General features: G+C 38.1%; 1 protein-coding gene and 1 long non-coding RNA gene across 4 annotated transcripts; both read left to right on the forward strand.

The window, feature by feature from the left end:
* The first annotated feature begins 20,100 nt into the window (after window positions 1-20,100).
* Window positions 20,101-22,357, forward strand: LOC128314214 (uncharacterized). The gene is made up of 3 exons (XR_008295704.1): window positions 20,101-20,678; window positions 21,770-21,935; window positions 22,064-22,357. It is a non-coding gene; the product is annotated as an uncharacterized LOC128314214 (long non-coding RNA).
* A 2,676-nt stretch (window positions 22,358-25,033) lies between these two features.
* MSR1 (macrophage scavenger receptor 1) lies at window positions 25,034-107,267 on the forward strand. 3 transcript variants are annotated; one of them, XM_015085327.3, is made up of 10 exons: window positions 25,034-25,214; window positions 36,902-37,008; window positions 39,219-39,332; window positions 45,307-45,719; window positions 50,497-50,683; window positions 60,343-60,423; window positions 66,263-66,352; window positions 75,022-75,075; window positions 92,403-92,591; window positions 105,275-107,267. In XM_015085327.3, the coding sequence occupies exons 2-10, from the start codon at window positions 36,906-36,908 to the stop codon at window positions 105,406-105,408; spliced, it is 1,365 nt and encodes a 454-aa protein (XP_014940813.1). In that variant the 5' UTR covers window positions 25,034-25,214; window positions 36,902-36,905; the 3' UTR covers window positions 105,409-107,267. The 3 variants fall into 3 exon arrangements, with proteins under 3 accessions (XP_014940813.1, XP_053072331.1, XP_014940814.1); XM_053216356.1 differs by lacking the exons at window positions 25,034-25,214; window positions 105,275-107,267 and adding an exon at window positions 97,197-97,339; XM_015085328.3 differs by lacking the exons at window positions 25,034-25,214; window positions 92,403-92,591; window positions 105,275-107,267 and adding an exon at window positions 77,258-82,029.
* The last annotated feature ends 36,912 nt before the right edge of the window (window positions 107,268-144,179 follow it).

Consider the following 144,179-nt stretch of genomic DNA (forward strand, 5'->3'; position numbering starts at 1 on the left):
ATGGAAATCCAGTTAAGTTTTGATTTCCTGATGTGGGGCTTAGAATGAGCAAACCCATCGTGTCCCATCCTGGTTACTTTACCAACGGTAACTGAAAATTACTCTTGTCAGAATTATTTAAAGTCAAGACAGCCTGTACAAGGACACAGACAGGTTAAAAGTTAAAGCATAGAAAACAATATTCCACGTCAGCACGCACACATAATGCACACGCACATACGCACATGCATATGCATGCTGGCTGTACTGATATCAAACAAGTAGATTTTAAGAAATATGAACAGGTTCAATAAAGCTCCTTCATAACAACATTTTAATACTTGTTTATTTGCTTATCATTTCTTTTATTAAAATATTTTTATAGGCCAAGGAGCAGGTGCTAGAAAAACTGAAATAGTTGAAAGAACAGACAAGAGAGAGCACCAGTGATGGGGCAGAACCCAGGCTACAAAAAGGGATTGGATACAAAGATGAGATACAGATATACTTGTTTAATATCAGGGATCGGAGAAACAAAGCCACCCTCTGCTATGAGGGGCAGTAGACATCTATTACTGTAGACATCTATAAGGAGATTTGCATGTGGGAGTCAGTAACTGGTGGAAGTTCAAGCTTCTGTTCACGTTTCTATCAGGGATGCATGAGTGTAGATAATTTGCTAGAATTTGCTAGAAGTTCATTCGACTCTGGGGGGAAAAATAAGAACAAGTAAAAAGATTAAGATTTGTAGTACAGCCCTCTGCAGCATCTTATCTGTCCCTCACCAACCCCCACAGCCCAGGAAAAGGAGCTGAGGAGTTAGGTCATAGGTTTGATTAAAGAAGGAGATTCGAGGGGCAGCCACTCAAAAGATAAAGGAAAGTTTGTTGAAAGTGTTAGCGATCAAGTAGTTCTAATAGTTTTTTTTTTTTTTTTTCCCTCCTGATCATCCACAATGATAAAGGCAGTGGAGACTAGTAAAATAAGGACCAAGGACAGCATTGCCTACAGAAGTGACATTAAGTCATGGGTGATCTTGGGTTAACTTGACCAATTCTTTCATTCTTAATTATGCCCGATTATATTGATGATATCTGACAGACATTTTTAAATGAAGATCTGTCCTCTGAAACATTACAGAATTCTATTTTAAAACTTTTGTTTCATATCTGGAATATTTACCCTTGAATTATGAGATTTTTTTTAAAAAATCACAGCTCTATAATTATTATATAGTTAATATAACTCACATGCAAATACAGTAAATTTGCACACAGGTGTCTCAAATCTCTGAAGGGCATTAGTGAATTATAAAATAAGAAATTTAGAAGTTGTCAACCCTCTGACACTTAAATGAGAACTTGAAACATGATATTGCAGTTTAGGAACAGCTAAATTGTTTATGTTTAAGAGTAGTTGAAGGCAAAGGTAACAAACCATAACAGCCCTTTCTTTATGTTGAATTATGGAAGAGTACTCATTTTTCTCTTTATTCTAAATCTGAAGTTTCCATTTCTTTTTTTTTTTTTTTTGAAGTTTCCATTTCTTAAACAATACTGAGAGTCCAGTGATTTAATTCAGAATCATTGTAAAACAGGTCTTTATCCTACCTGGAAAGAAAGAAAATGTGTGTATTATAATATGAGTATTATACAACTATTTCAGCTTCTGACTTCAGAAACTGACTTTCAACTATTATTCAACTTCTGACTTAAGAAACTTTATATTTATTTCTGATATTGATACACATCATATGTCAACTTCTAGAAAAAAGGCTATTAACTTTATTGCCTCCACTTTAAAAGCCCGCAGTTTTTCAGTGTGTTTTTCAGCTTTCATATAGATTTACAATATGTCTTAGTAAGATATAAAATTACTACATTCAGGCAACAACCTAAAAGGAATCAGTATTGTTTATTAATGGTTGCAGGAAAAAAATGAGATTATAATAATGAGAAGATTGAATTATCTGTTAAAATACTTTTTTTCCTCAGCCAGATTTTATTTCTAGATTTTGAAATATATCAAGAAATCACAATATATTCTCATAATTTGAAACTCCACATGGTTTATGACATGACATAAAACTTGATATAATTTGATTCGATTTACATTTAAATTCAGAAAAATTTTCAGAAATATTTACTTACTATCTTTACCAATATTAAAATAGGCTAGTTCATGTTTAATATAAATTTAAAACAGTGAGAATATTCTCTTCTTTAGAAAGACTAATGGCTCACTAATTTCAAGCTTGACACAGGTGTTAAAGGAACGATAACCCTTTTTGCTCAACTTCTGACTTATTAACGTTGAAATTCTCCCCTAACTTGAAGGTTAACAGGATCTAGCCAAGTTGTTACTCTCAGCGTCAGCTGAAATTTCAGTTTCAAAACGTTACCCAGGAATTATTTAATTAAAAACTCTTGTCAAATTGTATAATTAAAAGAAGACAAGTCACTCCTTTTCCTTCACTTAGAACAGATTTCTTCCATTTATACTAGGGATCTCATGGTAGTGAAATGTTATAGAAACTAGCGAAGGGATTTCTTTACATGTCCAGGAAATATTTTTAGTAACTATCACAGGACCGTGATTACTCAGCTTACTACAAAATCGCAGGGTGTGACGTCTCCACAGCAAGTGCACATCTCTGAAATCTTTCATTTTCCTCCTAATATTTTGATGAGTCCCTTCCTGAATCTCCATAGCCATCCTTTCGAATTGAATTGTTGAATTCGTTTCACAGCCTTATTCCTAAATCAAATGCTCTCCAATTCACTCTGTCTACATTCTTGCCTCCCTGCCTTCATACTATTGTCCTCAAGAAAGTCTACCTACTAGGTAAGAGTCAGTAACTGCTCATGCTTTGGTCTGGCCTAATTATCAATGATCTCTTCGTAGCATGTTCTATGTCAACTAACATGGCAATAATCATATTTCTATTAATTCTATGGAAATGCTCCTACTAATAATATTATTTTTTACTACTCAAGCTTGCAAGGGGACTTTGCATGTTTTCTGATTTGATCAGAATCAAACTACTTTTAAATAAAAGCTGTCATGACTATAAGTATGAACAAATGTACCAATGGATAGGATCACTGAAACCAGTACGTATATGCTAATCGTTTAGATTAGGATTATTTGAACATAAGCTGAGGTAACGTTTAATGTAACCTAATAAATTCCAAATATATTACTGTTGAAAAGTAAACAGGAACAAAAATGACAAGATCCAGTCCCTACCCTCTAAAACATGTTAGTAACTAAATGGTAGTAAAAATCATGGCTCCACGTTTAGGTTTAAACCCACTAAGGTCACCGGAGAACTCTCCTAATTAAACGCATACATTGGTTTCCTTTTCTGAGATAAAATTCCTCATTTCTTTTTTAAAAAAATTTTAACGTTTATTTTTGAGAGAAAGAGACAGAGCCAGAGCATGAGCCAGGGAGGGACAGAGAGATGCGGAGACAGAATCTGAAGCGGGTTCCAGGCCCTGAGCTGCCAGCACAGCTCGCGGGGCTGGAACCCATGAACCATGAGATCATGACCTGAGCCGAAGTCAGACACTCAACCAACTGAGCCACCCAGACGCCCCTAAAGTTTCTCATTTCTAATGAATTAATGTTCAGGTGGACTTAACAAAAAATTAATAAGAATTAAAAATTCACAGCAAAAACATCTTCATATATTATCTTTTAGTTTTAATATTTATTAGTTGGACATTCACTAAAATAATTTTGCACTATTACCCAAGTTTTCATTTTATATACCCAGCATCACTTTTCCATATGAGCTCCAATAAAATACATCGTTTTCAGGGATCCTGTTTAATAAAATGAAGAGTAAATTAGACATTTACAGTCCTGAATAATTAAGTCACAATGATGATGTCACATTAATGTTGCTATGTGATCCGTGAGATTTTCTCATTAACTAAGATATGTTCCTATACAACACCCTCCCAGCCGTGTGTCATCTAATTTTGTGCCTCTGCTAAATTACTACATATTCTGAACCCTCAGGCTATTTATAAATTGCCAAACCTCAAATACCAAAAGTCTACTGTATCTTTTCTTATACAGGCCAGCTTTCTCTTGATCTTTATAATCTATCACCAGAGAAGGGTTAAAAAGTAAGCTTCTTTTTTAGACACGCAAACTTACAGAGCATATGGTTAAGGGGCCCTCATTATGCAGTCTTTGGAACAGAGAAGAATATATGTGGGCTGCAATGGCCCATGATGAGTAATAGGTCAAACAAATTAAGCAATAACTCTCTGGGCAAAAAAAAAAAATAAATAAATTCAACATGAAGTAAATTGACTACCACAACTATATGAAATTTTACTCCTCATGCAGTGTTAGACATTGCTTTGGAAAAGGGAAGAGTTACAAAGATCATAAACGTTCCTTATGTGACTTTTCAAATCAGTAGAGAAAAAATAAATCATCTAAAAAGGGGTGGTGGGGCATATGACTAATATTTGGGAAAGAAAAGCTAGACTCCTTCTCTACATCAACAAAGATTAGAAAATAAGAACCAAAAAAATGAGAATAAATGAGAAAAATGAGAATAAATGTCCATGCACCAGTTTTGTTACTTAATTTTGCATACGATACACATACAGAGAAGTAAATGAAATGGTATATGTAGTTTAATAAATTATTAGCAAATGAACACGCAGAGCCACTCCTCAAATTTGGAAATGGATCGTTTTACAGCCTTTGAGAAGCCCAGCCTATTCCTGTCCCCATTCACAACTGCATCACTTTCCCAGATGTACAGAGGTAACTACTATGACGACTTTTGTGATGAACGTGTTTCTGCTTCTATTTTTTACCTCATGTATGCATCCCTAAAATAAGGGTTTACTTTTGCTTGTTCAGAACTTTATGTGACTAGAATCATATGTGTTATTTGGATCTTGCTTCTTTTTTAAACAAGCTATAGGAGGTATACGATTAATCTGTACTATTAACCTACATCTTCAGTTCGCCCATTTTCATGGCCGAGTACTACACCATTATGGTAATGCACTAAAAGAGTGTACCACTTCAAAGTGTGGTCTGTGGATACCTGGGGTTCCCAAATCCCTTTTAGGGGGTCAAAAAGATCAGAGCTGTTTTCATTGTAATAATATGATGCTACTTGACTTTTTCACTGTGTTTCATTTGCATTGATATGTCAAAGTCACAACTGGGCAAAAGTGCTGGTGCCTTAACATAAGTCAGTGCAGTGACACCAAACGGCCCTACTTTCCATTGCTTTCTTCACTGCCCCACATTCACAGGAAAAATAACCCTGGCAGTTTCACTACAGAGTATCCTTGATGATGCCCTTAATGTTATTATTTTTTTTAAACACAAAGCTCAAGGACACTCTGCAAAATGTTCTACATGTTAAAATGGGAATATGTGAAGCACTCTTCCAGATACCAAAATATGAAAGAAAGACACTTGTGCAGTTGTCTGTATTGTTAGCTAAATTAGCCACTTTTTCATGAAATACTTTTTTACTTGAAAGAACTATCGGCAGACAAAATATGGTTGTTGAGACTTGAGTATTTAACAGACATGTTCTCAACAAAGAACAAAGTGAGCTTATACTTCAAGGGAGAAGGGGGGACATATTTGTTGCCAATAATATAATAAATACTTTAAAGCAAAAATTAGACATTTTGAAAATGTGAACTTGACAGATTCCCCAAACTTACTGACTTTTAAAATGAGACCAGCCGTGTGCTCGCTTCCGCAGCACATATACTAAAATGAGATCAATAGTGATCCTTTTAAAATGTATTTTTTTTAGAATACTGTATGAAGACAGGTATAGATACTTGGAAGATTTGCATAATAAACTATATTTTCCAAATCACCTTACCTAATGTTACAAAATCAGGCAGAGTAAAAGTTTTGTTCAAAGGACAAGACAGGTCGATCATTTTTAATGTAACAGAGTAAAAAAAAAAAAAGCTCATTCCACCCTTCCACCCTGCAGTTAACCATCAAGGAACCATCACTTATCAAGGATGCCTGGGTAGCTCAGTCAGTTAAGTGCCCAACTCTTGACTTCAGCTCAGGTCATGTTCTCATGGTTCATGGTTGAGCCCCACATTGGTGTCAATGTGCAGCCTGCTTGAGTTTCTCTCTCTCTCTTTCTCTCTCCCCACCCCTTTCAAAATACACAAATAAACTTAAAAAAATGAATCATCACTTGTCAAATTTTGGTGTAGTATCAACATAGGATAGCAACAATAGTCTTAACAGTTTTTAAAATACTTTTCACTTTTCAAATGATATATCTGTATGAGACTGGTCTTTCACATACTTTATTACACGTAACATATTGTATCAATTGAATGCAGAAGCCGATGTGACAGTCGCCAGCTATCTTCTAATAATCAGGCATTAAAGAGATTTATATTTGCACAGATGTAAAACGATGCCAGTTTTTTCCTGTGTGGAAAATATACTTATTTTACATAAAATATCAATATGAGTGCATACGATGGATTTATTGCTGTTTTCAATCATTTTTTAAATCCTCAATTTTAATTTCTGATATGATAAATACTGATAGATATAACTCACTAAAGGAAGCCCTGAGGTGATCAGTAATTTATAATAGTATGTCATAGACTCTAAGTCTAAAGTTCTCTTTTGGCCTGCAAAAGAGCAGTCGCAGGATTAAAGCGAGAGATGGCTAATGTCTGGGAAAAGACAAGAAACCTGACTAAGGGTCCTTGCCCCGTATTTATTCAGATCAGAAGGCTTACAAACGTGATGGGTGTGTACAAAGAGACAAAGAAACTAGGAACATTAACTTGGGGACATGAGGGGGGAAAAGGGGATTTTGAAGATATACAGTGTTTGGGGTTTGGGTCAATATAAAACACAATCCGGGAACTGGGCAGATGGGTAGGTGGTTGTTCACAGCAGACAGGAGGCACCATGCCTGTTTATCTTTGCTGGCCTAAGGGATAAGACAGATAGGAGGGTAACCTCAAGATTAATAAGGCACCTTTTCTTTTGTTAACGCTCTCCACTCCAGGCTGCTTTGCCTGCAGCACAGCGGTCCATAGTCCAGTTCACCAATTCACCTAACTGGACCTATCTTCCTGTGAAAACAGCTTTCTGCCATAGTACTAAATTGGGGGTGCTTCCACTCTGAATATCTAATCTTGTTTCTTTCATATACCTATATTGGGCACCTTTGCACCATACCTATTTTAGGCCTTTGCCTCTCCCTATCTATTCTGGGAGCTCTGTCCCCCTCTCTATTTGGAGGTGCCTTTGTACCTCCCTATTCCTGGCACCTTTACACCTCCCTATTCTCGGGGTGTCTTTGCACCCCCCTATTCTTGGAGTGCCAATCTGGTTTACCCAAACTCGGGTGGGAGCATTTTATGACTTTGTATTTCTTTATGCCTTGTTAACCCAGTATAAACCCAGGGGATTCCTAAGCTTATCCTCCACAATAGTATAAAAGTTTCCTGAGATAAAAGGGTTTGGGAATCAATGCACCACAATATCTGTTCATTTTATTCCTAATGGATGTTTCAGTTGTTTCCAGTTGGAGTGGTTACAAAACCACTTATTTGAAGATTATGGGTAGTTACATCTCTTTGTGCATATATGCAAGAATCTCTTTGAGGTATTGGGATGGTTAATTTTATGTGTCAAGTTGGCTGACCACAGGGTGCCCAGATTAAAGCTTATTGCTGGGTGTGTCTGCAAAAGGGTTTCTGGATGAGATTAGCATTTGAATCGTGAACTCAGTAAATTGCTCACCCCAGTGTGTCAGCTGGACATCAGCTAATCCATGGGGACCTGAATAGTATTTGCACAATTGTCTCCCCTCTTCTCAGGCCTTCAGCCTTGGACTGAATTACACCACTGGCTTTCAAGGATCTCTCGCTTACAGATGACAGATCATGGGATTCTCACCCTCCGTAATCACATGAGCCAATTTCTCTTAATAAATCTCCTTTACATAGCCATGTTACATCTATATACAGAGAGATCTCCTACTGGTTATGTTTCTCTGGAGAACCCTGATTAATACAGATGTATACTTAAAAACGAAATTACTGAGCTAGAATGTCTTCTATGCTTTCATATCTTTTATTTACCAGGTAATTATTTGTAGGAATATTTCATATGGTCTGGATATCATTTTTTTTTAGTTTTTAATGTTTGTTTATTTTTGAGAGAGAGAGAAACAGAACATGATTAGGGGAGCAGCAGAAAGAGAAGGAAACACAGAATCTGAAGAGCCTGACGCAGGGCTCAAACCCTTGAACCGCAAGATCATGACCTGAGCCAAAGTTGAACACTCAACTGATTGAGCCACCCAGGCACCCCTGGATATCAGGTTTTTTATATTAGGTACATTACAAGTATTTTTCTCTCATTTTGTGGCCTTTCTTGTCATTGTCCTTACTAAAACACTGTTTATATGACAATGAGTTAAGAATCTTTAAGAAAGAAATAAAAGGCAGAAAATAAAATCATAAAGGACTGATAGATTTGACTACCCAAAAAGTTTTAAAAATCATATTATAAAAATACCACAACAAGCATAACCAAATGCAAGAAAAAAGAAGGAAATAATTATAATAATAATCAAAACACAGGAAGTCATGGTCCTCAGTACATAAGATCTCATAAAATCAATAAGGCAAAAAGAAAAACTTCAAAAGACTATCCAATGGGCAAGTGATTCATAAAATAAATGTAAATAACCAATGCACTGAGAAAATCATCTAAATGCACAAAACATATTAACAAGAAGAAACCTTACTTGTTAAGTGGCAAAATTAAAAATAACAGAACAGGGGTGCCTGGGTGGCTTGACTCTTGATTTCAGCTCAGGTCAGTATCTCACAGTTTGTGAGTTTGAGCTCTGCATTGGGCTCTGCACTGACAGTGCAGAGCCTGCTTGGGATTCTCTTTCTCCCCCTCTCTCTGACCCTCCCCTGCTTGAGCGCTCTCTCTCTCTCTCTCTCTCTCTCTCTCTCAAAATAAATAAATATTTTTTTTAAAAAATAACAGAACATGGGAATGAAAGCTGGTGCAGCCACTCTGGAAAACAGTATGGAGGTTCCTCAAAAAACTAAAAATAGAACTACCCTACAACCCAGCAGTTGCACTACTAGGCATTTATCCATGGGATACAGGTGTGCTGTTTCGAAGGGACACATATGCGCCCCCATGTTTATAGCAGCACTATCAACAATAGCAAAATATGGAAAGAGCCCAAATGTCCATCAAGGGATGAATGGATAAAGAAGATGTGGTGTATATATATATATATATATATATATATATATACAATGGGGTATTACTCTGCGATGAAAAGGAATGAAATCTTGCCATTCACAACTATGTGATGGAACTGGATGGTATTATGCTAAGTGAAATTAGTTAGAGAAAGACAAGTATTATATGACTTCACTCATCTGAGGACTTTAAGAGACAAAACAGATGAACATAAGGGAAGGGAAACAAAAAGAATATAAAAACAGGGAGGGGGACCAAACAGAAGAGACTCATAAGTATAGAGAACAAACTGAGGGTTACTGGAGGAGGTGTGGGAGGGGGAATGGGCTAAATGGGTAAGAGGCATTAAGGAATCTACTCCTGAAATCATTGTTGCACTAGATGCTAACTAATTTGGATGTAAATTTTAAAAATAAAAAATTAAATTAAAACAAAAACAAAAAAAATAACAGAACAAACTTCAGAGCAATAAAGGTTTAAGGAAACAGGTATTTGCTTCCATGAATTGCTAACAGAAAACAAAATAGTATAATTCTGGAACACAACTTTGGTACCTACCAAATTAAGTTTTAATCTTAAGTCAATGAAAGCTATTCTTAACTATATACATAATGTGATTAAATGCATGTGTTTATTTCATAATGTTGAAAGGTAGATGAAAACCAGCAATAATTTCACCACATAAGAATAATCGTTATAAATATTTTGGTGTATTTACTTTTATTGTTTATGTGTAATTTTCAGTGGAGGTAGCATTGAAACAGTATGGGGTGAGAAAAAAGGAAAAAAAAGTAAAAGTGTCAGAATTGCCTGGGATAATTTTAAATTCACATCAACTCTCCCTTTGCTTTGAGATTTTAATCTGTTGTGAGCTAAAAGCACTACGTTAACTGAAAAAAAGCAATATGTTAACCAGAATATATGATTGCAATCCCACTGATGGAATATTAGCATTTGACTATTTATAGATGTAGATGTGTGTGTGTGTGTGTGTGTGTGTGTGTATAATTTTAGATATGCATTCTAAATATCCTATAATATTTATCCTCTAATTAGATAATTGTAATGAGTATAATTGTTTTTATTATGTTATCAGATGAGTTCTCCGTATTGTCTCTTTCAACAACTGTCCATTCCACACTTCTTCTAGAAGGAGAGATTGAAAGCAAAAGACAAAAAAACAAAAAAGACACATTTAACGTTTTCCAGACTCTTGCCTGGGTGCAAATTACCCAATTAGAACAATTCTTTTGCAAAGAAAGCAGAAGCCAGGTAGAGGCTGTCTTCCCAGTGTCCTGACCCACTGCTTCCGGCAAGCAGATACATGGAGCTTTGTACACCATTCCTGAAGCAACGTTCTGAAGAAGGGTGTTTATTCTTCAGTTCTCTGAGTGACAGAAACAATTGAGGAGGCCGAGGCCTGCGCCTATTTCTTTGGGCCCAGAAACCTCCAGTGGACACCTCCAAGGCAGTAGGTCCCCAGGGAGGTCATTTCTAAATTGTTCTGGGAGAGGTTCCATGAGCCCCTACGTAGACTTTTCCCTTTCAGCTCTTCTAGCAATTTTGTGGATACCTTATTCCTTGAATTAAATACTTTTCTGTTTGGGGGTGCCTGGCTGGCTCAGTATGGTAGAGCATGTGACGTTTGATCTCAGGGTCATGAGTTCAAGCCCCACATTGAGGATAGAGCTTACCTAGAAAAAACAAAAAAACAAAACAAAACAAAAAAACAAACCGTTTTCTGCTTAAAACTCCTAAATACACTAAAGAGTATAGGTTTCTGTTTTAGTGCATCGAACTCTGAGTCAAATTAAAAATATTTAAAAGTTGATAAATTAATAAAAATTCTAACTCTATAAGCAGGGCTAGTAAATTTGTCTCATTAAGGGTCGGTCATACAGCAAATATTTTCAGCTTTGTAGGACATACACTGTCTGTCACAAATACCCATCTCTGGAGTTGTAGTAAAAGCAGCCATAAATAATATGTAAACAAATTGTCACAACTGTATTCCAGTAAAATTATATTCACAAAAACAGGCAGTTGGCCATAATTTCTTGACCCATACTATAAGGATAAGATCATTCAGGTTATAATAAAAATTTGAGTAAAATGTCTTGAGAAACTTAAATCTGTTTTTAAATGAGATTATTTTATTAAATTCCATGACTTAATATAGATACCCACATTTCTATAATTTTCCTTTTGTTTCAGTAAATAACAGAAAATAAGATTTTGAGTTCCTGTGATTCATGAACAAGATGGCATTCTTTTTCACAGAGCCTGTAAATATAATGAAGTTGATTTCATTGTGTAGATATTTCAAAACATTTCTGAGGGTTCTATAAAACTCTTTTTATTTGGATTTTTGTAAACTATTCACAGTGACATTTTGCAAAACTAAGATTTTAAGATGTTCCATTTTCTTTTTGAAAAGAGACAAAGTTGCTACTCTAAGAAATGGTATTTTTAATACTAACATAAATGAATTGTATTTTTATATGACATGTTATTTTTGATGTCATGTCATTTTCTTTGCAATGTGTAATTCATTATTGAATAACCTTTGCAACTGTAAGATTCTAGTGTGCTTTCCTACCTGAACTCACACTTTGCATTGCCTTAGTCCAAAAGTGACTCAGATGAAAGTATGATCTCCCTAGGAAAGTAAGGAGAACCTAGTGTTGATGAGCGCTAACACTGTCTTCCATGTATGTGTCTCCCTTCCAGATTTTAAACCTAAACACAACAGTGTTTTATGGTTACAAGTATTTCACCCACAAGTCTTTCAAAGTGTCTAACTCATAAAAGATCCTCAGTAAACATATTTTTGAAATGCAGGTGATGTCAAAGAATATGACATCTACCAAAAACTCCAGCAAATATGCATTTCAAAGGTCCAGGAGTGCATAAATCACACCAAGAATTATTATAATGATGCCAAAGTAAGGATTATTCACTCTGTGAAAGTGATGAGGGCAGGCTGAGTCCAAGAATCCAGGGGAGGACCCCACAGGACCAGCCAGGAGGGTCCTTGGCTTCACACAGGAAGAAATCAAATGTGAGCCAGAGAAAGGGAAACAGTTTACTGAATGGTGTAGGTGACAGGTAGAGAATCAAAGCCAGGGTCTGGGAACTCTGAAAGGAAAGGAGAATGGGTCTTGTTACTGCTTGGGGCTAGGGGTTTATATTAGAAAAGGGTCTACAGTACACGCTCCTCGAGGAATCCAGGGTGGGGTCCAATCAAAGGGTAGTGTCAGGTGAACGATAGGTGGTTCCATACCAAAGGTAGGGGTGTTCATGCCAGCATCAAGCAAGATTTGTTTGAAGCTAATGTCCCGGGATATGTTTGGGATCTGGCTCTTCTTTGTCATCTGGTTTTGGAGCCTGAGAAAAAATTTTTACTTCCACCTTGAAGTGGGAACATAGCTTCTTTGGCTACTTTATAGGCAGAATAAGGAACATGGATAAATGGGGCCTAGCAGAAACATAGCAGAGACCAAATGGAGTCCTTTCTAAAATGGGACTAAAATGGAGTCCCTTCAGATTCTCTACTTCAAAAGCACAGCTGTAAACTCATTTATTATTATTATTTTTTTTAACGTTTATTTATTTTTGAGACAGAGACAGCATGAATGGGGGAGGGTCAGAGAGAGAGGGAGACACAGAATCTGAAACAGGCTCCAGGCTCTGAGCTGTCAGCACAGAGCCCAACACGGGGCTCGAACTCACGGAACGCGAGATCATGACCTGAGCTGAAGTCAGACACTCAACCGACTGAGCCACCCAGGCACCCCGTAAACTCATTTAATTTTCACAGCACACCTATGATAAATTGCTCTTTTCAGTAGTTTCCATTCCCAGCATGAAGCCCAAGGTGAGGCTGAATTCAGGACCCTGAGATCAAGACCCTGAGGTCAAGACCTGAGCTGAGATCGTGGATGCTTAACCTACTGAGCGCCACCCAGGTGCCCCAGGAGCTTGCTCTTGTATTATTTTATTTTAATTTATTTTTTAATTTTTTGTTAACGTTTATTTATTTTTGAGACAGAGAGAGAACATGAGCGGTGGAGGACTAGAGAGAGAGAGGGAGACACAGAATCCGAAGCAGGCTCCAGGCTCTGAGCTGTCAGCACAGAGCCTGACGCAGGGCTTAAACTCACAAGCCATGAGATCATGACCTCAGCTGAAGTTGGACGCTTAACCGACTGAGCCACCCAGGAGCCCCTCTTGTATCCTTATTTTATAGATGAGAAAAGCAGAGACACTTTTTCAAAGTTAAATACATTGCCCAAAATCACATAAGTAATAAGTATTTCTGGAATTTGAAGCCGTATAATTTGGCTCTAGAATCTGTGGTTTTTCCCATCACGCTAGATTTGATAAGCACATAAATCATGATGATTTACATAACAGGAATCTTTGCAACCATTATAAGATTTAAATCATCAATTTAAATTGCTGAGTTATCAAGGACAAAAAAAATTCTGTCAGAGGATAAAAGTAAATAAGAGAATAGAAAATACAACAACCCTTCTCGTTTATAATTTTTTCAGTTCAGTTTACTCGGTAAAATGGCATGTCAATATTAAAAATCAGCTGCTGAAATTAAAAGAATATGACTAATTAGTTAATATTTCCTGAGAAATTGCTCTTTTGGGGAAAAATGTAATATTAATAAAGAAGATTCAATGCCGGTTTTACATTTTCAAATTTTAACATTTCAATTTGCTGTTACCAATTCAACAATGCACTTAGATAGGAGGTTCTAGAAGCCAGGCACTACTATATGTGCTTTACAAATATGAATTTATTCAATTCTAATAGTTTGTTTTAATCCTCATTTTACTGCTAAAAAAACAGGTAAAATAATTTGCCTGATGTCACGGTCTGTAAATTCCAGAGGCAGGATTCAACTCTTAGAAGCCCATATTAGCATCCACACTTAATCTTGCATGCTATTTAAATAAGAATTCTGTGTATGATAATGAGTAGATTAGCATAAGAAAATAAAAATATTTAGGTCCTGGAAACAGTGAGGATTTCATAATGTGTTTCTTGAATAACTCACACCATATTTCTTTATTGACTAGTTTGTTACTAGCTGCTTTATATAATTTTGTCATGAGAGGTCTCACCTTGCTCCTTTTTTTCCTATGTTGTGTGTATATAGAAAGTTATCTGAATGCAGGGAATATATTTCTAACATAAATATAATGTCACTAAGGAATTTCCTAACAACTCTCCTTAATCTGTGTTAGCTGGTCAATATTTTTAAATGTAAGTACTGTAATGCAATGTTTTTTAATGTACTTTTAAAGACCAGCTGGAATATTTAAAATGCCAGTGTCCAATGTAGTTGAAACACACACACGCACACATACGTACATACATACATACATACATACATGCATACATACATACAAATAAACGGAATCTCTTCCATGTGATGTAAAAACCGCCAGGGAAGATTGTTCCCTTTGGTGAAGATCAATGCCATGTGAAGTCTATGTAAATTTGTTGTAAGCATTATGACAGATGAGAAAGAACTCATTTAAATTTCAAAAAACTTTTGCCTCACAAAGGAATTTTCCGGAGATAATGTGTATTCGTATCTAAATAATAGAAGGCTCAAGATTAAGCACTGCAATTGCCATTTATGTTACAAAGAAAAATGCAATCTTGAGCAATTTACATTAGTTCTATTTCTTCATTTTTCTGAATCATCTGCTTCTTTGAACTATTATTCAAAAGATGATGGTGCTTTTTGTCCTTTGTGGGGTATCCTTCACTTTGGCTGATGATAAAAAATTGCTATTTCCTTTCATCCTTATTATCATATTCATGGTTCTCCTTAGTTGGGTGCTTTTTAGATGACATCTGTGTCCCACAGAGAGCTGCAGGACTCCATCAGATCTGTTCAGGCACCTGAACTAATTAACACAATTCTAACTATTCTTTTTATCATAGATTTGGTAAATTAAAGTGTTTACCTCTATGTTGCTAAGGATTGAGTATTTTTAAATGGATCGTTATTAAAGATCACAAAGCATATCTCATATTCATATTATGTTTCTAATGAGAGGAAATAGAATATGACCAGTTTCCATGTATGAAGTCCATTTTTTTCAAACTGCCTATGATTCGGGAAAGATAGCATGCCGTTTATAAAGCTACAATTAGAATAGGGTAAACTATTAACATTTTAACTCTTTTCAGCTGAATTGAAAAAAAGGAGAAGAAAGAAAAAGAAATAAAGAAAGAGAGAGAGAGGAGAAAGAAAGAAAGAAAGAAAGAAAGAAAGAAAGAAAGAAAGGGAAAGAAAGAGGAGGAAAGAAGGGAAGAAAGGGAGAGAGAAAGAAAGGAAGAAGAGAGGGAAGAAGGGAGGGTGGAATGAGGAAGGAAGGGAGGAAGGGAAACTTCTGGACAATGGTGATTACCCAGAGAAAAGTAATCAGGATTCTTGAGACTATCAGGTTTCTCTACATCAGCTTCTATTTGGTTACATCAAGTATCATCACCATTGTAGTAGTAAGAACTCTGTTTAATGTAAGCAGCAATGAACTTCACTGGAAGACTATCTGGCCCCTCACAGAATCAATGGGAAGGCTAGAGAATTCAGCTTGAGAAAAGGGCACAAAGCAAAGACTAAGCACACAAATCCAAAGCCTCTTTGAGTTAAGGACGATGCTGATAGCACTACCAACACGGGATTCTTGATAACAAATCTTCCTCTAGACCCTCAGTCCTTCCACTGCCATGGATTGTTTCTTACCTATCCTAACATCTGTTGTATTTTCTCAAGACTCCAAACCCAGGCAGGGTTCAGTCTTGCCCCGGCCTACCTCACAGCATACACCCTAGTGATCAAGAGACAGGGAGAGAGAGCCTTGGAGCTTGCCTGGTGGGGAAGCCTACCTGCTGAAAAGACACTCACAGTGGGGAATTTACAAAAATGGAAAGGTTCTTTAATGCCATTTTGTCAGAAGACAGTGGCCCACATAGATTATCATGATCATATTTACAGATAATACAATGTGGCAAAGAATCATCAGTTCTTCTGATTCAGACTGAATCCTTTACCTTCCTCGTGATTGTTCCTAAAGCAGTACCTTCTCTTAGACTTTGTTTCCTCAGTTTTTAAACTGGGATTATATTATTCTGTCCAGAATATAAAGTCATTGTAAAGAAGGAAATGAGATAAACTGTGTTTCATTTTTTTTTCCATGCAAAAAAAGTATTAGGGCCTATTATGTATGAGACCAAAAATAAATAAATAAATAAATTAAATAAATAAAGGGATAGTAACAATTTATGCCCTAAAGAATGTATAAATGTGACATATTATCAACACTTTAAAATACATTGAGGATATGCATGCCTTTATTTATTCTGTTTGGAAAATAGGACAAAGAGATGAAAAGTCAAGTGACAGATTAATATGAGACTTAGGAGCACAGAACATTACTGCTGAAGTGTCCCCTCTACTAACACACCTGAGACATATTCCTTCTCCCAATCCAACCATCCATTTTTTTGTGAGAGATCGTCTTACAAAACCCCACCTTTAGACAAGAGTGATTGGTCTAGCAACGGGCTCCTCACCAAACTTAGCCAATCAGAGCTCATTCCTGAAGCCTTTAAACTTGGAACCATTCATAAAATATGCTCCTTGGTCAGAAGCAATATTGCGTGGTATACATTAGCGTGGAATAAGGAATCCAGTGTATCTGCTGACTTGGTACTGAGAGAGATGCTGAAAGCAGGAGAGGAAACTCCACATCCTAAACAAGTGTTTATCCCAGTGAGATTGGACATTCCTCTCTGGAAGAGATCCAGTGGGATCAAGGTGCCCTCACATGACTGGTTGCGCCATATCATGATGCTTCAGTGTTTGCATCTGCTGTTGACATACCAAAAACCCAGCAGCAGCAGTATCCAGAGCAGCCCCGTTGAGAGAAAGCTCATGTTGTTCAGCCCATGAGTCACTTCCATCTCTGTTGCATTACTTTGTGTATACAGGGACTGGAGGAAAAAGCTGATTGACTTTCACCAAAGAAAGTCATCTTGTTAACCAGATCATTGGACCACCATGGTGGATGCCCTCTAGTGGACATTTACGTGGGAAATGAATGTTTTCATGCCCTTGCTCATTCTGAAAATTTCATTCACATGTCATTCTCCCGAAATCACTGCTTTGCAGCATTAATATTTGATTGTGCCCTGATCTCACTAGTCTTCCCAAGGGTCTGGAATGGCTTTTGGATTACCATCCTGGTGGAAAGGGAGAAGTCTCTAAGGCTTCTATTTGACCCTTTCTGCCATGAGAGTTTTTACCCCACAGATGAATAAATATGGATTCTGCCAAATGTTTAATGTATCTATTTTCAATACACATTTTGTATCTGAGGAAATAACCACAGGGTAGATCTGTAGTCCTATAGTATCTACTATGAGATGAACTTGGGTCACGACAGTCCATAGGCACACAAAGTGGCATGAATTCTGAGCCTCTATTTAACAAGCTCTGGTAAGTCACCTTAGTATATTGCTTCAGGACCCTCTGGAGAGGGCGTCAAGGGAGGTTTATGATATAGTTGTTGTTATTAACTGAATTGTGTTCTCATAAAATTCATAAATTGAAGCCCTAAGCCCTCATACCTGAGAATGTGACTATAGTTGGAGATAGATCCTCGAAAGAGGTAATTAAGTTAAAAAGCGGCCTTTTTAAGGTCTTTTTAAGTTAAAAATCCAACATGACTAATGGAAACTTGAACACTTAAAGAGATATCAAGGGCAGTGTAAGCACCAAGGGATGACCATGTGAAAAAGAACCAAAAGGAGAGAGACCTCAGGAGAAATCAAACCTACCAACGCCTTGATCTTAGACTTCAGCCTCTAGAACTGTGAGAAGTAAATTTCTACTGTTTAAGCCACCCAGTGTGGTCTTTTGTTATGGCAATCTTAGCAAACTAACACAGTCCTGTATTCGTTTTCTACTGTTGGAATAACAGACACAAACTTAGTGGCTCAAAAGAATGCACATTTATTTTCTTACAGTTCTATAGGTTAGATGTCCAAAATGGATGTGTGAAAGAAAGGAGAGTTAGTTAGCTCTTCATATTAATGGTCCAGAGATGAAATAAATATTGATAGTCTAGGAATGTTGAGTGGCCTCTTAAGGAGCTACATGACCTACATAAGCAGAAAACTTCTTAGTCTGCTAGGCAGAAACCTAGGGATTTTAATGTCTAAATGGGCTAAATGGCAATGTGGACTGAAACCACACTGCCAGCAGGGCTACATTACTTTCTGGACACGTTAGGGGAAAATTTATGACCTTGCCTTTAAAAAAAAAAAAAAAAAAGGTTTATTTTATTTAGAGAGAGAGTGCACTGTGGAAGGGCAGAGAGAGACAGAGGCGAATCTCAAGCAGGCTCCGTGCTGTCAGCGCAGAGCCCAATGCAGGGCTCGATTTCATGACTGTGAGATCACAACCTGAGCTGAAATCAAGAGTCAGAGGCTTAACCAACTAAGCCACCCAGGCACCCATATACCCTGGCCTTTTTTAACTGCTAGGGGGCACCCCCAGTCTTTAGCCCAAGACCTTCTGCCTCCATTATCAAAGCCAGCAACCCTGTGTCTTTCTGGCCATTCTTCCACCATTACAACACTTTCTCTGATTTTCTTCTTCTGCTTCCCTTCTCTACTTTTAAGGATCCTGCTTATCACACTAAACCCACTCAGATAATCCAGATTCGTCTCATTTGAAGGTCAGCTAATTAGCAATCTTAATTCCCATTTACCCTGTAATATAACATTGTTCCTGGAATTAGGATGTGGATATCTTTCCGGGAGAGGCCATTATTCTGCTTACCCCAAGTCCTATGACCAGGTTTCTGGATTGTTTCTCAAGGGACCCATCGTTTAAAAAGTAGTGGACTTTTGTTAACTATCATAGTTGTTGAGCTGGCTAAGACATTAAAATCCCTAGGTTTATGCCTAGCAGACTAAGAAATTTTCTGCTTGTATAGGTCATGTAGCTCCTTAGGAGGCCATTCAACATTCCTAGACTATCAATATTTATTTCATTTCTGGACCATTAATATGAAGAGCTAACTAACTCCGTTCTTTCATGAATCTGCCGGGCTACCCACCTGCCCAACCTCATCAAAAGCCAGCTGTCAAAGAAGCCATTTGTTTCCGTATAAGGAGGATAGGCTCTTGGGGGAAATAGAAGGGGAGTGGGTCTGTAGTTATACATGAGAAAAGCTCAGGCCCACCATCTCTCACCATCAAGTCCATTTTCAAGTCCCATTACATTTGCCTTTTAATATATCTCTGTCTACTCCTCCCCATCACCACTGACACCAACACGTCCAAGCTGTCATCACCTTCCCCTGAACTTTTGCACTAACTTTCTAACTTATCGACGTGCTCAAACTTCCCACTTTCAAGTTGTTCTCCACGTGGCAGAGGCAATTTTCAAAATCCAAATGTGTCTTATTCATCCCACCACAAAATGAATGTCTTTCCACTGCTCTTAAGATAAAGAAAACCTCCTCAACCCGCCGGCCTCCTACCTAACTCTCTGCCCAATCTGGAACCTTGCTTGCCACCTTCCGCTTTTTTTCACCCCACCCACATTGGCCTTGCCTCGTTTTTGATGTTTTTCCTGTTCTTATCTTCCTCGGTCATTTGAATGCACAATCTCCCCTGTGAAGTTCTTTCTTTTCAGCAATTCAGCTTCTCCTCCTTTTTCGGATGGTAGATGTAGCCAGACTAAGTGGGTCCGCAGTGTTGTTTTTGCCTTGTGACACTATACTACCACGCATGACCCCCTCCCCATTGTTACTGTCTTCTCTGTGCCCCAGAGGAGATGCCAGAAACTACACTGCTTAGAATCACCTTCCCCATATGGCTCCTGGCTAGGGTTTGTGGTGCTCTCAAGAGATGTGAAAGGTGAAAGACAAAGAGATCTTCATTCTTTGGCAGCCATGTTGTAGGGAGATCAAACAGCAAAAGAGCAGAAGCGCTTTGGAAGCACTTCTGGAAATCATCAGCAATAGCGTCTGAAGATATAATGGAAGAAAATGAAGATGTATAGAAAAGCAATTATGTGTGTTCACAAAAGTGAAGGATCTTTGTGGTACAGTGGAAAGAACATCAGAGAATATAGACGCTTGTTTGTGTTCTGTCACTAGCCAGATGCCCCTAGAAATATTTTTGAACAGTCTTTAAGTTCTGCATTTTAAATTGGAAACGTTTCACTCTAAAAAAAGGCTATGGAACATGAGAAATTGCTGTACAGTAAGTATCCACCTTGCTATAATTCCCTTGGCTAAGGTACAAATCCTGTTCTCTTGTAGAGTGCGTGGGCTCACATCTCGACAATGCCAGGAGACTTCTGGGTAAGAATTTGTTTAATGAACTTTGCTCAGGCTTAAGTTGACACTTCCACCACTTTTTTTTTTTTTTTTTTTTTTTCCATTTTGGAGAGAGCGCGCGAGCACAGGGCATAAGGAGAGACTCTTCAGCAGTCTCCACACTAAGCATGAAGCCCAAAGCGAGGTTTGATCCCGCGATCCTGGGATCGTAACCTGAGCCAAAATCAAGAGTTGGAGGCTCAACTGACTGGACCACTTAGGCACCAAACACTTTTACCACTTTTAAACCTATTTAAATCGCATGGGTTTGCCACTTTAATTCTGAAGCCACGCTTCCCTAAACCCGAGGCAATGCGCATTTGTGTTTTTAAAATATCACTTAAAAATGAGCTCACATTTACTTGCTTTCTTAGCCGATTATCTCTGTGTCATTAAGACATGAATCACGAGGAAAGGGTGACTTGTTAATGTTGCATTGGGGAGACAGCTGAGATGGCCAGGAAATTAGTCACTAGTATTTTGTGCACACTCTATCCCCTCCACTTCCCTAACTACCCAAGGACTGTGTGACTTTTAGGACCTGGCATGCACTTTCTTGACTTTTAGCCTGTCTTTTAATTTTGTGTTGAAAGTTAGAGATGATATATCATGTAACAGGAACTGAGGCTAATAGGCCTGGTAGTGTGAGCTTTTAGGATGACCTGGCTAGGAATTTGGTTGGGCTGAGTATTTGCTGCATCTGTAGCTGTCTTTCCCTACAAACTTCCCTTTAAAAAGAACTTTGAAGTTCTTTCAGCCATAATTCACTATTATCATACGGGAGCCATGTCGTTGGGTGGTGAAGTAGGGCGGAGGGAAGTGTTCCGTAATCCAGGACTAAATCCCAGGCCCAAACCATGTTGATAACTTGGTTTCTTAGCTTCCCTCCTCCCCCTTAAAATGGACCGGAAGAAGCTGGAGTTGGGTAATTGCCCTTCAGCCTTCCCAGGTGAGATAAGTTTCTAATAAAGCCTTTATTGTGGAGAATGCTTCTGGGTGTGTTTTGAAATGGTTACTTTTCCCCCCCTCCCTCTGCCTGAGGCACCAGGTGATTCTCCTTGGCTCTCCATTCTCAGAACCTGAGGGGCGTTCCTGGAGGCAAAGCCCAGAGAATTGCAGGGGTCCACTAAGACCGCAGCCCCGGGAGCCTCTGACACCAGCCCTCACTAGTCCTCCAACAGTTTGTCAAAATTGCCACTTAAGTGTCCTCACTATTGTTGGATCCAGCGGCCTCTGCTCCAGGTAAGCTGCGAGTTTCTGTATTTACCTCTCTAAAATGTGGGTGGGAGTTTGCCCCAGGACCTCAATCCTCTGAGGGCTCCGTGAAAAGTCATTGATTTTCAGTTCCTTTGGCATCTTCCTTGGTGTAGGGACCTGCATTCGAAGCTCTTTGGATATTGAGGCTGGACCTAGAAGACTATCATGCCCTCCCTTAAAAACGAACAGTGTGGTAAAGTGCATTCTCAAAGGAAAGTAAATATATTGGTCCCTCCACCTCACTGAGTGTTGATATCTTGTTTTATTGTAATTTTATGTTAAAACAGAAACAGAAATTTAGACCTAAATTGCATGGGTGTACAGCTCCTAACCAGCTATGGAAATACGGTGCATTTGTAAATTAAATTAAAATTCCTGCAAATATTCTAAAACTTTAACCAACACTAGGACTTGAAGATGGTGTGGTTGAACCAATGACTTAGTCCATTTTAATTTTAATGAGGACTTCTGTAGAAAATTTCTGTTTATATAAAGTTATTTAAAATGTTACTGATAACATCAAGGGTTTTTTTTTTTTTTCTGTTTATAATCATCAAACAAAAGTCTCCTGGAATGAAAGTTTTCAATATCCGTTTGGATGAGGTATGATAGTTCTATAAATGCGTTATATTCACATGGAGAGATGTGTCCATTGCAACATTATTGTATTTAAATCGCTGCTTTGGGTTCTGAATAAGAAAAAAATAATATCTTTGCAAATTGATCACATAAATCTGTGGTATAGCTTGGTCCCATGAGACTTAAGTCAATTTTTCTATTTAATTGTGAAACTTTATTTGAATATTGGCTTAATGTCATATAGCCTTCACACTAGATACGTATGTTCATAAGCAACCCCCAGCTGATAGAAAAGCCACTATGTAGATGGTCTGGTATGGACCCATGTTTGTGGTTTATTTTCCATATAACATTTGTGATAAAGACCCCTGATAATACATACACCGAGAAAATGAAGAGAAAAATGTCTATTTTGCCTAGTTTTGAAATCAGACTTAATTGGGTTTAAATACCAGCTCAGGTGACTCATAGTTCTGTGATCTTCATAAGTTTACTTAATATCTCTAAGGCCCAATTTCTTAATTGGGAAGACCACCTGACAAAGTTACTGCGGAGTCAGATGGAATGATGAATGTTAAGCCTGACTCCTGGACATTCCTTCTGTTCTTTCAGTCAATCATTAGCTTGACCTGAACTTTTTCCACTTGATCCTCTGAGGAGACATCATACATAGAGTAAGCCCTAATAGCGAATATGTAATATAGTATAAGATTAATATATGCATATATATAGTTCACCCTTAAATGATGTAGGGGTTAGGGGCACCGACTTTCCAAACCCCCCCCACTTGAAAATCTACATATAAGTTTTGACTCCCCCAACACTTAATCACTAATAGCCTACTGTTGACCAAAGACTTACCAATAACACAAACAGTTGATTAACACATATTTTGTATGTTATATGTATTATATACTGTATTCTGGCAATAAAGTAAGCTAGAACAAAGGAACTATTAAAATCATAAGGAAGAAAGATACATTTATAGTACTATACCTCATTTATTGAAAAAAATCCATGTATGAAGGAACCCATTTTATTCAAAGCCATTTTGTTCAAGGGTCATATGTGTATGTGTACATAGATATATATGTACATATATATATATTTGCGTGTATGTATATATACAAACACAGAGTCTGGCTGAAGATTGTGGAAGGAATCAAATAGAGAAGTGATTAGCATTATGGCAGTAAAAATGTATACATATCAATATTATAGAGACATCCCAGAAATACAGTCCACTCTGACAGAAATAAATCTCATTAGTATAGAATTTTGGAAAGTTGATCTTAGCCTGCTATTCCCAGAGTCTGACTTCTAGTCACATAGTGTTGACAGGGGCACATAAATTTAACAATATACAAAGGAGTTCTTAAACTGCAGATTTTTTAAAGATGCCGAAAGGACCATATTCTATAAAATGATGTATTTACAAATGATTATAAAGGAAGTAGAGTGAGTTCTGATGTTCACCTCCAGTTCTTCTTCCCTAAGAATTTGGTGATAAATTTAAACTAACGTGGTTAAGGAGTAGCCTAACCACCATCCGTGTCTGTGATCCTAACTTCTTGTCTAAAGCTACCTGGCTAAGTGGCTTTGCTGCTTGATTAAATGTCTCTGTTACGGTTACTGTTAGCCTTTAAGAATGAATGGCTGTTGTGACACTGTTAATTTCTGTCTCCCAAACACCGTGTACTGTTCCTGCACCTGCATTCTTTCCACCAGGCCTGTTGCCTTCTGAGCTAGAGTTCTTTGGTGTCCACGGGCATCATGGCAAGGCCATTTTGGCGGTCTTTTGTTAGGAAGTATGATCCCTCCCTGTTGGGAGCACCAAGAAGTTTCCATGAAACATAAAGAAGCACTCTCCCCCAGAGGAATTAGATCTAAAAATTAATCCATTAATGGAATGGTGTATGCTTTTATGTGTGTTCTACTGGGATTTGTGATTAAGTGAGATGCATAGCAGAAATGCTGACTGCGTGGTAGAAGGTGAAGGCAGTTTGTTCCTGGAACCCATGTGTGAGACCTCTTTGCTTCACTGCACTCCTGGGGAAATCAACAACTTGTTAGGTGCTCAAAAGAGATCTATAAATAATGTTAACATCACTATAGATAGAGCTGAAGTGAGCATTATTGGTCGATTACTTTTACTTAGTAGGTGTCTATATTCCTTCCCTCATATGTTTTGTGTTTGAAGCTTGAGGTGAGAGTTCCAGGAAAGAGGGTGAACTAAAAATTACTTAAACATGGAGTCTTCCCTCATGTAGAATATGAAAGAGGAGATAATTAGAATTAATAGAAGACAGTGAGATTAAACAAAAATAATAGTGATAATGTTATAAAAGGCATACGTATTTTATAAAAAGGGAAAAATTAATCTGCCACACATCATGTATCTTGTTAACCATAACCCTTGTTTCTTTTTCCTTTTACTTCTCTTTTCTTTTGTAATGTCCTAAATGGGAAGAGGAATGAGTTATCTTACAAATTTAGATTTTGCAAACTTGTGCACTGATGAGAGTACTATTGAAATGCATTGTTAAGAAAAATTTTCAACACACAAATGTGTCATTTCCTTTCTTCATGGACCAGATGCTGAAATACTATGTGATAAAGATTTTAGGTCTCAATTGTAAAGAGAGGGAAGTGGATAAATCAGTGCTGCCGTCTTTAGGACAAACGGTAAAAGAAGTTTATTTTAATGTTTTTCCAAAATTGCTTCTGTTGATTGTATGTGTCTACTGTGTGTGTGTGTGTGTGTGTGTGTGAGAGAGGTGACATGTATAAACATGTGTGTATATATATATGTGTGTGTGTATATATATATGTATACACACATACATACACACACACACACATATATATATATATATAATTGATTTCTTATAGAATTTTTTATCCTAATCACTAATTATCTGGTCTGGTTGTTTCAGTGATTTTAAAAAAAGATTTCTGCTAGGTTTTCTGGGAGCAAAAAATGTGTGTGTACATAAATATATATGAAATATATTACATACTTTGTAGGCTAAACTAGCAAGAAATTTTTGGCATGTAATTGTCCATATTTTGTTTAAGAGTTGTTGACTTTATTCAAAATGGGGTTGAGGATATTTTAATTGGTCTCATTTCCTTTTCATATAATACTTTTGGCTTTAACCTAATATTTATTATTACCTGTTTTTGCTTATATAACAAATATTGGTCGGATATTTACTATAAGCACTTTACTGAACTATATGTAGGGAAGGGATCAGAAAAATATAATCTATCTCCGGGAAGTCCATGATCTAAGGCAAATAGGTATAATATGATTTGAGCACCTTAAGTAGCTGTAAGACTGCTGTGGATAACTACTATGGTGAGGTAGGAGAGGCCAAAATCACTTAGGGGGAAAGGATTTGCAAAGATCTTCATGGAGGTGTGTGAATTTAGGTTCCTCTTGAAGAACGGGTAAGATTTACACAGCATAAAATGGGGCTTAGCATTCTCACTGGCCATGTGAGAATAGTGATAGAAAAGTCACAGAACTGAGATTGTAAATGTTTTATGCAGCATTTAGGAGGTAATACTCTCTAAGACAGTGCCTGTCTTCAAATCCAAACCTCCCTACTTCCTAGTCGTGTAACATTAACTAGTCACTTAAACATTTTAGGTCTTAGTTTCCTAACCTCGTAAAATGGAGAAAATACCGTGTGTCTCGTGGAGATACTACGAAGGTAAAAGAAGAAAAGTCCATATTAAAAAGCAAAAATGGTATTTAAAAGTGATTATGTATGGATATTACCTGTGTACCAGGAAATGTATAAAAAATATTTTAAGTGTTCATAATTCTTAAACTGACACTTTAATCCTTTTTACATATATGAAAACATCCAATTAAAATATTTGCCAAAGGTCACATGGCTAGGAAATGGCACAGCCAATATTCAGACCCAGACTTCCAATTCAAGGATGAATTCAATGCCAAGGTTGGGTGTCAGTAGCACCAGGCACGATATGGATATGTCTATCCAGGCCTTAATCCCTTTTATGGATATATTCCCTAAGTGTAGAGCGCTTGGAAACCTATTAACTCTGTTTTCATTCATATATACTTTTGACTGTTCATACAACACCAAACTTTTTGTTTTTAAATAATAAGGCTACAGAGTTATTATTTACCCTGAATCTTAAAGACGAAATTAAGAGTTTGATGCTAAATCTGAATAAGGAACACTCATAGAAGAAAGAATATACATTAAATATATGTTACATATGAAGACTTTATTCATATCTACATAAAGAAACTCCTACTAGGGATGTACAAGCAATTGATAAGAAAAATAAAAAACCCGAGAAGAAAAATAAATAATTACTTGAAAAAATCTCCACACTAATAGGTAAAACAAATAAGCCACTTTGAGGTATCATTTAATGCCTATCAAAATCTAAGTGATTTTAAAATATTATTACTGAATAATGGTAAATTTGCCTAAAAACTGCCATGTTCTTCTATGACTGGAATCTTTGTGAATTTGTATAACCTTTATTCATTCATTCATTGATTCATTCATTTATTCCCATGATCTTTTTAGAGAGTTGTCAGGCAATAGATACCAAAAAGTTTAAATAGTTTTTCTTTGATTTATGATCAGCATAGTGCAACATATGCTGAATTATCCTAAAGAAACAAAAGGGGCACCTGAGCGGCTCAGTCAGTTAAGTGTCTGACTTCAGCTCAGATCATGATCTCATGGTTCGTGAGTTCTAGCCCTGCATCGGGCTCTGTGCTGACAGCTCAGAGCCTGGAGCCTGTTTCAGATTCTTCATCTCCCTCTGTCTCTTCTTCTCTGCCACTCACGTTCTGTCTCCCTCTCTCTAAAAACTAAATAAACATTAAAAAAATTTTTTTAATAAAAACAACAAAGCTAAATTAGGCAAATATTTGTAATATCATCATCCATATTAGTGAAACATTGCCCTCCAAAGAGAAGGGAAAAATTTTAAGTTACCTTATAGGAAAATAGGTATATAAATAGGATACACACATTTGATGAATTATTATTTGGCCCATCTGTTTAATTTGAAAAAAATAATTTGAAGTATAAAAATACTGATAGGATTTTAAGGGAAATGTGTGAGACCACATGGTAATATATACTGTGATATCAACTGTATAACATGGCTACATATGAAGGTATTTTTTCTTATATTAAGGTGATGAGGTGACCATTTTTTTATTGAAGTATAGGTATAGTTAGTTGACATATGATATTGTATTGATCAGGTATACACTATAATGATTTGGCATTTATGTACATTACAAAGTGATCACCATAAGTCTAGTTACCGTCTGTCACCATACAAAATTATTACAGTGTTAATAATGACTATATTCCCAATGCTGTGCTTTACATCTCTAGTTACCTAGTTATTTTATTTTATTTTTTTAAATGTTTATTTTTGAGAGCGAGAGAGTGAACGTGAGCCGGGGAGGGGCGGGGAGAGAGAGAGATACAGAATCCAAACAGGCTCCAGGCTCTGAGATGTCAATACAGAGCCCGATGTGAGATCATGACCTGAACTGAAGTCGATCGCTTAACCGACTGAGCCACCCAGGTGCCCCTTACTTAGTTATTTTCTACTGGAAGTTTGTACCTCTTAATCCCCTTCACCTGTTTTGCCCAAACCCCTATTCGCGTCCCCTCTGGCTACTACTGGTTTGTTCTCTGTATTTATGAGTTTGTTTCTGTTTTGTTTTGCTTTGTTTGTTTACCCGTTTTGTGAAATTATGGTAGTTGTCTTTGTCTGACTTATTTCACTTAGTATAATATCCTCTAGGCCTATCTTAGGCTGTCACAAATGGTAATATTTCATTTTTTATGGCTGAGTAATCATCATATATATATCTTAAGCATGTCTTCTTTATCCATTTATCTATTGGTGGACACTTAGATTGCTTCCGTATGTTGGCTATTATAAATAATACTACAATGGGGGCCCCTGGGTGGCTCAGTCGGTTAAGCAGCTGACTCTTGGTTTCAGCTCAGGTCATGGTTTCACAGTTTGTGAGTTCAAGCCTCCCATGGGGCTCTGCACTGACAGTGCAGAGCCTGCTTGGGATTCTTTCTCTCTCCCTCTTTCTCTGCCCCTCCCCTGCTTGCTCTCTCGCTCTCTCTCAAAAATAAATAGACTTAAAAAATAATACTCTAACCAAGTGGTGCATATATCCTTTCGAGTTAGTGTTCTTATTTTCTTCAGATAAATACCTAGAAGAGGAATTGCTGGGTTAGATGATATTTATATTTTTGATTTTTTGAGGAAACTCCATACTTTTTCCACATTGTTTGAACCAATTTACATTCCCACCAACAGTGTACAAGGGTTCCCTTGTCTCCACATCCTTGCTACCACTTGTCATTTCTTATCTCTTTGATACTCGTCACCCTGACAAGTATGAGGTGATAACTCACTGTGGTTTTGGTTTGCATTTTCCTAATAATTAGTGATGTTGAGATTGTTCTCATATGTTCGTTGCTCATCTGTATGTCTTCTTTGGAAAAATGTTTATTCAGTTCCTCCACCCATTTTTTAATGCAGCTGGTTTTTGTCTTCGTGGTTTGTTTTTGTTTTTGGTGTTGAGCTGTATGAGTTCTTTACATACATTGAATATTAAGCCCTTATCAGATGATAGGATTAGCAATCTTCTTTTATTTGACCCAATGTATCTTTCATATTGTTTTAATATTTTTAAAATAAACACAGGAAAAACTGAAGGGTATGTTTCCAAATAGATTAACATTGAAACACTTTCATTATGGTTTTCCTATTGTAGCTTCTGTAAACTTTTCCTGACTTTATAAAAAGCTGATATTGCAGAGATGTGTTTCACTTCTCATGAGAACATGCTTTTAATAGATTATACAAACTCAAAAGATTTCACAACCCTTTTCCAGTGCATTGACATTTGGTAGGAATTGCAACTTTAGTGAGTTTACTTTTTCTCTTAACGTAGGAAATGACATTTAAAGACACATTTAAATTGTTTGAATTGTTCACTGGCTACTGACAAAACTTTACATGAGTATGTTCTCTAACATGTCCAAAAAAAATTACAATGATAATAATCAGAGTAAAGAACTAAAGTAATCTGGCAAGTCTAATAAATGATTTGAAGGTAAAGTGAGAACATTGGAGGTGAAAATTTTTGTTTCAGTTTCTTATGCACAATTCAGGGAAGAACCTTTTATTTCCCAATGTATAACAGAAGAACTTTTAAAACTTCCACATGAGTGAAGTATGAACTTATTTTGAGGAATAACCCCAAATATGAAAACTAATCATCTTGCAAAAAATTCTTTATTTCATTTATTTATGCAATTTCTTATAATGCATTTATATATGTGCTAAATGGCAGGAAGTTAGTTTATTAAACCAAAGAGAGAAAAACTCCTGAATCCTGGATCTGTGGTGAAAGGAGACAGACAATAGACAAGATAAATAAGGAAAACATATGGCATGTTAGTAGGTGATAAATTTGGGCAGCAGGGTGCCTGGATGGCTCAGTCGGTTGAGTGACTCTTGATTTTGGCTCAGGTCATGATCTCACAGTTTGGTTTGTAGAATCGGGCCCTGTGTTGGGCTCTGCATTGGGCTCTGCGTGGGTGGTGAGGCGCCTGCTTGGGATTCATATTCTCTCTCTCTCCCTCCCTCTCCCTCCTCTGCTCCCCTACTTGTGTATGCACACATGTGCTCTTTCCCAAAATAAATAAAGAAAAAAAAAAGGAGGGGGTGGGAAGGATGGGAATCCAGCCAGGAAGGAGAAGAGGAAGTGAAAGAGGTAGGTTATAATTTTAAATGTGATGCTCAAGAAAGGTATGAAACAGTGAGGTTTTAGTCAGGACCTGAGCAAGATGGGAAGGGGTTCACAAGTTTGGAGCGGATGAGTAAACATTACCAGTTAGGCAGCTATTAAAACAGTCCAGGTGAGCAGGATCATGAAGCTTGAGCAAGGATGGTTGTAGCAGAGGTGATAAGAAGCAGTCAGTTTCTGCCGAGGATTTGAAAACAAACTGACAAGATGTGATGGTAGATCGGATGGGAGGCTAAGAGAAGGTGGGGGACAAGGAAGACCTCTAGGTTCAGGTCATACTAGAAATCCAAGTAATGACGTAATTAGGCTGTTGCGTATACACGTCTAGACAGTTCTGGGCTAAATATTTCTAGGAGATAAGGAGGGGATAGGTTGGGAGATGAGGAGTGAGCAGGGAAAGTAAACTCCACTCAGTGTACGGTCTTAGTGCCTTCATTCTTCAGTTGTCCCTTCTCAACAGAAAAGCTTGGCTGTGGCCAGATTTCTGATGTACACTTAACACCTTTCATTTTTACTCATTACTGCTTTTGGATTTCTCAAGTCTGCTTCTGCCTCTACCATACAACCAAAACAGCTCAAATTCCACATGGCAGGTTATGGATGTCCTTTTACGTCTTGAAATTCTTTTTTTTATTTTCCATGACTCTGACTTGCTTTTTTTTTTCTTTTTTTTTTTTACCATGATGTCAAAGGTTCTTGGCAAAAATACTTGCTTTTCTTCCTTTACTTGCCTACTCAACCTGTTGGTTGTCAACTTTATGTCCCTCAAATTTTTTTTTCCTGAAAGATATTTTCTCCTCTGATTTTTTTTTGTCCCATTCTTTAAGTGCTACATTCTTGTGCTTGTTCATCAATTCTTTTAATTTCCTCCTCTTTTCTAATGCCTCTTGGATTCTCCACTTAATTGCCCACCCCATTGCTACTATCCAAGATGCAAGGCTGGGGTAGATAAAAAAATGAGCTGAAATCCAAGAATTGAGGTAGAGAGGAAGGAATGGCTCCAGGGAAGTCAGAAGTTGTTTTACAGTCAGATATGGGTCCTGTGGGTAACAGTAATCTGGAATAAAGCCCTAACTTTTGGTTTGGGTGATCATGCTTTGCTAGCACCTCCGTATTACCAATATATGCCCATATGTTCAACTGCATCATGTATGTCCCAATACACAATGAATAGAAGATAATAAATAATTATAATAACAGGTAATATGAATGGATGATATGCCAACATAAAAAATTCTAGAAAAAAGAAAACTTAGGTTAATGTGGAAAATATACCATTGTGACCAGTTGTATTATTTTTAAAAATATGATTCTGAGACTTGAGATCTGAGCTGAATATACTGGCTTGGTCAGTATGCAGATAATAGTCTAAGCCACAGAAGTGGATGGGATTCTTGGAAAGAGTATGGAGTCTAAGAACAAAAGAAAGTAACAATAGAAAATACCAGCAGTCCTATGACAGCACCGTCTATGATTAGCCTAAGCAGCTTTTTAACATTTTTTTTTTTCTGGAAAAGACTATGCCAGTGTTTCATACAGTTCAAGATTAACCACCATCTCTCATACACTGCCCTGGAAAACAAACAGAATTTTCCGTGGTGCACAAGAGTAGCCAGAGGGGAGTATTTTTCACTCACCATTCTACTCCACAGATTTGAGTGTTCATCTCCCTTCCAGCCCCCCTGTACCTCTCAGGGGTTTTATGTAGCCCACATATGGTCACTTAGGCTAGTCCACTTGTAGATACATCTTAGAGGATTTTCTTTTTCAAGGTTTTAAAAAATTGACTCAAAGAAACTATACTTTGGAATACAATAACTTGTACAATGTCATCTGCATAAGTCCATAAAAGGTAGATGAAAGGTTAGAGGCCCAAAGAAAAACAAAATTGAGCCTCAGCTCTATTTCAGTATGAAAGGGAGATAAATAAGATATTTAATGGGTGGTGTATATTTTATGACTTGTAATGTAAACCAGATCACAACTGCCAATGCAAAGAATAATTTTTTACTTAATTTGTATAGGTACTTCCTTAATAATATATTTTGGGTAAGTTGTGAAAGCCAGATAAATTTATGCAATCAGAAAAATTAAAGAAGAAATTGATGAATAGAATTCCCCCAGCCACATGCTTCTCTAGGCTCGTCTGCTCAGCCCTCTGTCCAGAACTGTTGCTTCTGTGATGCTGATCCACTCAAGTCTCAATGCCATCCATGCCCTTGTGCCCTTTAATAGGTTTGCCATCCCTGGGATATTCTTCTAATTCCTGCTCACTTATCAAAACTTGGATAAAGGCATCATCTTTTCTGTGTTCTCACTTTGACCACCCACTTGCTGACGAATTAATGACTCCTTTTTGGACTGCATCTGTGCTGTGTGTGTGTGTGTGTGTGTGTATCACTGTCAGAATATTACTTCTAAAGATTTTACTCTTCCATATTAATGCATAAGAACTTTAGTGGTTGTGAATATTCTATACACATTGATCTTGGCATATTAGTGCTTTGCACAGTGCTTGATATAAAGACACAAAATAGGAATTGGTTGGACTGGCCTACATGAAGTGATAGGTATTTTGGGGGGGAGGAGCGTGGGGAATAGGTATTTCTGCCTTAAGGTCATTGATTGAAGATATCCTAGAGGCACCTAGGGTGGCTCAGTCCATTAAGCGTCCAACTCGATTCCCTCATCCGGCTCACTGTGCTCAAGGTAGAGCCTGCTTGAGACCATCTCTCTCTCCTGCCCCTCTCCCCCACTCACTCATACTCTCTTTCTCTCAAAAAAAGAAAATAAATTAAAAAACGAAAATATCCTAATATCATCTTTTTGTTTGTTTGTTTTCCTGGTGTAGCATCTAGCATTCTAGAGCCACTTAAAAAAAAAAAGTGGAATTTTTTCTTTCTCCGAAGAAACGTCCTTTAAGCCTGTGGGTTCTAAATTACAAATTTAGTTGAAAGAACATGTGGCACTTCTAAACAAGTATATGGATAAAAATAATTCATCCTGCTTTATTGAGGGCAAACTTAGATCAGTAAATTATCATTCTGGACTTGCCACCTTCTTTCCTCTTTAATAAAATGTGTACGTTTTCTATAAGAGCATTTATGTAGACATTAAGAGTTGTCGTATATGTATACATAAACAGGGAATGATTTGAGAGATATCTATCTCCAAAAAGCAATTTGAGCAATCTGTGTTGTTGCTGAAGTTCATGAAGATGGTTTTTTTTTTTTTTCATGAAAACAAATCTTCATTAAAGACATGTTAACAGTCAGATTGCTCACAGCAAATATTGCAGAGAGAAAGTTCCCGACCTTCTATCCACATTGGGGATTTATGTTGAAGAGCAGTTCTCCAAGACAAATTGGTATTTGGAAATGTTATAGGGGTAAAATTTTTGGAATTGTTTGGGGGGGGGGCGTGGAAGCAATAATATAAGGACTAGGAAACATTATTGACATGGAGAGAGTGGGAACCAGGGATGATAAACACCCTCTACAGCAAAGATGGTCTTTTGCAAAAAAGACTTGTCCCAGCCACAATGATCATAATCCTCCCTTGAGAACCACAATGAGGTGTGGCCGTAGCTAGATGCCTACTGGAGCTGACAAAATAAAAATGGGTGCTGCTAAGGAAAAGGGTAGGATGAATGGCAGTGTCTCAACAGCATGACTTAGTCACCCAGCCCTAAGATGTGGTTCACGTTCAAGAAAGCTATCAAAAGAGTAGGAATGCAGGAAAGGAAGGAAGTGAGGGGAGAGAAAGAAAGGAAGGAAGAAAGAGAAGGAAGAGAATGAATCTGAATCGTGGACACAACCCATTTTACTAGAAATTTCTCTGTTGAAAGAAGCACATCTATTTTAATTTATTTTGAGAGAGAGAATCCCAAGCAGGCTCCGCACTGTCAGTGCAGAGTCCAACACGGGGCTTGAACCCACACTGTGAGATCATGACCTAAGCCGAAATCAAGATGACTGGCCACTCAACTGACTGAGCCACCCAGGCACCCCCACCTCTTTTTAAAAAAAAAAATTTAATGTTTATTTTTGAGAGCGAGAGAGGGAGCATGTGAGTGGGGGATGGGCAAAGGGAGAAGGAGACAGAAGATTCAAGCAGGCTCAGTGCTGTAGCTCACAACCTGATGTAGGGCTTGAACTCTCCAACCATGATATCAAGACTTGAGCTGAAATCACTTAACTGACCGAGGCACCCAGGTGCCCCAGAAGCACATCTTTGTGGTCTCAATAGCTCCAAACCTCCATCTTGTTTAAAAAACAAAACTAATATGTTTAAGTCTTCCACCTTACCAAAAAAAAAAAAAAAAATCTAGACCATTCATTCAGCAAATACTTATTCTTTCTTATAGGTTGCTATAGATTCTTGCTAATTCAATATTGAATGAAAACAGACATGGTCACCCCTCTTATGTAGCTCACTGTCTAGAGAGATACATCAGATTCAAGAGGTTTCATCTTTTTTTACAAAAATATTCCCATCTAGAAGACCAAGTAATATAAGAGATACTTCTTTTACATTTAAGTGAAAATGAAGTTCTAGTACCACAAATACTAGGGCAAAAGCCATGGTCATGGCCAAGGACAAGGGGCCAATAAGCAGCCTGACAGGACGAGATTTCTAGTTAAATGGCAGGGTATGTATAAATGTGTACTTTTTGAGCTCATTCTTTATAAGCTGAGTTAAAAGATAAAAACCTTTGCTACATAGTCCCAAGTGCTTTGAACTATAGTTTTAAAATGAATTCAGCTAAGCTTTCTGGTCGTCTCAGGTTTTAAAAGTGTTTGTTTTGCTTGGCAAGTAAAGCTATCCTCCCAATCAAATAATAGAATAAATTAAAACCAGGGAAATAGCAGGAGAGGCTCCATCTGAATTATCCAGTTTGGGTTTCTATAATGGTCAATTTTCCTAGATAATTGTCTCTTTCTTTTTCTTTGTCTCTGCCCTAATGAAAGAGGATCTAGGGCCTTCCCTTCCACCTGTGTACCCTTTGTCCCATGGCCAAACCATTTAAAGATGGTCCTTGGTCAGATCAGCAGGGTTTACAGGAACTACAACCAATCCAGAGAATGATGCTTACACAAGGAGTGTCATTGCAAACCGCAAAATAAAGAATCGCCTGGGTAATCCTTAAAAATATATATTGACAGTAAAGTCACATCCTTACTTGCCAATCTCCCCAGAGCAGGATGAATGTTTGCGTGTGAATGATTACCCTCCATTTCCCGGACAGGAGATGAGTTTGGTGCCCCAGAGATGCCTGTGCACTCAGTTAAAACTTCAGCTGTACTAAATCCCTAACTCAGCATTACAGAAAATAAGAAATGATCAGAAGATGTTGACTTTATGCTAAATTTATCAATCAAGTGAACTGAACTGTTTCCAAGAAAAAGTCACGCAATTTTTTTTTCCCCTGCAAAATGTTCTTCAGATGTGGTCCTCAGAATGGTGGCTGCAGCCTCATTCAAAAAACTGGTGGGAATTGCAAATTCTTTTTTTTGTTTTAATTTTTTTAATGTTTATTTTTGAGAACACAAGTGGGGGAGGGGCAGAGAGCAAAGGAGACACAGAATCCGAAGCAGGCTCCAGGCTCTGAGCTGTCAGCACAGAGCCTACCTGGGGCTCAAACTTATGAACTGTGAGATCCTGACCTGAGAATGTCGGACTCTTAATGGACTGAGCCACCCAGGCCCCCCAGAATTGCAAATTCATGTCCCCCACCTTAAATATCAGAATCTGTGGGGGTGAGGCCCATCAGTCAAGCCTCTCAAATGATTCTGATGCATCTTAAAAAGACATAGGCATAGATTGTGTTACAGAATATAAATGTGCTTAAGCTGAAAAGACACACTTGTGTTGTTACCAATCTATAACGAGGGAAGCCCTGAAAGAAAACAATATAGAAAAATTCCGGTTTTTTCCTGTGGTTCCTACTCTAGGGACTAGACTTTGTCTCTGTAAAGTGATAAACAGATGTCTTGGCCCAAGAAAACCTGGCTAATGAAGCTCTGATAAAAGATCACTGGAAATACTTGCTATAAATCATTCATAACTCTTTGTTCTATCCAGAACCTCTAATAAAAGATCACAGGAAATATTTGCTACAAGTTTTGCACAACTATTAGCTCTAAGGGAATTTTTTTTTTCAGCTAAACAGTTGTTTTCTGTCACGTGAGAAAAGTTGTTTTTTGTGTTTTGTTTTTAGGTAAGAAAGAAATGTCACTTCTCACTCTCGAAAAACACACATCTACAAACACAGATATACATCTGTCCATAGAACGATACATGAGTAGATTCCATGTAGGGTAGGTCTCTCTTTAATGTTAAAATTAAAACTTAGTAGGTACAATATATTGCAGTGGATATGTAAATTTAAGTAATTAATGATACTTGTTTCCTTGCTAAAATTGAACTGTAAGTATAAATTTCAACCTGAGACATTCTGCCCAAGGGCCCTAGACATTTCATGGGTAACGAATGTCTTTTTCCACATGTCTGCCAGAAGTATGGAACCGTGGGATAGGTTTCCCGATCACCAGGATGATGCTGATAGCTGCTCAGAATCTGTGAAGTTCGACGCCCGCTCCATGACAGCCTTGCTTCCTCTGAGTGAGTAGAAGGGTGGGGTGCCCATGGAGGTTGTGTCCTTGTAGTTAATGACACTACGTAAAACTACAGCCCTGGGATTTACCTTACTTGTGCATGAGTGTTAACATAAGACTTATTGGATGAGTAGATCTTCTCTTCTTTTGAGACAGACTGGAAACTAAGCTTAGGTTCGAGTAAGGAAGCTTTGTCACAGGTTAAATTAGTCCACAGGTTGATGGAGTCCTCTGATTTCTCAGCCCCTGGACTAGGTCCTGGCAATGACAATACCCTTTGCACCATTAATTAATATTTGAAAAATCAGGGGTGGTATATACTTGTATTAGTTTCCTAGGGCTGCTGTAACCAATCACCAGAAATGGGGTGGCTTAAAATAATACTTATTCTCTCATAGTTCTGAAGACCAGAAATCTGAAGTCAAGATGTCAGCAGGCCATGCTCCTTTCAAGGCTCTAGGGAATAATCCTTCCCCACCTCTTGCTAGCTTCTATTTGCTTCTGCCAATTCTTAGTGTTCCTTGCCTTATAACTGCATCATTCCTGTCTCTGCTTCCATCTTCACTTGGTCTTCTTCCTGTGAATTGATGTGTCATTTTCCTGTAAGGACACCATTCATTGGCTAAGGGCCCACCTTACTCCAGTATGACCTCATCTTAACTTGATTATACCTGCAAAGACCCCATTTCCAAATAAGGTCACATTCACAGGCAACTAGTGTTAAGTCTTCAACAGTAACTTTTGTGGGGGAAACAAGTCAGTGCACAACAGTACTGCACCATTTTTGCACAGGTTACAAGAGCTCAAAAGAATCCATATTCGGCTAGATCTGGACAGGCTCTCTTAAGGCAGGAGGACAGAGTTGTGTATGATTCTGCTGAGCTTCAAAGGTTGAATACATTTCACCAAAAGGATTGGGTGAGTGAAAAGGATCCACAGAGAAATCTGAGTCACTGGAAGGAGCATATGCAAGTGACAACATCTATGAGTTCTTCTATAGACAAACCTGAAATACAGACCACAACCCCAAGGCGCGACGGATACCGCACCAACAGTGGATGGGAGAACATGGCACCCATGAGGCAAAAGGAAAAAGACCCTAGTGAAAGCTGTTAAAGGTAGAAACGCAGAGAGATTGAGGAGGGAGGACAGAGGTATTGGAGACAGGAAAGACGACAGAAACTGGAGAGCTACTGAAAAGGCACAATGCAGAGGACTGATTGTAAATTGAACATAAGGGAGATGACTGGGTTTCAGGCTCATTCAACCTGACAAAGCGATCGCCCATCTTACCTGTATTGTGGGTTGTTCTTTTTCTTTTTCCTTAGATCTTTCTCTTCATAACTTTTTTTTTCTTATTTTTACTTTTAAAAATTTTCTCTAAGTTTCCTTTCAGTCTCTCATAGAACATTATCAAACAATAGCTAAACTTGAAAACAAAATATTTTTTATTGTGTAATGAAAACAGTAGCCTCAGGAAAGAATTTTTTAACAGACGTTTTATTCACTAATCAGAGAAAATGGCTTCATCTTCTAACATTCCCCTCTACACTGAGTTAACTTTTCCACAGTTAGTATCCCACTATGTGAATCGCTGTTCCAAGTAAATGGATAATATAAAAATATTAATATTTTCTGAAACACCCAGAGGATCAGCTTCATCGATCCATTCCAAAGTTTAGTCAAAATGTGAATAGTTTTCTTTCTTTTTTTTTTCTTTTTTAGTGTATTGAAATCAAGAGATCTCCAAATACCAAATTATTGAGATGAAATTGGAAAAGAAAATTTGCATAATTACCGTTGAAAACAAAAAAAATGCATAATTATGTAATGACTTGAGAAATCTTATTTTTACCCAGAATCTATTCCCCAATGAACCAGAAGAATAGCATTTACGTTTGAGTATGTTGGTATCATTATTGAAATTTATCAACTAACTAGTGCCCCAATATGAGACAAGTACAAGTCGTGGAGGACACTAACTTTGTCATAGATATTTAGTTAATGGGAAGTAAATCAGATGTTCATAGTGATACCTGTATTGGCCTATCCGGTCGGTGACTGTTCGTTTTGCTTCTTAGTAAATACACAACGACCTACTTTTGCGTTTCCCTTTCATTCCAACAGGCTTGGTAGTAATGATAGAATTGGAGATTGCAAAATGTTAAGTAAATAAGAAGAGTAAGTTTTCTAACAGTTGGGCTTTTGTTGTTTTAGATCCTAAAAATGGTCCTACCCTACAAGAGAAACTGAAGTCTCTCAAAGCTGCACTGATTGCCCTTTATCTCCTCGTGTTTGTAGTTCTCGTGCCTATCATCGGAATAATGGCAGGTACAGTATTCTAGAGTTTTGAAACTCAACAATGCATCTGGTTCTTGTAGAAACAAAAGAAAGCATTCAGTCTTTCACATATGGGAGATTCATAAGGGAAACATCATATGACAAAGTATTCCTCAAATTAATAAATAAAAAGATTCTTCAAAGTTATTAAGTAAAAAATATGAAATAGAGAATGGAAGATTAAGGTAAAATATAGATAGGTAGAGAGGAGATGGGATGGATTAGACAGTTTCAAAAAATAGGTTATCCTCTGGAGTTTTATGCACTTCAAGCAGTGGGGGCACACATTTTATGATCAGTATTCCAGGTGCCAAGGTGAAGATATAAACAGGATCGTTTACATGAACAGTGCCTAGAACAAACAACAACAAAACAAGCCAGTTCGAGTGAAAGCTCCTTTGTTCATAGCATTGGGAGGTCTTCAAAGTCTTCAAAGGGAGTAGACCTTGTAAAATAATGGTCTACGCTTCAGTAAGATCTTTGTGGTTTATATGGTCACATGTTTCATAAGGCTCTTATTTTAAATATTTCTAAAAATAACCTGATAGCATCCCTCAAACTACTTAGGAAGAATATTTTATAGGCACATGTTTCTTTGGCAAGTCTGACTTGAGATGGGGATAGATTTGAGGGTTTCCACAGGGGTGGGTGGCCCGCTTATAACTGAGTCAGATCCGTAAAAATGACTCCCCTTGGTAGCCTTTTTGATGGATTTGATTGGCATTTGAACTTCTGTGCCTTGTGGCTGTCCTCATCTCTATGACTGGCAAAATGTCTGGATGTAGGCTCTAACAAGTGAGGAGTAAGATACATTTTTATGTGCATACTACTCAGCTTAACAAGAAAGTGCTCCTAACACAAGGCCAAACCTTCTTGGCTAAGGGGTAACCTAAAGGAATATTCTAGGACAGAGCCAAAATTTGCTAAGAAATGATGATAAAACCACAACGGTTGTGACAGTAGCTGTCATTTGGGGGCATTTACTACATTCAACGCACAGATTATCTTAATACACCTTTACAATTATCCTTGAGCAGACATACCATTATCGTCGTTATCCACAGAAGGAAACTGAGACTGTTGAGTAGTAGAACTGGAGTTCTTATCCATGATTCTTGACTCCTAACCTCTTATGGTCTACTATCTCCCAGTATAATTAAATATTTAGAACAAAATGTGTCTGGCCAATTAAACACACACACACACACAAACAGAACAGTCTCCATAATTTTAGCTGAGAAAATATTTCCACAGGTAAAAATTAATTAATTCCTATTTTGGCCATTAAAAACAAATAAAAACAAAAACAACCACAAGAAACTAAACTGACCAATCAAGCCAACCACAGCCATCTACATAAAAGGACCTAATATAGTATGTCTGTCATTAAACAACTGACTTCCTGATGAATTTAGATTATCCGTATGTTGATCATGTATATGCTTGTTCACTTAAAATGCACAGTTGAAAGGTGCTTCATTGCTTGGAATAATTAGCTATAAGCCAGTTAGAATTTGGGTAAATTTCATCACTTTTATACAAACCATGGCCTGCAGAGTCAACGGCAGGTAGTGCAACTTCTGCCTAACAGGCATGTGCAGAATGGATCCATGAAGTCTGGAGAGAATTCAGTATTCTAACCAAGTTCAAAATCTTTGGGCGGTTCGAAAATACTACCAAGTTTCCACATTCATTGTTGGGTTGAAATGACTGATCTAAAGTACTTTAGTTTCCTAAAACTAAACAGGCACCTGTAGGATTGACAAGAAGTTAAAAATATTCAAATCTCCTATGTTCACATTAGCATTCAAATTCACCAGAATTTGGACTAGATGTCACTATTTCTATCATACTTGAATAAACAATTGACAATCCATTTTCAACTTAAGTTACCGATCAGAATATTTTCCAAAAAATAAAAAACGCCCAAATGTAATACAGATCTCTACCTGAGACAAAATAATTACAAATAAGGGCAAAATATATTCCTAAAAGATAAAAATTACTCTGTTTTTGGCAAACAGGAATTGATGGATGAAATAAGATGTGCATAAAAACTCTTTTCAAATTGAAAATGTCTTACACAGTGGAAGATACTTTTAATGATAAAGTCTACTCCATATGCTATCATCTCTTAATGAAACTACCGGATCCCTGTCCTAGTACAATGAAGTAACATCTCTGGACAATAAAATACAACCTAGGATTAATGTATACATAATTATTGCTGAAATACTGAAGATTCTTTAGTTCATAATAACACAAATTTTTGGCAGGAGAAGATATTAGCGACATGAACGAGTAAGTGTGATCTGTGAAATCAAATATCACTCTCTCCCTGGGGGTTTGCATAAGCCATAAAAGTTTGTCTCCTTTCAAATGTGAAACAGAAAAGTCACAAAATGCCATCTCCCCAGTGATAATGAAAGAAATGAACATTTGAAAATCTGAACTCTGACGTTCTTTACCTAGATTTATGATACAGAGTTAAATAGTTTTTTGAGAAGTTAGTTCGAAATTAGTTTTTATACAGGATTTGGGAAAACAAGCAGTGTTGTGTTTGTAAATCTATAAGCGAAATGTAGCCTTTATTGTCAACTGTATGTTGAGTTCAATGTCAGATAGAAACCCTTGGTCACATGATATTCTGTCAGCTCAAGTCTTCCTTTTCCGTACTGTGGGAAAGATTTGCTCTCTCCATATGAAATAGAAGTTATTTTCAGTGAGCGAAGAATTCCATGGTTGAGCATTAGATCGCTGCGCTGAGTAAAATAAAGTGCAGAAAGTACAATGCTCATTGCAACGCCCCACCTTCCCCCCTGCCATGTTTTAATATTAAACGATATTAATTCCCCCATCGATACTTTCAGTATTGTACATACAGATACGTAAGTCACAGATTTGGAATCCAAAATATTAATAACAAAAAAGCTCAAAGTTAACAAATGCTTGTTGTATGCCCAGAAATAGTGTAAGTACTTCACCTCTATTAGCTCATTTAATTATGTGAACACTGACTGGTCGTATCCTGTCACACAGGTAGTAAAATAGAAGCATTGACAGAGGATCTTTTCCAAGATCACAGATTAAAAAGAAAAGAGCAAGAGTTGCTAATCCAGGCCATTCTACTCCAGAAACTGGATTCTTAGCTGCTACCTAAAAAAGCAATAATCATCGTGAAATGAAAATTTTTAAGGGACGTCTTTGAAATAGTTTTGTAAAAATTGTTAGTTTGAGTCTCTATTACAGTCAAAATCCATTCCCGGTATTATCCTCCCAGAGTTGCTCAGACAATGCTTTATACGCAGCAGGTGCTTCATAAATAAACCAGAGAATTAAATGTATGAATGAGGCTGTCGGTCCAGAGCGTGCTCCCCACACTTAATGTAATAAATGCGATGAGATCCAACTAAAAAATACACTTTTTGTCCACTTTCTTGATAAATTAAGTATAAAATAACACACACTCCGTGGGATCTTGTCAAAATGTAGTGCAAGAGCTCATTCATTCAGGTAAGCTAATTTTGAAGAGAGCATAATGAGGAAAATATGTGCTTTTTAAAATTGGGATTGGGGCACTTGGGTAGCTCAGTGGGTTTAGCGTCTGACTCTTAATTTTAGCTCAGGTTGATCCCAGGGTTGTGGGATCGAGCCTGGTGTTGGGCTGCACACTAAGCATGGAGCGTGCTTAATTAAGATTTTCTCTCTCCCTCTGCCCCTGTCCCCACTTGTGCGTGCACGCTCTCTCTATATGTATATATGTATATATATATATATATATATATATATATATATATATATGTATGTATATATGTATATATATATATATATACATATATATATATAGTTTTTAGAATTATATATAATACTTCTAAAAACTAACTTGGGATTTAATTGCATATATAGTTTCATGCTTATTCCTCATATGATAATAGTTACAAAAACAAACATTATCAAACAGCTTCTTTAAAGCTAGTGAAGACAGTCTCTAAGATCATATCTTTCATGGATAAGGCACTTTAATTTGAATAGAATTTTCATAGAGGCCATTTATATGCTATGAGATTTACATGCCTTATCTCACCCATCCTCCAAACCACTTAGAAGTAGTTACTACTTTTCAATCTTTGGGGAACTTAAGCAAGAAGAGAACTTTCCCAGAGTGCCTAAGCTAGTCATTGAGAAAAGGAGCTAGATTCTAGAATCAGGCAGCTTGTTCCTGGGTAAATACCAGCCTCTCATTTGTTTAAGTACCCTTGAGCTTGGAGTGGAAATAATGATCTTTTATATGTTATCTCACTGAATTCTCAAAAATCTATAAGGCTGATCATATTGCCATATCATTTTTATTAAAAAAAAAAAACTGGCAAAAAAGAAAAGGGGGGGGCACCTGGGTGGCTCAGTTGGTTAAGCATCTGACTTCTGCTCCAGTCATGATCTCACGGTCCGTGAGTTCGAGCCTTGCATGGGCTCTGTGCTGACAGCTCAGAGCCTGGAGCCTGTTTTGGATTCTGTGTGTGTGTCTCTGTCTCTCTGACCCCCCCTCCCCCCGTTCATGCTCTGTCTCTCTCTGTCTCAAAAATAAATAAACGTTAAAAAAAAGTTTAAAAAAAACAACTGGCATATCAGGTATAGCTATTTATGTAGATCTATTTTTAAACTACATGAAGTTACTCTTTTTATTGCTCAGTAATGGCCAAATATGAAAAATCAAATGTATTCAAAATAACACAAAAGACTGATAGACATGTACATAAAATAATGTAGATAGATACAGAGGGAGATAGGGAAAAAAATCTCACTGACAGGGATCAAATGATACTTAACATTTTCTTTATTATGTATAATTTTGTATTATTTTTGTCTGCAAAGCTAATGTTTATGCTTTTCATTATTTGAAACTATAAACATAGTGCTCTAGATCCTTTCAGAAGGACAATTAGCTTATTTGGAGAACATATGCCAATTTGGAAATCCATATCAGTGGCTCTGTATATCCCCCAAATACCATTTAGTAGATTCTTTTTTTTTCTTTTTCAGGAAATGATTACTTAAAAGATTGTTTGTCAAAGTATTGGATCTCTTAGTAAAAACAGAACATATGAAGTGTGGTGGAGTTGTTAAATAAATCTGGTAGTCCATTCAGAGAATATGGCATAGGTATTAAAATTATTTTTGTAATAATTGTATACTAGTGAAAAAAGACAGATTTGGTATACACACACCAAAATGTTAGCACTTAACTGAGGATGGTGAGATTAGTGGTCGATTATTCTTCTTCATTACCTGTCTTTAAACTTTTTTCTGTCATGAGTATATATTTTATCATAGGTAAAGGGGAATCTTAAAAGAACAATATTTTTTAAAGTGAAAAAAATTATTTGCCCAATTTCCTGTTCCACCAATAATAAATGAGGCCTGTATAAACTGAAAATGACAATTCTCTGCCAGCTTAAGCGACTGGATGAGGAAGATGAGCCAAAAATTTGTTCATACAGTGGTTAACACTGATACTTCTACTTTTACTAGATAGTGTTTTTGTCACATCATTTATCTTCGTAACAGCTAATGTATTCAACATACTTGCTTCCGACATTGTATTAAGCATTATCTCATTTTATCCTAACGTACCTTGAGGAATAGGATACAATGCACTTCACGATCTGTAGAATTTACTCTCACTGTCAAAGCCAAATGCGGTGGCTCAGAAGATGCATAGAAGCAGCAATTCAGAAAGAATGACTTGATCCTGGAATAAATTCTAAAGTAAAGTGGGAGAAGGAGAGTGTCTTCCTCTCGGCAATAGGTGTAGCGTGGTTCACACATTGTGTATTTAAAATAAACACCTGGTTTAGTTTGGATGGCCTTCAGAATGTTACAGTGGATTGGAACGATATGGAATGGAATGGTGTGTGCATTTAAGGCTACTGGTCATGACTTTGTTTATTTTTCCTTAAATATACAGCGCAAGTCCTGAAGTGGGAAATGAAGAATTGCACAGTTGGTTCAATTAATGCAAACGATATGTCTCAAAGTCTCGCAGGAAAAGCAAATGACAGTGAAGAAGAAATGAGATTTCGAGAAGCTGTAATGGAACAAATGAACAACATGGAGAAGAGAATCCAATTTATTTCAGATACAGAAGCCAATCTCATAGATTCAGAGCATTTCCAAAATTTTAGTCTGGTGACTGATCAAAGATTCAACGATGTTCTTCTCCAGCTGAGCACCTTGGTTTCCTCAGTTCAGGGACATGGAAACGCAATAGATGAAATCTCCAAGTCATTAATCAGTCTGAATATCACATTGCTTGACTTGCAGCTCAATATTCAAACACTGAATGGCAAAGTCCAAGAGAATACATTTAAACATCAAGAGGTAAGAGTTTTTATAGTAGAAGGTCACATGCCAGCACTGAATCCATCTAGATTCTATCTCCTCAGATAGTTCAAGAAAACACAATATGTAAGCCCTGTCTCAACGTCATCTGACTTACCCTGATTCCTCTGGTAATCCTACCAGAAGATTTTACATGAATTTACCTAGTGTCTTCTCCAGATTCCCAACAGAGGGTGATTTTTTTCCATTGGATATAGACTCTCTTAAGGTGTTTTAATTTTATAAATCCTGTTATACTATCTCTTGAGACTGTCTAAGCCAATTATAATTTTTAGGTGATCTTTGTAGCTACTCTGTATTTGTGAGTTTTACAACAGACCCAAATTTCTTCATCATCAAAGAAATGGAAACATCATAGATACATACAACATCTAAATTTAAAATAGTCTATTTTGTCATTCCCAAGAAGTATACATACGTTTTAATGTGTAAAGATAACTATAATTAGAGTTGAATTTGGAATGATAGATACAACATCTTATTTTTATCGTAGGATGAAAGACACAGGATAAGAGAGCAAGACATGTTTAGATAGACCAGCTTGTCAGCAAAAGCTTTTATGCAAAGAGCCAGATGTAAACATTTTAGCCTTTGGGGACTCTAAGGTCTCTTTTCAACTATCCAACTTTGTCATTCCAGTACAAAAGCAGCCATAGCCAATTTGCAGATACACCAGGGAGGCTGTGGTCCAGTCAGTCACTCTTCACAAAAACAGACTTTGACCCTTGGATTGTAGTTTTCTCACCTCTTCTATGGACTGTTGTGTGGCCAACCTGCTGGATTACTTTGTATTGATGAGAAAGAAATTAAGCAAGCCCCTTATTTCAAATTGTGGGGGGGGGTTTGTTGTGAAATAATTATAATTGCTCCATCCCATGAAAAATAAGTAGATGACTAAAATTTAACTACTCGTGAAAAAATGATCTTTACATCACAAAATATCTAGGACCTAAGAACATAATTAACGTGAAGCCTATAAAATTTCCACCCTTAGCGAAGCAATGTTGGCATCTTGGTAGTAGATTTTATTTGAATAGAACCCTTTTTGATTAGTGAAGTTGTTTTCTGTATAGATACAGTATTAACTGTAGTGATTTTTTAAAAAATGGATTATCACTTACAGAGCATCAGTAAGCCTCTAAAGTTGTAACATTAAATGAAGATCAACTAAAATATTGACTAGAGCATAGACGAAACAGTTTAAGGAAAAATAGCCTACATATTTATTTGTCAGGTACAATCACTCAGAACTTTTGAATTTCACATGATCCTGATCTTAAGGTGTCAGAAGACAATGGCATAGTTATATAAATAGGAGGACTTTGTTGGTAAACCTCATGCCAACACCAGCCTTGATACTCTGTTTCTATTCCATATCATCTCTTCCAAAATCTCACTGTGTTTCCCACACTGTTAATAAGTATGTAAGCATGTCAGCCACTTTGAAATATCAATGACCTGGGATACAAAGGGGTAGAGATTCACTAAAAAGCAGCTGTCTACGGCGTAGATGAGTATGGGAGACGGATAAGTAAAATTTCAATGGTAAGAGTAATAACTGATTAATTTTGGGGGAAAAGAGGAAAGGAGAAGGTATATTACTTTATGTAAAAACAGAAGAGCAGTGAGGTAGGCCCCCAGATTCAGTAGAGACTATAGAATATCTATGAATTCACATCAAGAGTGGAAACCAAATTGGAAACCATATGGAAGACAGTACAAATCCTGAGCTTGTTTAAAGTGATAATCACTGGAAATGATCAAAATGTGATGATCAGTGAACTGTTTGGGTTTGGATACATTGCACTTAAGTTTTGGACTGGGTCCCATCATTAGAAACGAAGGTACAAGGGAATGGAGGGACTTCCAAAGCTATTTATTTTTTTAAGGCAGTAATCACTTGTAGAGATTTAGAAACTAGGTCACTACGAGCGTGTGTGTGCACACGTGTGCTCACTGAAAACAATATTCGGCCTCTTATCCCATGGCTTAAACACTTTTACCACCTTTGAATCTTTAACCTAATTCAGGAATAAGTAAGTTAAATGAATGCCCAAATCACTAAATGTTTGGGAGAAAGGCTTCCAAGCGATACCAGCATGATGCCTATCAAGGACAGACCAAACATCAATTTGAGGGAAAAAAAGAACACCAGCACAAAATAAGAGAGGTGGGAATTCATCATGTCCATTGTTCATAGAAAGGGCTGTAAGACTGCAAAATTAAATGCCAGTTTCCAGCAGGGCCACTGATGGTAGAGTCTGGAAGGTGTGTGTGGCCGCTGAATAGGCTTCTTTAAAAAAAATAAAATGCACTTTCCGTCTTCCCCCTAGAAACAATTGCAAGTGAAATCTGGCTAATATGAGCACCATATGCAGTTTTCAGAAAAGGGAATAAAAAAAAAAAAAAAAAACAAATTCAGCTTTGTGTGTGAAGAACGTGGGCAAGGAGTAACTTTTTGGTAGCAAAATCAGCTGCCAGTCCCCTGACCTCTGCTCCATGGGTGTCTTTAACTACCTAACCAGCCTACAGCAATCTGTAGGCACCCAGATTAAGCTGGGCATGTTTTTATGTTGCTATGCTTTATGAACATCCTTGTTCACTATTCTACTTTTATACATATTTTTCCAAATTTTATTTCTTTTATTTTACTATCGAAGCACGGTTGACATACAATACTGTACAAGTTTCAGGTGTAGAGCAGAGTGATTTGACAACTCTATATGGTACTCAGTACTCACCATGAGAATGTAGTCACTGTCAGTCCCCATACATCATCACAGTGTTATTGACTATATTCCCTGTGCTGTACTTTTCATTATCATGACATACCATATTGCATGGGAAATGCCAAATAGTCAAGGAAGGAGGAGACAGAGGGTAGAGATAACAAAGAATAGGGTTTTGGATGGGGGAAGGCAGAGTTAGAGCGGTACAATTTGATAAGCTTCTCTGCTTGAGTATAGTGCCGCTGAAGAGACAAATCTAGATATCTGTTCATTTATCTCAAAGGCTTTACACCCTGACTGCCTTGACCCCCTCACCTCAACTTGTCAAGTCAAGACAAGTGTAATTTTCTCTTTGTACTAGGATTACAGAGCAGTGTGTCCCTGCTTGATTTCTATATGCCGGTGGGAAATGAGAATACATCAGCAGTTAAGTAGAGATTTCCTTAGAAAAGTATAGAGCATACCATGAAGACAGAGGATGCGACCAAATTAGAATGGAGAGACAGAAAATGTAGCCAGAATGGACGAGAAAGGTTGCCGCATCAGAAACAAGGCCCAACACCCAGAGGAAAACCAAGCCAATGTCTTGAAAGGAGAAGTAATAAACATTGTGAAAAACTTTATATATTTAACCTCATCATAATTCAAAAACCAAATAAATAGAATGATGTATTATGTATTGACTCTTAACTCTGCAAACCTAAATATGTTGAAGGTACCCAGCATATTTGGGTGCAAAAGTAGATACTGATATATGATGAATAAGGTTTAAAAAATAGTGCCATATATTTGGGGACACTGTGGCAGTATTGAACAAAAAGCTTAGCATTTAGTCCCTCTGATCAGACCTACTTTCCAAGCAGCTGTCCTATAGAAGCACTTGTACAAATATGTTAAAAAAAAATGTATATATATATATATATAATTCATTACAACATTGCTTAAAGAAGTAAAAAGAGTATGCAGCTCAAAACTTGATCTCTAGGAATCTTGCATTATGAAAAATATATAAATATAATTCCACTAAATCATTGAAAATAGTCTCTGAATATTTTAATAGGTAAAAATCTTTAATATGTTATTGAGTGAAAAGTGGAAACATATTCTAAAATGTATGATATCATCTGTTCAGAATCTATGTATGGACGTATGTATATAAATACACACAATATATATATATATGTATTTGAAAACAAAATGTCTGAAATACATAAATAATAAACATTGAAAGTAAGATATTATTAAAATTCTAGTTGAGATTTTACTGAATATTTTTTTAATATATTTAAAAAAATTTTTAATGTGTATTATTTTTGAGAGAGAGAGAGAGAGAGACCAAGCAGGGAAGGGGCAGAGAGAGAGGGAGGCACAGAATCCAAAGTAGGCTCCAGGCTCCGAGCTGTCAGCAGAGAGCCCGATGCGGGGCTCGAACTCATAGACCGTGAGATCATGACCTGAGCTGTAGTCGGCCGTCCAACTGACTGAGCCGTAGTCGGCCGTCCAACTGACTGAGCCACCCAGGCACCCCGAGATTTTACTGAATATTAAAACCTATCTTGAATGTTCATTATCACTGAGAATTGTAACATTAAACTTTATTATTGCTACAAAACAGTTTAATGTACAAATTCTGTCAAATTCATAGAATATGTAGGTACTCAAAGTACAGTACAAAGAAATTTCACTTCTCATAAAAATCGTACAAGCTTTTGTTTCATTTTCAGCAATTTGACATGCCTACATTTAGGAATCAAAACATACCTTGGTTATATTCAACTAATTTTGTGGGGACATAGGGTGTAAAAATTCAGCCATTCAGTTAAGAGAGGAAATGCTTCAAAGCCAAAAAATTACTGGCTTAGCACAGTTCTCTAATTTCTACATTCTTATTCCATAATGGTCGATAGTATTCTTGTTTAAAAAAAAAAAACAAAAAAACAAACACCTGACTCCCAGGGCTTCTTAAGCTTACACGTTGATAATTATGTATGTAATAAAAACTGTGGGTGCTTGCTTATGTTTCATAGGACATGAGTAGATTAGAGGAGCGTGTGCACAATGCATCAGCAGAAATTATGTCTATGAAAGAAAAACAAGTGAATTTGGAACAGGAAATAAAACGAGAAGTGAAACTACTGAATAATATCACTAATGATCTCAGACTGAAAGATTGGGAACACTCTCAGACGTTGAAAAATATCACTTTAATTCAAGGTAAAATAGTTTCTCATTCCTCCAGAAAATGATATATTAAAATGTACTGATATGTGCAGAGATTTGGTGTTTGAAATCTTATGGTATAAATTAGTTTTTGAACATATGTTTACTGCAAATGTCCAGAGAAAGGAAGTTTGAGATCTCATCGAGACATGGTAAGATATCAGCATCTTGGTATTCTTTAAATGAAAATGTTAAAAAAAAAAAAAAGTCTTTAAGGTCTAACGAGTCATTATTCAAAATATCCCATATTAATGAAAATGAATACAGGTTTTCTGTAAGGCACCAAATTCTCTTCCTGTCCACAGATCAAACCTTTTTTCTGTTTTTCAAAACTTTCAAAACTTGCAGATTCTTTTTTACTTTTTACCTGACTGTATTCTTAATTAGAAAGGCTTTTGAACTCCGCAAACTAACAATAAAGTTGTCAATTTCTTCTTTCGTTCCTGTTGGTAAACCACAGTAAATTGAATCTTACTGATTTTTAAATTAATATATACATACTATATATTTTTACTCTAAATTTTATTTCTTTTTTAAATATTTTCCCATATTTTACTTTGTGTTAGGTTTGTCTTCTATAAGGAACACTTTTTTTTTTTTATTAAAGATTTTATTTGGGGGACACCCGGGTACCTCAGTTGGTTAAGCATCTGACTTCAGCTCAGGTCATGATCTTGTGGTTTGTGAGTGTGAGCCCGCCTACACTGGGCTCCCTGCTGTCATCACAGATCCTTGGTCTTCCTCTCTCTCTCTGCCTCTCCCCTGTTTGTGCACACACGCATAAGTGTGTGTGTACACGCACGCAAGCATGCTCGTTTTCTCTTCCCCTTTCTCAGATAAATAAACTTTAAAAAAAAAAAAAGATTTTATTTTTAAGTAATCCCTACACCCAAGTGGGGCTGGGATCGAGAGTTGGGCGCACTACCCACTGAGCCAGCCAGGAGCCCCAAGAACTCTTAAAAATATGCAATCTAACCTTTCTTTTTTTCACTGTATCTATTTCTAACATGTTATTTTGTGCTGCTTTTGTCCAGTTCTATGGTCCCTTTGCTTTCCTTTCTTGTCTACTTTCAGATTGAGATTTTTCTCAATGAATTTTTCTTTCTGCAAAAGTCACCAAGAAGATTTTGGAGACTTTTTAATCTATTCCTATTTTATTGATAGTTGTTTTTGAGTTTTATATTAGAGTTTAAAGTTGATGTATAGCTTCATCTCAACCCTAAAGATCCAAAGAACTTAAAACACTGTATCTGATGACCCCTTTCCCTGGTTTCCTGCTGTTTTTGAGTATAGTTTATTTCTGTTTTATCCAGTTTAAAAAGAAAGTTAAGAATTTAGTCAGTATATACGTACAATATTTATTAAAATTTGCACATAAGTTGATTAACTTTCCCTTCTTCTAAATGCACTTCAGACATCTCTTCTGGGATCATTTCCCTTCTTCCTAAAGTATATCTTTTGGAGGTTCATTAAGTGAAAGTCCAAATGGTGAGATCTTTGGATTTCATTTTCTCTATTTTGTCCTTGATGTTTAAAATTATTCTACTACATACGTATACAACAGCTCTTCCTGTTATTTCTACCAGTATTTGGAAGATATTTCCCTGGCTTTTTGGCTTTCTTTGCTGTGTTAAAAATGATTGCTCCGAATCTGCTCGTCATTCTTCTTGTCTCTTTTACCTGCCGCTTCACTAATTGTGTTTCTTATATTGAGAATTGATTCATATCACATTTGTTTTACTTCTCCTGTTTGTAAATTTAAGTCGATCACAAGTTCAGGAACGTTTTCAGCATCGGTCTCTTCCAATACTGCTTCTTCACAAACTTCTGTACTCTTTGTTCTGTGATTCTACCTCAACTCATGCTAGGTCCTCTTACTTGAGTCTGTTAAACTCTATTTTATGATTTTAACCTTTTTATTCTATTAGTAATTAACAGATGCTCATAATTTAGCAAAAGTAAACCATGTGTATTTATAGCTGCATACATATGTAATGAGAATTGGTAGCTTTTAAAGTGCAGGAAAGTGGGAACCACAAAATTCAAGTTAAAGTTTAGGTCTGAAAAGAAACAAGATGAATGAGATTGGGAAGCACCCAAATAGGTACCTGTTTCTTGATTTGTGACGTTGCAGAGTGTTCTCTTTATTATTGTGCTTTATAGCTGACTTATATAGAACACGTTGCTTCCATTCTTTAATTATTACATTAGAAAAGCTGATAAAGAAAAGTTTGAATGAATCAACATTCCCTCTAACAGTTAGATAACTCCACTTTGGATTTCAAATCAATATCCAAAATTTTATAAATCCAGAACCAAACCCTTGATTCTCGAGCATCCCTCCCCATACACTCTGCCAGTCTGTTGAGTTCCTGGGCTTATGTGTCAGCTGTATCATTATCTAACTAGTTACTCACCCCAAGATCTCAGAAGCTGTCTTTGATGTCTTTCTGTTGCTTCCCACGTGTGATCCATGTATGAGTCCTGTTAACTCTTGTTACATACACTATTTCAAATACAACCACGTCTCACTATCTCCTCTGTCACTATTATAATTCAAGCAACTATATTTGGCTGAGGCACTGCATCAGCTTCCTGCTCATTCTTCCGATTCTACTTTTAATCCAGCCTACATAACATAGAGCAAAAGAGCGGTATAAGAAATTAGTAGATAGTTTAGCTCTCATGCTGAAACCCTCCAATATTTTTCCTATCGACTTAGAATAAATCTGAAATCCTCCTTGGTTTCACACCCGCCTACTTATCTGCCCTCATTTTCCCACTTCCCCTCTGGTATTCTCTCTGTCTGGCTCGGAAATCTGGAAGAATGAAGGTGCTACTAAAAAGTGTAAGTTCCTGAGGAGGAAGTGCTGCTTTCATTTCTTACTGTCCGTCATGTACACTCCTGCCTTGTCTCTTGAAACGTTGTTCTCTTGGAACGCCACTCCTTCTTGGATCCACTCAAGAACACTATTTTAGGGGTGATTTTTCTTCCCTCCTCTCTTCTCATTTTCCTCCCCCCATCTCTTTATGTCATCATTTGCTTTAGCTTCCTCATCGTACTTAGCACTGCGTGAAATTGTTTCATCTGTGCATTTGCTTATTTGTTTAGGATACGTCTTCTCTGATAGCTCGTGAGTTTCATGAGGTTGAGTTTCACCTTTCCTGTCTATCTGTCTGTCTCCAGTACCTGTTAGAGCGCTTTCTGTGCAGTGGGCGAGCAATTATATATGTGCTGAATAAATCAGCAAAACCGGCACTTTCTTCTCCTTAAGTCACACTTTGTAATAGCAGTGTCTTGGGTAAACTTTTCTTACCACTGCTCTACCAGACTATTGAAATAGTCTCCCAATCATTTCCTTCCCCAATCTTTCAGACTGTAATTCTATCTGCATTCTTGGTAAAATGCAGTCTTCCTGAAGAGAAAAAACCCTCGATTATAAGCTTCTCTATCACTTCCTCATTCTATGTTTCTCTCTGCAGCACTCAGGATCTTGTCTAATGTGTATTTAACCACTTTTCAATACCTGATTTCCTCCCTCTTCCCTTTGTGATACCAAATACTTCAATTGATTCAATTATGATTCTAACATACCAACTACTTTTTATATCCTGACTCATGCCTTTGCCTTTGCTTGAAATATCTTCTCTTCCCTTTGTATGTGAAAATATCCTATCTTTCATTCAATGCCCATCTAATATCTGAAGACTTCTCTAGTTCCATCAGAGTAATACTTCCTGACATCTACATCTTGTTTAATATTGAACATTAGGTATCCTTTCATAAGAGAAATCTTCACATGATAGTCATACCTAAAAGTATCTCACATTGTCTTCGAGTTCACTGTTGCCGCTTCCTGAAAACAATACATCCCTTAAAACCAGGGACTATTTTTTATATTCTCTACCACATATAAGCATAAAACAAATGTTGAATAAATACCCTTGAAATTATAACCCAAGAAAAATGAATTGTACACGTTAATGAGTGCTTTATCACTGGCTGGTTGTAGGATTTTCCATCTTTGGGTCCCTCCTCTTAATGTCAACACCTGCTATGTAATCATGAAGATAAAAGAGACAAAGATATTTTAACGTATTTATCAAGTAATTACAGTCATTAGAGTCTTAAGGACTAAGTGGAATTTCATCATTGAAATCATGAAGTAGAGTTTGGTAGGGAGTGAGACATAGCATGATTTAAAGAATCAAAGTCAGTGAACGTTCAAGGAGAGGAGTTAAGAGAAATAAAATACAATATGGCTCAGTGGTGAGAAGAGAGAATGTGATGTTTATTTGAAATGAGATTTTAGACAAATGTTTCTTGGAGGATCTAAAATCATACATATATTCATACATGTATATATTCATATCAAGGAAGAAGAATAAACAATTGGTAGAATTTAAACTTGGCTATTTGTACAACTAGTTACCGTGATTTTAAAGAACTGGTGTGTTTTTCACCATGAGGTAAAAGAAAAATTCATCCCAGAAAAAAAGTGGGAAAACAGAGCCAAAAGTGAAGTCAATTAAACACGGGATAGTGTAGCCTAGAATGTCAGGAAAGAAGTGGTCTAGTTCTGTTTTTACCCGACTAGCTTTTTTTTTTTTTTTTAATATATTTTCAACGTTTATTTATTTTTGGGACAGAGAGAGACAGAGCATGAACGGGGGAGGGGCAGAGAGAGAGGGAGACACAGAATCGGAAACAGGCTCCAGGCTCTGAGCCATCAGCCCAGAGCCCGATGCGGGGCTCGAACTCACGGACCGCGAGATCGTGACCTGGCTGAAGTCGGACGCTTAACCGACTGCGCCACCCAGGCGCCCCTACCCGACTAGCTTTTAAAACCTTGGACAATTTACTCTCTCTGACCTCTCTATACGTATGTTTGACTAAGAAACCTCTAAGTCCTCTTCCAGATTAAAGATATCTAAGTCAGAGAGTATGAAAACTAAAAGAAAAAAAAAAGAGAGAGAGAGAGGCAGGTTTAAGAACCAATAGCCAAGAAGATTTGGCAGATTTTTATGATGATCTAAACAGAAGGCAAGATTAAGACTGAAGTAGAAAATATATGATCATAATGAATAGGACATGGAGAAGCATAGCTCTGGAAATTTAGGCAGACGTTATTAGTTCTTTGGTATCATCTGAGGATTTTAAATGATATGATATGCCTGGGTTTGCTTTTCCAGTGAACTGTATAATTTTGATCTCTGGTATTTATGGTTACTGAGTATTCTAAATCAGTTCTTTTTTGTGGCTATCTAGAATTCTTAGTGTTCGTTTAAAAACAATCATAGGGAGGGAGGTAAGGAATGGATTTTGTATGTGTGTTTTATAGAGGGAATTGTCCATGGCAAATTATCGCTGCAGTGTTTATGAATTATCCCTGTAACTCTGGACTTAGGAGGCATTAAATTTGAAGAAAAATAGTGTGAATTCTTATATGGCTTCTTGAACTAGAGCAAATCAGACATTTTGGGCAATATTAATCTAGTCTTGACATCAGTTAGCAAGGGAGCTGACAGGTAGCATTATGTCCATTTATTGATGCACAGAGGTGGTTATTGATGTGATTATGGAATAGAGTTTTGAGAGACTAATAATTCAGAACAAAGAAGGCAACTGCAAAGAAACTAAGTCTCCTGACTTTAAGTTCTTCATTCTTTTTTCCATAACATGGCGGAATAGATACCTATATTTCCATAACATGGCGGAATAGATACCTATACCTATACCTGTATAGTTGATGGAGATAGTATTTTTTTTAAGCTGGAACTTAAGGAAATATGAAGGTGAAATAGACACAATCCATTCCGACCAGATTAAAAAAAAAAAAAAAAAGTCTAGAATAGTCCAGCTGCAGGATGATTAGGATGTGAGCTACAGCAGGGATGGAGAGGAGATACCACTTTTGTAAGGTAGCATGAGAGCATTATATTCACAGTGTTCTTAAAAAGTCTACTCACACAGCTAAGAGAAAACTGGTATATGATCTGTATACTTCTATCCCACCAAAATATGTAAAAGACACTAAAAATATTTATTGAGATACTTCCCACATTTCGGTCTAGGCAGTGGAAGAGATATAACAATGTATAAAAATGAAACATAATAAGTGAGATTAATGTTACATGAAGAATAAAATAACAATAAAAATGTAACATCCCACACACCCAGCTAGAATTCTTTAAGGTTTACTTGGTCTTCTTACTCTGGCATTCAGAAACTTGGTGTCAGTATTCTATATAAAAATACAGAGAAGGATCTTTGACTCAGAATTATATAAAATAACACAGAGGTGTTTGTTATGATTGGATTAATTCTCCAACATTAGAGGTGTATACAGTTACTCTACACAGTTACCTGCAAAATAAGTGTAAGGATTGTGTTTGTGAAAGAGTTCTATTTCCTACTTGCTGAATAAATGGTGAGCACTTTTTTTTTTCTTTTAAATGTTTATTCTTGAGACAGAGGGAGACAGAGCATGAGCAGGGGAGGGGCAGAGAGAAAGAGAAAGGGAGACACAGAATACAAAGCAGGCTCCAGCTTCTGTGTTTCAAACTCTTGGACCACAAGATCATGACCTGAGCCAAAGTCATATGCTTAACGAACTGAGCCACCCAGGCGCCCCAAGTGGTGGACACTCGTAATCACAGAGGCTAAGAGCCTAGATCTACTCTATGGGTCCCTTGTTTCTTGTCTCACACATTCCCTTTTCCTGAAATGTCTGTGTCTTGCTCTAGAGCTCTAATTACTAAATCAAAATCTTTCCTTGTGCACTTTTTTTTTTTTTAAACCACCCTTGAGTCCTGTGGATTTGCTTCCTTTAAGTTTGCTCAGCAAAATCTGGGCTGCAGATTGAGTCTTTCCATCCTGCTTGCCTTAACTTTGTCACTGTATAGAGATGACTGAACCACAGCTGTGTTCTTGGTGGTGGACGTATAACCCCTGCTGTTGGGAACGTCTGCCTTCTGCATGGAATGTAAGATGTGTACAGATTGATGTAAAACCGTGACATTTCTTGTGCAACATCAAAATATGTGTGTCCAACATTAAGCCAAAGCTTAGGAGAATTTGTTTACGTGATTATATGGAAAAAAAATAGGCAGGCAAACAAAACAAAACAAAAAGTACAGACGCAGGAAATAAATATTCTCTCAAGATGATATGATTATGGGGGTGCCTGGGGAGTTCAGTTGGTTGAGCATCTGATTCGATTTTGGCTCAGGTCATGATCTCGTGGTTTGTAGGATCGAGCCCCACATTGGGCTCTGTGCTGACAGCATGGAACCTGCTTGGGATTCTCTCTTTCCCTTCTCTCTGCTCTTGCTCTCTGTCTCTCAAAATAAATAAATTTCTAAATAAAAAAGATGACAGAATTATGAATTATATTTTTTCTAGGCTTTTATATTTCTTATAATAAGTTGCATTGCTTTTGTAACAAAAATGCAATAAAATATTATTGCCCCATGTTGCATATGAAGAGAAAGGGACATTGTGCCATTGAGAAGAACAATGATGTCTTAAAAACCGGGGAAGGAAGGTTCTAAAATCTAAGTTGGACCTTGAAAAATGGAACAGATCAGAAAAAATGGAGAGAAGCAGGGATGGGACTTCAAACAAAACAAAGAAAATGAATAGAATATACTTTTTCATGAGACAGTCTTTATTTATATGGCCCTCTCTTCAAATTCTTCAGGTATTTTATTGCCCACCTGAGTAAAACTTGTCAACAAATGCTCTCTAACCAGTGATGCAAAATATAGTTGTGTATCATCCTTGGGCTATGTATTTGGCTGAACAACAGCTATTGAAAATGCCTCTTTTAGCTTTTTAAATAATGCTTTTAAATGTTTGTTTATTTATTTTGAGAGAGAGAGAGAGAGAGAGAGAGAGAGAGAGAGAGAGAATCCCACGCAAGCGCCACACTCAGTACAGAGCCTGACATGGGGCTCAATCTCAGAACTGTGAGACCATGACCTGAGCTGAAATCAAGAGTTGGATGCTTAACCAACCAACTGAACCACTCAGCCACCCCAAAATGCCTCTTTTAAAGGATCTGTATTTATTATTCTATGGTATATCCAAGATTGTTTCTTCCTTTTGGAGTTGAAAGGAAAATTGTAGAGTGTTCTGCATTAAGTGAAGGGGTTAATACTTGTCCTGTGCGGTCCATGTAGAAGAGGGGATACTAGCAGTGTTACCTTAAATTTCCAAAGTGCCATCATTCTAAAGAGGTGATCACTAGGTTTCTGTTTTGCTGGGCATAGAAAATTCAAAGACTACATCAGTATTGATCAAATTCAGTATTCAGGGGTCTTTGGGGAAATTGTGAGGCCAGGCAGTCAAACTTTTCCCTGAGACCTCTCCAACTTATTTTGTAGTGTCTATATCTATTTAGTCATTCTACTTGATACAACTCTATTGATCTATTTAGTCATTCTACTTGATACAACTCTAGTTGAACAATACAGGGGTTAGGGGCACTGATCTCCTGTGCACTTGAAAATGAGTGTATAACTTTTGACTCTCCCCAAACTTAACTACTGATAGCCTACCATTGACCAGAGCCTTACCAATAAAAATCAATTGACACATATTTTGTAACTTATATGCATTTTATACTGTATTCTTACAACAAGGCTAGATAAAAGAAATTTTATTAAGAAAATCATAAGAGAAAATGTATTTGCAGTACTGTAGTGTATTTGTCCAAAAAAAAGTCTGCATGTGAGAGGACCCATAGTTTAAACCCATGTGGTTCAAGGATCAACTGTGCTTTACTTGAAAAAGTATTCTTTTACTCATTTTCACCTCCCTACCTTTCCCCATGTCTCTCCCACTTACCCAGAATTCTCTTTCACCTCATTCTATCCATTCTTCAAACTACCTTTCAACTCTTACTCTGTCAATAAAGGCTTTTCAACCATTGCCACTTCTGCTGATTTACATCTCTCTAACAAATGTCTCAGTTTGCCATTTTCAACAATATGGGTTTTGGTTGTCTACTATGTGTGGATCACACATGATTGATAGGTCCTTACTTACACATTTTCCAGATAGCAACTAACTGAATATAATGAAATCTGCCTAGTATGTATAGAGTACTGATGTGGGTTTATGCTGTCATTGACTCAGTGTCTTTCTCTGCTCCTGGGTTCTAAGAACCTCGAAAAGTGGTAGCCACACATAATTATGTAATACATAATTAGGTTGTCTATTTTAGGGCTATCTCCTCCTTATCTGGATAGAACATTGCACTCCTCTGTAGCAGGGCATGCCTCCATTCTGGAAGGTCAGTCTTATTCGTGTTATTGCACAACAAAGAAAAGACTTTGAATTTACTTACAGAATTGTCTTTTTTTTTAATTTTTTTTTAATGTTTGTTTATTTTTGAGAGAGACCATAAGTCGGGGAGGGGCAGAGAGAGTGGAATAGAGGATCTGAAGTGGGCTCTGCACTGACAGCAGTGAGCCCAATGTGGGACTCAGACTCACGGGCCGTGAGATCATGACCTGAGCCAAAGTCCGACGCTTAACCGACTGAGCCACCCAGGCGGCCCTCCTTATAGAACTGTCTTGAAACGTGACAGATCCATTTTACCTATGTTTTCAAACTTTGACCAATAATTGTAATTTATTTTTTAAAGGTCCTCCTGGACGCCCAGGTGAAAAAGGAGAGAGGGGTCCTGCTGGAGAAAGTGGTCCACGAGGCATTCCAGGTGCAATAGGTATGGTAATAGTAACCACTTAATCATACACTATAGGGCCAGGTAATATGTATGTGTGTAGGGGAAAATGGTTATTCGATTTTTCTCCTGTGGAGCGTGTGTGTGTGTGTGTGTGTGTGTGTGTGTATTAAGGGGGATATTAAGTATTTTCCAGCAGCCTGATCACTATAATATACCATATGTAACTGCTTTAGGTTTTTGAAAAAAGTTAAATGCTTTAGCCAGAGTTACCATATGGGGTTTTCAAGAAGTCTGGGGAGTGCTGTCCATGTCCTTGATCACACATAGTGTATGGCAGACCTAGCTTTAGGTCACATGAAGAGAATACGAAAATCATCTTCACATTGAATATATTTGCATTATATATATAATGTGTGTGTGCGTATATATATATATACACGCATGCACACACGCATATATATACACATATGTATATATACGTGTGTATATATATGTAAAATGTAATGTATATATGTAAAATATATATTAAATGTATATAAATATAAATAATACATATACTATAGATGTATATGTGTGTATGTATATACATGTGTGTGTATGTGTATGTGTGTGTGTGTATATATACACACGTATACATATACACACACACACACATACACACGCATACATATATATGTATGTACGTATATATGTATATGTATATATATGTGTGTGTGTATATATGTATGTATATATGTATATATGTATACATATGTATATGTATGTATATGTATGTATGTACGTATATATGTATGTATATATGTATGTATGTATATGTGTGTATATGTATGTATATGTGTACATATATACACATGTATACATATACACACATGCACATATGTATATATACGTGTGTGTATACATGTAAAATGTAATGTATATGTGTAAAATATATATTAAATGTATATAAATATAAATAGTACATATACTATAGATGTATATATATGTGTGTATGTGTATATATATATATATATGTGTGTGTGTATGTGTATGTATGTGTGTGTGTATATATATACGTGTATGTATACACACACACACACACATACACACACACATCTCAAAGGAATTTGGATTCCTTGTATAGTCCTTAACTGGAATATATCTGCTTAAACTTAAGAAATCTAAATGTAAGTATTGACTAGAATACAAATGACTTCTACCTTCATTGTCAGCCACTCTCTGTATTTTGCTTCAAGCAAAATAGTTTTAAATTATTTTCCTCTGTTGATGTTGTAATCTTGAAAGCAGTATTTTGAGAGAAGATAATAGAAGATAGAAAAGGAGAAAGAGCATGAACTTTCCTTGCTCTCAAAAACATAAAGGAGACAAGAACAATAGCATGATTGTCATGTTATTCTTCACTAGAAATCAAATACCCACATGCTCTTTGAAAGTGGGGAGTATACCACTTGGCTTAATTATATCTAGGATGGGCTGTGCCGCCCAAAACATGTCTAAATACCATGTACTTCATCCTATTATTCTGTCTTTTGGTTGTATAAAATGTTCTTTCTGATCAATATATTGACTAGCCCAGGTTACATCAGAAAACTAGTGTTTAAAAATGAAAAACCTGAATGTGACACCTCTGACCTTGGCATCATTATACTTAAAAGGCCAATGCATAGTTTACATGAAAAAGGCTTTAAAATTGTTTAAGATCTATTTGTGTATCTATTTATTTTATTACATATGTATACACAACATATACATAATTTTTTCTATTAGGCAGGTTGCTGGTATGCCTTTGAAAATATTGCCAGGTAAGATTCTTTATTCAGAAAAATCTTTCTACTTGACTAGCAATCCAGGGATCTTACCAATGGCGCGTTAATGTCATAGCAGGGGAGGTAACCAGTATTCTATCAGCTGTCAGAGCTGCTATTGTCAAAGGTCTGTCAGCTCCTCCATTACAGACTGCAATTGTCAAAGCTTTATAACTCAACCATGTAAGTTCAGTCTGGGCTACAACTTGCTGTGCAAAACTTGATCTTGGGAGAATCTTTTGCAACTGTTTCTGAACTATGGATGTATGAAATAGAAAAAGGGATTTAAAAGTTTCAGCTTTTGTTAATACCCTGAGCAGATACCATTGCAAAGCTGCTCTGATTCTTTTAATGAGGGTTTAGTCTGTTGCCGTTGGTACTGCTCTTTTACGCAAATAGGCATTATGTAGTTTCTCATGTAAGAGAGTTAGATTTCATTGTTGGGTTATAAGTTGACTCTGGTAGATTATTAAATTGCCATTTGGTCTGGTGCACTGCAGCAAAAGTATTCAGGTTACCAGGCATCTCTCTTAATGGATTCTTCCTCACTTGATTGGTACATTCTGTTTTGTTCGCTGCCAGATTACCTAATTGCTCAATATGGGTACTAGAATCAGGAAGTAAAGAGTATATGATGAACAGTCATGATAATTCTACTTCCTGATTACAGCAAGTTCATTGACATCTCACGAATACGTGCAGTCGAGCTTATTAAACTCCACTTGACCAACTAACTCGAAGTCCTCTAGATTCACAACCGTGGTCTCTAAACCTGACAAACTTTAATGATTATTCTAGCGGCCTGAATAACCAATTCATTAATATACTGCAGTAGATACTCAGGTACTGGGCTGGGTATTATGTTAAAATGTGCTGTATCTCAAATAACAGAAATTTCAGAGTGGTAGTTCCTTGGAAGCATGCCAGGGAGAATGACCTATGCCTTTTACTCAACAAAATCTTTGCTGAGCACTTTTCCTGTTCCTCGTGTGCTCTACAAGGCCTTGTGGATCCTATACTCAGAGGTTGAGAATTTCTGCCTGCACAAAACTTCCAGTATGATAAGTAATTCTATAAACGATAAATGTCATGGTAGAGGATTCTTGACATCCTCTGAAATCCTTTGGGGGCACTTTCTGGGTTATTCTCCCATGACAATAGTGCTTTAAGGAAAGGACGCTGAATTAGATCCTGAAGTATCCTTTCTGTAGCCATCTACTAGGCTGTTTCTGCCCACTGCGATCAATAACAGGGTAGCCTGACCTGTAGGCATGGGAGCGCTATCTACACGAGACGCCTTGAGAGGGAACCAAAGGGTCCATTGGCTACAAAACATTGATCATTATCCAGTGCTGTTTACTTTTCGGACATAGCTTGAATTTTCTTCCATAAGAATCATGCTTCTGGAAGAGAAAATGAAGTCCATCTAACTGTGGTTATTGAAGGACAAGAACTGCATTTCATTTATCTTTATATCTACCCGTGTCTTTACCCCACCCACCCCTCTTCTTCCAGTCTGTGGCCCAAAAAGCTTTATCCCCCAGGCTGGAACCAGGACAGTGCTCCCCAAAATATGCATTTGAGTAAGGAACATTGCTGGCTGCAGACTCTTGCTATGAGTGTAGAAAGCAGGTTTCTTTGGGAGGTAACTAATTATGCCAATGAATCCAAAAATGTCTGCAAATTATGTACATACCATTAAATAAAATTAAATTAGCAGCCTTGACAAAAAGCTGGTGAAAATAATGATTATATTACAAAGAAGAACATCGGGGCACCTGGGTGGCTCATTCGGTTGAGTGTCCTACTCTTGGTTTCGGCTCAAGTCATGATCTCATGGTTCGTGAGATCGAGCCCCACATCAGGCTCTGTGCTGACAATTTGGAGCCTGCTCAGGATTCTCTCTCTGTCCCCCACTTTCTTTCTGCCCCTCCCCCACTCACACACACAGATGCACGCATGTTCTCTCTCTCAAAATAAATAAAAATAAAGAAGTATCATTAAATACACAAGTCACATAACTCTATAGGTCCTATAGAGTCTGCCTAAATGTCTCCCATAATGGAGGTCTAATGATCAAGTGATTTCTATGAAAGTATCACATGGCCTTCATTTATGGATTCATTTGTTCACCCACTGAAAATGTGACATAATTCCTAGTTGAAGAGCTGTATTCTGAGCGTCACCAAAATGTATTCAGTAAGTCATTATTGGAGAGGTTTTTCCTGATCCCCTTGCTAGGCATCCTCTATTACATTTCTCTCTTTTTTCTAAAATTATCATCTCCAAAATCACTTTCTTTCTTGATTTGTTAACTTTCTTGCTGTATGTCTCCACAGTGGAAGATCTGTTCAGATAAGAACCTGTGTAACTCCAAGAACATATAGGGACTGACATAATATGTGTGCTCAGTGTATCTTTGTTGAATTAATGGAGAAAATTGTACAAATGGGAGTTACCCGTGAGCAGCATTCTATAAAGAGTGGGCAGTGGCCTAAGATTTACAAAAAGAGAGAGAAAGAATTTATAGTCGGTGTTTTTATATGTAAATTTGAGTGACCTTTTAATAACTGTAAGTACAGATACTGACTGTCTTCCTTGGGTAATGAAGAAAGGTATAAGTATTAATCAATTAGCCCATCTTGAGAACTGACGATAATTCCTTTTTAGGCTGTATGCTATGAAATCCAGCTAGTAGATACTATAAGGTAGAGTGTGTTTGTGTGTGAGTTTGTGTGTGTATTCGATATATGAAAATAGCAATTTATGTATCATATATTGATATAGTTAGGTATATATAGATGTATACATATACATCTATATATAATGCATATATACAGTATATCTATATTTATGTAAAGTAATGTATATTGAATTATTAAATTGAGATGCCCTGACTTTACTCATATTTCTAAACATAATTTATCATTTTATTGCTTTGGATATCTGCATAATATACAATGGAAGCAAAGTTTAGGCTGGCATAAATAATATTTCTTAACTATTTAAGAATGTTAAATTTTAACTTAACTTTAAACTTTAACTTAAATGTTGAACTTAACATTTCTTAAAGAATATTTAGCTCAATTTTAGGTATCTATATGAATGTACCTCAAGAAAAGATTTTTTTTTTTTTTTTTTTTTTTACTGAATTAAGTATGGATAAGTCCTGCCTCCTGGAACTTGTAAACTAACAACAATATATTAACAGATTGATATTGGAAAAAGATGTATAATTTTTAAATGTTTCATAGTGTGCTTTCCAAGGAGTTAACTGAAAATTGAATTAATAGAATCTCTGTGAACTGATAATAACATCTAAAATGAGATTTTTACAATAGTTTATTTCAAACTGCTGGACTCCAGGATGAAATAGTTTATTCTACTGGAAAATAACACTTTCATGTGCAGTTATCATGGTCACTACAGTAATGGTGGGGGGCTATTTTCATTTAATCACATAAAATCCTGGGTTTGTATATTTATATAATATTCACCCATAAATGAATCTTTGTATAGTACACACACACACAAATGTATATATATCACATATATATGGTCACATTATTGTTTGGGATTACAATAGAATGTGTAAAATCAAGTACATGAAAGAAAGCTTAATATATTCCAGCAGTAGGACCCAATTTTTTAAATATTTTTTTAGACTTCTCATTGCTTGAGTTGTGTTTTTTCAGGAACAAATCTTAAGAATTCTGTTTTCACCTTGTACATTTCAAAGTTACCATTTCAGCTACAGGCAGAATCCTGCCATTTGAGGATTCCTGATTGGATTACATAAGCCTTCTGGTTAAAACTCCAAAAATTTTTTTCTTATATGCTTTTTACTTGTGATAACAATATGTTTTTTATTAGTATCTACATTGTACTAAATGCACTAATGTTTCTACCAACTGCTTATATTGTTTATCAATGGCACTCATGAAATGTTATGATCGAATATTATGCCTACCTTTGGAAATTTGCCCATTGTATATTCATTGATTTTCTTATACTCACAAACCTATATGAAAAATGATTTATTTCCACTGTGTTTTTCTTTGTTAACGACATAGGTCCTCCAGGTCCCAAAGGTGATCGGGGAGCAATTGGTTTTCCTGGAAGCCGAGGATTCCCAGGACCAATGGGGAAGACCGGGAGGACAGGTGTGGTGATCATCTAGATGTTCTTTGTAGATAATGTAATATATACATGGAGCAGAGATACTTTCCCATAGTCTTGCATAACAAAAACAATAGCCATCCCAGCATGAACAGCTGATGCACATGTAGTTTGTCTCGTGGTCTGAAACACTTAGAAACTAATTTCTGTCTACCTGAGCAGTTTCTATGTCCCAAAGGAAAAGTCTTAAAAAAAAAAAAAAAAAAAAAAAGACAACAGAGGATTTATAAACTCTACCCAACCGTAAATCACATGAAGAATGGTATCTATCTTAGAAGAGAGTGGAAAGACTCACAAAGAAAAACAAAGTATAAATATACTTTTAACTAAAATGGGCCAAACCCTGGGAAGTTATAGTCAGCAATCCACAGATAGGTCAGAAATCGTAGTCTCTGCAAGATAAACTGGCTGCTATTATATAATTAGTTCTTAATAATCTGCATGATTCAGGCTCTTTAAAATTTACATACGTGATGACATTATTTCTACTCCTTATAACAGTAGCCTAAGCTTGAATTGTGAGCTTTACAAGGAAATTTTAGAAGGAGAGAGGCTTATTGTTTCCTAATCTCAAAGAAAATTATGACAAAGGGTCATAATCACCTTATCATTGAGGTGGTTTGTTTTTTTTTAATCCATTTTCTTTTTTGGAGTAGTTTTAGGTTTATAGAAAAACTGCACAGAAAATACAGAGAGTTCCCATAAACCCACATCCAGTTTCCCTATTATTAACGCCTCGCGTCAGTGTGGTGCATTTATTAGAATTGATGAACCAATACTGATACATTATTATTAATTTAAGACCACAGTTTATATTAGAGTTCACTCTTAGTGTTATACATTCTGTGGGTTTTGACAAATATATAGAGACATGTGTCCACCACTGGAGTGTCATACAGAGCAGTTTCACTGCCTTAAAGATCCCCTGGGGTCCTCCTACTCCTCACCACCCCACTCCCTCCCAGCCCTGGCTACCACTAATCTGTTTGCACTCTCCATGGTTTTGCCTTTTCCAGAAGGTCATACAGTTGAAATTATACTGTATGTAATCGTTTCAGATTGGCTTATTCCATTTAACAATATGCATTTAAGCTTCTCCATGTCTTTTTGTAGCCTGAGAGCTCATTTATTTTTAATGCTCAGTATATCCTGATGTATGGATGTATCACAATTCGTTTGTGCATTCACTTATTTGAAGGACATCGTGGTACTTCCAAGTTTGGGCAGTCATGAATAAGACTGCTGACATGAGTTTGCCTAGAAGTTCGATTGCTGCATCGGATGGTAAACCTGTGTTTAATTCTGTAAGAAACCGCCAGACTGTCTTCCAAAGTGTCTGTACCGTTTTGCACCTCCCACCGCAATGAATGAAAGTTCCTGTTGTTCCACGTCCACACTGGCCTTTGGTGTTGTCAGCGTTTGGATTTTAGCAGTTTTAATAAGTGTGCTGAGGTGTTGTTTTTTGTTAATCTTTATTTATGTAGTTTTGAGAAAGGGAGGGAGGGAGAGAGAGAGATCGATCGATCCAGATCCATCACGAGTGAAGGAGGGGCAGAGAGAAAGGGAAGATCCATCATGAGTGGACAAGGGGCAGAGGGAAACGGAAAGAGAGAACCCTGAGCACACTCCATGCTCAGCATGGAGCCCTGTGCCCATCGATCTCACAACCACCAGATTATGATCTGAGCTAATATCAAGAGTCAGACATTTAACGGAGATGCTCAGGCGCCCAAGGTGTTTTGATGGTGTCAGTAGCAATTAAGCTTGGAGAAAAATCAGCTAGCCACCAATAAGCAGCCTTCAATCAGACCCAATTACCTGAACTGAATGGTATATTTATATACCAACCATCTCTAAATCTGTCTAGCTTTGATCAGGCCTTTTTGGCAAAATGGGAAGAAGTGTTCGTTTGTTAATTTGTTTGAAATTATCTACATCCTTCAGGAATTGCTGAATTTACTAAATGAGCAACTTGTGTGCGATAGATAAATATATTTAAAAACCCTGAATTTGACAAAATTGCAAAGCTACTTATAGTTTCCGAGATAATTTAAAATAGTTCCATGAAATGCGAAAACATGTTTTATCTGTATTCTAACTTTAAAGCTAAAATGGCATGCTAATCTACTATCTCATTTATTATCCCTGGCAAAATCATGGTAATAGTTTGTTTGGGACTCTTTCTGGTACAGACTATTTGTAACTTTCTATTTACATTAAATCATAAAGGGTAACTTCATAAATGAGTATCAATATGAGCTCTGAGTAAATCAGAGCTATTAATTTGTCTTTCTGGAAAGTCTACACAAAAAGGGGAAACATGGGAAAAAATATGAATGTTAAGAAGGCCCTATTCTTTTTCACACCCATCTGTTATGTATAATCTTCCTATATGGTCAGGGATGATGTTAGAAATAAACCACAGAAGAGGCCTGTAACTGTAACGTAACTTAGCTGATTTAATGAAAACTAAGCTTCCTCACTTATTGAGTGCCTATATTTTCTTCTACACCATGCTTGGAGCTGGGAGTACAAAACTAGCCAGCTCCCCACCCTTGAGTTTTCTCCCAGAAATTTCCTCGCAATGGCTACTCTTCTAAAACTTAGTCAACAAGATCATTCTGTAATGTGTATGTGCACGATCTAATCTTACGTGGTTCATTTGAGAAGAATGAATGTTTGTCACAGTGGTTTGTATTTGAATTTCATGTTGGCACCTAGTTATTCCATGTCTGTTATTTATTTTAGCCTCTTGGGAAATACAGGGAAAGCATAGTATGGTAGGTACTTGACAGAAATAGCATAGTGTATCCTTAAAAAAAAAAGAGCACCTCCCCACACATTTAAGCCTCTCTGTGCCTCAGTTTCCTCATCTAAAAACAAGGCTATTAAGAAGACCCATATTTTAGAATTTCTGTAAAAATAAAATGAATTAATAAATGTTTTAAAGTACTTCAAACAGTTTCTATCAGAAAGTAAGCTATATAAACATGTTAGTTATTAGCTGCTGCCTATACAAGCTCTAGTGTGTTTCTTTTTCCCCACTGTCAAGCTCCTACAGTTCAACAAATGCCCTCTAATCAAAGTATTTGAGAGAGCATTCACTGATTCATTCACCCAGTCAACATAATTTTATGAGGGTTCGCTGTGTGCTGCAGATAAAACATAGCATATCCCCTAAGGAGCAGGAATAAAAAAATGCAGAAGCAATTAGCTATAATGCAATGTGGTAGGTAATAAACATTCGTGAATTAGGACCAAACACTATGGAAGCAGAAAGTAGAGAGTGATTAATTCTGTAGAGCAAGACAGGGTATTACAGAGGAAGCAGTGTTAGTGCTGGCCTAAAAGATGTATAATAGGTTTTATACCTGAAACTACTAGAATATTGTATGTGAAATATACTTAGGTTAAAAAAAAATGCATACAATGTCTTTAGGTCGGAGGTTCTCAAGCTTTACCAGGCATTAGAATCGCCTGTAAGTCCTGTTAAAATGGCTTACTAGGCTCTACCCCAGAGTTTTTGTTTTTGTTTTTGTTTTTGTTTTAAGTTTATTTTGAGAGAGGAAGAGAATGCATGTGGGAGCGGGGGAGGGGCAGAGAGAGAGGGAGAGAGAGAATCCCAAGCAGGCTCCACACTGTCAGCACAGAGCCTGACAAGGGGCTCAATCTCTCCAACTGTGAAATCATGACCTGAGCCAAAATCAAGACTCAGATGCTTAACCAGTTGAGGCCACCCAGGCGTCCCTACCCCCCAGAGCTTCTAAATCAATAGTTTGGGGGCTGGGGGCTGGGCTCCCTTGAAAATTTTTAGTCCTCACAAGTTTCCAGGTGATAGTGATGATGTTGTTTCGGGGAACACACTTTGAGAACCATATATTCAGGTAAAGAAAAAGAGTGGAGAAAGAGAAACTCTGCAAAAATAAAAGCAAGAGCAGAGGTAAGAATTCCTATGACAAAAGATATCCTTGGGATATCACTGCCTTATTTAAAACTCAAATTCAGTAGAAATGTGAACATCATTCCTGGTACTACTTTAGTTATACTGTAGATTAAAACAATGAATAATAGAGTCTCTCCTCCAAAATAATCCAAAGAAGGTAGTAAAACTAGAAATAAAATCCAGTAATTGTCATATTCTAACCAATGACACGTCCTGGACTATCTGAATAATATTTAAAGCACTGACAGATTTAAAAGCAAAAAGCTAGTCGGTTAAGCGTCCGACTCCAGCCGGGTCACGATCTCGCGGTCCGTGAGTTTGAGCCCCGCGTCGGGCTCTGGGCTGATGGCTCAGAGCCTGGAGCCTGTTTCCGACTCTGTGTCTCCCTCTCTCTCTGCCCTTCCCCCGTTCATGCTCTGTCTCTCTCTGTCCCAAAAATAAATAAACGTTAAAAAATAAATAAATAAATAAATAAACCTTAAAAGCAAAAAGCTTAAGAAGGAGCACCCTGTTGGGGCCCCTGAGTGGCGCATTAGGTTAAGAGTCTCGCTCTTGATTTCGGCTCAGGTCATGATCTCACAGTTTGTGAGATGGAGCCATGCATTGGGCTCTGCACTGACAGCAAGGAAGCTGCTTGGGATTCTCTCTCTCCCTCTTGCTCTGCTCCCCTGCTCGCTTTCTCTCGGTCTCTCTCTCTGCGTGTCTCTCAAAATAAATAAACTTAAAAAAAAAAAAAGAGCACCCTATTTATTTTCTCTTCTGCTCTCCTTTTCTTCCCCCCCCTCCCCGCCCCCTTGTGTCCTTCTTCTGCATGAAATAATTACTTGCTGTATATACACTGCAATGCTAGATCCTGGGAAATGAGGGGTAAATAAGACACGGTCCTTAATAGTCCTTAAGACTATTTTGTCTTGATATCTAACAGATCTGTAGAGTAGAGCAGTTATAATCTGACATATGTATTTCAAAAAGCTTTGAAGATTTAACTGAAATGTAACCTTACCCATCTTCAAAATCTCTGAATGTAACCTCGCCGAATGAACTAGGTTTTAGAGCCTGTAAATAAGGTGCCTCCCTTCAGCTGGAGTCACAGAGCCCATTCAAAGTCCGACTGTAAGGGTGAGTTATGGTCTTTCTTCAGAGTATCTGAAACTCTCGACTGTAAATGATCCATGTATTTATTTGACAGATAATTACTGAACATTTTCTCTGTGACATTCATGGAAATAGTCACAAATCAGTGAATACATGGGTTTGGAGTTCAGGGGAGAGGCTAGAAGTAGACACACTTGTAGCTATGATTATATAAAAGTTTATTGGAATCTTTGGTTTTAATACTCTTTCATGGGCAGATGGTGAGAGGAGAAGGGGCTGAGGATGAAGCCTTAACCAGCGAGGTACAGGATCCGCAGTAAAAGCCAAGCCGTAGATTGAGCAGAAGCAGCCAGGGTGATTAAGAAAAGCTGGGGGATGTGGTGAGAAAAAGCCAAAGGCAAGAGCGAGTTTCACAAGGTGGTAGAGTAATATGAGCTCTAGAGAAGTCCCTTTGCTGTTGTTGCTGTTGTTGTAAGGATGTCACCTTTATTGAGAGCAGTTTCCGTGGGGTGAGTGGAAACCAGATTGGGGGATGCTCAGAGGTGTGGAGGATCCAGGATCAGCTGGAACGTGGAGGTAGAGTCAGTTCTTGAACAGTCTTGACTCTCAGAGAACAGATCAGGTTTTTCTGTGTTGTGGTTTTCATTTGTTTTGTTTTTCTTTGAAAGAGATTTGAATACCACTTAGATGCAGATGGCAGGATAAAATAAGGGAGGGGTTGAGGAGACCCAGGAAGGAGGGGGGAGGTTAATGAGAAGGTCAAAGGTGAAGCCTTCAGGAAACAGGAAGCAGTCTTAGGCTTAGGGCGGAGGATGGTCTCATCTAAAATTGAAATACCTGAAGACCTGGGCTCATAGGGCATGTGTGGCAAAATAAGTAACCTAGTGTTCCAGCCCGTAGCAGGGGCACTAAAAATACTTGAAATCATAATGTGATTGAAAATACCCCCTCCTCTACATAAAGTTAGAATGTCAATATATTACATACTATTTATTTCTTGTTTTTTAATGGCTTTCAGAAATATAAGCTCCTTATTTTTGATTGAAGAGTGCCACTTATGAAAGGAGATTAACACCAGGTTTTGACAATTCTTGGGCTCCGTTTTAGCCAAAGGTATCCTTGTAAAGGAGGGATGCACTCCTGTTCTCTAGCAAGGATGTTTCTGATGTGTTTACCTGTGAGAAAAAAAATCTCCAAGTAACTTCGTCTGTGAGGAGACCTTTGAGTCATGCTAGAGTAACCTAAAACATTTGTGTTTACTTATAAGAAGGAAAAAAAAAAGTTTTGTTTCATTTTATCATTTTTAAAAAGTGGTATGAAATAAAAAAGCAAAATAAAAAAAACCTGATTTTTTATTTATCATAAGATCTAGAGCTAACAGGATTTAAGTGGGTCATTCCCTCAGGGCTCTGGCTCGAGCATTTCTATTTTTAAACTATCCAAAACAAATTGTAATATAAAAAGACTCCCAAGAAGAGTGTACAGCTCTTTCTTTTTTCTAAATAAAGCAAAAATGATCAAATTAAGCTTGTTTATTACATTACCTTCTCTGAAAAGAATTAGAACTGATCATTACACCCTTTTAAGTACCCCTGTCCCAATTTTTGTTTAATATCTTAGACTTTTCCTCTTGGGGACATGGAGATACAATATCTCATAAAAGTATATCATCGAAAAAATTGGAAAGGAGTTGAGTACTTTGATAAATTAATGATTTTTGAAAGTTTCATATTACCTGAAATGACTGAATCACAATTAAAAAGTGAATATAATTATGTACAGTGTAATCATGTATGGAAAATGGTTAGAGACAATCTATTCATACTCTAAAAAGGAATGGTTGGCATTTCATGAAACCTTCACAATGAAATTTTAATTGGAAGCAGCTTATAATTTTTAAGTGTTAAATCTCAATTCTCATGTTACTTATCAATGTAATGTTATATTTTTAAATCTGATAAATTGGGGCTCAAAAAGTCTTTAAATGATGAATAAGAACAAATGTTTAAAAACAAAGGTTGAATACAAAGTAAACTAAATGAGGGAAACAAAAAAATAAAAAACCCAAATAAATATTAAAACTTTAAAATTAAAAATAACTATCATATTCTCTCTCTCCTTCCCTCTCTCAAAATAAATAAGCATTAAAAAAATGGTGCCATAAAACGTGAAATGAGATGAAAATGTCCTTTCTCGTTCACTGAGAATAAAACCACAGTGGGACCATTCTAGCTAAGCTTTGGGAGATGTTGTGAAATGGTAAGAGCTACCGTCTGTTAATTTATTCATCTCTTATGGGCAAGAGGCTTTATAAACATCGTTGCTGATTTTCAAGGTAACTCTTCAATGGAAGGTGTTATTTTTTCATTTGATGGAAGAATAAACTTTTAGTTCAGAAAGATTTGAGGGACGCCTGGCTGGCTCAGGCAGTTAAGCATCTGACTTTGGCTCAGGTCATGATCTCACGGTCCGTGAGTTCGAGCCCTGAGTGGGGCTCTGTGCTGACACCTCGGAGCCTGGAGCCTGCTTTGGATTCTGTGTCTCCCACTCTCTGCCCCTCCCCTGCTTGTACTCTGTGCTTGGTTGCTCACACTTGTGCTCGCTCACACACGGTCTCTCTCTCTCTCTCCCTCCCTTCCTCCCTCCCTCCCTCCCACTCAAAAAATAAATAAACATTTAAAAAATGAAATAAAAGTGGAGCTGTGGTTGAATAGCAACCTTTAGCAAAGATTTTAACAATGTTTCCGATACCTATTTAAATCCTGACCCTCCTATAAAATGCTAGCCTTGTACCACACCCCTATGTAAATAGATAAGATTTCTCAAAGCCAAAGTAGGCTTCGAGGTTTAGATGCCCCTCAGACCTTCTTACCTTCCCTCAGAAGGAGGCGATCAGGATCTTAGCACTCCCAGAAATTCATTCCCAGATGTTTGGGATTTTCCCCTCTTAACAAATAGAAAAACAGATGAAGTATAATGGAAAATACAGAAATCAAGGTTTAAGATGGGATAAAAGACACAAGACATCCTGGGGGGAGAGAGAAAGGCAAAAATGAAAGAGGGAAAACAAAAACAGAAGATGAATAAGCACAAATTGTGCTTATACGTTAGTTTTGCCTGCTTTAGGAAAATCGGATATTTAATGCCCTTGTAGATAATTTGAGATTATGTAACGGACCCAGTAGACTTTTAAAATGATGGCCATCATTGGAGTGCCTGGATGGCTCGGTTGGTTAAGAGACAGACTCTTGGTTTCAGCTCAGGTCATAATCTCAGGGTTTGTGAGTTCAGGCTCGAGTTGGGCTGCTTGGGATTCTCTTCTCATTTCCTCTCTCTCTCTCTGCCCCTCCCCTCCTTGCACTTTCTCTCTCTCTCTCTCTCCCTCTCTCTCTCTCTCTCTCTCTCTCTCTCAAAATAAATGAATAAACATTAAATTTTTTAATAAAATAAAATGATATCCATTGTTATTACCATCAACATTATTGTATTTGAGCATCTGTAGGTTGTTTTAAGTTGAGATTCCAGGTTACTTTGTGATGCTCTGTCTCCATTTACAGCAATTAATTTTTTAATTAGTTACAAATAAAATTGGTGCTTTTTTTGTTTGTTTCCAAGGAAATCCTGGACCCAAAGGCCAGAAGGGGGAAAAAGGGAGCGGAAGCATGCTAAGTAAGTTTATGGTTCATTGTTTTTATGTGTGCCTTGTAATAAATAAGCTTGTGATAATAGTGGTCTGGGCTCGAGGCAAATATTGGGAACTTCAGTATTGAGCCGTAGAGATTCTTTGCAAGCCAGCCACAGTGTTCTACAAATAAAGCTTGCTAATTGGAGTAAAACAAATAGATTAAATTATACAACTCTAAGTTTCATTACCCATTACCCATTTGTATTTTGTTTTCTTGAGGAGCACAGTCTTCTAAAAGTTCCACATAGAAAACTGTTCACTTTTCAAGCCACTTTCAATCTGCTGAAGGAAACCCAAGTTTATGAATAGAAACAATTATAGCCTCCTTGCCTACTGAGTAAACTTACTGAAAGGCTACCTATAGGAATTTGGACAATCTGACAACCCTGACCCATCAATTCCCTGAAGGCTGGGGTTTTTGTGTTTTGTTTTGCATCACTAAAAACTTGAAAGGTTGTGTTCTACATCACAACCTCAACAGAACAGATTTCACACTGGGATCCCTTTTGATAGGATTGTTAGAGGAGATGTCTTCAACATACCAGGCTGTAAGTCAGTTGAGTGTCTGGGCTGCGTCCACACGGATCCAGTGAAAGGATTATGAAAAGGGATTGAGGGACCCTCCCCTGCATCCCCAGTAGGACCTGTGTGTGCTGTGACTCTGGGAGTAGCCGCTCCGAGCGCACACACACACATAATCTCTACCCAACCAGGGTCTGTTTTAGATAGATTATGGCTAATCCTTTAATGTACCAAAACTCTAGCACTTTTCAGTCATAGTTATTTTAAAAACGTAGTACCAATTTCTCTGCCTTAGAGCAGAAGAAATTATTTTCACCTGTACCGTGCACAGATGCCACACTTAGATAACTGAGGGTTGGCACTGTGAATGCCAGCCACTAAAGCATCACGTAGCTACAGGATGCTTTTCACAGTTGTTGCACTGTTGATCCCGTTGCCCCTAAACTGAACAACATTTAGTAGTGTGTGTCTCCCCCACGAGCTTTGGCGTCGCTCGGTGATTATTAGCGTTGCTGTTATTATATTAAGATATGGAAACATTAGTATACATTTTCTCCTGCGTGTTCATTACTTCTGGAATGTGATCACTTCTGACAGCTGGAACACTTTTTTTTTTTTTTTATCCCACTTACCTTCCATGTTCCGTGTCTCTCCAGTTATTTTCACTTAAGCTCTTCGTAACTCTTTTCCCGATCTTCCTGTTGATCTCTGTCTTTATCTCTGCCTTTATCTCTGGTTCTTTTTTTTTTTTTTTTTTTTTATCTCTTTTGCTCCCGTTCCTGAGACTTTTTCTGAGCCACTTAACCTTGACTCTGGGGAAGTTTGGCAAGTAAAGAACTTCTCTGTTTTGCAGTCTATACACTGAACACCCACACTGCCTTCTGTTCCCTGGGGTTACCAACGCTTTGAACGTGTTTTTCAGATACGTTCAGAGATGTTTCACTTACAGATATTTTCATGGCTGTTTTGAACTTAAGTGCACACTTGCTTTGCGAAAGCAATGATAGAGACATTTCTGTGTATGAGTGTTTATGATCTGCAGACTTCCCTCCATGCACTCCCCCGCCCCACAGAGAGTATGTGTAACTCCATGATGTTTCTGAAAGAGAGAAAAAAATCATATACACAGACATCTATACAGTATGTTCTTCTTTTTCCTCATTTAAGTCAATATGTCAGTCATCTGCCCATGTCGGTCCATGTGACTTTAGCTCTTTTTTCTCGACGACTCTGCATTGTTCCATTATATAGCTATGCCACAGTGACTATAGTATTCTATCCCCTAGTCAGGAGCACTTGATGATTTCTTGCTTGCCATGGTTTGGCTTTATTAAGCAATGCTACATTTAGCAGTCTCGTACATGATCTTGTGGAAATACTCTGTAATAGACTATTTGCTAGAAGTAGAATCAATAGTCCAAAGGTGGCTTGCAGTTTACAATGTGATGGTTTCTTGTAAATGGCTCCAAAAAGGTTGGACCAATTTATTCTGCATGTAATTGCCTGATTCCCCACATCTTCAGTTACTTCTGATAAATAAAACTTTATATGAAATTATTTTAACAAATACATTTAATATTTTTTTAGGCATGATTTAAATATAAAAGGAGTAATCACTGATTGCCTCTTTTGTACATTTGTCAGGACCAGTGCAACTCCCGGATCATATTTGGGCAGGGCCCTTTTAAGATCAGGCAGGTTGGGCAAGACACCCTCTGCTACCATCTCATTAAAAGGCCCCTCACCTCCGGACAAATCATCCGCACAACTGACTCCAAGATCCCTCTGTGGCTCCTTCAAATGACTCTGGTTCCTGTGTCGTATCCAGCTTCCACATGGCTTTCTCTCCAGGTCTTTTGTGCTGTTTGGACCTCTGTTCCTATGCTCAGACCTCTTCCCACTCTAGTAACCCACCATCACCACCATCTGCTGGCACCCTTAGCTGGGTCATCTCCCATGTACTGACTGGCAAGCTGCTCCTACTGGTTCTCAGAGCAAGAGCAGGAGCCCTCTGCTCCCCACTCATCTGATGTCTTACTGAACCCAATTTAACCCACTGGGTTCTAGGAGACATCTCATGGATATTGATTATATATGGGTTCTTTACATTCAAAAACAATACTCTCAATAAGTGATAGGGATAACATAAAAGAAAATTCATTCATTCACTCTGCACATGTTCATTGTGTGCCTCCTGTAGCTGAACATAACAGCTAATAAGATATTGTCTATTGTCTATTGTCTCTGGCCCTCATAGAGCTAATAGTCCCTGAAAGCCTAGACATGGAAACAGGTGATTATACAATACAACAGAGCTATTCTGGGGGAGGAACAGGGCTCTACAGGTGTTCAGAGGAGATCAAGATTATTAAATTCTTTAAAATATTAAAAATATTGATTTTGATTAGCTTAATTTACCTTCTTATCTGCTTACTCTACAAATTATACCACCTCCCCCCCCCCCCCTGTTTTTCCCAAAGTTTATAGTGAGGTAAAGTAGAGCTTGAACAGTTCATTCAACACATTTAGACCAAAACACAGAACTTACTTCCTTCAATTACCTGGCAATTTCAAGCAAGTATTTTGATCGTGAAAAAATAATGCTGAAGTTTTCTATTGCCAAAAGCTTTTTTGTATTTTACGCTTTAAGTATCTAGTATAGATCCTGAAGATAAAGAAATATTTCCATAGAACTGGAAATATTTTATGTAGGTGAACAAAGGGATAAAAAAGAGAAAGGGGAAAAAAAAAATAAGAAAAGGCAGACCGAAACAAGGCATAGGAAAAATATAGGCTATCATGTTGTTTTTGAAGTTCTTTCTGTTTATTAGCAGATGACGTTTTCACACCTCTCATTTTCTTCACGGTTTACAAATAGTCGCAGGCGTCCCAGTCTTGAATTTCTGGTAGAATTTGAGCGTGTCCGTGTGTCCCTCAGCCCTTCCATTCCCTCTCCTGGGAAAAGCGTTTCATGACACCTACCTCACAGGGTTGCTGTGAGGGTCACGTGAGATACTGTGTGTGTGAAGATGCCCTGTAAAATCATAAAGTGATTTAAACACACAAGGTCTGTTGTGCCGTGGTCTCTCTCAACCGGAATTGCTGTTCCGTGCCGGAATCACGCAGGCATTTAAAACCGGTCCTGAGGCTAGGAGCGAAAGCAAAATGAAAACGCAAGAAGCCAAGTAAATGTCACGGACAAAAAGAGAGAGATGCTAGAGAGGAAGATGAGATTTTACGCGAGACAGAGGAATGAAAGTGTGACCAGATCACAAATCACTGAGTTTGTCTGGGCCGAGCAGAAGAGCGTAAGTTGTAAATAAAAGAAGTGACTAAACGGAGTGTGTGCCAGAGGCCAGAAGCTGTCAACAGAGGTCCGAACAAAATGTCAGTCTAATAAAACAAGAGAGTCCAGGCTCTGAAGGACGAAGCGTGAGCCCAAGACTCTGCTGATGAGAAAGCTCCAAGAAGGGTTGAAACAAATTAGAGTTGTCTATGGTCCTCTGGGTCTGCCCCTAATGACACCAGAGTCTCCAAGAATAAAAACAAAAAAGAGGAGGGGGAGGAATCAGCCAGTCTCGAGATGGTCCTTAGTGTTAGAAGACTGGCCATGTCGACTAGCCAGTTAATGCAAACACCGGGAGGGGAGTTGAAGCTCTTTGTCTGGGGTTGAATTAGGTGTCACTTCCTACCGCACTCTGTACTGGGGGCCAACTAGAACCTGGGAACCCGTCTTCCCTTGCCATCGGGCTGTGGTCCACACTGGCCAAAGAATGACCCTGATCCCAGAGATCGTGGCAGATAATTGCAGGGCACTCCATTCACAGGTTGCTTGACACCCCAAAGCGCAAGTAGATGCTAAGTGTGTGAAATACTGATCCAGACTTTGCAAATTAGGGGAGAAGGATTTCTCTTTTCTCCTTAGACAAAAATAGATCTGAATGCCCAGCTCAGATGCACAAATTATACCACCCTGAGTAATGTGCGAGGAAGAGACAGAAATCTGCCTCGAGCTCTCCTGCTTATCACAAGGATTCCTCTGTTCTGTTCTCGCCTGACGTGGAAGTGTGTTTCAGTCAAGCAAAAACAATTCCTACTATACAATTAAACACTTCGTGTGAGGCTCTGTCCTAAACACACCGATGACCAATGTGTCATTGGTCAGTATTTTTTACTGTGCTTTATTCATGCCCAATGAGACTGTAATTAGAATGTGAATTTACAGTGTCTTAAAACTCGTGCAAGGGTGTGAAATATCAGTTTGACTTGCCATTGATTTCTACTGAGGACAGCACAATCGCAGATGAATTTTGGTCTTTCTCAAAGCTTTCAGCCGACCGAAGTAAAACCCTCTCCTCCAAACACTAAATAATGATAACAGTGAACATTTAGACAACACTGGGTGTGCACCAGGGGCTTTTGATGCATTATCTCATTTAATCCTCAGAAGAGCCTTTGAGGTAGGTACTTTGTTATTCCCATTTTGTAGATTGGAAACTGAAGCTCACTGCTGATAAATGGAAGGGCAGAAACTCAAAGCCAGGTATATCAATCTCCAAAGCCCCATGTTGTAACTATGACTGCATTCAACACCCCCACACTAGTTTTTTCTTTTCTTAAATATAAATGCCGCAAATGCATAGCGTGGAGGCTATGGGGAAAAGAGGGAAAGAGATTTGTAATAAGCAACTTGGTTTTCCGGAATGGGCCTAATAATTTGAAGACACAAAGCAGGTGGAAATTCTTAGAGTATGACTTCCATTATTTAAAATTAAAAAAAAAAAAAGCATTGCCAATTAATCTTGATTTGTGTATGTTTCTACCTTCGCATACTGTGTCGGCTCTTGCCTCCAGTTCTGCCCCACATCTGTTATTCAGAAACATAGTCTCCCCGGAACACCTGCGAAGTTTACATTGTCGGTAATAAGAGTTATTTACTTATGGGCGTGAGGAGAAGGAACCACCTGTTAATATTCTGTTTTTATTTCGGTAACTGGCTCACTCTTAACATTTTTTCAGTAACTGGCTCACAGATATATTTTTTAATATAATCTGGCTGCTTTGATGTCCCTCTTCTGTTATTGTGTCTCTTTTTCCAAACTCAATTGTGTAGTTTTCTCAGCAGCACCCGTTATGATTGAGCAGAATACACCATCGGGAGCCACGTGGCTCCAGGTAACTTAGCTAAGCCTTCTTGTTCTTGACAGTCTGTGGTTTTTAAAGCTTTATGCGAGTCCATGAGGTGTTGTCAAAACGTGTAACGTTCCGTTAACACAATGGGTGTGTTCCCGAATAGTGGAGATGACTAATACGTCGTGTAAGTTGAAATAAGAGATTTAAATCGGGGATGGATCCAGCGGTCAGCGTTTACCCTGTTGAGTCTCTCTTCCGAGCTGACTCAACACAGCCCGACTCCTACCGGAGCCACTTAGAAGGAAAGAAAAAAAAAAACAAAAAAAAAAACAATCAGTACAGCTCCACCCAGGTCTCTCACACCAGCAAAATTTGAAATCCATCTGGTTACAAGCCTGAAAGTGGTGGACTAGACCCAACACACCGGTTCCCATCATCCACAGCCTCAGAAGACCAAACAGCTTGCCTGCCCCGCTTCAGAGAACCGGGTGCTGGCTTCCCACTCTGCAGTCACTGTGGTCTCACGCCACCACGAGATCGTTTCCTTTGTTCCTATTAAGGCACCGTCCGACTTCGGGCTCACAACCATACTCGCCCCCTCTCTCTCTGGGCTTCTCTGGAAATGCACCGTCCTGCAGAGGGAATCTCTACACCAGATTCCCCAGAACCACACAGTTGCTGGCTTGCACGTGAAGTGCCCGAGAAATATCTCCCATTATGGCCTAACCTACAGACTGGCCCCTTCCCGGGGGTGCTCTGTGTGATTTCCATTCCCTGCTTCCCTGAATTACTCGCATTCTGCCTGACCCACTCACTGCAAAATGGGACACCTGAATCCCAGCAACTTTTCAGATGCTCATTACCGGGAACTATTTAAAGGAATCTTAATATGACTGATTTAGCAAAATGAAAACCACCCTTCTTCCTAATGATGTTCTGTGTAATTCTGATTTTCCATTTCCTAGAAATGCTGAAAGGTAAATTGCTTCACCTGAACACAAATATTCAGTCTCTGTGCACAATATTTTTGCAAAAACTCCACATGGCTTATAGCATAATTCATTTATTCCCTACGAAATGATTATCTGTTCTATTCCAAAACAAGCTTTCATGCCAAACTCTCTCCTGTTGTAGTCTCCTGTTATATTCTGTTACCTTCTATTTCACTCGCACATAGAAATACTATGTCTATACCAAAAGAACGTGTATTATATTAATCACAGAAAGTAGCCAAATGAGTAATTATTATTACTGTAGTAAAACATCTAGTAGGCCCTTAATAAATACTTTTGCAGGTTTTTTTTTTTTTAAAAAATTAACGTTTGTTTATTTTTGAGAGAGAGAGAAACAGAGCACAAGTAGGGGAGGGGCAGAGAGAGAAGGAAACACACAATCGGAAGCAGGCGCCAGGCTCTGAGCTCTCATCACAGAGCCCGATGCAGGGTTCAACCCCATGAACTGGGAGATGATGACCTGAGCTGAATGAAGTCGGCCACTTAACTGAGCCACCCAGGTGCCCCTTTGCCGTTTTCTTTCTTTTTTTCTTTTTTTTTTTAAATAGACTCTGCTAAGCCTTTAAATAAAGTTGGCATTTCAGTGGCACAGTGATTTTGTTAAAAGGAGGTTTTTACTGTGCTCAGATCATGACATAACAGGGATGGCTGCTTCTAACTTATAAATTAGAGAAAAGGCTGTATTTTCAAATTTATACCCATTGAGGGACTCTGTTACTCATTTCATTTGCAACTAAACACAAAACAGAGAGGAAAAGAGAGGGAGACGTGGATTAGTCTGATAGGGTTGTGAGAACAAAGTACGACAGACAGGGTGACTAAACCCAAATGTGTTCCCTCCTAGTTCTGGACCCTGGAAGTCCAAGATCTAAGTGCCCTCAGGACACTAGTCCTGTTGGATTAGGCCTCACCCGTATGGCCTCAATCAACCTGAACTATCTCCTTAGAGGCCCTATCTCTATATACAGTCACATGGGTGTTAGGATGTCCACAGGTGTATTTCGGGTGGATATAATTCATCCTATAACAGGAAAGTATCGAGAATTGATGTCATTGTCTGAAGTCTCACATCTAAATCTTCACGGGTCATGGCTGGAACTTTCAGAATGAGGAAGATCTGCTTCAGGTGCCTCTGCCCATCTTCCTGTCCCTCACTTCTCAAGGCCTATATTGTATAGTAAGCAAATGTGAGACATTCTGCTGTTTTTGTAGTTATAAAATCAATTTCACTTTTATTTGTTTCTTGTCAATGTTTTGTTTTGACATTTCAGGGATGTTCTTTTACATTACGGTGTTTTCATGGAATAATAAAGATCGCCAGGCTAATTCAGTTTAAGTAGACTGTAACCAATGGTGATTAATTAGATCATGAGAAAAAGAATGACCTGGGAAGCTATTTCTTGAGAATGTTTATTCTCAAATAATCACCATTTATGCCTTTGTAAGAGTTTTTTAAGTAGAAAGTAGTGGAAACTTGCTTCATGGAGACACAGAACCTATTGATTCACATAATGGAGAATTCCAAGAGATGGTTTTGCTTCAGGCTTAGTGGGATCCAGGAGTTCAAACTAAGTCATTTAGATTCAGTATCTCTCTCCTTCTCTCCTTCTCTCTCTCTCTCTCTCTCTCTCTCTCTCTCTCTCTCTCTCTCATATCTATTCATAGTCCATTAGGCTCTTGCTGTGCTGCAGAATCTGCACATTTATCCATGTCTGAGAAAGAGTGCCACCTTTTTTCCTTCAAAAGAACTCTTGTGGTCTCTTCTTGGAATCTGAGTTTTCCCTTGACTAAGTACTGTAGTCTGTAAAGGATCAATACCAAATGATGGGTTGGGCAGGATCACCCCTTCAGAATCTCAGAGTGCAGGGCTAAAGTTCCTGAAAAAGTGGATCAACTTAACTGCGCTGTTAAATAATACTTAGTAATATTCTTGTTAAGTGCTTATTGGACAGCAATATTAGGTCATTTCTTCCATGATGCAAAAAAATTCTTTTATTGTTCTGACATTTGTTCTCAGGCCATGGTGAGCATCAGAATGATCTCTCAGGCTTTTATCACATATGGATGGCTGGACTCAACATACAGAGATGTTTATTTCAGGAATTTGGGTTGTGGGCTGCTACGTGCGGTTTCCAGAAGGTTTCTTTGGAATTCTGAAGCACAGTGTAGTTGAAAATTTCTTTTATACATGATACTTTTGTCGTATCATCACCGATTCCCAATTAGGCCAGAAATCTGAATTTTTAAGAAATAATAATATTCATAACAATACCTATAACAGAAAGTGAGTCTTCTGGGCCAGGTGTTCTACAGAGCCCTATGTATATACCTACTTCACTTAATCCTCTCAAGAAACCTATCAGTCTGCTGTTTTTCGCATGAGATTTAGAACAGGTCATTAACCTGTGCAAAATCACACAGCTAGCATATATGAGGCGGAGTGTGAATCCCGGTTTATCTCATTTTAAATCCTATCACATTAGAGTGTCTTTAGTCTCTTTTGCAAACCTCTTCAAAGTACATTCATGGACTAAACCAGTTCTCACGAAAGTCCTAGAAGGCAACTCCTCAAGATGTCATAACAAATGAAGAAATTAAATCCAATGAAAGCAGGCAAAACAATTTGTCCGAAGTCATAAAGGAAGTTTGCAGCCTGACTTCCCATCTAAACAAGCTTCCTGTTTTATGATACAGATCCTCACCGCCCACCCCCCCCCCCCCCAGCCCCTTCTGGTAAATAAGCACTAGGACCCTCTCATGTGAAATAAAGCATTTAGTACCCTAACCTAAGGACCCACATTTTGCATTATTTTCTGCTTTTCTTTCTGTTATTATCCAAACAAAATTTGCTATCCCATGCTTTTTTTCTTGTTTCTAAGAGTATCTACTTTGATGACACCAAACCAGCCAAAGTTTAAGATAAGCAAATGGAAGCAATGAGTCCTGGAGGAGAGAGAAACAGCTTTTTTTGTTGGATATTTGAGACGTCAAGTGATGTGTCCTCAAATATTGTGGACACAGCTTTCGGACACAAATCATGGCTTCTCCTATCAAATGCAGAGGTAATGGAGACTGTCTATGGTATTTTCTACCGGTCCTGGCAAGTCAGTCGTGATGGCCCCCTGGAGCTCTGAAAAGTTATGAGCCTAAACAAAATATAGCACACAATGACAAAGAGAATGTATATTGGCTTTTAATTTACCTCCTGATCCAATTCAAGGGGCAAACACTCAGTTATTTTAGAAAATAATTTTCTCTTCATAAAACGTCGAAGAATCTGTCCTGGGTTGTCAGCCTTGCCAATAACTGGACAGATAAATCTTCCTTGGGCCAAGGTGAAGACATTTTTCTCCACGAAATCCACAACTCAAAACCATACAGTCTATGATTTCGTAGTTTCCTAGAATAACTTTCAGAATGAAATAAAATGAATAATTCTATCACTACCTTTTGATTAGTACTTTACTATTTAAAATACATTTTTTCCACATGATGTCATATTTGACACCTCAAATGTAGGAGGTACGTGTTAATATATTTATTTTATAAATAGCCAAGGCTCAAATAGGCTAAATCACTTATCAATCAATGTCTTAACAGATTATAAAGAGGGACACAAGGACATTTATGAGGTCTGACTGATGTCTACATTTTCAGAAATCAGAAGGAATGATAATGTAATTAATGCTATTTTGTGGTGTGAGTTTTATAAATTAGCTCCCTTCAATATCTTAATGGTTTTAAGTGAAGAGCAAATTGTAAATAGTCTAAAAATAGGCAAGTAAAATGCACCTTTGTAAATTTTTTGCAGCTCTCCTCAGCAACTCTAGAAACTAAGACTCACGTAGAAATGAGATATTAAATAGTAACAAAATTGGTCTAAAATGATAATAAATACCCTAATATATGGATACGGTCCCTTGAAGAAAACAATATGGTCTTTGAAACACAGACACGTCTGTTTAATTGACAATTTGGAAATCCAGTAGTAGAAGCAACATTAGCGCCCAGGATACTCTCAGACAACTCACACTCCCAACCGCACTTGCTTTTCTTGTCTTACTCAACCTTTCCGTTTTGTTTGTCCCCCCCCAACATAAACTTATTCTTAACCATCATATCCTTGTGGGGATCTGCACAACAAGAGAGGTATTCTTTTTAAACACAAAGTTCTTCCATCTTGAAAATGTACCGCTTCTTCCAGCAAGATTCTTTTAAAGCTATCTCCGATGAGAAAGCTCAAACACTGGCAAATTAAATATAGGAAATAATAGCCTTCTGCTACTTTTTAATTTGCACACACTGAAGCAATTCACTCCCATTCATACTTAAGTTAGATTTACTCAGTGCTATGTGAGTTTGGTATCGTGGATTTTGAAGCAACAGATTCTCAGTCTTTAATTATTCAGCAGTTGAACTATGAGTGTTCAGTATAATCACGGTGGAGTTTGCTAACTAATTTCCAGTGAATTTCCAATGTCGCCAAAATATCTACTACCTGCTTATTCTGCAGTCCTCAAATCTTGGGCCTTTAGTTTGTTCTTCAATGTTAAAATAAAACTGAACACCAACCTCATGTTCTAAGGCAATTTGAGTGCCTCCTATCTGAAATAGTCTGATGAAAATACAGAAAAAATTACCTTCCACCGTGTATCTTCCCTGCTACCTCTGTGCTACTGGGTTTAAGGATGTGAAAATTCACATCCGCTTGAACCCTCAGAATGTGACCTTACTTGGAAGTCGCACCTTTGCAAGTGTAATTAAGCTAAGATGAGGTCATATTGGATCCAGGTGGTCCCTAACTCAAATGGCGTCTTTATGAGAGGGACACACAGACCCAGGAAGAAAACAGAGGCAGAGATTGGAGTGACACAGTTACAAGCCAAGGAACATTAATAACTGCCAGGAGCCACTAGAAGCTAGGAAAATGCGAGGAAGGATTTCTCCGAAGAGCCTTCAGAAGGAGTATGACCCTGTGGGCATCTTGATTTCAGACTTCTGGATTCCAAACCTGTGAGGGAATAAATTTCTTGTTTTAGGCCACACGATGGGGATCATTCGTTATGGTTGGTTTAGGAAACAACCTACATACCTTTCTTTCTCTCCACACTGCTCATTCCACAATAAGCACTACATCTCTCCCTTCATTTGAGGAAGAAGCCTAGTTCTGCCTGGGGATCTGAGAGGATTTTACTGAAGGTTTAGTTATAATAGGAAAATGCAAGCAGAACAGTCTACAAGGTAAAGGTGAACCTCAGATTTCATTGTCTTGAAATTCCCAGCCAGTGTAGACACTACATTTTCCTCCCTGGCCGCTCTCAATCTCTCCGCTGCCATCAGACTACACTGCACGCCTCTTCTCCACTAAGACCCTTTCCATCTACTTTGTGCTCTGCTCTGTCTCGGATTTCCAAAATGTTTGTCTCCTTCAGCTTCCAGAGTAAGATTCAAAATCTGTTACGGTAATTTTCCAGAGAGGTTTAACTCTGTTTCTCCAGACATTTGATATCAAGGTTGTGCGGTTCATAGCTAACTACCTCATGAAGCTAATTATCGTAAAGAAGACATCACTTTCCTTTCTAGAGGAATTTGGCCACATTGTGAGGATTTCCAGATCAAACTGCAATCAGATTTTTTTTTTTAATTTACTAAATTTGGAAATAAATATAATAATTACCATTGTAATAAATTTAACCCTGAATTCTAATTCTAATACATGTTATGAATAAAGAAAACGTGACCATGAGGTAAATGATATGGTAATAGCTGAGATAACTATACTCCTCAAGAATTGTTTTTAACCTCCGTTCTTGACTTCTACGCAAGTATCGGTGAGGGACACATGCAAAGAGGCCCCCATAGTTCACGTCCTTCCTGATCTCTCTTTTCAAATTAGAATTTTTCCTATCTAATAGAGCCTAGTAGAGTTAGAATCTCTTTTTTTCAAACTCTTAAGACTTGCACTGAAGCACTTTTGTAACTTATTTAGGGCTCACGTGTGGCTCCATCAACACAGCTGTAGATGTGTTCTCTTCTTTAAATAAAATATATTTCAAATATAAAGGGAAAAAAGATGAACATTTATAACAAACAGCTACCCAGTAGTCATGTACACATCACCTGGATTTTGGAGAATTTGACGTTTTACCGTAACGACTACAGGTATTTGTTTTTTACGAAACAGAATGTTAACTAATACAGTTGAGACCCTATTTATGCCAGCGTCCCTAGCTTTTCCAGGGTGAACCTTTATCTTGGAATATATATGTCTCTTTCCATTTCTGGTTTTATACATTTGCTACATATATATTATGCACAAACAGCAGACAATATTGTGTGTGTTCCTTCCATGAATGGCCTTATATCTCTCTCATTCTGAGCTTGTTCTTTCCTCTCAATTTTGTGAATTTCAGCTTTGAGTCATTGACCCTTTACAACAGTAAGGACATTAGTGACTCTCCAGCCACCACTTCTTTTATGAATCTTAGTTTTTAAAATAATGCAATTCCAGAAAATAAGAAAAAGATTATATATTCAATTTCTTGCCCATATACAAAATTACTGTAATTTCCTTGGGTACTTCTGGTCTTTTTGTATAATACTTATATTATCATCTTTGTTTTTCCATTTCTACATGATCTTTTGATGTTATGCTTAATGCCCCCAAAACTCTTCATTTAATGTATATGTAATAATCAGCTCTTTCTCTATTCTAAGATATTTATTATAGTTATGTTTTATTTCCTCCTTTCAAAATAAGCCCACAATAAACAAAACAAAAATAACCTCCAAAGTTGTTAACTTTTATTATGTTTTGAATTATTTCTTCACATTACATTATAAAACTTTTTGTAAATTATCTGCTCTATGACATATTTTTCTTTTGAAAAATTTTTCTTAGGATCATAGAAATATGAGTGAGCTATTAGTATAATAAATATTTTATATATTGGTTTTATTTTATATACAGACTTTTAAGAATATATAGAAATTATCAGTACTATACCCTTCCCTTCAGAACTGGGAAATAAGAATAGTCAAGATTTCCTGTAGGAAGTTAAACGAAAATGAATCAGAGCAGAGATAGGCCAAATCACCTAACCTGATGGAATGTATTAACATATGTAAAGAAAAATGTATTAACCAAACAGTGTTGGCCAGTCCCAGAGGCAAAATCTCATTGCTGTGTCAGGTAAACCAGCATCTTCCCTTACTGCTTCTACACGTAGGAATTATAGTCCCTCCAGACACCTGTGAAATATTGAATTCTATGTCTTCTATTGTTTGATATTTTCAGCATTTACTAACTCCATCCACTCAGGAATGCACTTTGCACATCAGGAAGAGCTCACGGTGACGCATTCACTCACTCATACCATAACTCTTCATCAAGTGCCTCCTAAGTGAAATCCTGTGCTCTGCCAGGTGCTGAAATGTTAGCGGTAAGGATCTCAGTTTAATGGAGAAAACAAACTGGTTTAGAGTGCTTTGGTGGGTCATTAGTGCTGCTGAAGCTTCAAGACGGAAACCTATCCAAACCCGGGGACTGGAGGCGGCCGCGGGGAGAGCTGGATGGTGTGTGTGTGGGAGAAAGGGTGTGGGGGGTTGAGGGAGCATTTCCAACAGGGATCAAAGCTCCAGAAATAAGGGAGAGCAAGGCTTATTTGGGAAATGTGACCAGTTATGTAACAGAAGTAAAAAGCAAGAAGTGCATGGAGGGAGTGGTTCTCAGCGAAGCTGGAAAGGAAAGCAGAGATGAGCCATGACCTTATTTGTTCCAGGACCACTTAGCAAAAGTATCCCTACCGAAATCCTCTGTCATTCTAGTCCATGGATTGTGTTTTCAACTACATCAGGGGTTGGCAAGCTTTTTCTGCAGAGGGCGAGATAGTAGATATTTTTGGCTTGCTGAAAAACTTGGTCTTAGGGTAGTTAAACGCTTTCATAAGGTCACAGAAGCCATGTGAGAGGCAGAACTAAAATCCAGATTATCTGATTCTTGGGTTTTTCACTTCAGCTATACTCTACAGTGACAGATATAAAAAAGAAAGAAAACACATCTAAATATATAGTATAATTAATATTACATAACTATATCAAGATTTTTTAAATATCTGTTATGAGCTGGACTTACTGTCTTTGCTCAAAACTCACCTTCAATAAGGAAATAGCTCCCCTACTCTTTCTTACTTGCATTAACACTGTCTACATGCCAACAAAGCTGGCCACACCACCAACCAAATCTGTCACCACCTTGGTCTTGGACTTCCACGCTCCAGAACTGTGAAAAATACCACGTTGATTGTTTAAGCCACCCAGTCTATGGTGTTGTGTTATAGAGCCTGAACAGGCTAAGACGATACTAATGTTTGAGAAATACTACCCCAGGATACACAAGGCTTCTTAATGACATTTTGGGAGGGGTAAGTGGTAAAGAATACACAGCCATAACACTTTCATACACCTATTTGGTAAGAAGAACATCAAGCTCATGTAATCAACTGTTTAAATATGATGTGTTCTGTCACAGCATCATGATAAATATATTATGTGTGGGTATATTTGACTTCTGGAAAGACAAAACCTTTGGGGATGGTACTTGTTAATACTACATGACTCTAATATTTTAAAACATTAAACAATCCACTCCTGGATTATTATTGCCCATTTTCTTAAGCAATTATAATGAATGACTGGGTCACATGGGTATTTTACTTGGTAATTGAAAGTGTGAATACTGTAACAACAAATTATTTTGCCTTTAAGAATGTTTTAAACTCATGTTTATTAAGTGAGGAATGGCTTATGCACTTGGGCCTGATTACATTAATTCGGTATTTAGCACTGAATTCTATTTTGGAAGAATCAAGAAAATAATTATAATTATAATACCACATATTAACATGTTAGCTTTTTATGTTTCTGAGTGGCTCAGTCAGTTTTGTTATAGAATGTTATAGAAAATTGTTGGTATTCTTTACTTGTTACTGGATTATGGTTTCAATAAAATTTAGAAAAAAAATGTTGCTGAGTATTTCTTCAATTAATTGAGCTTTGTAAACCCATTCCCTAACACTCCATTTTCATATGACAGGGATATATTTGGTGATAGTCACATCTTGCTTTTTTCACTATAGTGTTTCTCAAACTTACATTAAAAAGATACATTTAAATAGAACTGTACTTATTCGTTGGCTTTTATAATTATTAGAGAATATTGTTATTTTTATTTAGCCATGAACTAAATTTTAAAAGTATTTTCTGTCTCTGCCTTTCATTCTATTCTTCAGCCAAATGATTTTTAAATGAAAACTTACTAGAATAATACAGGTTCTTTAAAGAAATTTTGATTCTCTGGGGGCACCTGGGTGGCTTAGAAAGTTAAGCGTCCAACTTCTGCTCAGGTCATGATCTCGCCGTCCGTGAGTTCGGGCCTTATGTTGGGCTCTGTGCTGACAGCTCAGAGCCTGGAGCCTGTTTCGGATTCTGTGTCTCCCTCTCTCTCTGCCCCTCCTCTGCTCACGCTCCGTCTCTCTGTCTCTGAAAAATGAATAAACCTTAAAAAAAAATAATAAAAATTAAAAAAGAAATAAAAAAAGAAATTTTTATTCTCCAAGTGACTTGTTTTTATAATATTTACATACTTTTATTTATCTGTCCCTAAGTTCATTTTATATATAGATATATTCATTATATCTATATATATATTCTATATATATAGATATATGTATATATCTATATATATATGTTGTTTTCTTTAAAAATAGGAGGCATGGGGCACCTCAGTGGCTCAGTCTGTTAAGCGTCTGACTTTTGATTTTGGTTCGGGTCATGATCTCAACACTGAGACAGAGCCTTGTGTCTTTGGATTCTGCCCTGGGTGTTCTCTCTCGCTCTCTCTTTCTCTCTCTCTCTCTCTCTCTCTCTCTCTCCCAAAACACAAAACAAAACAAAAAACCAAAAGAGTCATTTAATAGTCATTTAAACGTGCACATGATCAAAATTTTATAAAGGTTTATCATACATAGCAATTTGATTAAATTTTGCAGAACAAAATTATTTTTATAGTTAAACATATAGTATATTTCTTCACAAAGTTTATTGCCTTAGTAATTTCTCAAAATATCCAAAATAATAAATATTGTCACTATAGTTATCTTGATTCTCTTGTAAAAGATAGGATGTTTGGTCATCTATTTTTATGTTTATAATTTATAAAATATCTTCCACTTCCTACATCATTGAAAGTCACTGGATTATGTGTTCCGGTTTGTGTGTTAATGTGGCAAGAAAATAACCAATTTGTTATTATTTTTACTAAGTAGTATGAAAAATCTTTAGGATATTAATAAACTTTTAGATGTTAAATTTCAAAGTCTTTGGGGCATAATATTTGAAGTGTTCTCATATATGTAACTTACATAAATTGTATATGTCACTCATAGAAGTGTTGAGACCGAAGAAATTCGACTTCAGTTTTGACTAATGCAATATTTGCAATTAAACTCTTTACCAACAGGTGGTGCTAGAAAGTTTAATACTTGTTTCAGTAGTCGTACTTATTGGGGGAAAAATGTGGCAAGTTTTTAAGCACTATAAAACAATAGTTATATATAATTAACCCCTGCTTGCTTTTGTTCCAGCTCCACCTAAGACCGTACGATTGGTTGGTGGTAGCGGTCCTCATGAGGGCAGAGTGGAGATTTTCCACAGTGGCCACTGGGGCACGGTCTGCGATGACCACTGGGAGCTACGAGGTGGACAGGTCATCTGTAGAAGTTTGGGTTACCAAGGTGTTCAAGCTGTGCATAAGGGAGCTTACTTTGGACAAGGTAATTAAAAAATATATTTTATATATGTATATATATATGTATATATAGCTTTTTTTTAATAAAATGTTGGCCCCTCTCTAATACATAGAATATAGTAGCAGCAGGAACATATAAAATAGGAAGAGATATCCTATGTAGGAATTTTTTTCAAAAGCCCTTCCTAGAAAGTAGAAATGAAAAGAAATAGGTCTTAAAAATAAATGGCATACGCTCTCAGGCGATCTTTAGTGTTTAAACGGTGTTCAGACTCGTTTGGTTCAGTAGACAACACCAGAGGAAAATAGTGATTGGTGCAGTAGAAGAGGAGAACTAGGGACAGGTGAACCACAGGCCGTCCTGGGAAGCTCAGTTTATGGATCCGGGTCTTGGGGGCATAGGAGCATTTCCCTGTGCTCGCTCACATTCTCTCCTCTGCGGAACGGGAGAGCCGGGCACCGGCTTGTGCATTTTCCTCGCAGTCGTGTTCCACAGCAGTGAGATCTATCCTTGGTCCCTGATGGAGCACCTGTATTCTAAACGGACAGTGAGGAGCCATGAAAGAGAAAGAAGCAATTACATAGGCTCTCCCTACCTGCTCCTTATGATTTCTCTAAACCCTTTAAGAAACGTGATGAGAAATAAGGGAAGAGGTAGGTTACTTTCCCCTCTATTTGAGGTTCGTAAAACACTGAGTAATTCTGTTGCTGCATGCATATTTGTGTATTTTTACCCAGCTGACTCCATAACCTGCTCTATGAATGTATTAAAGAGCTAGGAAGAGAGGCACCTGGGTGGCTCCGTTGGCCTAGCGTCCAACTTCGGCTCAGGTCATGATCTCGCAGTTCGTGAGTTTGAGCCCCATGTCAGGCTCTGTGCTGACAGCTCAGAGCTTGGGGCCTGCTTCAGATCCTTTGTCCCTCCCCTCACCACCCCCCTCTCAAAAATCAATAAACGTTAAAAAAGAATTTTTTTTTTAAGAGCTAGGAAGAAAATTTGCAGGGGCCAAAAGTATTTGAATGTATACATCTTGACATTTTTACTGTCTCATTTATTTTTCCTAAATGGGTACCTTACAACAGGTTTTATGTATAATTAAACATATGAGCGTTTCAATTCTAAATGATAAAGAGATTAGAAAAAAGTAACCATATAAATTAGACTTTTAAAGTCACTATTTTTTTCCTTATTTACTCTACAAATCTGACAAATACATAATTAGTTTCTCCGAAATTGATGTTGACCAAAAAAATTGGCCTTCTTGATTTTATTAAGTGTTATTTTAGATATGGGCAAGAAGAATTTTCATGCAAAGTTATAAACATAAGATTATCTGGTAATGCTGCTATTTTGTCTATAGCAATAAAATAAGGGAGTGTGTCAAGATAAATAAACTTTAAAAGAAGAGATAAATTGGGGCGCCTGGGTGGCTGAGAGCCTGCCTGGGATTCTCTGTCTCCCTGTCTCTTTCTGTCTCTCTGTCTCTCAAAAATAAATAAGCATTTAAAAAGAGAGAGAAATTTAAGCAGAGATCCAGGTTCCAAAGTCTTCAGAGGTCAGAAAAATCATTTAGTCTCATATGAAGAGGTGAGATAAGACAAAAGAGTGTGGTGATGGCGAGAATTTCTGTACCTAGGCTCAGCCCCTGGCCCCAGTTTTTAATTTGTGTCTTACAGCTTTGAACAAAAGAAACAAAGGAAATAGAAAAGATCCATAATTTTATACAACCATACATCTTTGGAATTTCCGTACGTTCCATCTCTACTATATTTTCAGAACTTTCTCCCCAGGTTGGAAAGTATGGGACTAAAATCATTCTTGCACCTCTAAAATGTACCTCCTAAAGCAAAATGTTTTAAATATCAATAAGCCAGATAATTGTTTTTTCCAGAGAAGAAAACAAAATTTAAAAATCCCCAACTCTTGGTCACTGGAGAGTCAAATGAATCAGTCAGTCATTTAGCAAGACTGAGCTACCAACCTTAGTTTCAACAACGTATGAGGAGAGAATTTATTTCTGTGGAAACTAAGACCAATAGCATGAAAGCCCATTTATTTCAAATATTTAATCATATAAAATATTTCAGATGACTGTTAGCATCTATGAAGTGAACAACCACAGTGCTTAATGGATGAAATACAATTTTTTTCATCGATGGTGACTTCTTCACCTGGTAGATGGACAAAATTATTCAGTTGTAAGAATAACAACATGTAGATTATTTGAATTATTAGGATGTGCCTTTGTTGACAAAGTGAAATACAGTTTGCCGTTTTTCAGATAATTTAAACATGGGCTAGCTGAATAACTGAATCCAAAAAGTGAAAACTATCCTAAAACGGGGGAAAACTCACCTTTCCTCAAGATGAGTGATTTTATAGCTTACATTATACAGAGAGACATTTAACTTTGTGTCTTTAAGAAAGAAGCCTCACGCACCCAGCTGACTCAGTCTGTTTAGCGTCTGACATGGGCTCAGGTCATAATCTCAAGGTTCGTGAGTTCAAGCCCACCTCAGGCTCGCAGCTCTCAGCGGAGAACCCGCTTCAGATCCTTTATCCCCCTCTCTCTGCCCCTCCCCTACTTGTGCTCTCTCAAAAATAATAAAACATTAAGGGAAGGGGAGGGGAGGGGAGGGGAGGGGAGGGGAGGGGAGGGGAGGGGAGGGGAGGGGAGGGGAGGGAAGGGAAGGGAAGGGAAGGGAAGGGAAGGGAAGGGAAGGGAAGGGAAGGGAAGGGAAGGGAAGGGAAGGGAAAAGCCCCACACCCCGTGGGACGCCTGGGTGGCTCAGTCAGTTGAGTGTCCAACTCTTGATTTCGGCTCAGGGCATGATCCCAGGGTCAGACTTTGCACTTAGCATGGAGGCTGTTTAAGATTCTCTGTGTCCCTCTCTCTCCCTCTGCCCTTCTCCCCTGCTTATATGCACTCTCTCTCTCTCAAATAAAAATTACAAAATCTATGATTAAAAAAAGGAAACAAACCCTGTAGGTGCAGTTTATTAATCTCTTATACCTTGAAGTAAACCTTTCATCTATTATAAAGGGTAAACCAAATTCAGAGCAACAGCCAGTAGCATATGTACTGTAATTCGCGGAAAACGAGTAACGTTTGGCAGAATATGATCTATGGAAGGAAAGCAAACAAGATGTTGTTCCCCAGCTTCATTTCCTCACTGAATTTGCCCTACACTTAAAAGCTTTTTTCTCTTGTTGTGGAAGTTTGTATTTAAATTTTAGTTTGTTGACACATAGTGTAATATTGATTTCAGGGGTAGAATTTAGTTGACTAGTCACTTACACGTAACACCCAGTACTCATCACAGTAAGTGCCCTCCTTAATGCCCATCACCCATTTAGCCCATCCCTTCGATGCAACACTTGCCAGCAACCCTCAGTTTGTTCTCTGTATTTAAGAGTCTCTAATGGTTTGCCTCCCTCTTTTTATTTTATTTTTCCTTCCCTTCCCCTATGTTCATCATCGTGTTTCTTAAGTTCGACATGAGTGAAATCATGTGATACTTGTCTTTCTCTGAATTATTTTGCTTAGCACAGTACATTCTAGTTCCATCCACATTGTTGCACATAGCAAGATTTCATTCTTTTGATGGCTGAGTAATATTCCATTATACATATATATATATATATATGTATATGTATGTATATACATATATATACACACAAACCATACACACACACACACACACATATATATATACACATATCTAAATACATATACACAAACCACATCTTCTTTATCCATTTGTCAGTTGATGGACATTTGGACTCTTTCCATAATATGGCTGTTGTTGTTAATGCTGCTATAAATATCACGGTGTACAAAGCTGTTTTCCATTGAGTTCCAAACATAGGTGGTAAACACAAAGAGATGTCTCAAGCTTGCATTAACATTAAGGCCTACTCTCACAAGTAAAGTATTCTAGTCCCCATAGCCCTTCTTCCTGCTTGTATCTCCAGGGATTAAGAAAAGACAGAAATAAGTATTCTGAAATCCTGGCAAGAATATGTTTTCCACTTAAATAAGTAATAAAACAATAGAATTTAGTCTAATGTGAAATGCATCATTGGGCTGTATGGAGACAGTTCTCTCATATTTTGTTTCGATAACTGACTACTTCTCGAAGATGAGGGTCCATTTTTAGTGAGACTGTGTTTTCACGGTAGTTGGTGATTCTATACATGATACTAGAGTGTTGTTATAATGAAACAACCAGGCATGTCTGAATTTTGTTTTTCTTTAACATTCTTAATTGCCTACTGAAGTGAATTGGAAAGACTAAGAATTTTATAACTGAGGAGATATGAGATGAAACCTTAACTCTGCTACTTCTGTCTCAGATTGCATTTTTCCCCCAATAAAATGAGAATCATAGCACCAACCCCATCAGATTTATTCTGAATCTTAAATGAGTTGGCATACAGAAAGTACTCAACACAAAGCCTGGCTCATAGCATCGCTCAATACGGTGGCAGAGACCACTGTAAGCAACGGCTCCAACTGTATCATTCCAAAGGTATTTGCCATCCTCTTTGAAAGGATCAGTACCATATTGTCGATGACATCAGGGGTATTCCAGGGCTCAAAGTTGAATGTGACTTTGTACTCCACAGAAGTGTGACTGCAGGAGTGTCTTCTGTGGGGAAGCCAACCCTGTCCTCATTCTTCTCAAGACAGACCCTGCTCTTTTCACCTCTCTGTGGATACTTCAATACCAAACAATTAGACAATGATTATGAGAATTTTAAAATAATAAAGCAAGCTGATCTGGGAGACATAATAGAACTGAGGTTATTTGTTCTGAAGAAAAAGACCCTGAGCAATAAATTTCATGATCTCCTTCATTGTACGTTGTATTTTAAGAACCGGGCTTACATTGTAAGCTGATTTGGGATTAGACACGGCAAACAACCTCTTTATGTGAAGCTGTTTCAACTCCTCCACCTTAAATTTACAGTTTCACTCAGGAGGAAAAGAAAAGGCAATTCCGAACACAGGATAGAGACTGGAAAGGAAACTTAGAAATATGAGTGGAGGGGGGCGTAGGGGAGGGAAAGAGAGAGATGCATTCAGGTTTTAATTACTTGTTCCCTGGGGAAGTAAGAAAAATCAGATCAACACTATATTGTACATTACTCCCAGAACTGAAACAAGAAGAAAAAAGTTTAAATTTATACCCTTTGTATTTTCCCCCTTAAAGAAAAAACACAATTCTGGACATAGTTATTCCCCTCCTCCCCCTTCTGGTTTTAAAACAGCAAACCTGACTTACCCAAGATAATCCTTGTTAGCTTTAAAAACAATTACTTTTGCAGCTGCAGGCAAAATGTTTTATAGGAATAAAGCTTAAAGCTCACTCCTTTAAATAGGTTCTTTAATTTGGATGCACCTTTTGCATACAGTGGAATGTTCTTTTTTTTTTTTTTGAGTACACCAAAAGGTTAAACTTAAGGAAGCACTGAGTGGCTCCTGCTCACTGCACAGGGCAGTGCAGGGCGAGGGAGGCACTTCTCTGCCTGGACAGGATTTCCAGTCTCTTGTTCCAGTGGCCTCCCAGCAGCGAACTTGGACGAGCTTTACCGACCATGGTGGTGCTCCAGGAGTTTGTCCCATCAGTTCTTGCTGATGCAGAAAGCTGGAGCTGGATGGGGGTAGCCAACTCGTCTTCTAAGTTTATAGGAGTTGGCACTGCCGCTCCAAACGTGAAAGCAGAAACTAAAGAAAATTCTAAACATAAATATCATCTTTTTTTTTTTTTAGTACCCCTTTCACATTTCATAATCAATTTTCCAAGTGGAAATTTTTAAATTACAAGAATAAATGGAAGGAGATAAAAAATATCACTGTACCTCTGAACTGAACCTTCAGTGAATGCGAGTAAAATCTCAAATATAAAATATATCAGTGACTCAGAACTCAAATTCTTACAGACTGACCCCTGCCCACTGGAAGTTTTAAAATGTAAATGTTTAGGTACACTGGGTGGCTCAGTCGGTTGAGTGTCTGACTTGGGCTCAGGTCGTGATCCCAGGGTTTGTGGGTTCAAGCCCCACATCAGGCTCTGTGCTGACAACTCGGAGCCTGGAGCCTGCTTCCGATTCTGTGTCTCCCTCACTCTCTGCCCCTCCCCCACTCACACTCTGTCTCTCTCTCCTTCACAAATAAATAAACATTAAAAAGATTTTTTTTAATATAGATGTTTAGGGCCACTGGGTGGTTCAACCAGTTGAACATCCAACTCTTGATTTGGGCTCAGGTCATGATCCTAGGGTCGCAGAATCAAGCCCTGCGAGCCCCCGCACTGAGCATGCAGCCTGCTTAAGATTCTCTCTTTCTCTCTCTCCCTCTGCCCCGCTCCCCTACTCATGCTCTCTCTCTCTCTAATAAAAACATTAAAAAAAAATAAATAGAAATAAAAATAAAAAATAAATAAAATAAAAGGTAGATGTTTGGCTGCTGGGTATTATGGAACCTGATTTGGAGCCCATTGAGTTCTTAACACATCTGTTTTGTTACTTATGGTAACAAAGACAATACGAAGTATGGGGTAATATTGTTAATCAAGTACACACTATATGATATCACTTAGTGCTCACATTGCCTGTGAGAATAGATATTATAGCCCCAGTCTGCATAGAGAAAGTCAGTCAACTTACCAGAGCTGTCACAAAACCTGCCCAAATTTGCGCAATGGTTATGGTGGTTGTGGGGGGGGGGGGGGGGAGACAAGATTTGCGCCTTAACCTATTTCTTTCCGCTAGACAGAATGTCCTTCTAAGTTCGTTATCTTGAAGAATTTCCAAAGAGCTTCTTTAAAATCTTAGAACCACAGAATTTTAAAGGTAAATGAAATCCCAGAGCTATATCAGCCCCACCTCCTTATTCTGCATCTATGCTAAAACAGGGAAAATGCGTGTCTTCTTCAGAACCACTAAACTAGAATTGACAACTATAGCCTAAGTTTACCCATTCTCAATTCTGATTCCCATTCCGTTTCCACCTTTAATTTTTAACCTCACCAAAAAACAAAACAAAACAAAACAAAAGGCTTTTTTCTTGAAGAAGTTGTTGACTTCTCAACCAGAAGTCTTTTTTTTTTAATTTTTATTGTTTATTTATTTTTGAAAGAGAGAGAGACACACAGAATGTGAGTGGGGGAAGGGCACAGAGAGAGGGAGACACAGAATCTGAAACAGGCTCCAGGCTCTGAGCTGTCAGCACAGAGACCGACGTGGGGCTTGAACTCACAGACCCGGAGACCATGACCTGAGCTGAAGTCGGATGCTTAACCGACTGAGCCATCCAGGCGCCCCACAACTAGAAGTCCTTAAAGTAATCCAGATTGAGGGGTGCCTGGGTGGCGCAGTCGGTTAAGCGTCCGACTTCAGCCAGGTCACGATCTCGCGGTCCGGGAGTTCGAGCCCTGCATCGGGCTCTGTGCTGACGGCTCAGAGCCTGGAGCCTGCTTCGGATCCTGTATCTCACTCTCTCTCTCTGCCCCTCCCCTGCTCACACTGTGCTTCTCTCTCTCTCTCAAAAAGTAAAATCATGGGGCGCCTGGGTGGCGCAGTCGGTTAAGCGTCCGACTTCAGCCAGGTCACGATCTCGCAGTCCGTGAGTTCGAGCCCCGTGTCAGGCTCTGGGCTGATGGCTCAGAGCCTGGAGCCTGTTTCCGATTCTGTGTCTCCCTCTCTCTCTGCCCCTCCCCCGTTCATGCTGTCTCTCTCTGTCTTAAAAATAAATAAACGTTGAAAAAAAAAATTTAAAGTAATCCAGATTGAAATCACCCAACCATGACTAGATTTAATTAAAATTCATTCAGACTTTTAACCAACAGTGGTTTTTGCTTCTCCACACACCTATTCGGCAGCTGCTCTGCAATCTCGTCACTATACTACCTCTCATGAAATATGATTACCTTTTTGGTGTTTGTTGTTTCCTAGAAAAGTGGTAAGGGACTGGACAGCAGATTAAATCTGAATCTTTGAAACAGATATCCCTATCTGTAATTTTTTAAAAAGAGATTATGAGGGAATGGCATCATCGGTTGAGCGTATTCCCAGGCATCACAAACCAAACTCATAAAATTTCAGAAGCCGTGGACAACACAGTGATAGCTGTCTGCTTTTGGAAACACAAAATCAGTCAATTTGCTCTCCTTCCAGCCCCCAAATGGTAAAGGGAATTGTAGATGTGTACGTGGTTAGGTAGATAAATAGATAGATGGATGACAAATAGGAGTATAAAATAAACTGAACACCTCAATTTTGCATAGTTTCCCACTAGCCAGAAAGAAAGTTCAGAGACAAACAATAACAATGACAGCAGCAGCACCCAAATTCCTTGTGTAATAGTTATTATGTAAAGAAATAAAAATAAAATTTGTTTTTAATCTTTGAGGTTTACATCAAGGTAACATTTTATGAATCTTATGCTACGTTTGAATTAATTTTTAATGCAGCAAACAATTTGGAATGAGATGGAAAGATGCATATTAAACACATGTTTCCCTTAGGCTCAATAGTCCTGAATATATTAATATAAAATTAAAACAAATCTGTGAAAATTATTTTTATAACTCTCTTTGGGCTTCTGTGCAGTCAGTGAATTGTACCTGGTCTTAAATGTCATCATGTTCTGTCTCTTGGTGTCATTCTGTTATTTTGATAAACGCAAACATTTTTCCTGAGTCTCAGTTGATGTGCCTGGGAAATGGAGATAATCGCCATTATTTTACAGGGTTATTAGAAGATGTAAATTTTAAACATCAGGTGTAGAAAAAACCTAGGATGTTCACTGTGGCTGAATCTTTCCTACATCGCTAAAGACCAGAGTTACTGAATCGCCCAATATGTCTATCATATCCGTGTCCTTGGTGGAAAAAGCATCGGAATAGGAGGTAGGGGTTCTAGATACAGGTATCAACTCTGCTGCTGATTACGTATGTGATCTCAGTTGCCTCATCTGCTCTAAAACATAAGCTGGAAGTCAGTGCAAGAAGGAACGGATTTCGATTCCCTTCACTCACGGAGGCAGGCAAAACAGATCTGCTGAACGACTGACTCTAACGATGCAGGGGATTGCAGTGAATCATTTTTTAAAGGCACTGGCTCCACGCAGATGCAGGGTGGAAATTAGCTACATGACCTTGGCCCAACTTACTTACTCTCTTCGATTTTCCCTCTCCTCAGCAGTAAAATGGCACTAGAAGAGCACTTAACTTCTTGAGGTTATTTGAGGACTCAATGAGATAACAGATTAGAAGTACTTGGAACGTTTTCAGCCACATCATTAATTCGTCACAGAGTGGGCTTAAATGTTCACGATTACTACTACAGCTTTGGCATTCTGACATTTGTGACTTCCTTTACGGAGGCTTCTCAACATTTGTGTTCCCATATCAGCACATGAATGGACTCTTTTCCGTGTTGTGCTACCCCTGCGGGGCTGTCCTACTGGTGCTCCAGCCACTGGAGGGGAGGGATTCTCATTCTTAATTCTCTTTTCCCGGATTGTGAAATGTCTGCCCTGCTGAGATCGAAATCCGGTGACTGAACCTACAAAATGAGAAGTGAACGCATCACAGTGCCCTGGAACAGAGACTCTCATAGAGCCATCCCGTTCTTGGGCTCCTGTTATGACAGACCCATGCTGTCCCCAAAAGTTTCACTTACATTTGTTGATACACTTTATGAATGTCTGTATGTGTAATAGACACAATGTAGAAATGTCCCACTGTTTTGGCTCTCTTCTACATGGACATGGGCAGAGCTCCACGATTTGTGCAGTTGTGATTATTTGCATATATTTTTGAGTCCCTTTGGGGCTTCCAAAAAATTTAGATAGACTTTATACATTTACAAGGAGGCACACATGTGCAGACACGCCCACACATACGAACACTCACAAACACAAAAAAGATGGGGCTATACCTTGTAAGAGCCCCTTGGGAACAAAATTGTATGCCTGGCAAGGTTTCTGATTTTGAGGTCATATTCCCCTAATCTTTTTCTTTTTTATCTGCCTTAAAATTTTAAGTCAAACAGGCACAATACTGTTACAAACATTTCAAAATATACTTGAGTTCTCAGGTTACTACTTTTATAATTGATCAGCCCAGGAGAACCTTTCTTTTCTAATAGAAATATTGTTTGGGCCCGAATGATTTAATTACTACTATATGAACTGAACAATGCAGTGTTCTGAATTACCTTGAGAACGTGAACCCAAATATAATTTTGTCTCATGTTTGGATCTTTCTAGTAGAGGCACAAATTATTCAAAGATTAAGAGAATGCCCCAATTTATTTTATAGGTGGAAATAAAAATTTCCTATCTAATTCTGAGAGTAAATGAAAACACAAGTCTTCAGAGAAAAATCTCTCCATACACATCCTATTAACTGTCCTTCTAGCTTACAGACTTTCTTCTTTAATCCAACTTCTACATTTCTGGCAGATATACATTTCTAAAATATAGTTCTGATGATATCATTAAATTTTTTTTTTTTTTTTTTTTTTTTTTTAAGTTTAAGAGAGAAAGAGAGAGTGAGTTGGGGAGGGGCAGAGAGGGGAGAGAAAGAGAATCCCAAGCAGACTCCACACTAAGTGCAGATTCCGGTGCGGGACTCAAACCCATCAACTGTGAGATATGACCCTGAGCCAAAATCAAGAGGCGGTCTCTCAACCCACTGAGCCACCTAGGTGCCCCAATGATGTCACTTCTTTTGGCGACTCACAATATACAATTCAGAGTATTGTAAACATGGTCCTGGCTTTCTATACAGGCTTCCCCTTGATTGCTCTCCCCTCATTAATGTACTTTGTGTTTTAGATGCCAGGATCCTGGTGACTGTTGTAATACATCAAGCATTACCTTGCGCCCCCACTCCATGGAATAACTTCTTTTATACATGTGGAAAACCTCTCTCCATTTTTTTTTAAGTTAGGTCAAATGTTATCCACAAAGTGGTTACAAAATTCCCAATATTTGTAACTTATTCATATGTACACACACCACTATATTATTATGCACATCACTCAGCATGTATATAAACTTTTATTTATTGAACTCATAGAATATTTGAAAAATCAGCAAGAGTAATGTCATTATGTATGCCATTATAGAGGCCTCTTTGAAAAAAAAAGTCTTCACTTAATACCGTGTTTTATAAGTCACAAGGTCTGTTTCTAAGCTGAAGTGATTTCTAATTATGTTTTATATAGCTCTTTGACCGAAACAGAACCTTTCAACATCACATTGATCTGAATTGAAGAAAATGTATTATTGATTATGCTGACGGTATTAAGATATTTATTTACCATCCACCAGACTTGCTAAGCGGTTTCTGGAAATTTAGCTGCTAAATCATCAGTTTCTTGATAGCATGAAATGTCCTTAAAAACACATCAGGAGGTTTGCATTATGTATATGTAACAAAACCCCACATCTTTCATTTAGAAGCCTTTCAAAGGTTCCATTCCTTATGTGTAAAAGAAAGGGTAATTTTTATATGTGGCACTCACAGAAAATCTTTAGAGTGTACCAGAAAAACATTTCTAAACATTGTTTTCCAAATCATGTTCTCCTGGCATGCATGGATTCCTTTCAAAAAGCAGTTGCTTCCTTATTCATTGATAGAATAATGTCCTTCTCTTGGAAGTGGCAGTGAAGTCTGTGTATTTAGTTGGTTAAATATCTTCCAGGGAGCCTACTGCTGATGGCCCTTTACCCTTTCATGTGTCTGGGGAAGAGTTCAAGATAAAGAGAGTATTAGCTCTGTCATTTTGTTGTTGTTTGTCTGTGTTTGCAATTAATAACCCATGGTCTTTTTGCGGGATAGTTTGTAAGCCCTTTGCTGATTGTATTATACTTAGTTTAATTAAAAATAGATAATATGCTTTTTGATTGCCGATGGAACTGGAGGGTATTATGCTAAGTGAAATTAGTCAGAGAAAGACAAAAATCTTATGACTTCACTCATATGAGGACTTTAAGAGACAGAACAGATGAACATAAGGGAAGGGAAACAAAAATAATATAAAAACAGGGAGGGGGGCGAAGCATTAGAGACTCATAAATATGGAGAACAAGCAGAGGGTTACTGAGGGGTTGTGGGAGGGGGGATGGGCTCAATGGGTAGGGGCACTAAGGAATCTACTCCTGAAATCATTGTTGCACTATATGCTAACTAATTTGGATGTAAATTTAAAAAAAAAAAAAAAGGTAATATATTTGGTAAGCCAGGCACACGTAAATAGCATTACACCAGAAGCTAAGAAAAGAACTCCAGTACCTGTTAAGGTTTCAGAGAATGCCTCATACAGATGGCCTCAGACCATCAGGTCATTGCACATACCTGTGATTAGCAAAGCTTATTTCCCTTCTTATTTCTAAAAATAAAATGAATCTGTTAAAACCAATCATTCTTCTATCTACGATTTCATAGAGCTGTGGATATACCTTTGGTATAGGTCTTATTACGTTGTACCCTTACTAGTTTACACAGTGACAGAATATCAGGTTTTCCGGGGCAGATTAATTTTTGAATCGAAATAGAAAGCACGGCACTTGGATGTAGGTAATAAGCAGCCCCTTTGTCTTAAGTTAGAGGGTCAACTAATGTTTTTATCCCATTCAGACATAAACCCCAGACCGTGTTTACTGATGCATTTGTATCTGGTTTCTTCAGGTACCGGTCCAATCTGGCTGAATGAAGTGTTTTGTTTTGGGAGAGAATCATCTATCGAAGAATGTAAAATTAAACAGTGGGGTGCGAGAGTCTGTTCACACTCTGAAGATGCTGGAGTCACTTGCGTTTTATAATGTTTCGTTTTCTTCCACATTTATGAAACCACTGTTGCAAAATGATTTTATAAGTTTGCTCCATTAAAATCAGTCCAGTGAATATTTAAGAGATTAGGAATCTTGTCTAAAGAAAAGGAATTGTTTAAAATCACTGGTTAAACATACTGAACACCGTCACACTTCCTATATGTCTATATTTAAACCATTTCAACTTCTTTAGGTTTTTAAATGGAATTTCTAACATAATGACATGCATCAAAAGGAACGGATTAAAGTCTAAGGCTTCTGGATTATAAATGCCAATGATAATGGAAACACCTTCCAATCATTGACCTCAGCTGACACCTTCACAAGATGACAAGTTTTGTCATTTTTGTCTTCTCTGTAATCTTTTGAGTTGATTTTAATTAAATTACTGTCTTAATAATGAGAGGATTGGGAAGAGGTTTTTTGTGCCGAGTTCGCAAAATCTCTAACCATACACGTTTGTTGAGGAAAAATTTTACCCGGCCATCAAATTCTCTGAATGTGCAATAACTTGGCTGTTAGATAGCAATGTTCGTGACATACTTTGGCCATGATGAAAAACTTATCAGGAGATTTACAGGTCAATACAGGTCACTAATATGATGATAAAGAAAAACAACACGATTATTTTACGTGTTCATGTATTGACAGTTTTACTTTTTATTTGTTACTTTGTCTGAACCATAAATTAGTTAAAAGCAGAGCATCTGAGAGAAGGTACAGACTGCCATCACTATATGTGTGTTGATAACTGGTGGATCAAACATGTCGTTTTCAACATGGAGCTCAGTTTTTTATGCATTTTAAATTAAGTTGAATAGTTGTTATAATTCTAAGACACTGTGTTTGAAATGTAAATACATGCAATCATTCTATTTTAAATAATGGCATGCACATGTCTTGAGCACAGAAGCAAGTTTCAGCCACCCTTCTTTGGAATCTTTCATGAAGTCCCTCAATGATTACAACCAGCAAAAGAGAGGTAAGACAGAGAGATAAAGAGAGAGATCTTCAGCCCTAAAGGGTCAGTGACCCTAACTAGTAGTCTATCACCAGGTCTGTCTATGCAGGTCTAGTCTGTCTTAGAGTGTGAAAGGCCACCAGGAACCCAGGGCCTGTACCCTACTAAGTACAGAGCCAGAAAGACCAGTGACTGCTATCGAAGCCAAGCCAAATCTAATCAAGCCCTGAGAAGAACATACTCTTTCAAGTTTCCTAAGCCCAACCCAGAGGGACACATGATTAGATAGTGGTACTACTACGGAATGGCTCTCCCATTCCCTCTGTAATGGTGATAAGCAAAAAAGGGCTTATGTATTTTTTCACATCCTGAAGTCTCACTTCACAAATGGTAACCACGTAGTAGATTCCCTACTTCTCACTTGCAAAGGCAAAAATGTTGTCTTGGAAATGGAACTGTTGGAAATGGCCTGTTGAAAATGGCCTTTTACCACGTTATGTCCTTCTGCTTGTTAAACATAGGATGATTTTCTCCAGTGTAATTGTGACTAAGAGAATGGATTCCCAAGGTAGACAGACTGTCTCTAGAGCCTCGCTCTGCATTCATCTGGTTATTAATTCCTTGTGCTCAACTGCACCGTATTTCCCTCATAGGGCAAACAAGATGGTATGAAAAAGAATCCTTGGGGCACATGGGTGGCTCAGGCAGTTTAGCATCCAATTTTGGATGCTTGATTTCGGCTCAGGTCACAATCTCGTGGTTCGTTTGATCGAGCTCCACATTGGGCTTTGCACTGACAGCATGAGGTCTGCTTGGGATTCTCTGTCTCCTCTCTCTGCACCCTCCCCCTCACTTTGTCTCTTGCTCTCAAAATAAATAAACTTATTTTTAAAAAAAGAATCCTTTGCATATCAGCCTATATGAGATGTATGAGATCAGTGCCTATGGGTGTGTGTGCTGTACTGATGTCGACTGTATGGATACTTATTTTCCATGGAGGTATAGACATTTGTTTCTTGAAAACCAAGAAAGGCCTTTTTGTAATTGAGGTAATCCATTACACTCCGTCCAGTCTAGCAATGGGCTTAATTGTGCCAATATATTTGGGAGTTTTACTTTGGAATGCTAAATTGCATTATCTCCTTCAAGAAGCAGTACTTTGTGATTTGGTGAAGGAAGGAAGGGAGGGAGGGAGGAAGGGAGGGAAGAAGAGAGGGAGGGGGGAGGGGAGGGAGGGAGGAAAGAAGGAAGGAAGAAAGGAAGAAAGAAAAAGAAAGAACACCTGACCAGAATCATTGCATCCTACTTGACTAGCCATCTAGCATCAAAATAAGTGCAGTGTGAATTAATTAAAAAAAAAAAAAATTAAGGAAGAAACAGAAAGGGAGGTAGAAAATAGGAATACTGGTTGATATTTGAGAACCAAATATATTTTACCTCAGTTACCTGAATAATTTCAAGTAAAAGCCCCCAGTTTTGAAAAACCTTATGAACTATGATAATCTGTATTCAAAAGATTTGATTAAGGCATATATCTGTCACAAATAATATAGTAATATTTGTGATTAAGGGGGAATGGAATATTTGAAACCTCAGTAATTTATGTGCACTGAGGATTGCATTTATACTTCTATCTAAGCCAGTCACTGACAAGAGATACAAACTTAGCATCATTGGATTTGCATAATAAGAATTATTCATGGGGGCACCTGGGTGGCTCAGTCGGTTGAGCGTCCGAGCCTCCGACTTCGGCTCAGGTCATGATCTCATAGTTCGTGAGTTCGAGCCCCGCGTCGGGCTCTGTGCTGACAGCTTGGAGCCTGGAGCCTGCTTTGGATTCTGTGTCTCCCTCTCTGTTCCTCCCCTGGTCACACTGTGTCTCTCTCTCTCTCAAAAATAAATAAAGATTAAAAAAAATTAAAAAAAAAAAAAGAATTATTCATTCTCCAGAGTTGGAAAAGCTTAAGGTTCATGAAAGCTCAGGGGCCCATGTTAACTAAATGAAATCCCTGTTCTGGCAGAGAGGGGGAAGAAGTGAATGGTTATCAGGTAGACCATTAACAGTGTTTCCAGAGAAAGTTCAATTAGGAGATTTTTATGTTGAGATATTTTTTAACACCTTGGAATGGAATATAGGAATTTTAGGAATCGCTGTTTGGCACTAGATATAGCTTTCTATCAGGCATATAACCACAGCATAGCCTGACATTTTAACTCTATTTTTTTCTTTAGTGAACGTTAGGTACCATATTTTTAAGTGGTTTTGTTTAATCGAATCAGTCTTCTTGTCACATCACAACACTATTCCCATCTGGTATTTATCAGCTCTTTTGTTTTACAGGGTACTCTAGATTTAGGAGTTTAGTTATGTCATTTACAAAAGTTATTTTTATGCTTCTAATATCTCTTAACAAAAGACCTGTTTTAGGTATAGGTTATTATTTAGAATATTTACTTAATCAAAAAGAAAAATGAGGGAGCATGACGTCAGCAAAATGGTAGAACAGTGACTCCACGAGCTCATTCCCCACAGAAACATTGAAAAACAAGTACAAACTGTCAGAACCAACCTCATCAGGACTCTGGAACACAGTCAAGATTTTACAGCAACTAAGCAAATGCAGAGTCAAGAGAAAGGCAACTTCCAAACAGCAGGGAAGTTTTGGAACATTTCTACTCACCCTTGTCCTACCCACCCTTGGATTTGGACTTCGGACTACCACAGCCTACATTCTGAGTTTGGGGCCCTGGTCCCCGATTCCAAAGACGCAGGGCAAACCTTCTCCGCAAATGATTGTGTATGTCAGTTCTAACTCGTCTGAGTTGTTCCTGAAGGACTAATGCCAGCGTTCGTCTCTGCTGTGCCTCGCTTGAAACAAGCTGGAGAAGCAGCATGCCTTGCTTGAAAACTCTGCAAACTTAACACCCCTTAGGGGCCGGGCACCAAAAGTTACAGTTGAAACATACAATAAACTGCATAAAGCCTGCTAAGGAAAGCCAGAAAGTGTTTCCATGGACATTTTTTAAAAAGCCACGTATGCAGAGAAATGTAGAAAACTGTGTCCATGCCCAAGGCAAGATGTATGCACATCTGCCAAGACCAGAGAGGTAGCTTTTGTTGTTGTTATTGTTGCTGTTTTGTGTGTTTGTTTGTTTGGTTGGTTATGGGGATTTGGGGGTTGCCAGTTACTAGCATTCAAAAACACTAATGAAACACAAGCTAAGGAACAGAGACTTCAGTGACCACACACAACAAGGGATGCAGTCTCTGCAGAATTAGTTCAGGGAAGTAACTAAACAAATAGACTACCACAGCCTTCAAGAAATACAAACAGAGCAAACCATAGGGAAGGGGGAGAATCTGCTTTTCAGAGTCACCACATTACGATATTCAAAGGTCCAGTGTTCAACAACAACCCAAAATGACAAGGCATAAGAAGAAACAGGGAAGTAACCCACTAAGGAGCAAAATCAGTGGACAGAAAGGGTCCCTGAGAAGTCTGGATGTTGGACGTACTCAACAAAGACCTTAAAACAACTGCTTAAATATGATTTAAAAAAAGACAAAAGACAACTAAAGGCAATCAGAAATACTGTATTAAAATGAGAATATCAATTAAAAGATGGAAATTACAAAATGAGAAAAAACAGCCAAACCGAAATGTTGGATCTAAAAAGCTCCTAAATTACTAAAGCAAAAATATTCAGTAGAAGAGTTTAGCAGCAGCTCTGAACAAGCAGAGGAAACAACCAGCCAGCTTGAAGATCGGGCAATCAAAACTATTGAATCTGAGAAGCAGGAAGAAAAAAAAAATGGGGAAAAGAAAGAAGAGCCTGAGGTATCTGTGGGATACCATCCTATGGACCAAAATATGCACTAAAAAATCCCAGAAATATATATACAGGGAGAGAGAGGAGAGAGTCGTAGTTCTATACTAGAACTACATTTTCCAGAATTCACTTCCCTGCATTGATTTATCATGGACCTCAAAAGACATTTTGAATGGGAGTTTAGCAGGAGACACATATTTCTTCGTTTTTGTTTTTAGAGTTTATTTATTTTGAAAGAGAAAGAGCAGGGGAGGGGCAGAGAGACAGGGAGAGCGAGAATCCCAAGCAGGCTCCACGCTGTCAGCATGGAGCCCGACATGAATCGCATACTCATGAACCTCGAGGTCATGACCTGAGCCAAATTCAAGTCGGATGCTTAACCTCCTGAGCCACGCAGGCGCTCCCACTGTTCTTTTTATGTGCCAAAAGTCACTGCAGTGACAGCAGGGCCCGTTCCAAGTCTATACCAATCGTCACTGCTCTGCCAGCTTACGAGATTTGCAGGACAGCAGAACCGTAGCTCCTAAGATCCTTCAGGAGCCTCCCTCAGATCCCCTCACTCCTGAGCCGGATACATGAACTCCATGATGAACTCATCACCTTCTCCAGCAGGCCCCCTGGATCATCAAGTTGCAGGCAGCCAGAAACATGAAGTTTCCAGCTCACCCACATGGTTTCATTTTCTCCTTGCATTCTTTCCGCTCCTGTCCAACTTCCCTTGGAAAATGCTGATGCTGCTGACCTCAGATGTCATGGCACCAGGCACAAAAACGGTAGACTGGCATAGCCTACTTAACCAGCAACCCCTGAATCCCCCGGTGCAGAAGGTCACATCTCTTCAAGGGAAAACAGGAAGAGTTAGCTCTGGATTTTGAGACATTGGCCTTGGGCAGAAAAATGAACAGAAGAATGTAGGGCCTTTAATAATTGCAGTTGTGACCTTGATATTTAGAGTCTCTTCCAGTTTATATTAATTTTTTTAATGTTTATTTATTTTTGAGAGAGAGAGACAGAGTGTAAGCGGGGGTGGAGTAGAGAGAGAGGGAGACACAGAATCTGAAGCAGACTCCAGGTTCTGAGCTGTCAGCACAGAGCCCGACGCGGGGCTCGAACTCACGAGCTGTGAGATCATGACCTGAGCCGAAGTCAGACGTCCAACCGACTGAGCCACCCAGGTGCCCCTAGTCTCTTCCAATTTATAAAGCAGACAACTAAACGATGGAACTATTTTTAGTTACTTTGGCTATTGAACTGTGCTCTCTGAAGGCAACGTCTCTCTGAGAGTAAAATACATGAACCCAGGTTTTAACAGGTAAAGTATCAAACCTTTGTGCTGTGTGTTTTTCTACAAAAATGTCGACTGTGCCAAGAATTTGTAAAAGGGTATTTACTACATTATTTCAATAACTCTGAAATTCAGTTGTGACCCTTAAGCTCTTTGGGGTTTCCTGAATAAAAAACTTTAGGATTGCATGCTTTTAAATTTTAGGTTAGGGAGAAAAACAAGACTGAACTGTATTTGTTAATCATCCATCATGAACCTCCCTAGGGCCAACTAATTTCAACCAAACCTGTAAAACATTGCAATTAAAAAAAAACAAAAAACAAAAAACAAATCTTTGATGCCTCATGCTTGGAACATCACTCTAAAAAGACTGATAAGATGACTGATGTAAGTTGTTCATTTATTTTATTTTGTTAAATTGCATAGAATCGTCCCATTCTGAGGGTTCTATGGCAGAATGATACAGAAAACAGAAGAGCTACTATTCTGAATAAGCACCTGTTAGGGAAATCAGGCCTATCTTTTAGAAAGCTAATGAATCCTGTATCCAAGTCAGCTGCCAGAGTGATTGCCGGATAAAAAGGATAACCTGAGAAAGTTCCGAACCAAAAAAGAGAAAAGAAGGAAGGAAGGAGAGAGAGAACGAGAGAGATCTGAGGAACAGCAAATCCGTTAATCATCTCTTCATTATATGCTGAAAAATTTGAATGAGAAGGTAAGTGGTTTCTGGTATTTTTACACATCTTATGCTAAAGAAACAAGGTAACAAATGAGTTGGAAAAAAAAAAAGGCTGTGCAGCTGTAGCATCAGACAATTATTTTTATCTTAGTGCTCAAATTCTAAATTGAATTCCTGCTCAAAAACACTTTCACTCCACATTGCGGTAGGAAGGGAATCGAGAAATTGAAAGGAACAACTTTATCCTAAAATTTTTTACCAGTGACTGGGCGCTCAAATTATGTTTGGGGCAGCAATCCACCCGTCAACTTGACCTATGCTCATTCACATAACGACCACAGAAAAGCATTTCTTATTGTTGTGTTTTTCATTTTAAAATAGAATTACGGTATCGTTTCCTTTGATAGGGGGAAAAGTTGCATCACATTAAGATAAAGCACAAAGACATCACATTCTCTGTGGCTTATGTTCTCGTAGAGACGAACTTAAACAGTTGAGTATTATTGGTCAAGTGCCTTCTCGGTGAACAAGGACGGCTGTGTCATTTCAGGAACGAAGGTTTCTGGGAAGCCGTGGGATGTAGTCAGTGTAGCGGGCAGGAGGGGAAGACCTCCATTTCTGTCCGGGCTCTGCCTCGTGCTGGCAGCACGTTCTCTAGGGAAGTCAGCCTCTGGTCCTGAAACCCTAGCACGGAAAGTGGGAATGCTTATCCGTGATCTTGTTACCCTCCGGATGTGCGTGTGAGGACCAGATGACAGCATGAATTCCTGACAGGTCAGAAGTAAGGCATTTTCAGGCAGTCCTCATATTTATTAGCCTCCCCACATTTGACAAGGTTAAAAAAAAAAAAAGTAAAGAAATGGAATTATTTTGAAGTTGGTTTTGTTACCTAGGCTGTTCCCTTTTTATTTTGATGTGGCTCTGAGACCTCCACACATCATAGCTTCGTTAGGGTTAAAATTGTGATAATGCCCTGTAAATAAAACAGAGGGTTTACTGGGTATCTAGAACTTTTCATTGACTCAGATCTCTAGGGAGGAAAAAATGCTGGGTGAATCAGCTGTGTCTAACTTAGTGAAGGAATTATCTTATAAACTGAAAAACACATAAAACAAGGGACTTTCCAAAGCCGCCTGGGGGGGACTTTGGCTTTGGTGTAGACACTGAGCTCTTGACATCCACAGAAGCTCTGAGAAAGAGAAGGGAAAGAAGGAGGAATTTTCACAGAGACTGATCCTATGTGGAAACCCAGCAGAAATCCCAGATCAAGAAGCCTTGGCCAAAATACTCCCAGATGAATCTGCTTCTTCTGCCTTCCAAAGATTTGATCCCTTTCCTGAGTAGTTTTCTCTCTTTACATAGTTCTCTCCCATCTCCCCTTTCCTTCCTTTCCCCTCTCGCTCCAGAAAAGGCTTGGGGTTTAATTTAAAAGCTGTTAGACTCAAACTGGCCAGTCCTCAAGAATGCCTGCCAAAGTCTTAATCCAAAGCACTTACTCATTGTCGGTCAGCCAGCGTCTGACACAGCACATGCTCACCCGGACAGGCTGTGGAAAGTTACAGAGCGGTAGGAAACGAGAAAGCAAAAGGGAAGCGACTTGAGCCCTTCTTAGGAAGTGGTTATGATCTAAGGGGGGGAAAATGTGGTTTGCCACAGAGGGGATTTTATTAGGGCCACAGAAGGATAGAACCTGAACAACCTGAGCTGAACACGAAGAGCTGCAAACAAACAAATCAATCCCTCCAAGAACAAAAACTCCAACTCAGGAGATTTTAATTGGATTTAAGAGTCATCTGGGAACCCCTGTAAAGTCGTGGAAAGGGAAGTAATATCTAACGATGATCGTGGCTAGAAGAAAAGCTGGTTATCTTGAGGCTTGAGGGGACTGGTGGTACATAATACGAGGCATCCGTTAAACTCAATTATGGGCTCGTTTAAGGTGAAACTGATAGTCCCCTCTGTTGCTCTATAGATGTAGCTCACTACATCCAGATTGAAGCCTCCCGATGGCCCTGGTGATGAATTAGCATGAAAGTAAGCCAATGACCCTTTCCATGCTTAGCATTTTTTTCATCTTCAAAATAATATATTTACCCCTTCTACTTCAGCGTCACTGTTGTGATAAAATTAGAATCTGATACAAAAATCTGTACAAGTTGCACAGCCTAGCGTCCAGGAAGAGAAGGTGAGAGGGAGGCAAAGAAAATTTGTTTCTATTTCATACTCAAGGACTGAGTCCAGCTTGGTATAATTCTGAGTATAGAATTAGGTGTATAGGATAAATTTTTAATATATGATAATATGAGTTTCTTAGTGGTTATGATGAATCACTGTGGCGTCCTTACCTTGCTTTATTGTATGATTCATGTTACGACATTACCAGGTGCTGCCCTCTTTAGGAAGAGAGGCGCTGCGTTCATTTCCATATATTTTTTAAAAGGCTGAAGCAAGGCCCACCTTGACGTATTAAAGGTGCAGTTTTGTGTGGAAGGTTTTAGGGAAAGAATTTTGGGCACTGACCGTGATGGCTGGACTCCTCTCTCTCTTACCAGAACCTCCTGTTGGTCAGGCCTTCTGGTCAGACCTGAGTTTAAAATCACACAGGGGTTAAACTCCGCAAACATCAGCCCAGGGGCATCGAGTTTCTCGTGTGTGTATATATGCAGATGATAAAAGTACTTCTAGACTCCTGTTTAAAATCCCTAAAATCATGTGAGAGCGAGCGGTGGAGGGTAATTTTTAAAGGTTGGTATAACGTACAAAATCATTAGAAAGAAGGGTTTCTGAACATCAAAATACTGAAAGGGACTTTATGAAAACCTTCAATAACAAGGTCGGTGGACAACGTTCTGTACACCCACTTTAATGCTTGGCGTTGAAATTCTGGCTTCCCTCGTCTAGACTCTTAAAAAGTACACTTGTATGATATGAAGGTACATAGGATGCTGATTTAAGGAATTCGTCATTTTGAAGGATTGATAAATGTGTTTTTATGGTGATAAGTTCTTGATGATCGCGATATATATTATTTTCATGCCAGATCCATATTAAATTACAAAGCAGGAAGATACAGCATGTAGAGAGTTTCTTTTTGCTCTGCTGTTCTTGGAACTGGGAAGTCTTTCAAAATTAAATGCTTTAAATTTACAGTAAATGGATTGATTTCCCTCTCTACCAGCAGAGGGATACCGAGGTCTGTCCCTCCTAGTCTCTCCAGGACTTTTACTGGTGTGAACAATCAGCACTAATGTTTGGCCTGTTCGACCCAGAGTTCCCATTCCTGCTTTCTCTGTGTTCATTAAATTTAGGATTCATCTTCGTGTTCCAAGAGTACCTTTTCCTTCATTGCCTCATTATGGACACCATATGAATTCCATCATTTCCCAAATATCACAAACACAAAGCCTGAGAATTGAAACACATGAGCTTCCCAGTAACATCAAAAACTCAGAACCCAATATTAAATACCCCTGTTGTTGACGCTCCCAACCACTGGGAACGTCTCCTTGGTTGACCTGACTTCCCCTTTGCTTCTCAAATACCTACATCTTTCTCTTTCCTCTAAGGCTCTAATGTACAGCCCGATGCCTATTAATTTTTGTGCATCTCAGATGATTTTATTTCATTTTTCCCCACTCTGTCCCTGACCAAGGAGTCTTAATTTTTTTTAAACCTATGGACAAACATTCACCCAATAGAGTTACCCTCTCTGAGAAGATCTGTTATGAGCTGCAAATCTTAGAGTTGAGTTTTGAAGAGCAAACACCACCATACATTTACTAAAAACTCAAAATAGGCAAGCATTTATCTGGGTTCTATGAGGAAAACAAAGATGAGTAAAATAAAACTGTTGAACAGAAAGAACGGACAGAAACAATCAGCATAGCTACACACGTAGGAGTTCATCATTCATAATCTGCTGAAGGCTTTAGCAAATAAATGGGCTCTGTGGCTTAATGACTCGGCCTGGGTAGCTCTTGAAATAAGACTGAACACACATTAGAAACCCCATGTCCATCAAGCAGGTGTGATGTCAAATTAGGAGAGCAGCCAGAATCCTGGTACAAAGGCTTCCTGGGACCTTGCAGGGGGGTGTATGATGCCACTTAGTCCCTGCCAGCAACCTCTCTGTTTCACTCCAGCTGGGGCCCCTGGTCCAGTAAATGTGAATGCACCCTTGCTTGTATCAAAAGAGACCATGAAAACTACAACCTCTTGTGCCCTGATTTACGGTATTGTCACTTATTATTTGGACTCCAATGGAATATCCATCTTCTTTACCCCAGTCAGCATTCAAAAGGGACGGAACTCTATTTAACTGGCCCCCATCACTCTCACGCACCAAACTCATTGATCCTGCAGTATCTCTCCAGCTATCATTTGAAAGTAGTTCAACTCTTTTATCACTTCATTCTACGGGTAATGTAATACATAATACTACAGTCCGGTGCTTCTGGACAATGCTCCATTTACAAGATAATGTGAATAACTACTAGTTCAAGCACAGAATTGCTAATAGACCATAAAAAGGTATTTGTTCATATAAAGTATCACTCATTGCTTTCCTATCATACCCTTTATCTAAGCACTGCATTAATGTCTCTATGCAGTAATAATTTCATTTTTGAACTTTAAGATAAGTCTTTAAATGACTTAAGCGTCTGCTTAGCTGAGGAGGCATAACCTTCCCTGAGTGTTGCTGCCAGGGCAGATTAACTGGGCTCTCTGAACGTTTTGTGACTCCTCACCACACATTTTAACAAATTAAAGCCTATGGACAACAATTTACAACTTAAATAGTAGACAACTAGAATAAATAAATATAACAGCTTAGTTACGCAACTTGTTCTATAGCTGAGTATGCTCTCAAATAATAATGGTGGCAACTTGGAATCAATAGCTTTCATAGAATGGAAATGGATAGATGAAACTTGAAATAAATAGAAATGTAAAAGAGAAAACTGATGATTTCTCAGAATTTGCAATTTATCAGGATTTATCAGGAAGGTAGAGTAGTAGGAGAAGGTGAGAGGTGACACCGCCATTCCAGCCATGGCAGCTTGGGATCCAGGGTGGGCCTGGCTGAGCAAGCTTGTCAAGGTTCAGGAACACACTTTGTATGCAGATACCTGAAATGATGCATTGGATGGATGAGCCTTAAAAGGCATACCATTCAGGTTAAGTTAAGCTAAGTTAAAAGGCGCAATGGAAGGAACACAGAATCTGAAGTGCAGGAAGCCTAGGTTCAAATCCCGACTCTTCATTTCATGGGTTTGCAACCTGTGTAGACTTAGGCGAATGACTCAACCTTCCTTAAACTCACTGGTCTTATCTCTCAGAGTGATGTCATAATAATTATAAAGAACCATGGTTATCTTCGGCCTCATTGGATGTTTCACTAAGTGTTGTGTGCTATAGCGTGGTTCAGGGCTTGGGAGAGCAGACTAGTTGGTCAGCATATTTGGTCAGAAATAGAATTGAGGCTTCCAGACCAAAGGTGAAGCAGGAAAAGGGGGCAGGGGTGGGGGGTTGTGAGAGAATAGGGGCTGCTAAGACTGAAACTGCTGTTAACAGTGGAATGAAATAAATGACTCGGGGCCACCCAGGAGCCTGCAGAGGTAGGGCAGAACCCGACGGTGGTGAGCAATTGGAGTCCTAGCATTCTGCCTTGGCAACCATGAGCCGCTGAGCCCTGCTGTGAAGATTGTAAGCACAGTACCCTACAGGAGCTGAGTTGCTGGTAGTGTTGCTGTGTCCCAGCCTAACCTAACCACAGCAGCAGCCGTATTCTAAGAGATTTTCTATTCTTCTGCCTGGGGGTTGTTCCCGAAGAGTCTGTCTCAAGGTTAGATTGGTATTCAAACGAAAGGCTGTTGGGTCAGCAAAAAGAGAAGGTTACTCATTCTTGACTTCCTTTATAGATGGATGAGCAAACTCCTCCAATAATTCTCTACTAAGTCCTTAGATAAGGGTCTTCCTTACTTAGAGGTCAGTTGCTAGGCGATTTCTCCTAGGTTGTATTTCCTGCAATAGTTCCTTGTCTAGACAGATAGATATTGCTGTAGTGCCGTCTCCAGAATTTCAGAGACAGAGTCCAGAGGATCCTCTGGACCTGTCTGCATATGATGGCATCCCCAAACAGAGGCTGAAATGTTGAAAGGCCAAGAGACCAGTACTCGAACTCTAGAGGTTCGATTCCAGGTTTACAGAACCAGGTTTGTATGCCATTCCTGAGCTCCGCTGGTGTGTGATTCTTGGTCTGCTTGTTCCTTAGCTTCCTTCTGGAGGCAGGACTCAGGAATCCTGCTCTTGGCCCTTTATTTCCCCACAACTTAAATCTTAGCTAAACGAGGATGGTGGAAGATGGCCAGTGTGCTCCCACTTCAGTGTATCCTCAGGGACTCTGGCCTAGCATGGTTATGAAATTCTTTCTTTCTGCTTCTTTTCACACCTTTTGGGTATGGAATGGCATGAATTAGGCAAGTACACAAAAATATATCCTAGTCCCTGTGTTCAACCTCTCTCCTCCAATAGCAATCTTAACCTTAAATATTTATCAAAAATCTCATAAAAATCTGATAACTTTGGAAGAAAATTTGAAAGGTGTTGTTTTTGTTTTGTTTTGGGTGCTCTAAGAGGCAGATGTCAAGATACAATTGCAGTGAAATAGATGAGGAAAATGTCTAAGGCATAAGGGAGAAAGAAAGTAGGAGAGCTGTAGACTGTATTGAGGGGCTGATACCTGTGGAGGGAAAGCGGAAGGAACAAGGGTTGGGTAGGAATAGTCTCAGATCACAAAGCAGTTTTAATAAAGTTTCTTCCAGGCCACTGGGGAGTCCCTGAGCCAAAGAAACCCATCAGAGGAGACCTGAATTAAGGACCGCATTAGGACACTGCAGTGCTCAGTCATCAGCTAGGAGCAACCTGGGGCAAGTGCAACATCACCTTCCCAAACATGGTGCTAGATCCAGAGGGGTAGCAACTGGGGCCTTCCTCGATCAACTACGTCCTCTAGTAGACACTAAGAGAGTAGAGAAGTGCATGTTCACGGTCACTACAACATAAAGCCACAAAAAAGTAGCAAGAGATTTCATCTTGATGAATAGAGAGATTGGATTTCACACAGAAATCTCAAATCTTCCCAGATTAATCTAGGGTCACATAATTCCAATTCAAATGGCAACAGGATTTTAAAAGCTGTTTCTTGTTGGTTTTTATTTTTGTAGAACTTAGGCTGACTCCAAAATTGCATGGAAGAGAAAAATAAAAGGAACAGACACCCTTAAAGACCAAAGAATGGGTGGAATCATTTGTTTCTCCAAATATCAAAGTATCATAGCACTATACTAATGAAGAAAGGTTAGTAATGGTTCTGGAATAGACAAATAGAACAGTGGAATCGAATTTAGAGCCTGGAGTAGACCAGCACATAAATGGAAGCTTTATATATGATAGAAAGTTGGAGAAGATGTTCTTAATTATTAGGCTGAGAAAATTAGTCATCTATATATGGGAACAAAAATTGAAATCAGTTGGTGATTTATACTAAACACAAAAATTGAATCCTGGTCAATTAAAGTTTGAAATGTTAAAGCCAACCTGTAAAAAGGCAAAGAAAAAAAATAATGCAGACAGATTACCTTTATAACTTCCTTGTAGGTAAATACTCCTTGAGTGAGACAAAAAATATAAATTATAATGAAGAGATGGATACATTTTACTGCATTAAAAAATATGGGATTATATATATATACACATATATGTGTGTATATATATATATATGTGTGTGTGTGTGTGTATATAAGACAATAAATCATTGGTCTCCATAGAACTACAGCACATGTAAAGTCAGTATGGAAGAAAACAAAGGACTCAGAAAGTAGACTGAAGATACGACAGAGAGCAAACCAAATGGTAACTAAGGAAACAAATTAACCCACAATAAAATACCACTGAACGTTGGGGAAATTTTAAAAAGTCTAATAGTTGCAAATACTGGTAAGGGTGGAGAAAAGACAATTCTCATAATTCCAGTGGGAATTGGAGTTATAACAATATTTTTAGAGCAAACTTTCATTACTGAATAAATTTTAAAACACACATTCCTTATAACCATCCATTAGACTTTCAGGTTTTAATCTTTTTTTTTTTTAATTTTTTTTTAACGTTTATTTATTTTTGAGACAGAGAGAGACAGAGCATGAACGGGGGAGGCGCAGAGAGAGAGGGAGACACAGAATCTGAAACAGGCTCCAGGCTCAGGTTTTAATCTTTTAGAAAAGAGTATCACAGAATGGTTCATTGTAGTATTGGGGGGAAAAAAAATCAACGGACAGATAAAGTGACTTTTAAAAACTTGTGAGAATTTAGACTCAATCCCATCACACTGAGTTAAGCAATACTTTCCTGCCCTACAGTTAAATAAAAGTGAGCTACATTAACAATAACCCTGTAAATGATATTGGGAACAAACAAAGTAAGTTAGCTTGCTCCAAATAATGCTTGCTCCTGGAAATAAGCCTGTGACTCATCTAAAATAATCTGCTTTTAGAACTTAAGATTTTATCATTTCAAAACCACCAGACTCATGAAGATTCACTTCAGGACCCTTGCTCTGTGCCCCCAAGGCCAAAGACATAATGCCACAAACCCTGTCTAACATCAAACTTTTCTGCCTTGCAAGGCCCACCTCTATAGAATCATCCAGCCCTGTTTCTACAACTATAATCTTTCTTTGCTTTCCCTTCTGAAATATTTTTAAAACGACATCAATCTTGTCCTTTACTGAAGTAAATCCAATAAATTTTGCTTGATCAACAAGTTTTTGGGGTAGTCTTTGGAGCAGTCAACAGTAGTATATTTAAACAAGGAATATGCTGTAAAAAATTGTCTAGAGTTGTAGATATCAATATGAACAAATTTTACATAATATTGACTTAAAAATAATAGCAATAAAACAAAAGTTGCTATAGAGAAATACAGTTTAGCTCCATGTATATAAAGTGTAAATCAATAGTAAAATTTAAGGAAGCATACAAATATGATCAAGGTTGAGGGCACCTGGGTGGCTCAGTCGGTTGAGCATCTGACTTCGGTTCAGGTCATGATCTCACGGTTTGTGGGTTAAAGCCCCTCATCGGGCTCTCTGCTGACAGCTCTGAGCCTGGAGCCTGCTTCGGATTCTGCATCTCCCTCTCTCTCTGCCCTCCGCTGTTCACACTCTGTGTCTCTGTCTCTCACAAATAAACAAACGTTTTAAAAAAATTAAAAATATCTGATCAAAGTTGAGAAAATACAGATACTGCACACCAAATTTAGGATTTGGGGGATGACAAGTGAAAGACATAGGATTGCAGTCAGGAAACGGATAGCAAGTTTGAACTGTATTTGTCATGTTTTAACTCCCAAGATAGGTGGTAGCCTCCTAGGTGTTCCTCAGAGTATTATTTAAACATTTTCTACAATTTTAATTATTTCATAAATAATTTTAAAGGAAAGGTGTTGGGGTATGATACTTGGAGGTGAATGCAGAAAGAGGGGATGATAGTGTCAAATGCTGTGTTAGGATGTAGTTCATTCTGATTAACAAGGTGGCCGTGCACTTGTAGGAAGGGAGCATGAGAAGAGGCTGAAAACTGTGGACGAAGAGACAGGGAGTGTGTTAAAAAAACAAAATTTAACCAAATACATTTGAAGAGCTAATTGGCTTTGTCAAATGATTCATGTATCAGGCAGCACCCCATCTAGCCAGTAAGGGAAGTTCCACTGGGCTGTAGAAAATTATAACCATTTAATTTTTTTTAAGTTTATACCAAGTGAGAGTGAACTGTGGAGGGGCAGACAGACAGGGAGAGAGGATCCCAAGCAGGCTCTGTGCTGTCAGTGCAGAGCCTGACATAGGGCTCCGTCTCACCCACTGACCATGAGATCATAACCTCAAACAAAATGTAGGGTTGGATGCTCAACCCACTGGGCCACCCAGGTATCCAGGAAACGTTTTTAAAGCCAGAAAGGGAGCTGGGGGTGGGGGTGGGGGAAGGAAATTACTAGCAAAGAACATATTGTTTTAGGCAAGGTCGCCCTCCAAAGGGAAACAGAGGCAGATGGATTATCTCCTGGTGTTGACCAGGAAATTCCAATTTGTCCATTCCAAGGTTGTATTTCTCAGGAAGGGGGGCTTGGTTGAAGCTGTAGTTTAGGTATTAAGCCTTGGTTTACTGCAGCAGGGCGTGAACATAAGTGACTCCATCTTGGGCCTGCACTTTTCTTTTAATAATAGAGACAACTTTTAGGAAAGAGCTCTTTTATTCCCACTGGACTCTGTTGTAAGATGGTCTGGGCACAGTTCAAAAGCAAACCTACCGTGAAGAGGTTTATCATGTATGCTTTTCTCTGTGTATATTGCCACACTTTAAACCAACAGGCGCCACACTTTAAACCAACAGGCGGTGTAATTGTCCCTTTACTGAGAGGAAGTGGAAGCACAAGTGTTGGTAGTGGACTGTTTTGCATTTTTAGAGACCATAATGGCTTTGACTACAGGCCACTTTACATAAATGACACACAGCCAAAAAAAAAGGTCAACAGGATGGTTACAGTGGAGTAAATTTACTTAAGAATTTGCAGTTGTTGACTTAGCTGTAGGGAGATAGGAGGCAAAGGAGAGCCAGAGAGGGATAGATCCAGGAATCAGGAAGAGACCAGAGAAAAGCAGGAGAAATAAAATCATATGAGAAGTGAGGATTAGGAAAAGCCTTCCTCAATTTGCAATTACTGACCCATGAGAGCACATTTAATACTTCCTTCGCCTTCAATAAATACATTCACAATTAAAAACACATTATCTGTGCATAACACATTGTAAAACTATGTGCTCTCTTCTTGAAGCAGCCAAGCTCAAGTATTTAACTAAATGCTTACAAAAATGTTAATCCTGTGGCAACAATGTCTGGAAAGTTCTGTATACCAAGCGAAGTCAGAAATAAATTATCACAAATGAAGGTTAAACCACAGCATGGTACTCAAATATAAAGGTGGGAAATAAGAATTTAAGAGTACTAATCAGTGAAATACGGTTGCTGATAGGCTCTTACTAGAGCTACTGGGTTTAACAAACGGTAATACAGAATGGCCAGTTAAGTTTGAATTTCAAATAACAAATATATTTTTCAAGCAGAAGTATGCTCCGTGCAATATTTAGGACACACTTAAATTAAAATCGAAATTTGTAGGGGCGCCTGGGTGGCTCAGTTGGTTAAGCTGCTGACTTCAGCTCAGATCATGATCTCACGGTTTGTGAATTCCAGCCCCTCACCAGGCTCTGTGCTGACAGCTGGGAGCCTGGAGCCTGCTTCACATTCTGTCTCCTTTTCTCTCTGCCCCTCCCCCACTTGTGTTCTGTCTCTTTCTCAAAAACAAATAAACATTAACAAAAATTTTAAATCAAAATTTGTGGATTACATCAAGTTCAAGTTTAACTGAGCTTTCTGTATTTTATCTGGCAGCCCTACTTCGTAGATATTCCCCACTGGCTTTTCAATCTGCATTAAACATTTATGCTCTTTCTCTTTCTCACCATTAATTTCATTTTCAATTTCCCCGTCATATTTTTCTGGTTTTCCTACATTGTATTTCTTTCAGTGAAGGAACAAACTAAATAAGTTTCATTTCTCCAAGATGTTATATTTTAGTCTAATTGCTTTACTCACAACCTTCTCTGAATTGTCTAGTCATGCTTTATTTGATGTATCTGGTAATAAAGTTCATTAGCATGCTAGTCCTCTGCAAAATTAATTTTGTTCAGAAGATCCAGGCCTGGATTTTATGGCTTTGAATTGAAGGGAGGAAAACAAACTTTTTTCCTCTACCTATCTTAGGGTCACTGGCTGTGGCGCTGCAAATTAGAGACAAAGACAAGTTAACAAGAGAAAAACAAACACGAGTTTCTTAACGCCTGCTCTGCAGGTACACATGGGAGTGCCTGGTGACGACTACCTCAAAGGGGTGGTTAGAATCTGACCTTATCTAGCATCTTTAAAAAAAAAAAATTGTAGGAAGTGATAAGACAAACAAAAAGGACTTTGAGTTCCGAACGGTGACAAATTGTAGCAAAGTAAATATATGGGCAAATTAATGGAAGGTAAGAGCTAGTCAAATTGATCATGTAGATTCCTCTGGTGCATCTGTGGGTGGAGCAGGGTCTAGAGTTGTCTTTGGTGATGAACTTCTGTCCTCTCCTTGGGGGAGGGGGCACCTTTGCCAACTCATGCCCTTCTTTTAGGCAAATGTGGAGATGGCACAGAGTTCTTGTTTCTGCTTCTTCTGAATTGTCTTCAGTCTAAAATAGTACTCAAGCCAAAGTGACATATTTGGGGTAGTATTTTGGTTCCCTTTAAAATACTGGAATTTCAGTAAATGTAGTTGAAATACACTGTACAGTCATACCGCCATTGTCTTTATTAAAGGAGCAAGCAATTCTATTTTACCAGAAACAAGAAATGTTTAAGATTAAAAGAGGGACACCTGGGTGGCTCAGTCAGTTAATCGGCTGACTCTTGATTTCAGCTCAGGTCCTGCTCTCACGGTCGGTGGGATCAAGCCCTGCATCAGGCTCTGTGCAGGCAGCGTGGAGCCTGCTTGGGATTCTTTGTCTCCTTCTCTCTCTGACCCTCCCCTACCTTCTCTCCCTCTCTCCTTCTCTCCTTCTCTCCCTCTCTCCCTCTCTCCCTGAAATAAACACTTAAATAAAATTAAATTAATAAATTTTTATAATGTTTAACATTTATTAATTATTGAGAGACAGAGCATGAGAATGGGAGGGGCAGAGAGAGGGGGAGATAACAGAATCCGAAGCAGGCTCCAGGCTCCGAGCTGTCAGCACAGAGCCTGACATGGGGCTCAAACCCACGAATGGAGAGATCATGACCGGAGCCAAAGTCAGAGGCCCAACTGACTGAGCCACCCAGGCACCCCAAAGTTAATTAATCCTTTTGAGTCTGCTCTGTGAAATATACATGGCTAAATACGTTAATAAAGATGAATTTTTCAAACGTAGCTTATATGAAACTATGTACCAATTTTCATCATTCCTTCTTTATAATCTGAGGTACAGTACAACAGAGTCAAGATACTCATTTAAGGACATCATCACTCCAAATACGAATAGATTTCATCACTTAATATTGTAGTTTAAGAATACGTACATAAAAATGGATACAAATTCTCTATACCAGAGTGACAAACTTCTCCTGGTAAATTTTAAGTATACAATAAATTTTTCTTTGTTATATGAAGATATTTTAATATATTGGGTTTTTCTAAAACTTTTCTTGTTTTGTTACTATACTCAAGTCTATTTCCTCTGAAAATGAAACAAACGATTTGTAAATTGATTTACACTGAATACCAACTATTAACATGTTAAAGTTTCTTTTTTAAGGTAAATCTTTCTTAATAGAGTCTTCTATTCTTTTCCAAATAAGGTGTACTTCCAAGTAAGGTGTAATAATTGCTTATTATTATTATTATTATTATTTCTTTTTTTTTTAAGAAAGAAAGAACACATGTGTGTGGGTGCCAGGCAGAGGAGGAACAGAGAGAGCGGGAGAAAGAATCCCAAACAGGCTCCACGTTGTCAGCACAGAGCCCAGTGTGGGGCTCAAGCTCACAAATGATGCGACCATGACCTGAGCTGAAATCCAGAGTTGGACGCTTAACCCACTGAGCCACCCAGATGCCCCTAGCATTGCTTATTTATTATAGAAGATGAAAAACTAATAGGTAAGTCAAGGTGAATTGAAATAAGTATATGTGAACCCAGATGTGAGGACTACAAAACTAATATATCTTATCGTTATGAAAGAGTGAAGTGTCATGGAAAATTAGAAGGAAGACAGAAAATAATTATTGGAGTTATTGAAATGAAAATAAGCAAATGGAATCACACTAAAACGACTTTCTGAAAGAGTTTAATATTTAAGAGTTAGAAGGGGAAATTTTCCAGGTAGTAGAGAAGTACACAGAACTGACTTAAATGCAGTGTGTGTGCAGGGGTTGAGGGCACCAAAGATGATTATAAAGCAGAAGAATAGCTTTAAACTGGGGAGTAGAAAAAAGAAGTGTTCGTGCCCACTCTGGTGACTGAGAAGGTAAAAAGAATTGGGAGTTGTTTTAGAATGTTTAGCCAGAGGTAAAGATGCCCATGTCTTCATCCCCCAAAGCTGTGAATGTGTTACATTACACAGCAGAGGGGAACTGAGGTTGCAGGTGGAATTCAGATTGCTATTTAGCTGACCCTAAAGTGTGGGAACTCAGTCTGCCATTGCTGGCTTTGCAGTGGGGGGGGGAGGGGGGAGGTTGGGGGATGGAGGGGTGGGGGCAGGGAGCCCTGCAGCAAATAATGCCGCCAGCCTCTGGAGGCTGGGAAGGGCGAGGAGATGGGTTCTCCTACAAAGCCTCCAAAGCATCTCTGCCAACACCTTGGTTTGAGCACAGTGAGACCCATGTGACACTTCTGACTATACTACGGGCACATAATAACTGTTGTGGGAGGCACCGGGTCTGTGCTAGTGTGTTATTCTTCAGGCTTCAGGGAGCTGTGAGCCTTGCATGACTCGTAGCTGCATCCCTCCAGTCTGCCTCTAAAAGCCCATTGTCTCCTTCCTGTGTCCAATATCCTTTATGTCAATATTTGTTACTGGGTTTGGGGCGCAAACTGTAAAATGCAAGATTATCTCCATGCAAAGCTACTAGGAGGAAAAAAAAAAAAAGAAGATCCTAGGGGCACCTGGATGGCTGAGTCTGTTGAGCATCCAACTTCGGCTCAGGTCATAAACTCACAGCTTGTGAGTTCGAGCCCCATGTCGGGCTCTGTGCTGACTGCTCAGAGCCTAGATCCTGCTTCAGATTGTCTCCCTCTCTTTCTCTCTGCCCTTCCCCTGCTCACACAGTGTCTCTCTTCCCCTCAAATATAAATAAACATTAAAAGAAGTTAAAGAAAAAAAAGATCCTGTACTTGTTGGATTCTAAATTCTAAAAACATATATTACTGGGATGCTAATATCAAAATCCAGATAACAGTGAATGAGTAAACAGGAAACATAGGTGCCAAATACATAAATGAATGAATAAATGACTTTTAAAAGAGAACCAGTTCTTTCAACATCAACTATGTTACAATTTGAGAAGGCTATCAATTGATTAAAAAAAGAAGAAAGCAATGGAATGAAGGGAAAAGAAACAACCCAATACAATATTTGGGGAAGATCATTTGTCTTAGGGGTTTTTTGTTATTGTTGATTTCAGAAATTAGATTTTTTTTCTTATCTGTTTTCCTTATTTGCAAGAGATCACAATTACTTTAAAAATTGGAATTTTTTAAAATTTGTACTAACGTAAAATACCAGTAATGCATATTTTGAAACATTTGAACTGAGATTTTCAATCCTGCAATTTGGTAAGAGCTTGTGTTATCCTTAATTTAGAAAGAAAAATAAGTAAACGGAGGGTTAAGGTCATACAGAATGTAGACAAACTAAACCTTGAATCTATGTAAAAGAACTCTGAGTTATTATACCACACTACTTTCTATAAAGTTTGCAACCATTTAACACTGTTATTTCAAAAAGTAGAATTTTTTTTACATCTACAAAGTTAAAGTGCAATTTGTACAAAGCTTTTACTGAGCTAAACTATAGTAGATATCATTCCTATGTCTCTGATCAAGCACTTTGAGCTACCTTATATTTCTACACCTCTTCTCTTTTTTAAAAAAATTTTAATGTATATTTTTATTTTAGAGAGAGAGAACTCATTTATGGTATAAACAAATTTCTTTTTTTTTAACATTGTAATTTAACTTTATTTTTTATTTTTTAAAATTTACATCCAAATTAGTATATAGTGAAGCAAAGATTTCAGTAGATTCCTTAATGCCCCTTACCCATTTAGCCCATACCACCTCCCACAACCCCTCCAGCAACCCTCAGTTCGTTCTCCATATTTATGAGTCTTTTGTTTTGTCCCCCTCCCTGTTTTTATATTATTTTTGTTCCCCTTTCCTTATGTTCATCTGTTTTGTCTCTTAAAGTCCTCATATGAGTGAAGTCATGATTTTTGTCTTTATCAAACTGACTAATTTCACTTAGCATAATACTTCCCAGTTCCATCCACATAGCTGCAAATGGCAAGATTTCATTCTTTTTGATTGCCAAGTAATACTCCATTGTATATATATACCACTTCTTCTTTATCCATTCATCCACCGATGGATGTTTGGGCTCTTTCTATACTTTGGCTATTGTTGATAGTGCTGCTATAAACATTGGGGTGCATGTGTCCCTTTGAAACAGCACACCTGTATCCCTTGGAGAAATACCTAGTAGTGTAATTGCTGGGTCGTAGGATAGTTCTATTTTTAGTTTTTTGAGAAACCTCCATACTGTTTTTCAGAGTGGATGCACCAGCTTTCATTGCCACCAGCAATGCAAAAGAGATCCTTTATCCACATCCTCACCAACATGTGTTGTTGCCTGAGTTGTTCATGTTAGCCATTCTGACAGGTGTAAGGTGGTATCTCATGGTGGTTTTGATTTGTATTTCCCTGATGATGAGTGATGTGGAGCACTTTTTCATGTGTCAGTTGGCCATCTGGATGTCTTTGGAGACGTGTCTATTCATGTCTTTTGCCCATTTCTTCACTGGATGATTTGTTTTCTGGGTGTTGAGTATGATAAGTTCTTTGTATATTTTGGATACTAACCCTTTATCTGATATGTCATTTGCAAATATCTCCTCCCATTCTGTCAGTTGCCTTTTAGTTTTGCTGATTGTTTCCTTTGCTGTGCTTTGCTTTGCTTTCCTCTGCTCTTTATTTTCATGAGGTCCCAGTAGTTCATTTTTGCTTTTGTTTCTTTGGCCTCTGGAGAGATGTTGAGTAAGAAATTCCTGCGGGAAAGATCAAACAGGTTTTTGCCTGCTTTCTCCTCAAGGATTTTGATGGCTTCCTGTCTTACATTGAGGTCTTTCATCCATTTTGAGTTTATTTTTATGTATGGTGTAAGAAAGTGGTCCAGGTTCATTCTTCTGCATGTCACTGTCCGGTTTTCCCAGCACCACTTGCTGAACAGACTGTCTTTATTTCATTGGATATTCTTTCCTGCTTTGTCAAAGATGAGTTGGCCATACGTTTGTGGGTCCATTTCTGGGTTCTCTATTCTATTCCATTGATCTGAGGGTCTGTTCTTGTGCCAGTACCATACTGTCTTGATGATTTCAGCTTTGTAGTATAGCTTGAAGGCTGGGATTGTGATGCCTCCTGCTTTGGTTTTCTTTTTTAAGATTGCTTTGTCTATTCGGGGTCTTTTCTGGTTCCATACAAATATTAGGATCATTTGTTCTAGCTCTGTGAAGAATGCTGGTGTTAGTTTGATAGGGATCACACTGAATATGTAGATTGCTTAGGGTAGTATTGACATTTTAATGATATTTGTTCTTCCTACACAGGAGCATGGAATCTTTTTCCATTTCTTTGTGACTTCTTCAATTTCTTTCATAAGCTTTCTATAGTTTTAAGCATATAGATTTTTCACCTCTTTGGTTAGATTTATTTCTAGGTATTTTATGGTTTTTGTTGCAACTGTAAATGGGATCGATTCCTTGATTTCTCTTTCTGTTGCTCCATTGTTGGTGTATAGGAATGCAACTGATTTCTGTGCATTGATTTTATATCCTGCAACTTTGCTGAATTCATGAATCAGTTCTAGCAGCGTTTTCGTGGAATCTTTTGGGTTTTCCATATAGAGTATCATGTCATCTGCGAAGAGTAAAAGTTTGACCTCCTCCTGGCCGATTTGGATGCCTTTTATTTCTTTGTGCTGTCTGATTGCAGAGGCTAAGACTTCCAATACTATGTTGAATAAGAGTGGCAAGAGTGGACATCCCTGTCTTGTTCCTGACCTTAGGGGGAAAGCTCTCAGTTTTTCCCCATTGAGGATGATATTAGTGTTGGGTCACTCGTATATGGCTTTTATCATCTTGAGGTATGATCCTTCTATCCCTACTTTCTTGAGGTTTTTTTTATCAAGAAAGTATGTTGTATTTTGTCAATGCTTCCTCTTCATCTATTGAGAGGATCATAGGGTTCTTGTCCTTTCTTTTACTGAAGTGATGAATCACGTTAATTGTTTTGCGGATATTGAACCAGCCCTGCATCCCAGGTATAAATCCCATTTGGTCGTGGTGAATAATTTTTTTAATGTATTGTTGGATCCGGTTGGCTAATATCTTGTTGAGGATTTTTGCATCCATGTTCATCAGGGAAATTGGTCTATAGTTCTCCTCTTTAGTAAGGTCTCTGTCTGGTTTTGGAATCCAGGTAATGCTGGCTTCATAGAAAGAGTTTGGAAGTTTTCCTTCCATTTCTATTTTTTGGAACAGTTTCATGAGAATAGGTGTTAACTCTTTCTTCAATGTTTGGTAGAATTCCTCTGGAAAGCCATCTGGCCCTGGACTCTTGTTTTTTGGCAGATTTTTGATTACTAATTTGATTTCCTTACTGGTTATGGGTCTGTTCAAATTTTCTATTTCTTCCTGTTTCAGATTTGGTAGTGTATATGTTTCTAGGAATTTGTCCATTTCCTCCAGATTGCCCATTTTACTGGCATATAATTGCTCATAATATTCTCTTATTATTGTTTGTATTTCTGTTGTGTTGGTTGTGATTTCTCCTCTTTCATTCCTGATTTTACTTATTTGGGTCCTTTCCTTTTTCTTCTTGATCAAACTGGCTAGTGGTTTATCAATTTTGTTAATTCTTTCAAAGAACCAGCTTCTGGTTTCATTGATCTGTTCCGCTGTTTGTTTGGTTTTGATAACATTAATTTCTGCTCTAATCTTTATTATTTCCTGTCTTCTGCTGGTTTTGGGTTTTATTTGCTGTTCTTTTTTCCAGCTCCTTAAGGCATAAGGTTAGGTTGTGTATCTGAGATGTTGATTCCTTCTTTAGGAAGGCCCGGATTGCTATATACTTTACTCTTACGACTACCTTTGCTGCGTCCCAGAGGTTTTGGGTTGTGGTGCTATCATTTTCATTGAGTTCCGTATACTTTTTAATTTTTTCTTTAACTGCTTGGTTAGCCCATTCATTCTTTAGTAGGATGTTCTTCAGTCTCCAAGTATTTGTTACCTTTCCAATTTTTTTTCTTGTGGTTGATTTCGAGTTTCATAATGTTGTGGTCTGAAAATATGCACGGTATGATCTTGATCTTTTTGTACTTACTTGGGGCTGATTTGTGTCCCAGGACATGGTCTATTCTGGAGAAGGTTCCATGTGCACTGGAGAAGAATGTACATTCTGCTGCTTTGGGATGAAATGTTCTGAATATATCTGGTAAGTCCAACTGGTCCAATGTGTCATTCAAAGCCATTGTTTCCTTGTTGGTTTTTTGATTAGGTGTTCTGTTTATTGTTGTGAGTGGTGTGTTGAAGTCTACTACTATGGTATTACTATCGATGAGTTTTTTTATGTTTGTGATTAATTGATGTATATAATTGGGTTCTTCCACATTGGGCACATAAATGTTTACAATTGTTAGGTCTTCTTGGTCTATAGAACTCTTGATTATGATATAATGCCCTTCTGCATCTCTTGATACAGCCTTTATTTTAAAGTCTAGATTGTCTGATAGAAGTATGGCTATTCTGGCTTTCTTTTGTTGACCATTAGCATGATAGATGGTTCTCCATCCCCTTATTTTCAATCTATAGGTGTATTTAGGTCTAAAGTGGGTCTCTTGTAAACACCATGTAGATGGGTCTTGTTTTCTTACCGTTCTGTTACCCTATGTCTTTTGATTGGAGCATTGAGTCCATTGACGTTTCGAGTGAGTACTGAAAGATGTGAATTTATTGCCATTATGATGCTTGTAGAGTTGGAGTTTGTGGTGGTGTTCTCTGGTCCTTACTAATCTTTTGTTACTTTTGGTATGTATGTGTGTGTGTGTGTGTATACACACATATATACATACATTATACATATATACATATATATATAATTATATATATAATGTGTGTGTGTATATGTGTGTGTGTGTGTGTGTGTGTGTGTGTGTTTCATCTTTTTTCATCTTTGCTCCTCTCAGAGAGTCCCCCTTAAAAGTTCTTGCAGGGCTGGTTTAGTGGTCATGAAGTCCTTTAATTTTTGTTTTTCTGGGAAACATTTTATCTCTCCTTCTATTTTGAATGACAGCCTTGCTGGACAAAGAATTCCCGGCTGCATATTTTTCTGATTCAGCACATTGAATATGTCCTGCCACTCTTTTCTGGCCTGTGAAGTTTCTGGGGATAGGTCTGCTGCAAACCTGATCTGTCTTCCCTTGTAGGTTAGGGACTTTTTTTCCCTTGCTGCTTTCATGACTCTTTCTTTGCCTGACTATTTTGTGAATTTGACTATGATATGCCTTATTGATGGTCGGTTTTTGTTGAATCTAATGGAAGTCATCCGTGCTTCCTGGATTTTGATGTCTGTGTCTTTCCCCAGGTTAGGAAAGTTCTCCACTATGATTTTCTCACTTAACACTTCTACCCCTATTTCTCTCTCTTCCTCCTTTGGGACCCCTGTGATTCTGATGTTCCTTTTTAGAGTCACTGATTTCTTTAATTCTTAAATCATGCTCTTTTGCTTTAATATCCCTCTTTTTTTTCTGCTTTGTTATTCTCTATAGGTTTGTCCTCTATGTCACTGATTCTCTGTTCTGCCTCGTCCATCCTTGCTGCTGCTGCATCCATCCATGATTGCAGCTCAGTTATAGCATTTTTAATTTCATTCTGGCTATTTTTTTTACTTCTTTTATCTCTGCAGAAAGGGATCCTAATTTATTTTCGACTCCAGCTAGTATTCTTATTATCGTGATTCTACATTCTGGTTCAGACATCTTGCTTGTGTCCATGTTGGTTAAATCCCTGGCTGTCGTTTATTCGTGCTCTTTCTTTTGGGGTGAATTCCTTCGTTTTGTCATTTTGAAGGGAGAAAAGGAATTAATGAGGTAGAAAAATTGAAATAAAAAAATAAAGTTAAAAAATATTAAAATTAAAAATTAAAAATACACACAAAAATAGAATAGATGATGCTAGATCCTAGGTGTGTTTTGTTCTGGGTGTAGAAAGTGGCTTGATGGATTAGAAAAACAAACAAACAAACAGAAAGGGGGGAAGAGGAAAAAAGAAATTGAGAATTTGAAAAAACGAATACACTAAAGTAGACTAAAATGCACAAAAGTAGAGAATATAGTAGAAAAATATTATAGAAAAGTATTTTTAATAAAAATTAAAAAGAAATATGAATTTTTAGTTCTGTATTTAAGAAAAAAGAAACAAAAAAGAGAAAAAAGATAAAAAAATAAAGAAAAGACAAAAAAAATTGTTTGAAAATTTGAAAAAGTGACTACACTGTAGTAGAGTGAAATAAAATTATGGGAGTAAGACAGAACTTGAAAAAACTTACATAAAAGCAAAAAATACAGTAATAAAAATTAAATAAAAATGTTTTTAAAAGAAAGTGAAAGTAAAATGAAGTTTTTCTCTTTCTGCATTCAAGAAAAAAAAAAAAGAAGAGAAAAAAGAAAAAGAAAAAAAGGAAATTGTTTGAAAATTTGAAACTGAGTACACTGAAATAGACGAAAATAAAATGATGGAAGTAAAGTAGAATTTGAAAAAATTTACACAAAAGTAAAAAATATAGTAATAAAATTTAAGACATATTTTTAATAACAATTGAAAATAAAAAGGAGTTTTTTCTCTTTCTGTATTCAAGAAAAAGAAAAGTGTAAAAGAGAAAAAGAAAAAAAAGAAATAAAATTGAATAGATGAACCTGCTAACAGATTGAAGTAGGACTGAAATTGCTTCCTTTTCCCCTACAAGTCAGACTATGTAGCACTTTCTAGTCCATAAACTAAGCAGGTGGTGAGACTTGTGTTCTTGAAGAGCGAAGTTGGCCCAGTTGGGTGGGGCTCAGCGGAACATCTCCGCTCTCCACTAGATGACGCTGCTAGCCTACTGGGGTGGATTGTGGTGGTGCTGGTCAGTGCGCATGTGCAGGAGCGGTGAAAAAATGGCACCACCCAGCCACCCAGTCTGTTCTCCCGGATCAGCAGTCGCGTACGGGTCCTCCGTCTTCAGCTTTCGTCCACTCCCCGCTGTTCCACTTTCTGTGACCAGGCCCCAGGCAGTACCTCTCTCCCGAGTTTTGCCTCAGATGCGGCTGTTTTCCCCGGCTCCTTACTTCCGAAGGACTGCGGCTTTGACCCGTTCCGCCCCTCTGCGGGAGGGTCTCACCGAGCAATGGCCGAATGAGCAATGGCCCAATATCAGCTGCACCCAGGAACACTTGCTGGACTCTGCTGCTGCTGGTACCCCGAGACTGGCCAGGTGCCAGCCCGCCCCAGAAAACGTTTGCAAGACAGTGTAGCTGCAGCGTTTCAGGGATGATGGAAAATCACAACACACACCTGGCACCAGGCTTCACCCTTAAAGACCTTGTTCCAGCACCAGCGAATGTGGCGCCTTCCGGGGTCTGCTGGGACCCGGTGGCTTCAACGGTCTTTACCAAGTGTCCTTCCAGCAGTGGAACCGCTTTTCCCCGTGTGGCCCGAGAACCTCCCGGACCCCAGTCTGTTCCTGGGGATTCGCCCTTTCCACCAGGGCACCGCCAGATATGGAGCTGCGGAGTTGCAGCCTTTGCGCTCCCCTTGTTTACAGTCTTAATGGAATTTAAACCCTCTCCTTTCTCCCTTTTTAGTTTAGTCCCTGCAGCTGTTTCCAATTTTCCACTTTCTCTCCAGCTGCTTTTGGGGAGGGGTGCTTTTCTCATATGCTTCCCTCTCCCCAGTCTTCGTCCTCTCTCTGCCAACAAAAGGGGTTACCTACCTTTCGGGGCTTCTTGCTCCCCAAGCTCAGCTCTTCATGTCACATACCTGCTGAATTCTGTGGTTCAGGTTGTGCAGATTGTTGTGTAATCTTCCAATCGGTTTTCTAGGAGTGTAGGATGGTTTAGTGTTGGTCTGGCTGTATTTCATGGACGCGAGACACAAAAAGCTTCCATGCTGTTCCGCCATCTCGGCTCGTCCCCAGTATAAACAAATTTCTAATGACAGTGATGTTCCATTACTACCAGATTAGGCAAAGATACTACAAAGTATGAGAAATTGGCTTGTCTGTATCTATTCATTTTTTATTGTTATCCCCCCATTAGTGATATGACTACTCAGTTAAAGCCAACTATAAGTTATCTGGGACCAAAATACCGAAGAATTTCCATATATGCCCCTCTCATTGTTCACTCTCCTACTGCTATGGACATTATTTTGATGCCCACAGATGTTCCCACTCTCAGCCCATCTTACTCTCTGAGTAGAATGACATTTCTTCCCTGTCACTATCCAGCTATCCTAACTTGGGGTTCAAATGCCATTCCCATCTTATTTTGGCATGCGTACATTCTGTTCTTTCCACTTATCCCTTCCAAGGACCTCTTTCCTGTTCCCTTTGTCCAGAACACAGAATACCCTCATGTTCTCTGGAACTGTACTCTCACCTCCCTGCTTCACTCCCTTTTCTACACAGTACTTCCAATGACTCCACGTCCCGTTAAGAAGTTCTGTAACCTTTCAAGTATCTATTTTTTCAAGTTGAAATTATAAAGAAAAAAGTTAAATACATATACCCCTATACATATACAGTGTAAGTTCATATCTGTAGAAAGTCTCAGTTGATGGTAAACAAAGGAATGAGACCAAGTGGTTACAGACAAGTTAAGGGTTGATACAGTGAAGGAGAAAAAGTTCTATTTAATACTCTGGTAGAACCATTTGTCACCATGTGGGGCTCAGAATACTGAAGATGGGTAGGAATATTCCTCCAAGAGATTTGGAGGCAAGGATGGTCTGACAAATGGGACTGATAGGCCAGGCTTCTGGCAATCATTGCTTTCATCACATCTCCTTCAAATGAATGGATAGAATTTTAATCAGGTCTCCTGAGCTAAATCAGCCTTGCATACCACTTCCACATCGATATTTCCTGAGACCTCACAACATCTTTCATCTGCCTGTGAGTCAGAAAAATTCTTAGACCCAGCTGCAATCCATGTAGAAACTCCTCTTTTGTCAATCAAGAGCAATCAACAAGCCTTCCCCCCCCACCCTTCCCTTTCCAGTCCCAATACCCTCATGCTCTTGGGAACTTTACCCTCACCCCCCTGCTTTACTCCCTTTTCTACACAGTACTTCCAATGCCTCCACGTCCAGTTAAGTTCTGTAACCTTTTAAGTATCTATTTTTGCAAGGTGAAATTACAAAGTAAAAAGTTAAATACATACACTCCTGTGCATATACAGTGTAAGTTCATCTCTGTAGAAAGTCTGAGTTGATGGCAAAGAAAGGAACGAGACCAAGTGGTTACAGATAAGATAAGAAGGGCTCATACAGTGACGGGAGAAAAAGTTCTATTTAATATTGTGGTAGAACCATTTGTCACCGTGTGGGGCTCAGAATACTGAGAAGACGGCTGTGTGAAGTGACTTCGGCAGGATCGATTACTTGAGGCTTTTACTAAGCGGACTCTGCTTAGTAGAATGGAAATGGGGGCTCTAAAAAAGAGACTCGGGCATCTCTCCCCCCGGGGACACAGGTGGGGGGTCCCTGGCTTTTAGCGAGAGATTTACCACCTGTGTTTCACAGGAGGTACCGAAAAACACAGAGGAGTCGCCCAACCTGGTGACTCCACATAGCTGCCACCCCGAACCCATACTCAGGAGAGCAGGTTCCTCAGCAGATGGCAATCATTATTTTACATAATATGGTCATCAGTTTTCTTTCAAGAGGCAGCTGATGGTTAAAAACTGAGATTGTTGCCAGTTTCAATGGACTCTTCTCTATAAATCGTATTTCTTTTTCTTTTTTATTATTTTTTTAATGTTTATTTTTGAGAGAGACAGAGAGAGAGGGACAGCATGTGAGCCGGGCAGGGGCAGAGAGAGAGGGAGACAGAATCCAAAACAGGCTCCAGGCTCTGAGCGCTCAGCACTGGGTCTGATGCAGGGCTCGAACCCACAAACCGTGAGATCATGACCTGAGCCGAAGTCAGACGCTTAACTGACTGAGCCACCCAGGCTCAGTCATACTTCTAATAAATCCTCTTTCTAATTAAGAAATTGTTCTCTCTGCAGGGGCAAATTTTGCTAAATGGAAAATGTTTTCAACTCAAGTTTGTTTTTGTTGTTGTTGTTGTTGTTTTTTTTTTGGTATTAAAATGTAGGAGTATTTCAGCTAAAATATTTTCACAGGCAGCGATTTTTCTTCTTTTTTCTTCTTTTTTTGTTTTGCCTCACTTCAGAGTACCTTTCTTCTATAAACATCTTGTGAGACAAAAATAATAGGTTTCTATTTATGGTACTTTTGAATTTTTTGTGAACTTTAGATGCTATAAAATTACAGGGCTTCTCATTTCATTCCAGTGCAGAACTGGATGTAAATGTATCCAATTATAAAAAGAAGTACCATTAAAATACTCTTCCCACATGTTGAAATACTCTTAAGCATACATATAATTTCAAAATTATATCTTTTGTACTAAGCTTTCATCAATTAATTTGTTTAGTTCCACTTGTGCTCTTGCTGAGATTACTTTCAACGTCTTCGTGTTTGCAATCATTGTTTCCAAGACACTTAGGCATTCGTTGATATTTTTCTCTTTTACGCTAGAATTCATAACGTCCAAATTTTGACCTTTGACAAGGAGAACCCTAAGTTATGTTATGAGAAATATATTTTAAAAAAAGAATCATTCCAGATTATGAGGGAATGGCATAAAAAAATCTGGAAAAACCTTTCCAGAGATCAGAATAAGGAAGATCATTTTTTTTCTGCCTATTTTCCATAAAATGTAAGATGGGAATAGAACAGAGTGAGTTATCCACTAAGACTCAAATCATCTTCCACATATCACCTGTTTGTTTCATTCCCCACCCATACATTATATAAAAAAGCTCCTAAGAGCTCTAGTTATCAAGAAAGTTAGCCTTATATTGCAAGATTTGGACAAAAGTAGAAAAAGAATTATGGACATAGATTTTTTTAATGGAAAAAAAATGGATAGATACATCCTTCACAGATGCTGAATAGGAAAACATTTGTTCTGAATTTAAACAAATTGACTATCGAAGGAAATACTAGCCTGGATTCACGATAGTATGAAAAAACAGCGTAGTATGAACGAAGTTTGATAAAAGAGGATCTAAGTTGGCATAAGGTAGGAAAAGGGGTGAGGGGGAAGATTGGATTTGGATTTGGTCGATGAGTACTCTGTAGGAGTTGGACGGAAGAAAAAATGTTAGGCATGGCGTAGGCATCCCACTAAAATCTAACATCCTGCTATGACAACCAGAGATCTCTTTGGGTCGAAGAGTCCCTTGTGAGCTACCCCTGTATCCAGGTCTCACTCATGTTTGTGTCTCTGCTAAGGGAGGATTAATATCAGCTGAGCCTCCCACCCCCACACCTGACTGCCTAGGGCTAAACAGGTTCTATATGAGACCCTCTAAGGACAATCTAAACAATATCGCCCCATTACTTGGAAAAGATTTCAAAGTTCACAGGTTGAATAAAATCTCCTTAAGGCATCTATCACCTCCACACTCAACTGATAGCTAAATCATTTAATAATAATGTTGACTGCTGCTCCAGATGCAAACAATAATGGTGGGGTCCATAGGAAACAGGAGTGTGAATTAGTTCTGGAATTCAACTTTTAACACAATATCAAGTTATATGAGGATGTGATTGTGGGTAAGAATCGGGTATATTTGATGACAGTTTTTTAAATCTTGGAAGTTTTCGTTGGGAATAAGATTGAGAGTAACAGCTCCCATTCTGCAAATTTTATTAAGTTTGAGAATCCTGTCGTTTTCTTTAAAGCGGCCACTGAAGGGGCACCTGGGTGACTCGGTTAAGCATCCGACTTCAGCTCAGGTCATGATCTCTCGGTCTGTGAGTTTGAGGCCCGCATCAGGCTCTGTGTTGACAGCTCAGAGCCTGGAGCCTGCTTCTGATTCTGTGTCTTCCTCTCTCTCTGGCCCCTCCCTCTGTTCATTCTCTGTCTCTCTCTGTCTCAAAAATAAATAAATGTTAAAAAAATTTAAAGTGGCCACTGGAAAAATGGAAATTTCCCTGACTGGTTTGAACACTATTGAGTCACTTGCCTCATTCTATTAGTTGGAAAATATTTCTTTAACTCATAATTTCAAAATATTGCCATGATTTAGAATTTCTTTTTCAGATTTTTTATGAGTCATGAGCTCCTTTTTAATATATTTATTTCTATTTTACCAGTATGGTTTTCTCATTTCTCTAGTATCCCTAACTGATATAGAAGGCCTTACTTATAATTTATAACATCTAGATTTTTTAGTTTTAGGGTTACGGAGGTAATTTTTTTCTTCCTGTGACTGGTTCCATTAGAGAGAACTCTTTGTCTCTACTCTCTATAGAATCAAAGTTCACTTTTAAATTTCCTTTGTTTCTAAACTTCTTTCCTTTAAAAATCAATCTGGAATTTTCTCAAATTTCTTGTCAGAGTTCATGATTTCTCTCTTTCTAGGCCCTCCTCCGTTTACAGTAATATCATTCAAGTCTTCTCTCGCTTGCTTATGTTTCTGCCTATTTTCCTATATTGTACTGTAGAGATTAATTAAAGTCTATGTTATTGGTACCTCACTAGAGTAGATGATTACCATTTATGTACTGGAAAATATAATTTATCTCTCACTCTACTTTCCCATTTTTTGGGGAAGGAGTCTTTCCACAAAGGTGGAAAGTCTTAGAGCAAAGGAGAAAGTAACTACAAGAGAAAGAAAGGAAATAGATAAACTGCCAAGTTGGTAAGCAAGTCTGTTTTCCTGAGTCATGTATTAAACGTGCTAAAATAGTAGAAGCAAATTTCTTATCAAAACATTTAATCATGATGGAAGTTTTTTAATATAGAAAATGCTGAGTAGTACATGAGGTTTGAGGTTTGGGGAACCATGCTTTTTGGTCGTTTTCCGTTTACTCGCGAGAAAACCTACAACACAAGTAATGGCACAAGAAGATAAGAGGTAATTCAAGGTCATATTTGAGGCAAATAGGTGGATTAAACCAGCACCATTCTAATTACAGACAGAAGAGTTTTATTACAAAGATCAAAGCTCTGACACTTTTGCATTGTTTTCTAGAACTCTCTAATAAATAATAGTGAAAACTTTTCTGTAAGTTTAAAAATATTTTTTGTGTCTAAGTTTTGAAGCCAGTAGCTCTTATCAGTTATTATAAATCACACATCTGTGGTGACTTAAAAAGGAATCTTGGAATGTGTGTGATAAAATGTTGGAAATGTTTGCAATTAGAGATAGAATAATCACAAAATATGTGCACGAAATGGCAGTATTTATTTTTTTAATGTTTATTTATTTATTTTGGAGAGAGAGCAAAACTCACCCGAGGAACAGAGAGAGGGAAAGAAAGAGAATCCCAAATAGGCTCTGTACTATCCGCACAGAGCGCAAAGGTGAGGGGCTTAGTCTCAGGCACCGTGAGATCATCATGTGAGCCGAAATCAGGAGTCAGATGCTTTACCAACTGAGCCACGCAGGTGCCCCCAATCTTTATTTTTTATTTTATTATTTTTTATAGATTTTAAGTAATGTCTCCTCCCACAGTGGGGCTCAAACTTAGAACTCTGAGATCAAGAGTCTCATGCTCCACCAGCCAAACTAGCCAGGCAGCCGGAAGGCAGCCTTTCGTAAGTATTCATCACCATTTAGAGCTGTAGAACAGAGTATCTAATTGCCCAGATGCCAGATAATCAGGAACGAGTAAGTGCTCACTTCGGGCATGCCAAGCAGTCTTAATACAAGGAGGAAAAAGCAAAGCGAAATTTAAGCTACTAGCTAAACCTATAGATTATATTAAATAAATGATAAAATAGCAAGGTTGAAGATTAAGGTTATCAGTAAGTGTAAACCATTTTAGCTTTGTTTCTTTGTTTTTTTTTTTCAATTTTATGCAATTTTCCACTTTTTCTGCTAAAGCTGTCAAGGAAGATGACCACAATTTTATGTGAAACGTTGTGCAATTTTCTCATGGCATCGATTAAAACTCAGTTGCAAATATTGTGAGCTGCCGCGACATCCGCTTGAAAATGGTTCACAATCACAACAAAATAACTGAAATCTTTCTCCAAAAGCAGGGTGCTGCCATTAGGCATGGTGGGTGAATGGAGAACGCACTCATTGATGGACACGTTTATCCTGATAGTATTGTGGACCGCCTTTTGCCCCCACCATGTTACATTTTGATAACACAAATTGGGTGTACTCAGAATGCATGTTAAATGGAGTGCACTTGAGCTCTGAGAAACTGCTTGGTAAAGGGGGTGACCGCACAGGCCATGCATCCTTCGAACAGCAGTGACACTACAGCCTGACTAGTAAAGGTCCAGTGAACTGGTCACCACTCCCCAGGTGGGAGGTGCCCCTGGGCTCACAGTTTCAGGCTATTTGCTTAGAAATTATCTGGCAAAGGATCATAGACCAGAGAGTTTTGGTTCCTTTACACATTTCCTTCAAGAGTCTCTAATCCACTGATACGAGAAAAGATTTTTTAAGTAGAATAAATCACCCCATTTACTATCTCAAAAATCCTTAAGGGAGCACGTTGCCTACAAAATCCACAATGCCTACCATGGAATGAGTGGCCCTATAAAGTCTGTTTCTACACCTAATGTTTCCCCTGCCCGAACGATGCCACTTGCTATCCGGAATGAGGTTGTCCCGGCTACGCACAAAGCTACTGGTACCCTGAGCATTTCCCTAAGTCTGTACTCCTGTTAATTTTGTCTCTGCTAAAATGTCTTCTTCCTTTCTCTGGTAGACTGCTAAAAAATTAAGAATTGAAAACTTCCCCAGTCTTCCCATTCTACCCTTTGCCCTGCCCCTTGCCCCAAGGAAATGCCCCTTTCTTTCTCTGGGATTTCCTGCGGCACTTTGTGCCTCTTCTCTTGTTACCTTATCATACCACCACTATCCTAGTTTTATCTCCTCAAACATGGAAGCTGTGCTTGTATCACCAGGACCAAGCAGAATGACTGACAAATCATAGAAACTTATCAACGAATTAGAGGAAAAAATAATCCTAAAGAAAGGTTAATGGAAGTTTGGGGAAGATAAAGGAGATAGAGAAGGGAGGACCTGAAGGAGGACAGAAGAAAGGAAGAGAGGCACGGGAAGGAAGACAGGATGGGAGATTTGCATAGTTAGAAAATACGTTTCCAACTACCTGAGTGAACTATGCATCACTAGTAAGTACTAAACATTGGAGATGTGCTAATTTATGAAGTAGGGTAACCAGAAAGTCGTAGATACCTATATACAAAAAAGAAAAGATCAGGGTAGGCGACGCTTAGCCAATAAATATGAGACGGATTCTATGGAATTTCATTGCAAATTGTCCTGTAGTCAAAGGGATACACTAGTTAAGCCTTTGTCAACATTGACCTACTTTTATTGGAATCAAAAATGAAAATCAGACAGCTTTCCTCACCTAGAGGTGAAGATAAAACATCAATTTACCTGATCCTGAAATAAACATTTTTAAAAAACAGCCAGACAACTTGTATCTATGACCGTCACAAGAGTACTGGTGACCTTTTTCTAAGCTCGGTATTTTTTTAGAATTTTCTGAAAGATTAGAGTGATGAGAGAAAAAACACGGTATGAAAAAGAGAAGAAAAAGAAAAAGGCAAAGGTACTTTCCCTTAATATATGCACATCTATAAATTAAGTCCATTTAAAGTGCTTGCTCTACCACTCACTGCCCCATTAACTTAAAGCAAACAAATAATAATTGCAACATGGAAACAGTTCATATATTTGAGAAAGCCTTTATGATTTTAACGTAAAAGAATAGAAAAAGACAAGTTCCCAGGCAGATTGTCATATGCATGTGAAAAAGCTCCCACTTCAGTATTTGTGCCAGTGAAGGGAGGGACTAGACGGTTAGGCTGAATAATTTACATCCTCAAATAATCCAAACACCTCGTATTGTCAATAGTTCCAACTGCTGCTTCACCATTGTCATTCATGGCCAGCTAGCAAAAAAAAAAAAAAAAAAAAAAAAAAAAAGGATGGGCTGGAATTTACCATTTTTATTTCCCTATCCTCTTCGTGATGCTGCTCCAAGTATGCAGTGCAATGGTCTTAAAGAGCACATTAGTGGCATAGGTAAGGGAATCTTATCAAACCGTAAAGTAGGTAATTAGACCCTAAGTAAATGGGCTTGCTGCCCTCCCGTTGAGGTCTTGAAACCCTCTGAAGTTGAATTTCATGTTCTCATTGTACATTTCTTCTTGACAGTTGCACAGTGAAAGACATAGAGAAGAAAATTCCATTTGGATACAGCATTAGCAGATAGAACATGGGGAGCCGCTCAAGGGGAAACACTGCTTCTTGTTGGTGAGTGGCTGACTTAGTACGCAAAATTAGTCATAAATGGATACATTAATGACTGAGGCAACGAGCAGGAATGAGAACTGTGTTTGCTCTTTGCATGATCTCTAGTCATGTGAACTTGAACATGCCATTTCATTTCATTGAGTATCAGTTTTCGTATCTAAGAGGTGGTAACAGAAATGGGAGTTCTGGAGGTTATCTTGAGTTTCACATGAGATGATGAATGTGAAAGCATTTTTTAACTTACCCATTACTTTTAGAACCAAAAAAAATGGGGGGTGCCAGGGTGGCTCCCACTGGCTGAACATCCGACTTTGGCTCAGGTCATGATCTCACGGTTCGTGGGTTCAAGCCCTGCGTTGGGCTCTGTGTTGACAGCTCAGAACCTGGAACCTGCTTCGGATTCTGTGTCTCCCTCTCTCTCTGCCCCTCCCCCCCCCTCAAAAATAAATAAACATTTAAAAAAATGTA

The sequence above is a fragment of the Acinonyx jubatus genome, chromosome B1 (assembly GCF_027475565.1).
Source record: "Acinonyx jubatus isolate Ajub_Pintada_27869175 chromosome B1, VMU_Ajub_asm_v1.0, whole genome shotgun sequence".
NCBI classification, from domain to species: domain Eukaryota; kingdom Metazoa; phylum Chordata; class Mammalia; order Carnivora; family Felidae; genus Acinonyx; species Acinonyx jubatus.

What these genes read in the sequence shown, in the direction of transcription:
- MSR1 (XM_015085327.3), top strand. Translation starts at nt 36,906, where the DNA reads ATGGAACCGTGGGATAGGTTTCCCGATCACCAGGATGATGCTGATAGC. An exon ending in GACAGCCTTGCTTCCTCTGA is followed by an intron (nt 37,009 to 39,218) that starts GTGAGTAGAAGG and finishes TTGTTGTTTTAG; the next exon opens with ATCCTAAAAATGGTCCTACC. An exon ending in AGGGAGCGGAAGCATGCTAA is followed by an intron (nt 75,076 to 92,402) that starts GTAAGTTTATGG and finishes CTTTTGTTCCAG; the next exon opens with CTCCACCTAAGACCGTACGA.